This window comes from Talpa europaea, assembly GCF_964194135.1.
Source record: "Talpa europaea genome assembly, chromosome: 1".
NCBI classification, from domain to species: Eukaryota; Metazoa; Chordata; class Mammalia; order Eulipotyphla; family Talpidae; genus Talpa; species Talpa europaea.
Genome location: NC_140073.1, coordinates 120,126,501 through 120,270,679, shown reverse-complemented (window position 1 = coordinate 120,270,679; position 144,179 = coordinate 120,126,501). Strand labels below are relative to the sequence as shown.

The following is a 144,179-nucleotide window of genomic DNA, read 5'->3' as shown; positions in this document are numbered from 1 at the left end:
TTCTGAAATATTGAAATAGATTTTGGTTATCAGAAATTTTGGCCCTGTTGCTACAGGAATATGATTATTTCAAGGAACTTCTAGATGCTTTCTTGTCCTTTATTCAAGGCCTGAATTTAGAGCCCTTGAGCTATTCATTTTCTTTTCATTCACTAACAACCAACATTTTCATTATTTTGTTTATGTTCACTGAATTATTCTATGGCAGAACCTGGCTTTTTGTAGACACTTGAATATACACTTCTTAGCATGGATGGTTAGTATCTCCAATAATAGAAGCAGAGTCATTAATGCTTTTATATCTTATAAGATCAGTCCTCTCATTCTATAAATTATAGAAGCAATTCAGAGAACTCATCCTTAAGAGTCTGACCTCTGCACTAATAGAAAGGGATATATGCATTCTTATGTTCATTGCAGCATTATTTATAATAGCCAACTTATGGAAACAACCTAAGTATTCAAGGAGAGGTAAATGGATTAAGAAGATGTGGTACATACACACAGTGCAATACTATGCAACTATGAAAAAGGTGAACTCTTGCCATTTTCAACAATCTGGGTGGAACTAAACTGGATTATGCTAAGTGAAAACAATAAGTCTGAAGAAGAAAGGCAGATAGAGTGTGGTGTCAATCCTATCTTGGAGATACAGAATTGACGCAAAAGGTCAGATAAAAATACAAACCCTTTAAATTTGACTGCAAAACTGAGATTACTATAGTGGGATGGTGAGAGTGAAAAGCAAAACATGGAAAGGGCCCAATGAACTACGGTAGAAGATGATGGGGGTCTTGGTTGTAGTGTGGTATGAGAACAAATATCAGGAGAGTAATCCTATATTACTGAATCATATCATATAGTGATGTAAACCAGTGACCTCAATTAAAAAAAAAAGATCTATTCTGTATTTGTTTGGGTTTGCGCAGAAATGTGAAATTGATAGTAGGTAACTATAATTCCCCAAACCCAGGCTTCGAGGTCCACAATTCATCTTTTCCAAATAACATCAGCTGTGTGTGTTCCTTATGTCATTTTGTTAGGCTCATTGCCAGTTTTGACTCAACTTTTATGGTTAGTATCCTTTATAATAGTGAGTGGTCCCTTGTTTAAGGATACCCAGATTCATCTGACAGATATGGAACTTTGAACCTTAGGGAGATGGAATTTGGCCTGCTTTCTTGTTCACACTCATTACCAGGACCTCTTGTTTTCCTGTATAAACAGATCCATGCCTTTTCACATGCCTGCATATTAATAAAACGATGTTGTACTATGTTAAAACTTTTTTTTTTTCAAAATGTGTTTACTTTGTTGAAGTTTGTATAAACTGAGAACTTCTTGAAAGTATTTGAGAAGCAAAGATCTGTTCTAAGGTGATCTTCTCTGTCTGCTTTTATAGAGGAGTGGTTGGAAGCTTTTCCAAATTGAAATAGAACAGAGGACCTCATTACATTGAGTACAGCAGGAGTGGAAATTGGTCTTGTTTCCTTGGTTTTCATATTATTAAAACTTCTAACTACTCAACAGTTTTATATGGTAGCTTTTCTTTTTGTTGTTGTTATTAGAAACACAATATATATTTTTTATTTTTCTGTATATTTATATTCCTAAGTTTTGGTGTTTATTAGTATCCTTTCAATTTCAGAAAACATGTTGAAATCTACTTCAAGTAAAGGTAAACAGAAATCTGAGCATGGCAAATATGGGGCCCTGTTTCAGAAAGACGTCTCAAACTCGTATCAAGGAAAACTTACAGGGGCCTCCCCGGTGGCGCAGCGGTTGAGCGCTGGGTTGCGAAGCTGCCCGCGGCCTCTGCAGCGCTGGTTCGATCCCCGGCTGCTCCCCGGCCACTGGAGGAGGGTCCTGCATGGCGTGCAGGCCTTTCCTGCTGCCCACTGCTCCCCTCAGCAGTGTACTTCAGTCCTTCTGCCTGCTCTGCTCCCCGCTCTGGCTCTGGTGAATTCTCTCACCTTCCCGCGCTTCTGACTGTACCCAGTGCTTGTATAAATAAATAAATAAACAAATCTTTAAAAAAAAAAAATTAAAAAAAAAAAGAAAAACTTACAGGATCCACTAAGGGTCCTCAACTGGTTAGTTATGTATACTCATATATTTATTATATATATCATTATCTACTGATATACATAATGATACTATATATCAACTTAGTAATCTGTATATATACATATAAATATGCATGTGTGTTTGTGTATACACAGGTGAGTTGGTCATATATCTATTGTGTTCTCAAAAGCACCTGTGAACCCCCAAATAATTAAAAACACTGATTGAGAGTTTCTTGCATTAACCGAGCTTCTGTTACAACTGAAAAAAGTGAAAATTTCTGGGTATTAATTAGATGACATGAAGACTGAATTATAAATGGTTGTTGGCAATAAATTAGAGTATTGCAGAGAAGCAGCTAAATAGGGAGTCTGAAACTGATAATTACCCCAAAGGAAAGAAAGAGACCCACAGAGTTTTGCTCTAGTGTCCACTGCTCTGGAAGACAAACTAGGTTTTTCCAACTTATGTTTGAATTGATTTCTGTTTTTCTCCCTACAATGTAGATATAAGCTGAAATTTAGAGAAAATGCAAAAATGCTACTTTAGATTGAAGGGGAATTATTTGTTTATAAGCATATTGGGTAAAACTACTGAAATAAAATGCAAAAGAGTGTCACAGGAATATTTACAGGAGAGTTAGATGTTATCTGCCTAATCATTTTTATGTCAGCATGAGTGAAAGAAACATTTAAACAGATGATGGATTGACTTGAGCTTCAATTTAGCCTTTAGTTATAGTTATGGGCAAAATTCACTCTCAAGCAGTAAAGGCATAGATACAGGTCACTGAGCTGCATGATTAGATCTTGATATATAGGACAATAGGTTGCCTTTTTGAAGCTGACAATGAAAATATCATGCAATTACTGTACATTGATATCTTGATTTCTTTTAATTTCCATGAGCTAGTAAACCAGTGATAAGGAACAAATGAGGTTTTCTGTCATTTTATTATTTATATATTTTCATCCCAAATTTCAAATCATGCATGTTTTCTTTGACTAACAGAGTTTTTCCTTCCCTATATTCTTCTCAATTTTTGATTTATTAGTAGGAAACTTGAATTTCATGTTGAAATAGTTAGTATGACTACCCAAAATGTAGTTTGAACATTATTCTTATTATATTGCTTTCTTAGTCTGTATTAGGCATTTAATACTATTTGACATATCAGAATATATTAAAATGTAAAATAGCCAATAGCATAATTTTAAGACATAAACCCCCATAGGTATATATGTTCATATTTATCATTGAATTGACATTCAAGAAGATCAGTTATAATTCTCATTTGATGCACAGTGTCAAAATAAGATATAAACAAGTTCCATTATCTCAGTCCCATCTTTTCTATTCAATCCTCTATCATTACCCAAAAGCAGTGACTATTCAGAATTCTAACACCTTACTGTAGTTTACTGGATCTAGAAATTCAAGTAAATGCAATTAATACAATTATACATATGTGATCTATATCTAGATTCTTATATTCAGCAGAGTGTTTTTCAATGTATTCCTGTTGTTGCATATTCATTCATTTTTTTATATCGAAGAAACATTCCATTATATGAGTGTACCTGACATGTTTTAGCCATTTATCTATTAATAGATACATGAGTTGTTTTAAAACTCATTTCTACTGAGTTGGAGTTTACATAAATTATGAGCAGGTTTTAAGAATAAAATTTGATTTCTTTTTTTTTTTTAGTATTCCTTTGTGTATATGTATCACATTTTCTTAAACTACTCATCTGCCTTTGGGCACTCAAATTGTTTCTATAACATGATGAAGTTCTCTCTGATTATCAGCGCTTCAAACACCTACTTCTAGAGTTTTTTTTTAAATTATGTATTATGCTCATATCAATTATATATTAGTGATTTTTAATTTTAATTTTTAATTAGTGATTTTATTTTTGTTTCCAGGTATTCACTATTTTCTTACTTCTATCCTCCACGTTGCTACTGACCAGGCATATAATCCCTGTGCTCCTTACAATTTTGTTGTTATTTCTGTTTTAATTTTATTTTTATAGGAAATTGTTTTTTCCAATAACTTAAAATTTTACTTAGTCCTGTCATCTGCACCTGAGTTCAATTTTCCTATAATGGATTATTGCATAAGGGGAGAAGGCAAATAACCTCTGGGAACTTTGTGGAGCAGCTATTCTACTTAAATATGGTGCCTGTAGCTAGCTAGGCTGCCTCTGACCTTATGAACTCAATCATGTGCTGGGAACTACTAGTGCTCTCTAGTTCCATTGCCGGCTGCTGTTACCAAAATTCCTAGCCTCTGATTTGTGAGCTCTCTCTCTCTATTTTACAGTTTATTCATCATATTTTACGAAGTCTGGCACTTTTGTGTCAGTTGCTTTCTCCCCACTCTTTCTCTCTACACTCTAACCTGAAGTTCAGTTTTGCTTCTGATATTGGCTATTTCTTATTCAATGCTCTGTCTTTCCCCACTCTACCCTGTCACTCCCATTGCTACTTCCTGATGTCCAAAATTCTCTGCTGTGTGTTAGCATTTAAAATTTCCTCTTAGCATGTATTAGGTTCAAGTTTGACTACTTTTATTCTTTCTCTGTTCTTTTGTTCTGAGGCGTTTGTGTCAATGTATATGTATTGGTTGTGTTTAAGTGTGTTCTATGCAGTAAATAAAAAAAAAACCAATATTTTGAGTGGAAGATTTCAAAGCTATGTTGATATTTTGTTCATGTCAGTGACAACTTTTAATACTGTTTCTATTGCTAGGTCAAGGATTTTGGGGGCAAGTTTGAGGAGAATTATGTGAATTATCTGAAAGTTTTAATTAGGTTTATTTGCTAGGGATACTTTCTCACTCCATCTACGGAATCCTAATCCTGGGGCTGGCATGTCTGTCTGCAGATTTAGATTTTCCTTTTTTGTATATGCAGTGGGGCTTGCTCTCATAGTTTTTGAGTGTAAATTTTCTATCTAATCTGTAGTGACTTGAACCAGCTACACAGCTGCTGCTTGTTCAACCTCTCTTCTTTGTAATATTTTCAGACCATATTACTAGTTTATATAACTAGGTCTCAAAAAATGAGGAAGCAGATATTAAATGATTCCTTCTTTCTTGGCTAGAATGCAGTTTACAGCAAAAAACCTGTAAGAATGTTTCATGTCTCACTGATGGAGTGTACCCTAAAACTTACATTTCCCATAAGATTTTTTTTTATTTGGATATTTCTTTATGGTTACCCAACTTCTCTAAGACGATTCTATACTCTCTATGGAAATCATAAATGTATTTATATATCCAGTTTTGATATTTTCCACCAGTTGACTTCATAATCTGTATTTAACTGTTACATATTTATTAACTCTCTCTAATATACTTTAGAGGGGAGTGAACATGATTATCTAGCATTTTTTACCATGAATCTATTTAATCTTAATTAACTGATTATACATTTATTATGTACTATAAAAATTACTACAAAAATATTCTTGTCATTTCAGAATCATTCTTTTTGAATAAAGATCATTATAAACTAATAAGTATTCTGGATAAAATGTTGAATTAGTTAATATAATAATATAAGATGTATACAAACAAACACAACAAAAATTTAAGAAATGGTGCTTTGTTTCATATTTATTTTTTACTTCTTATAGAATTCTTGAAAGCCTAATGAATCTAATTGTTATATGATGATGGGTTTCATTTAGCAATTTTTTTCTTAAAGAAACTAAAAACACTGATAGAACAAAGATAACTGAAAAAAATTAAAAAGAATGAAAGAAAATTCACAAAGGCAGATATAATAGACAATAGAGAAACTGAATTAAGAAGGAAAAATCAAAATCAACAAGCAACTATAAACCAGAGACACACAACAGGGGGAGGAGGGAGAAGGATCACAATAAGGGGGGTGGGAATTGTATGGGGACTATAACCAAGATGAAAATGCATACATTGTGCAAAAATGATGTATAAAATATATAAAATTAAAAAAATAAAAAATAACTAAAATAAAAAAAAGAAGGAATGTCAAAAATTCACTACAACATCTATCCTGTTCTCCTTGACCACCATACAGGCAGCCCTTTTTCATTGCTTCGACTATATCATATTTTCTTGCCAGAACATCTGTGCTTATGTATTTTGAGCACTATTGTTTGCATCTAGCCCAATGGCTAGTAGATGCTTAAAAATGTTCATTGATTGTGTAATAAATAACTGAAACATAATTTACTTGATTGAAACAGAAGATGATATTATAGAGGGGAGAAAAACTTGATCTCAAGAGTAAGATAATTGAGATTATATTCTACTAACTTTGTTTCTATCCATATCATTCAAATTCTGAATTTCTATCCCTTCATCTCTAAAATAAAAGGCTTACTTGACAGCTCCTAAAATTGTGATCAAGTAGTTTTCTACTTTACATGTTTAAATCCTTTAAATATGTTTTTTTCCTTTAGAAGTGACAATAAAATGACTTAGACAAATGCCTTAAAATGTCTTCTTTACTCACAAACTTTCCTAAATATAATTCTACCTTTTTTTGTGAAATTAAGTTTTAAAGCTTCTTCAGTAGCTTTTTGGAAACATACCACTGTCTCCTAAGGATGCTAAATTTTCATCTATTGCTTGTTCAATATTGCAGTTTACCTACTTTGAGCTCCCTGCATGGCCTTCTATCCTGCCAGCCTTGCATGATATTCATATTGTTTAACCTAAGTCAGTTTTATATTCAACAGGTATGTGTCCTCTCTCTCTCTACATATATATATATTCAGGTGGGAAGAGCTTATTGAGTAGTTGGATAGGGGGACCTTAATTTCTTGCTACTGGGTGAAAGTGTGGCCTCTCTAACACTGTTTAATATTTCCTTAAATGGAAACAATAAATTTGTGTTGTTTCCCCCACCTGCACTCTCTATTAGGATAGAGACTTGAATTATTAAAGACATACTGCTAGTAATAATAGACTTTTCGTATATCTGATAGGATCCTAGTATGTAGGACAGCATTGCAAGCAGTTTTGCATTTGTTACAGCAGTAGGGACAGGAGAAGTTCCCATCAATCCCATCCTGTGCTGCTCTTAACTCATATTCAGTGTGTATCTGTGTGAGGACCTGGCGTGTACAGTCTCCTACTGACTCCATCACTACCCATAGAAAGTGGTGCAGGGCCTCCTGGTGGCGCAGGCAGTTAAGCGCTGCACAGTGAAGCTGTCCGCAGCGTCTGTTGCACCAGTTTGATCCTGGCCAGCCAGGGAGAATCCCACATGGTGAAGCAGACCTCTCCTGTCTGGCCCGCTGCTCCCCTCAGCAGTCTATTTCATCAGTCTGCCTGTTCTGTTCCCCGCTCTGTCTCTGGTGAATCCTCTCACCCTCCCGCACATATGGCCTGTACCCCGATTCCTGTATAAAAATAAAAAATTTAAAAAAAATTAAAAAAAAAGAAAGTGGTGCAGATCACATGGAAAATTTGTACTAAGACAAATGTGTGACCAAAAAGACAGTTTTTGAGCCCATTCTTTTACTTAAATAATCCTCACGTCTTTTCCTCCTGGATTAGTTATGATAATCCCCCCTGCTATGATCTCTCTTTCTCCATTTGTTTCAGTTACAGATGTAGATAGATTTGTGACTCATAACTCATTTCTTTATTTAGCTCTAAGTGGACACAAGATGCTTATGGCTTTTGAACTTTTATTGTATCTATTTTTGTTTTGTTTTAAAATAATTTTTATCATTTAGTTATGTCAAGAAGCAGAAAGAGTAATTCCCATATACATTTCTCTTCAAATGTTAAAAGGAAGTAAGTTTCATGCATCTAATATAATTTCTTTCTTATTTCCACTTTCATCATACTATATAGCCCAAATTTATACTTATTAGTGTCTCAAAATTCCCATAGGGATTTTATTTCTAATTGCTAATTTTCTAGTTAGAAACATAGACCATAGCAAATGAATGATAATATTAAACAGGATAAATGTTAAGTAGCTATTTCCATAAAATACCATTGAAATAATTTGTTAATAAGACAAAGGTGAGTTCAATACTGTCTGTGATAGCACCACTTAGACAGAGGCTTAGTGTCTTGATGGGGAGAAGCCAGAGTTGTGAAATATATAGAGTTTTCATTTCTATAGTCTGATTGGGATTGGGGAAGATCATGATCTTATAGTGAAGACCTGGTGGATACAACAAAGTGAATCTTTTGAAGTGTTTAGAAATGTCTATGAGAGAATACAGACATTTGACATCATTGATGAAAAAGTTTGATAGCCTGATATTCAATTCAGGAAATTCCTGAAATGAATAATAAAGTTATTTGTGACTTTTCTTAGACACTAATTTTCTGGAAAATGCAAAAAAAAAAAAAAAAAAAAAAAAAGGTCAACAGCCATAACTACTTATGCCATGTTCATGATGATCTTGGAAAAAGCATATTCATGTAAGTGTGTAAGCTGTGTGGGTGTACTGCAAATATGTCATATGGGGGAAATGCAGAGGGTGTGCTGCAGTTGTAAACACAGTATTCATGGAAGGACTCACTGAAAATACAAGTGAAACATGAAGGAGGAAAGTGATTGCTTTTCCATGGTGAATTATCTTCACAAAACTGTTAAGGCAATCTATTGATTGTTGTGGTGTTGTCAGATAACTATAAAGTCACACAGATGCTTCAATTCAAGCAATATAAACTCTCAATCTCTGTTATACAGTCTTCATTTTGAAACAGAAATTCAAAACCTGAAATTTTAAATGTCAGACAGTAAACAGCTGTCCATAAAATCTGATAAGTGTCTCCATTTACTCTTAGTTTGGCTATTATTTCAGCATTATGTTCCATTTTCTTTAAAAGACAAAAAAGAAAGCATTTTAATACTTTTGTGGAAAGCCCATTTCTTTTAAAGTGCAAATGAAATTGTGGTGTTTTTAAGCCCATTTCTTGCCATTCCAATTTTTCTTTTTGCCAGCAAATTTGGGAGAAGAATTTTTCCCCTCCATTCTTGGACTAGTATAGGAACATGTTTCTCTCACATAGAAATAAAATTTGTTCTTTTGAAGTAGGAAAATGCTAAATATTAACTTACTATTTTTCTACTCTATAAAAAGGAAATATGATAGACCTTCTTTAGCAACAGAAATCTTATGAATGAAAACCTGTAGAATATATTGCTTTATTTCGTTTCCCTATAGTGAAATTTCTCTTTATTTCTCAAAGCTTAGCTGCAACATAGTCCAGAAAAGTGAGCTCATTTACCCAAGGCTTCAGATTTAAACTTTTTGGTTTGAGATTAATATTGGAGGTCAAGAAAAACAACATATTTTACATTCCAGTTTGAACTAAGGACAGATAATTCATGCAAGTGAAACACACCATATAGAAATATATAAACTATTAGATTGATTTATAATGGGAAAAGTAAGGGCAATTAGGTTAGCATTGGAATAATTCTAGTCAATGTGTTCCTTATCCAAAATTACAGATGTCTACAATTACCCAATACCTATCTTAACTTTAAACAAATCTCTTGATGACTTTTGATATTTGTCTTTCTGAATATAATCATAAATATAAAATAATATAAAACTTTCAGGATATGGTTTGCACCAAAACTATTTTTGCAATGCTCCATACATCCCTGAAAACCACAAAGATTTTTTTCTTACACTATACAAAAAAGAGAGGTGCAAGACATAATTATGTTTATTCGCTATGTTATTATCAATGAGTTGCAGGGAAGAAGTATCAAGTAAGAAGAGATAGCTATCATTTCTCTAGGTTACACTTGTTTGGGTAAAACTGATATTCTTTACAATATTCACTAAACAGTTTTGGGTCCACGAAGTATATTTATATACATTACTTCAGTGAGATACACTCAAATATTAATTTTATAAAACAAGGAAAGAGAAAAATGAAAACTTCTAGGTCTGCTTAACTCTTAACAATGTGACATTGGATCTTCAGGTGTTCATCTTGTATGCTTGAATGGTGGAAGCCTATCTGTGGTATGCCACATAATAGGAAGCAATGTCATGTCAGTAAGGATAAAAAGACCTGAATTTAGTTCCCCTGTTCAAGTTTTCCTTTAAGTTAGGTGTACTACATCACCTCTATTAATACTAACTTGAGCTATATTATATAATATATATAGTTTTCAGTCAAATGTATCCTAATATGTAAAATGTTAGTTGGAAAGAAGATGTTCCATCGGACAAGCTCTAAAGTACGAAATTAGACGGATGTGAATATTCCTCCGCTAGCAAGTGGGAATTTGACAATCCTTAGGTAATAGTAGTGAAATCATCTCCTTGTTTAGGTGTATATTGAGAGGGTAGGGAAGGGAATATATTATATGCCTACAAGGTTGGCAGTCTAGAGAATTAAGTAGAAAAATATCATATAGTAGTATTGTTTTTGTTATTCTTGTTACCTTTAATATGCTCCTGAAAGAAGTAGAGACATAAGAGTATGGAAAATCATCAGCCTTGAAGGAACTTGCAAACATCATGAGAACTTCAACTTTTGCTTCAAGCTCTTTAAGTGAAAAGAGCTACTGAATGGTTTTGAAGTACAGAATGAGGTGATCTGAATAAAGTTGTGAAGGTGGAAAAGAAACAGCATAAATGTAAAGAAAGACCACTTAGCAGTCTATTAAAATAATCTAAATGGGAAATGGATGTGATACAGGATATTAACAGAGACTCTAGTAGAAGAGTTTCAGATCTATGAGTCAGTCCATACATACTAACTGTCGAGTATACCATACAGATCATATAGAGAAACGGAGTAACAGAGACCCTCCTGTACCTATCAGCAACGACCCCTTGCAATTCTCTGAAGTCCCCTACCAGCCATTTTCAGTCCACTCATTGGAACAGTGCAGGTTGAGGTTTTTCAGAAATTTTGCTTCCAGGGCAGAATACTTAAATATATTTCTCTAAAGTTTCACTCAATATGATTTCCAATTCTCCTTCCAAGCAAAAAAGGTACTTGTATCCAGTGTTGCCTCTTTTTTATGGTATTATAAATGTGGACCAAAAGAAATGACAGATACATTGTTACTGTTTGTAAATGTGTTTACTTAACCTAAATATTTTTGATGTATGTTATTAAATTGATATCCTATAAACAGCTTAAATATGTTTGTAAGGACTACATATGCTTTTGAGTCTTTTGCAAATTATTAAAGGAAACTTTGCTTTTAGCCAGACAGAACTATATATTGCTCTCACTTGAGAATTGTATCCTCAAACTTATTAAGAAGTGCATCTGAGAAGAAAAAGAGTGCTAATTATGTTTATAATGAAAAATAATAATATAGAAATAAAATGTGTTGATGTCACATTAATAAATCTTAAGAACATTAAGAAGGGCCTATGCTATGCTTATTATAGTCTTATTAATTTGCACCAACATTTTCATTTTCAGCTGTGATAATAGCGATGAATTTATTATAATGATGTAAAATTTGACAAATATAGGAAGGGAATGATATAATGTATTCCTTATATTTAAGTATTATGGATTTATATATTTTAGTGACTTGTTTTTATTAAAGTAACCTTGCAGTTTAACATTATATATGTTTCAGGCATTTGTCATTGAGAATCAATATGTGTATATACTACATTAAGTTTACCACTAGAAGTCTGAATCTGTCTTTCACTGTACCATTGTCGATTTGGTCTCAACTTACTCACCCAATTACTCCCTTTCTTCTGGTAGCCATGAATTGATCCTGTAGTCCAAAAGTTTATTTTAGTTTTATTTAGTTCATCCATTTGTTTATTTTTTCTGTATACCATATATGAGTGAAATCATGCAGTTTTTGTCATTCTACATCTGGCTTATTTCATTAAGCATAATAATTCCTTCATTAAGGATGATATCCATGTTGTATATGATAGGATATCATCTTCCTTATAGCTGATCTATTCCACTGTGTATTATGCAACATCTCTTTATCTACTTGTCAGCTGTTGGACACTCAGGCCATTTTCAGTTCTTGACTATTGTAAATAGTGCTATAACAAATCTGGAAATGCAAATCGAAACCACAATGAGATAGCACCTCACACTGGTGAGAATGGCCCATTAAAAAAATAACAACAGGGGCCTCCCTGGTGGCGCAAAGGGTTAAGATGCAACATCTGAAGCAATACACAGTCTCGCAGCACAAGTTCCATCCCTGGCTGGCCAGGGAGCTACCCACATGGCGCAGCAGACCTCTCCTGACTCACCCACTGCTTCTCTCAGCAGTGTACTTCAGTCAGTCTTCCTGTTCTGGTCCCCACTCTGTCTCTGGTGAATCCTCTCACCCCCTGCATCTCTGGCCTGTACCCCAGTTCTTGTATGCATAAAAAATCTTTGGGAAAAAAAAAAAACAACTGGCAACAACAAATGCTGGCAAGGATGTGGAGAAGAAGGACTCCTCTTATACTGCTGGTGGGAATGTAAAATGGTCCAGCCATGATAGAAAGCTGTGTGGAAGATCCTCAAAGCACTAAAATTGGATCTGTCACATGATCCAGTGATTCTACTCCTGGGAATATACCCAAAGGACACTAAAACACTAATTCTTTATTCAATATTTACCATTGATCTAAATTCTCAGAAATTAAATTTTTGAGAAGAAAGGGGAAAAATCTCGTGATCTTGGGTTAGGCAAAGATTTCTTGGCCTGGACCAAAAAAAATCATGAATCATAAAATCAATAAGATGATACTTCATAAAAATTAGATTTATGATGTTCTTCAATAGAAACAGTATGAAAATTAACCAGACAAACCATAAAATGTAAGGAAATATAGTCAAAATACATATCTGATAGAGGATCTGCACACCTATATAAAAAAAAAACCTTATAAATCATTAATGAGAACATTAAGAAAAATAAGGGACTATGTTATTGTTTTGAAAATCTCTTCATCCATTATGTGACTTTCTTATGACTTATTTACTGCCATACACCAAATTACTACTCTAAGATTTAGTGGATGAAGGCAAGAAACATTTGTTAACTCTATAGGTCAAGAATCTTGGAGGAATTAGCTAGATAATTTCTACTATGGATCCATCATAAAACTGTCATGAAAGTTTAGATGAAGGCCACAGTAGTTCTTAAGACTCAAATTCGCTTGCATGATTATTGGAAGACCACAGAAAATCTACGTGCATTCTTTTTTTTTTAATTTATTTATTTTATTTATACAAGAACTGGGGTACAGGCCAGATGCCCGGGAGGGTGAGAGGATTCATCAGAGACAGAGCGGGGAACAGAACAGGTAGACTGACGAAATACACTGCTGAGGGGAGCAATGGGCGCGACAGGAGAGGTCTGCCACACCATGTGGAATTCTTGCTGGCCAGCCGGGATCGAAACAGCGCTGCAGAGACTGCGGACAGCTTCACAGCATGGTGCTCAACTGCCTGTGCCACCAGGGGAGGCCCTCTACTTGCATTTTTAGTCACCTGGTCCTTTCTCCACAGAACTGCCTCAAGAGATCGCAGCTGAGTGTCTTAGAGAGAAACATTTTATAAACTAATCTCAGAATGACACCTGACAGTTTGTGATCATGATCAGGACACTGATCTCAATACATCCTCTGGTCTCTAATTGTTCAGACCTTTTTTACATGCAAACTACCGAAGGTCTCCAAAATTGAGTTTTGTTAGTTGTTTTTTCTGATTATTATTTAAACAAAATGCACTATGTTTAATTTATTATTTAAACAAAATGCATCTTTATGACCACTAGATCTCCACGGATAGGTTGAAAAACTATGGAAAATTATGAAAATTTCCCTAATGCAACTTCTAAATTATAATTGTGAGTTTCTAGTTAGCTGTAGGTGGAGTTACTTTTTTCACATGTGCTAGTTCTTGTTTTGTATATTCATTTACTATGGAAAAGATGACTATAATTAAAATGCTGTAACTTTGCACCATCACAGTATTGATATAGATACTAAAGGTTCTTGGTGTCTAATAATTTAAACCACTCCATCTGCAGTTCAGAGAAAACATTCTATATCAATTTTTTATCAGGGAGGGTCCAGTAAAAAAAGAGAGAGAAATATGTCATAAAGGCAGATGTTTTTATAGAACAAATACAAACAAGGATGAAAGGGATGTAAAGGGAATCCAGGGTACCAAAGTTGCACAAAGTTCCCACCATTGTTTGATCTGGAGAAAGAGAGAGAAGAGCGGGTATTACCTGTACAGTGATCTGAGCTGGTGATCACACCTCTGATCAAAGCCTGTGGTTGGTGATGCTCAGAGTGCAGGGAAAGGTGGGTGCAATATGGTGCTTTTGAAATTCTAACTACTGTTATTTATATTCATATCCCGGAGGGAGCAAAACAGGGCTTCTGGGTGTGTCAAAAGGAGCTGGATTCTGGAGGTAGGTTCAACCAAATCAGGATGCTGGAGTTCATTCTCTCTGCGAGCCTTCTAGTTTTCCATGACTCCCACTAGGAGAGATAAACTCTCAGCTGGTGGGAGAGTTAGCTAAATATAATTTTCAGATTTCCAGCTTCCTAATCACTAAGCAAAATATATAGGGATAGGTTTGAAATTAAGAGACTAAATGTAAGTTTGTGCTCCTTAAGAGAATGTAGTAATGATTTTGGATATAAAAGTTCTGTGAAGAAGGGGCGGAGCAACATGGCGGCGAGGAGACGCTGCGAGTAAGATCTCCCATTAAAAAAAGTTAATAGGGAGGAAAAGCGGCAGGTCCCAGTGAGAACTGGGACACGGAAGATAAACGGACGACGCCAGCAAACTGCCCGAAGAAGAAAGTGGCCATAAAAGAGGACCAGAAGGGAGGGAAGCGCAGAACCCTGCTCCCCTCCCCCGCCCACAGAGGCGGCACTCTCCGACAGGCAGAGAGGAGGGAAACAACAAACCAAAACGGCCAACAAGAAAAACGGACACAGCAAGTGGGACTGTGAGTGGAAAGGAACTATTTCATCCACCACACCCCGTGAACGGGAGCTGAGGCGAACCCTGTAGGATCCGCCGCGGAGGTGAGCTCCAGGCGCCATTAAAGAGAGCCCCGCCCCCCAGGAGGAGACCAGCACCAGCACACAGCCCCGGCCGCCCGGTAAGCTTGCGCGGAAAGTGGCGCGGATCCGGACCGGATCGCAGCTGCCCAGGTCCCCACGCCTGCGACCTAGGCTTGCGGGGAGACGGCGGAGGCCCTCCCTGAGTGAGCAGGAACAAGGCGCCCAGGCAGGGGAGCGGGATTGACTTCAAACTATACTACAAAGCCATAATCATCAAAACTGCATGGTATTGGAACAAGAACAGACATACAGACCAATGGAATCGAATAGAAAATCCAGAAATAAACCCACAGATTTATGGTCAACTAATCTTTGACAAAGGAGCAAAGACTATGCATTGGAGCAAAGAAAGTTTGTTCAATAAATGGTGCTGGGAAAACTGGGTCGCTACATGCAAAAGAATGAAGCTTGACCACCACCTCACACCATACACAAAAATCAACTCAAAATGGATTAAAGAACTAGACATAAGACCTGAAACCATAAAATATATAGAAGGAAATATAGGCGAAACACTACGGGATTTGCACATCAAAGACATCTTTACAGACACATCACCCAAAGCAGTGATAGTGAAGGCAAAGATAAACAGCTGGGACTATATCAAATTAAAGAGCTTTTGCACAGCAAAAGAGACAATAACAAAAACAAAGAGAAACCCCACCAACTGGGAGAACATTTTTGCACCCAACACTAATGATAAAGGACTGATCACAAAAATCTGCAAAGAGCTGATGAGACTCAACAACAACAAAGAAAATAATCCAGTCAAAAAATGGGCAGAAGAGCTTAAAAGAAACTTCTCTGAAGAGGAAATGCAAATGGCCAACAGGCATATGAAAAAATGTTCAACATCACTTGTAATCAGGGAAATGCAAGTCAAAACTACCATGAGATACCATCTTACACCAGTGAGAATGGCACATATTAAAAAAACTAGCAACAACAAATGTTGGCGAGGGTGTGGAGAAAAAGGAACTCTTCTGCACTGTTGGTGGGAGTGCAAACTGGTCCAACCACTGTGGAAAGCTGTGTGGAGATTTCTGGACCTACTAAACATAGAGCTTCCATATGACCCAGCAATTCCACTCCTAGGTATTTACCCAAAGGACACAGAAACATCAATTCCAAAGAACACCTGCATCCCTATGTTTATAGCAGCACTGTTTACAATAGCTAAGCTTTGGAAACAACCCAAATGCCCAAAAATAGATGACTGGATCAAGAAGATGTGGTACATATATACCATGGAATATTGCTCAGCATTCAAAAAAGATAAACACATGCAATTTGCTGCAACATGGATGGCGCTGGAAGGGATCATGCTCAGCGAAATAAGCCAAAAAGAAAAAGAAAAATACCGGATGGTCTCACTCATAGCAGGAATCTAGAAAACTTAAATAAGGGACCAGGAAAATGAATAACTATAAGAAAGTGAAAATCAAAATCAACAAAAAACTATGAACCAGAGACACTTTTAGGGGGGCGGGGGCGGGAGGGGAGGGATTGGTGTCAGAATGGGGGGCTGCAATTGTATGGGGAATATAACAATAAAATTTATAAAAAAAAAAAAATACTCCAAACTAACTTGCATCAAACATTTCCATAATAAAAATCCTTTCTAAGCCACCTAAATCCTTTCTGGGAAATGGAAGGTTTATAAAAACTAAATAAAAATGGTAAGCCTTGCAAAAAAAAAAAAAAAAAACAACAAAAGGTGCCATTCCCGCGCCACTGATCTGGGCTACAGCCCGCGTCCTGGAACTGAGGGCTTTGGAACTGAGACCCGGGGCACGAAATTAGGGGCGTGGGTTCCCCACCACGGTGGGGCACAAGGCAGACACAGCACCCCAAAGCCGTTGAGGTGTACCCTACCATCCCCGCTCTGCTCCCTGTCCCACGGGGTGGAAAATCAGCTCCCCAAGGGCTCTAGGAGAGATCTCTGGCACCACCTAGCGACTTGACCCCAGCACAGGCTACTGAAGCAGCTAGTGGCCAGCTGGGGAGTTAGCCCACACAGGCCCCCTTCCGAACAAGTAGTCTGAGCCCACTGGGAGAGCGAGCACCCACAGCCGGGGCAGACCAGGCGCGCAGAAGAGTGTGCCTGAGACCAGACGCGCAGGGAGTGTGTCCTACATCACCATTTTAGAACAGGGACATTTCTTCAGTAAAGACTACCTGCAGAAGGCTTCCTCAGGAGCCAGAGGTGAGCGGGGGAAGTTCGCCCACGCCAGACCCCCTCTGGCCTGCAGTCCAAGCCCAGAGGGGGAGCAGGAACCCACCGCTGGGGCAGACCAGGCGCACAGGGGAGTGTGTCCCCACATCAACAGTTTAGGACAGGGACCTTTCTCCAATAAAGACTGCTTGTAACTGACAGATGACTCCTGGAAGAACCAGAGGGGAACAGAGAAGCCCACCCAAGATGCCGGCCAGTCCCAACAACACAGTGTCCCAACGCATACGGCAAATTAGAAAACAGACAGTAGGGAGGAGAAGAACCACACGCAACCTAGCAACTCTCCAGAGAAAAAGCACACCACAAAAAGAAAGCCAGCCCCCAGATTGCAAAGACAATAACTTGGAAGAATTTCTGAGCCTTCCAGAAAGAGAATTTAAAATTGCCGTGATTAAAAAACTGACAGAAGTCATAAAGGAAAACAATGATAAGGGAAAAATAATCAACGATCAGAAGAATGCAATTGAGTCCCTAGAGAGGGAAAACAATGGTCAGAAGAAAGAAATTGAGTCCCTAAAGAGGGAAGTAAAAGAAATGCAGGAGATCAAAGAATTAATGGAAGAACTAAAGAATTCTGGGAAAAGCAATGAAAGCAGAATAGATGAAATGGAAGAACGAATAAGTAATCTTGAAGACACAGAAATAAAAAGAACCAAAACAGAAAAGGAAAGAGAAGTACGAAGGAAAAAGAACGAGGAAAGACTTCGGGAACTATCTGACTCCATGAGGAAAGGAAATATAAGAGTTATAGGAATACCAGAAGGAGAGGAGAGAGATGTAGGAACAGAGAAAATATTCAAAGAGATAATTGAAGAGAACTTCCCAAATGTGAAGAAGGAGCTGAAAATTGATATACAAGAAGCAAGAAGAACACCAAACTTCCACGACGAAAGGAAAAATACAGCAAGACACATAATAGTAAAGCTCCCAAGAATCCAGGACAAGGAAAAAATAATGAAGCTGGCAAGAGGGAAGAAACAGATAACATTCAAAGGAAAACCAATCAGGCTGACATCAGACTTCTCCGAAGAAACACTACGGGCAAGGAGAGAGTGGAGGGACATAGTCAACAGACTCCAAGAAAACAGATGCCAACCAAGAATACTCTATCCCGCAAAGCTCTCCTTCCTCTTTGAAGAAAGAATATGGACCTTCCCAGACAAACAGAAACTCCAGAATTTCATTGCAACTAAACCCCCACTCCAAAAAATACTACAAGGAGTCCTAAAGCCAGAACCTCAGAGGGACGAATAACAATGAAAGAAGGCCAAAAAAAAAAAAAAGTTATTAAAAGAATAAATAAATAAAATCAAAGGAAAGACAAACACAATGGCAAATACAGAAGTTAACATATCAATATTAACTCTAAATGTAAATGGACTAAACTCTTCAATAAAAAGACACAGAGTTGCAGCCTGCATTAAGAAACAAAACCCAACCTTTTGCTGTCTCCAGGAAACACATTTAGCTACAAAAGATAAAAATAGGCTCAAAGTTAAAGGATGGAAAACAATCCTACAAGCAAATGGACCAAAAAAGAAAGCAGGAACAGCTATACTTATATCAGATAAAACAGATTTCAAACTCAAAAAGATAAAAAGAGACCCCAATGGTCACTACATTATGATCAAGGGGACAATACTTCAAGAAGAAATAACACTCATTAACATATACTCACCAAACGAAGGAGCACCAAAATATATCAGACAACTGTTGTCCTCTCTGAAAACAGACATCAGAGAAAACACATACGTAGTGGGAGACTTCAACACACCACTATCAACAATGGATAGATCAACAAGACAAAAAATAAGTAAAGAAACCAAAGCTCTAAATAAGGACCTAGAGCAATTAGGCTTAACAGACATCTATAGAACACTAAACCCCAAAAAAACGGAGTACACATTTTTCTCAAGCGCACATGGATCATTCTCCAGGATCGATCACATACTGGGGCACAAGACAAACATCAACAGATACACCAAGATTGAAATCATATCAACCATCTTTTCTGACCATGAAGGCATCAAACTAGAAATAAACCATAAAAAGAAGGCAAGGAACTTTCCTACCTCATGGAGATTAAAAACCACACTACTGGAAGACCATTGGACTAATGAGGAGATCAAAGAAGAAATTAAAAAATTTTTTGAATTGAACGACAAGGAGGACACCAATATCCTAAATGTATGGGATGCAGCAAAAGCAGTAATAAGAGGAAAATATATAGCAATAGAAGCTCACATCAAGAAACAAGAAAGAACGCAAAGAAACAACCTAATCTCGAAGCTCAAAGATCTAGAATAAGAACAACAAAAAAACCCCAAAACCAGTAGAAGAAAAGAAATAATAAAAACCAAAGCAGAAATAAATGAAATTGAAACTAAAAAAACAATCCAAAAGATCAATGAAACCAAGAGCTGGTTCTTTGAAAAAATCAATAAAATAGACAAACCCCTAGCCAGGCTCACAAAGGAAAAAAGGGAGAAAGCACAAATAAACAGGATCATCAATGAAAGAGGAGAAATCACAACGGACACTGCAGAAATCAAAAGAATAATCAGTAACTACTATGAACAGTTATATGGAAACAAGTTTAACAATCTAGAGGAGATGGACAAATTCCTACAACTCTACAATCACCCAAAGCTAGATAAAGAAGAAATAGAACACCTAAACAGACCAATTACAATTAGCGAAATTGAAATGGTAATAAAAAACCTCCCCAAAAACAAAAGCCCAGGACCTGATGGATTTACAAATGAATTCTACCAAACATTCAGAGACGAATTAGTGCCTATCCTTCACAAACTCTTCCAAAAAATTGAGAAGGAAGGGACAATACCAAACACGTTTTATGAAGCCAACATTACACTAATACCAAAACCGAACAAGGACAACACAAAAAAGGAAAACTACAGGCCAATCTCCCTAATGAACACTGATGCAAAAATCCTCAATAAAATTTTAGCTATCAGAATCCAACAATGTATCCATAAGATAATTCACCACGACCAAGTTGGATTCATTCCAGGGGCACAAGGATGGTTTAACATCCGAAAATCAATCAACGTTATCCAACACATCAACAAAAAGAAATATAAAAACCATATGATAATATCAATAGATGCTGAGAAAGCTTTCGACAAAGTGCAACACCCATTCATGATAAAAGCCCTTGAAATTCTTGGGATACAAGGAACATACCTCAACATCATAAAGGCCATCTATGACAAGCCAACAGCCAGTATCATTCTCAATGGTGAAAAGCTGAAAGCAATTCCATTAAGATCTGGAACAAGACAAGGATGTCCACTCTCACCATTGCTTTTCAATATAATACTGGAAGTCCTAGCCAGGGCAATAAGACAAGAGAAAGACATCCAAGGAATCCAAATAGGAAAAGAAGAAGTCAAACTATCACTATTTGCAGACGATATGATATTATACATAGAGAACCCCAAAAACTCCACAGAAAAGCTAATTCAACTCATCAATCAGTTCAGTAAAGTGGCAGGATACAAAATCAACACGCAAAAGTCAGTAGCCTTCCTATACACAAACAATAAATCTGAAGAAGAAGAAATCAAAAAGACCATCCCTTTTGTTATTGAAACAAAAAAAATCAAATATTTGGGAATAAATCTAACAAAAGAGGTAAAGGACCTATACAAAGAAAACTATAAAACACTGTTAAAAGAAATAGAAGAAGACACAAAGAAATGGAGAGACATCCCCTGCTCATGGATTGGAAGAATAAACATTATTAAAATGGAATATAACAATAAAATTTATTAAAAAAAATAAAAAATAAAAGTTCTGTGAGCTCTTAAAAATGTCTTACATATTTATTTTCAGGTTGATAGTAGGAGCCTTGAAAAATGTCAGTACTAGTATAACAAAGTTCCACAGGCTGTGATCCCAACAGGCACATACTGAGAAAGAACTGGGCTGCAAGATATTTACTAGGGGTTAATATCTGTTATAGAAAGGAGGAGGAAGGATTGAGGAGAGCAGTGGGGTCTCATTCTTTAGCATCCATCAGAATCACCCAGAAACTCTGATATTCATGCCCATAATATCTGATTCAGTAGTTCTGAGATCTTTCCAAGAATTTACTTTTTAAAAAAAGATTTATTTATTTATGCATACAAGAGCTGGGGTACAAGCCAGAGGTGTGGGGGGTGAGAGGACCCACCAGAGACAGAGTGGGGAACAGAACAGGCAGGTTGACTGAATTATATTGCTGAGGGGAGCAGCAGGCGAGTCAGGAGAGGCCTGCTTCACCATGTGGGTTGCTCCCTGGCAGGGAGATTGAACTCGTGCTGCAGAGGCTTCATAGGTTGGGTCTTAATCCCTACCGCCACCAGGGAGGCTCACTAAGAATTTACTTTTTTAAAAAGATCCCTGTTAATGATAATCTGCTGGTATGGACTTTGTATAGACAAATACTCAAACTATAATGCAGGTTCAAGAACAACCTTGCAAACTGGCAGAGAGCTCTCAAGAATGTATTAAACATCAGCTGATACCCTGTTGAGTCAAAAGGGTCAGACTGCTGCATCCTCATGTCTCTCAATCACTGGATCCCAGTTGCTCTGGGAAGGTGTAGAGTTGGGTGAGGCCAGCTTTCTCCAGTGGATGCAGTTTCTGAAGTTACCAGCTGGACGTAATCTAATGACCTTCCATTTCACTGTTAGGCAATAAAACCTCCTGATGGGAAATCTGATAAGTACATCTCCATATCTACCAAAAATTTGAAGTGAAGTTTCTTCACTAAGGACTACTGTTACTATTCAAAAATATCAATTAAATTAATGTAGTTTCAAATATTCAAAATACATGTAAAATACAGAACAACAGTTCCCTACACAACCATAAAACACAATGAAAAGAAAAATATGCTAATCAAATGAGTGTGTCCTCATATTGTTATGAAATAATTGTGTAACAAATCTATAAAACAGCTATTTTATAAAAATAATTTAAGATGCAATTAAGGATGCTGGAGCTTTTCTGGAGGATGTAGATGTAAAGTCCAGGTATAATGGGTACAATTGATGCTTCAATTACATAAAATATTCACTTTCTTGGTTGCAAATACAAATTATGTTTAAACCGAGGTTGGTCTAATTATGGATTCATATCAAAACCAAAAATAAACTCACCGAGTAATTATAACATATATCAACATTAATATGAAAGTATATTTAAATACAGTGTATCTTTATGTTATCAGAAGTATGCACATATTTTAAAATATTAAAGCTTCATGTTTATACATATTAAGAGCCACAAAAATTTTTCTTTAGTCACAAGGTAACTTGTAGGAGGTTTTGATACATAAATCAACCATTTGCTACATTAAACTATCTTTTCTATTTTAAAATCTAGTCTCAACAAAATGAGTTAAAAGTTTTTTTTGCTTAATTTTCTGAATATCTTTATTGCTGAGTATACAGCTCAGGTGCTGTTATATAATGGCTATTTGTCAGGTAAACATTTTCCAGTGTGTTCAAGATTTGCAACAAAAATTCTAATGGCCAGATTAAGAGCAGATAAATCTAAAATAATTATAAAAATGACTGAAATAGGTGACATCTACTGAAACATTTTATACAGACATGCTCCATTATCCATGACAGTCACTTTGAGGACTCCTTTTTGTTTTAAATATTTTTAAGAGTTGGAGCAAATATTAATAATTATCCTGTTCTCCGTGTCTTGATTGGACCCACTAATAATCCTTGTCACTCCCAGTCTTTCTTTGATCCTGAGCGCCAGAGCAGACCTCTCAGGTTTTCTTTCTGTACCAGCTTTGTGAGACCATGGTACTTCCTTGCTGTAGTGTAAATGGTTTTCAGGCTTTTCTGCCCTCCCACCTTTAGGATTGCCCTGCCTGATGGGGCACCTGCAGTTGTTACATTGTTGTAAGCTGTGTTGTTTACCTCTGTGGGCCATGGTTCAGTATTGAGATATATTAGGCAGGAGAAGCAGAAGGAAGAGGCAAAAAAGAGGCAGGAGAGAGAAGGGGAGAAAGAACGCCAGAGAAGCCCAGAGTGAAGACTTGCCAGGAGCTTGGAGGCCTGCGGGTCTTCTGTCTTCCCAGCACCCCTGTCTGCTATGAACCTGGTTGCTGCACTACATGTAGAAGCTCAATAAAAGCCTGAGAAAGCCACCAAGGGCACCAGGACTCTCCTCTACCCAGTCTGCTGGATCATAGACATCCTGCTCTATGCCATCCTGGCACTACATTTTCCTACACATTCGGCTTTGAACCAACTATGAGCACACCACATGCTATGTATGTATGACTCTTTTACATAAACAAGACAAAGCTGGCCAGTGCATATTGGCCCTATGGTATTTCTTTTTAGCAGTGTGGGACCTACTAGCTCATCAGCACCAAATTCAATTTTTTTTATTAGGTCATTTAGAGACTGTCAGTTTGCATATTCAGCTAACCATAGATTAGATAAACCCTGCTCAATAGAAGATCCCAAGCTACAGTACTCCTTCAGAGCTGTCTGAAGGAGATAGGATTTCACCATTGGCTATCAGATTTTAGATACTGAACTATAAATCATCATATCAAACTATCAGACATCACCTACATTGGCACAGTTCTACTTGTTAGAGTCAGAATTTGATTCTTTTGAGCCATATTGATGTTTGGCCAATCAAATCAACTTGTTCCTTCTTTCCTTCAAATATAATGACAATAATATTATTTCCTTCAAAATAATAATAACTACTAATATTTTTTCAGTGTTTATTATATTGCAAGAATTTTCCTAAGCATTTATACACATTAACATAATTCTTACCATAAAAATCACTTTACTATAGGTGTATTATTCCAACTTAAAGATAAAGAAATCAAGTTACAATGTGGTTAAGTAATTTGCCCAATTATATCTTCACAGAACAAAGATTCAAAAGCAGCATACTTATCTTAGATCCTTACAAACTTGCCCTCACTGAATTTCATTTTACTGGCCCTGAATTTTTATTAAAATTATAATAAGGTCAACAACAGCCAGAAGACCCAAAACTATACCTCCACTAACCTTTGTTTTGAATGTTTTTTCCCCAAGAGAGTCCTTATTATGTCACCTCAGAAAATCAAGACATTATCGTCTTTTTTCCTTTTTATATATTTACTATAAAGCATAATATATATGAAAGATTAGTAAAGATAAAGATAGTACTCTTCTATGTCTGCCATATTACAGAAAAGAGTGAGTATAATCCTTTAAAAGTAAAACAAGTAATTGCTCAGCTCAAAATACTTCATGGTGTCCATTCTACCAGTATGGTCTTACTGTTCTTGGAACTTAGAAGGAATGCATTGAAATGTGTTGACATTCCACATTTCCTTCTATCACACTCTTTGACCTCTCCATGTGGCTTCCCCCCTCTTCTTTCAGGTCTCTGTCAGAGTTCTTCCTGAACCATCTGTACAAAACATTCTTTCCAAGACTATCACTCTCTAGCATGTTTTATATTGCTCCTGAATGCAACTGTAAAAATGTCTATTTGGTTCTTAAAACATGACTGAAAAATATCAGGTATTCATTATTTATTTCTTGTGAATAATATATTTAACAGCTAACTTTGAAGTGATATTAATATAGGTGCTTAGGGTTAAGTGCTTGAAATGAATGATACTCAATAGTGATAAGTATCCCATATTACAGAAACACCCAGCTTAAAAGTGACAGAGATAGGATTTCACAGAGATAGGATTGGCAATCGGATTTCAGAGACTGAACTATAAATCATCATACCAAACTATCAGACTATAAAAATGTCTTTTGGTTTTCAAAGTGAAATATTACTTTCTGTTCTTTGAGGTTTTGGTATTCTTTATTCTTTCAAATAAAGAGAGAAAATACAATTGACATTTATTTTTACCCTGACTGAGAGACAGATCAAAGTTTTGTTTGTTCTCAAATCATTAATCGTATCAACACCATGGAAAATGCATGTTTGTTAACGTTATTCCGAGTTGTATTTTATTTTCAGGAGGAAAATATGGTAAAGTAAAAATATATATATATATATATATATATAATTTGCCGTTAGGATCTCTTATCTCACTAATCTTTTGTCATACTTATTTTTTGTTTTGCATTGCATTCACTACTTTCTGGGGTATTCCAGACCTTGATTTTGCCTCCTCAGTGTTTTATAGTTTATTCATGCTTATTGCACTTAATTTTTTTGTGTGAATATTTTCCATACCTTACAATCCAATTTTAATTCTAATTATGTGTGATATGTTAGTGTAATTTTCAATTCCAGATATAAACCCTTGTTTCCAGAGAAAATACAAAAAGTACATATTACTTGCACTTTAGTCATAAACTGACAGTGCAATTTGGTCATCCAATTTTGCGCTCATGTTTTATATTCACTGAGGGACTGAATATACAAGTGGATGATGGCCAGACCATATATAAATGTAGAATTCTGATCTTCAACCAGCAGTAACCAGTCCAGGGAACTGAACAACTGCCTCAGTAGCTATTGAAACAAAGCAACTAGGGTGTGATCAATAGCCGACAATCCCTAAAATTTTCTGTAGATTCTAACTTAGGACAAACCAAGAAATCCAAATATGCTCCTAGAACCAATTCTGTAGGATGACCTGCTTCCATTTAGCCTACTTACACTTCTCTCCATGGCAACAGCTCCACGCAGAAGTACTTGAAATCTTTCCTTTTCTCCATATAAAGCTTTTCCCATTCATAGGCTTGTTTTTGAGTCTCTGCCAAATGCAGGGGAGGAGGACTGACTGCCCTGCTATTAAAGCTCCGCATAAGTAACCTTTGTTCATTCCCATTTGGGGAGGCTTTATTTATTTCCACAGTATCTCTGTTACTACACTTTCTATTTAAATTTATTTTAATTGCTCCTAGATTATATGTTCCTAATATTATATTAAAAAGGTAGATTTTCACTTCTTTATACATTGTGTTCATGAGCACGCAGTTTTGAGAGTTACATATGGAGGGGTTACAGTCAAGGATATTGTCCACCACCTGGGCCAGCAATGATCCTGTGACATCAGTCTTTCTAGCCTAAGTTTCTCTATTTAGTGGCTGTAGATGAGGCACTTTACAGGTGTCTCAGCTGAAATTTTCTAAGAAACACTTCTCCTCTCTGACTTGGTTGTTTTTTGCTTCTAGCATTTCCTCTACCCCCTTCTCCTGGTTATCTGAATCTATAAACAGCTCTAGGGTTTTTCCTCAGCATCCTCAGCCATGAGATGCCCTTTCTTCTGTGCTGCATATCATATAACTGACCATCTTCCAGTACCGCTCTGTGTGGAAACATGGACCATTGTCCAATCTTCACTTTTTCTCTGCCTCTTGCCTGCATTATCGCAGTGTTATAGACTAAATGGTGTTCCCCCATAGTGTGGAAGTCCCATCCCCCTGGCTCCCTCAATGTGATTTTCTTTGAAAATATGGACTTTTGAAAAATATTTGCAGTTAAATGATATCACTGAGAAGGAACCCTAAACAATTATGACAGGTGATTTAGCACAGAAACTTGTGTAGAGACTCAGGTAGAAGAGGGCTATGTATAAACCCAGGGGGGCCTCAGAAGAAACAGTCCTGCTGACAACTTGATCTCAGTCTGATTCTTTTGGCTCAACAGGGTATCATCTGACAGTTGATAGTCTCTTGAGGGCTCCCTGCCACTTCTCAGGGTTTCTCTTGAGCCTGCATTACAGTTTGAGTATTTATCCATGCAAAGTCCCTATCAGCGGATTATCATTAACAGGTATCTTTTTAAAAACATTAATTCTTGGCACGATCTCAGAACTACTGAATCAGATATTTTGGGCATGGATATCTGGGTGATTTTGATTGATGCCTAGATGGCTTAGCCTACTACACACCTAGCTTGTTCTGTATGGTGTAGCACATTGGGACTGTTGTAATAGACATAGTATAAACCAAAATGTCATTAAATAATGTATGATTGTGTCTTCTTCAGCTCCAGAATTTTTATTTTGTTTTTCTTTTTATGATATGTCTGTTGATGCTTTCATTTTGTTCATGTATTATTTTTCTTATATGAGTAGTTATTTTTGTAGTTCACTGGGCTGTTTAAATATGACTATTTTGTTTCTTTTCAGATAATTTATAGAACTCCATTTACTTAGGATAGTGTCATATTTCTGATTGTGTCTCTTAGCTTTGTAATGGTGTTTTCTTTAGAATATATTAATTAATTTCAAATAGCTATCATATATAATATGTAGCTCAATATAAATATATCTTAGGGCCTCCCCTGGTGGCTCAGTGGTTGAGCGCTGGGTTGCAAAGCTCTCTGCAGTGCCGGTTCAATCCCCGGGCCCCAGTGGGGGCCCCACATGGCTCGCTCTCCTGCCGTGCCCGCTGCTCCCCTCAGCAGTGTATTTCATCCGTCTGCCTGTTCTGTTCCCCGCTCAGGCTCTGGTGAATTCTCTCACCCTCCCATGCTTCTGACTGTACCCAGTGCTTGTATAAATAAATAATCTTTAAAAATAAATAAATAAATATATCGTAGGACATCTTTTTTTGTATGCATTTACAGAACTCTGAAATAATATCTAAATCAAAAATAACAAGAAGAGTGTCATTGCTTTATCTTTCTGAAAAATAGGTATTATTCAACCTGTTGTAATACCACAGATCATGTGGTCTGAAATACATGTAAGAAAGTAAGCATGAAAAAGACAAATTTACCCTCCACCTCCTTTATTATTACTATATACTATCATTAAGAAAATAGTTTGACCTCACTGACCATTTTATGAGGTATAGAATATCAAGAAGCAGCATTTTTAATTGACTATTAATTTACTCTAATCACTTATTGTACCATTTGGTAACTGCAGACAAAATTTCTAATTTGTCTTCATCATTGACTTTTGGAGATAGAAATATTCTATCATGTACCTGGTGAACATTTAGCAGTTCAAGAAAGCTGACAAGAATATCAGAACATTCAGAATATAGTTTCTTCACAAATAATATGTATAATAACTGGACTTTAGAAATGTCCAATAATAATGGAAATGCATTTCAGGCCATCAAAAAAACATAAAACGATATGGGATAAAATACTGATGCAAAAATTCCTTTGCTAGGGCCTCCCTGGTGGATCAAGGGGTTAAGCACCACACTATGAAGCAATCCACAGCCTCTGCAGCACAAGTTCGATCCCAGGCTGGCCAGGGAGCAAACCACATGGCGCAGCAGACCTCTCCTGACTTGCCCGCTGTTCCCCTCTGCAGTGTATTTCAGTCAGTCTTCCTGTTCTGTTCCCCACTCTCTCTGGTGGATCTTCTCACCCCCCACATCTCTGGCCTGTACCCCAGCTCTTGTATGCATAAATGAATCAATCTTTTAAAAAAAATTCCTTTGCTAATTTTCTCATTTCTCCATTTGTTCTCTATTTTAAGATTTACTTTCTTTTTATTTGGTAATATCATTAACGTATTTCCTAAATTTAGTATATTAATATGATAATGACTTTGATAGTTATTTTGTGGAATTTTTCCACTTCACAGTAAAAAGAATGACTGCAAATGATTCCAGATGTAGCATAAGGCTATTATTTACTCTTTGGAAATTAATGGTATCATATTAAGTAGGGCAATACTTTCATAGTTGTTAAATATATTAATATATGCAAAATATGAATTAAAAGGTGACATACAAATATTAAGCTGAATATTAAATTTAATATGAACATGATACTTGTCCTTATTCACTGATAAATGTAAATTCTAGATCTATACCTGGATTGATGAATAGATTATGCCTTGATCTCTGATAACTAAATATTAATGAGAGTATTATTACAGATTGGGCTTTAATACATATAGTTGTGTGATTGTATGGTAGTTATGTGGTACAATGACATTAGAACTCTAATATATATTACACATAACTTTAAAATCTTACAGATTTAGTAGTTACTAGAAAATATAATCAATTCTGAAGATACTCTGGAAAATTTTAATTTTGTTTTAGGAGTTGTTGAAACCAGGCATGGTGTATATGTAAGATGATGGATTTTCTGGGAGTTTCCTTGGAAAAGATTTTATATATTTCCACAGTCCTAGCACTTCTGGAAACATTGCAACCTCTGGAGATGCAATATAACATTTTTGCATCAATTTTAAGATTTGAGTTCATTTTTTCCTATTCATCATTAGAGAGCACTCTTTACTCTGCCTGCAATGGGATATGGAAGTTAATTGCTTTGTGGTAGTAGCAGTGGACTACATTCTGTCACTCAGCTGATATCAGTGACCTAAGTGAAATGAGATAGTTTCTTGGTAGTGAATTCAAAAGGAAAGCTCTTAAATGTCTTCCACAGTAATCTTAGTATGACCTTGTCAGTATAATATAGCTGAGATAGTGGCAACCTAATTTCTCAGTGACTGTTCCCCTTAGCCATGCCAGCTGCTAAGCTCTACGCTAGCTATTCTTTGACATTAAATAGATAGTCATTTTTGTAAAGAACTAAATTGCTTTATTTATTACTGATTTTGCTTGCCTCATTTATTGAAACACTTTGTCACAGCTGGAGAATGCAGCTGCTTTCTTTTTCCTTATATTACAATAAAAAATAAATCATAAGATAAATATATTAGAGGAAAATAGTTTATTCAGTGTTTAGAGTGAGCTGTCAGCAATTTAGAAATATATAATTTTCAGAAATGAATATATAATTTTAATCATAACATATTGATACTGATCAGTTATTCTGATTGTGCTGTAGTATTATTTTAAAACTTTTATTTTTTTGTTAAGACAAACAAAATACCCCTATCTCAAACTTTGAAAAAAATTAAGTTCTTGAATTTTGGTATCTTTTATGTAATCCTGTCCAAAGTTGATCAAATGCAAATTTATATATATGTATATGTGTGTGTGGATATATTTGTGTATGTATCTATATCTATATATAGTTACTGATACCAGAACCTGCCACATATTAGCACTGAGAAACTTGAAAACACAAAGTGCAATTGTTCCTGAATGATATGATAACCAGTTTAGAACATAAAAATAATTTTTATCTCAACCACATTTCTCAAGTCAAAAAACTAAACTCATGTTTTTTTTGTTGTTTTCTAAGGTCAGATATATTGAGATTTGATGGTTCAAGCTCAGAGGGAATTCATGTGCACAACAAGGAATGTATATAAAAACCTTTTGATCATACTTGAACTGGAATAAATGCTAGTATATAAAATATTTTAATATTCCATTTGACTAGAACCTGGTAAAAAGTTTCAAATTATCTTTACCTAATGGTTTACCAATAAACTACATAACTAAATAAGGAAAGTTAAAAACAAAACAATAATTTCCCTTTTTATCAATGACAAGTTAACTGTTCTCCTTATGCAAAAATAAAAGCAAAAGGCATACAAAAATATATGAAATAATTTGTCTTCAGACATTTGACAAAGTACAGTGTCAGTCTGTTATCTTTTGAGAAAACAAAACCAACTATAGTCCTTTGAATTCTCCCAAATATTAACTGTAAACAGATATTTTTTTTCCACTTTGGTGCAAGAACAGCTTCTGGGTGTTTTGGGAGTGGATGAGATTGTCACATTCTTACATTTTTATAAACTGTGGAACATCTACAGAAGACTCAATAGTGGAGTGACTCTTTCTGGCCTGTGAAGGAGCATTAAAACATTGTCCTAATGGGCCTCCCCAGTGGGCAGCGGTTGAGCGCTGGGCCGCAAAGCTGCCCGCCGCAGCTTCTGCAATGCCTGTTCTATTCCTGGCCCTTGGCAAGGGTCCCAGATGGCCCGCAGACCTCTCCTGCCGCCCGCTGCTCCCCTCAGCAGTGTGCTTCGGTCCTTCTGCCTGTTCAGCTCCCTGCTCTGGCTCTGGTGAATTCTCTCACCCTCCCGCACCCAGTGCTTGTATAAATAAATAAACAAATCTTAAAATAACAAAACATTGTCCTAAGATATCAGGTTGAGGATATTTGATCTGAATGGTAACTAAACATGTTGGTAACTAAACTAAATGGTAACTAAAGTAAAACTCACTCATTTTAGGAAAAAGGTGAGAAAATGGTAAATTCGACTAAAGTTAATCAACATGTTGTACAGCAGAGTAACTTATTTAGAATAAATAGTTGTAAACATGGCTTTAAGCTTTATGAACTTGGATGAAATCTGTTAACTTATTTTCATTTTCATTTTCTCATCTGTAAAATGAGATTGCTAAACAAGATTAGTAGTTGATGATAATTTAAAGGAAAAAACTATTGAACATCATCTGCATGCCTCAATAATTCTTCACAACAGGGCCGCCTCTGGTGGCGCAGCGGTTGAGAGCTGGATCGATCCCCGGCCACCGGAGGAGGGTCCCACATGGCCGCAAACCCCTCCTGCCGCCCGCTGCTCCCCTCAGCAGTGTACTTTGGTCCTTCTGCCTGCTCTGCTCCCCGCTCTGGCTCTGGTTAATTCTCTCACCCTCCCGCGCTTCTGACTGTACCTAGTGCTTGTATGAACAAATAGATACATCTTTAAAAAAATAAATAAATAAATAATTCTTCACAACATCTCGGAAATGTGAAAACAGTAGACTTTCATTATTATTTTATTGAGGTAACATTGATTTACGATATTGCTAATGTTTTTGGATGACAAAATTCATGTTTCCCTAGATGTGTATTACCACAACATTCCTATCACCAAAGTCCTTAGACCCCTCCATCACAGAATATAGAATTCCTCTACCCCTTGTTCCCAACCTGTTCTCCCTGCTGTTAATATCACTTCTGTTGACAGAATGTTTTTGTTTTGTCTGTTTATTGCTTTGTTTTTATATACAACACAAATGAGTGAAATCATCTGGTATTTGTCTTTCTCCTTCTGGCATTTTTCAGTTACCTAAAGTTCCATCCATGTTGTCACAAATGGCAAAAATCTCATCTTTTTCTAATAGTTGAATAGTATTTCATAGTGTATATACACCACATGTTCTGGATCTGTATCTAACTTTTCAATGTCTAAATCTAATCAACTTCTAAATCTAGATCTAACTTTTCTTTTTCCTGACTCAAGGCCTATTTTAGCAGAACGCTCATGTACCTTCTCAGCAATGTATTCGGTAACAAATCACTAAGGAAGTGAAAATTTTAACTTTCGTCATTTTTTGTAGTAAAATATGTAACCTCACTAGTAAAATTAATTTTAAAAGAAATATCCTATGCCACTTCTGGCATAATCAACTAATTCTGGCTAATTTTGGATGTCATATGTTCATATTCAGTATTTAGTAAACTGCTTCCCATGGGCAAAATCTGAAATGCCATTTATTTCTTAACAGACTGAAAATTAAGAAATGGTATGAAATATTTAAATCCCTGAAAAATAATCAAATAATATTTTGTGATGTGGAAACTTAAAATTCAAAATGTTATTGTTCATAAATAAATTTTCATTGAATGACAGTCATATTCAGTTGTTCATGTAATGTATGTGACTTTTTTTGTGATGAAAAGATAGAGTAATTTTGATAGTGATATGCCCTGAAAACTTGTGTTATCTAGCTTTTCAAATAAAAAGGATCTGCCAACCCTATTTTAGTACAACAGAATCAACCTAAAAATAATTTCAATACTTAATGGACTCAGATGGCATTCTTCAGGATCTGTAGTTCAAAGACTAATGTAGCCTCTAGAAATTTCCCACTATAGATGTGGATGAAATGCATCCTTTTTTTTTCAATTAAGTATTTGATATGTGAATTTTTGTGAGCCAGAATGCTTTTAAATCACATTGTTATAGATGTTTATTTTCTTATCAACTTTTGAATATCTGGATAAAATCTTTGATAGAAAATATAGTAGAATGGTCTTTTAAGTTTAAAGACAACTTAAACATAGGTAATATCAAAGATTGAGGAACAATGTTAGGATGACCTCTGTAGGATTGCTTTTAACAACACTGTCAATTAATACACAATGGTAAAATTAGTCTTTACAAAAATAGTTTTGAATTGAAAATATTTGTCATTAATTATTAACTGTAATATTTGTAAAGGTCTGTATTACCTGATTGTTTATGATCTTTGTGATCAAGTACAAGTTATGAGATTATTATCAATAGACCGATTTACTAGTTGAATGACTTCATAATCAATGGTTTCTAAAAATTCTATATAATCACATCTTTTTTCTTTGTAAATTCATGTTATAACCTCATTGAGAATTTCATTAAAGGAAATCCAATATTGTAAATAAAAAATAATAGGTGGGGCCTCCCCGGTGGCGCAGCGGTTGAGCGCTGGGTTGCGAAGCTACCCACGGCCTCTGCGGCGCCGGTTCGATCCCCGGCTGCTCCCCGGCTGCTCCCCCGCCACCAGAGGAGGGTCCCACATGGTGCGCAGACCTCTCCTGCCGCCCGCTGCTCCCTTCAGCAGTGTACTTCGGTCCTTCTGCCTGCTCTGCTCCCCGCTCTGGCTCTGGTGAATTCTCTTACCCTCCCGCGCTTCTGACTGTACCCAGTGCATGTATAAACCAAAACAAACAAACAAATAATAAATAAATAAATAAGACATGTCTCTAGAAAATTAAAAAAAAACCAAAAAACAAAACAAAACAAACAAAAAAAATAATAGGTGTTTCTGTTTAGTACAGGTTACTGTCAAGATTTTAGATATCCCATTTTCTAAAATTTGTGACTCGGCTTTCGGGTAGATAATGGTGATGTTTGCCATTCTTTGCTGCTTGGTTCCCCTTTTGAACATTTTAATCAAGATCCTTAGATTTTAGAGGTAAATAATGCTGAGGTTAGATCCATACCACACAGCCAAAAGTTTAACTGATTTTGAAAAATGTTTTAATCTATCATAATAGATAAAAGAAAATAGCTAGCTAGTTAGTTTTTCTGCTTTTTAATGTTCTTATGAATGGTCTATATTCATGTAAAATATTATGTAAATGATAACTTTAATAATCAAAGATCTGTATATTGGTGGCATTTATTTTTCATAGTAGTCAAGGTTATACATATATAATATTTCATCTACAGTAATTACTTCAAGATGATTTTGTATACATAACTAGTTCCTTTTGCTTGGGAATATTTTATTTTAAATTTATTTATTTATTTATTGTATGGGCAGGATGGCCACTGGGCAGGTTTTCTGATCCAGCAGATGAGTAAAGGAGAGTCTTGGAGCCCTCAGTGGGTTTCTCAGGCTTTTATTGAGCTGTTACATAGAGCAGCAACCAGATAAACGGCAGGCAGGGGTGCAGGGGGACCAGGAGGCCCTCAGGCCTCCAAGCCCCCTGCAAGTCTTCACTCTGGACTTCTTTCTCCCCTTCTCTCTCTAATGCCTCTCTCCTGCTTCTTCTCTTGGTGATGGACTCTCAAAACTCCTCCCATGGCCCACAGAAGTAAACAAGTCAGTTAGCAACAATGTAACAACTGCAGGTGCCCCATCAGACAGGGCAATCCTAATGGTGGGAGGGCAGAAGAGCCTGAAAACCATTTACCCTATATTTGTACAAGATCCTGGGCACAGGCCAGATGCCCTGGAGGGTGAGAGGACTCACCAGAGACAGAGCAGGGAACAGAACAGGCAGACTGACGAAATACACTGCTGAGGGGGGCAGTGGGCCAGACGGGAGAGGTCTGCTTCGCTGTGTGGGTTGCTTCCTGGCCAGCCAGGATTGAACCCAAGCTGCAGAGGCTGCAGAGAGCTTCACAGCCACAGCGCTTTGCTCAATGCCTGCGCCACCAGGGGAGGCCCTACTTGGGGATATTTTATGATTTGATGAAACTCAAGGTGGGAAAAATTGATTACTTAATATCTGGTATAAATACATGTCTTTAACAGTGGATCTATGAGGTTCATAGCTACTTCACTGAATTCAGTGTGTTTCATCTCTATTTTCTTACTAGTTTGGAAAAAATAGTGCTAAAAATTTAATAGGGAAAATACAGGTTATTTTTCGGGGGGTTCTTGAGAGCTAACTGGCATCCCATGAATACCTCTTTATTCCTTCTTATGGCACACAGTGAATACTAGCACTAAACATTTTCTCATACCCAAATGCTTACCAAAACCATTGAGCAAACCCTCCTCTTACCCAGATGAATGATATAAAAGTATAAAAGAGAAGGATCTAAAAGTATAAAAGAAAAGGGTCTCATTTATACTTTATTTCTCTTAATACTCTTAAATTTTTTGAGCAGTATTATGAAAAATATCTTAAAGGACATTGGAATGTTTTAAAAACCATTTTATTTTCTAAGGGAAGCAAGCATAGTTATCTTAGGTATAGAAGATCAAGCATAGTTATCTTAGGTATAGAAGATTCAGAGCTTATCCTGGTGAGGTGGTGAGCGAGATTTGGAAACATTGGAGTTACTTCGAGAAAACACCTTTGACAGAGCTGAAGATACCTTCACCAGCATTTTAGGTCCATGTTTGGCACCACGAGGCTTGGGAGTTTCTATGGATAAAGCAGAAAATAAATATTACTATTTATTATAAATTGTAACTGAAATACTCATATGGCAACATTAGAGTTTAGAAATTGACATTTATAAAATACTTCATGGGATTGAAAAACAATTTAAATCAGCAAAGATTCTTTTAATTTGGTGCTTCCAGTACTTCTGTGAAAGAAACAGGAAGAATACGATCTCCATTTCTGGATGCTGCATGTTGGCAAGGTCAAATAGTTGTATCTAAGATCAGATGAGTATAAAATGGCCACGCTGGGAAAGAGGTCCTGGCATTCGGACTCACAGCTCATCGTTATGCCCGCTGCACTCTGAAGCTCCCTAGTTAGGTGTGCAAAGAATGACCTTCTGTTTCTACCAGAAAACTTCAGAAAACTGATGGGTTGAACTCACAAGGGAAAGTAATTTTAAACTCTATACAGTGCGACTGTCGAGTTCTAGTACTATTTCTCATTACCTGTTTGGGGAGATATTTTAAGTTGACTATATATATATATATAATATAGCTGACTGATGTTAAGTGAGGTTTTTTTTGGTTATGTGAGGTAAGACTCTAGATAATAAAAGAGTTTTCACTCGGATTCATTTCTCTGTACCAGTTATACACATGGGCTTTTAGAAAATATATTTTAATTGAACAAAATGGTTATTTTACATGTAAATACAGAATTTTGAGGCTGAGAATTCCCTGAGGCTGAGGCTAAGGCTGAGGCATGCTTTGTGATTGATGCAATAAGGTATAAATACAAGTTGTGATTATTTGATAATATTTAAAGCTTGGAAATTTTCGTATGAAACCTTCCTCTCCACTGTCTTTTGGAAAATGCTGAGACCTGAATTGTAAAACACAGCAGCCATTCAGCTGCTAATGATGCCCACTTTTCTATGTTCATAAAACGGGGCTAGCTGGTTTATGATAAATGTTATTTCATTATCTATTACACCTCTGGTGTGAGGTTAAGGTAAGAGAATTGCATAACATGCTGGAAATTGTTACATAACAATTACAGGAATAGTGTTTGAATGCCATATTAATAATGAATTTCAATAATATTAGGAGGTACTATTTATTTTGAGAGGGTAAATGATCAAAACATTAATTCAAAATTATGTAATTGAGAATTTTATTATACTAGCTGTTAATAACATAGTATTTTGTACCTGAAACTATGTCTTTCGAGGGATACGCACCATCAACAACGTTCTTGTTTCCTTCAAAGATGGTGATAAACTGCCACGACAAAGCAAAACATTAACTTAGTCTTTTGTTGGGCTGTAGGGGTGTAATACAACTATTGTTTCATCTTTACATCAATAACAACCTGCGCCCTGCATTCTTAAAGAATTATTCTTTTTGCCAAATATCTGGGATTTACCCCTGTCATAGATATGAGCCATGGCTACAATTAAATGATGATCAAGTAGTCAAATTTAAATCACATGAAGGTGATAGCTCTGTCTCTCCCCTTCCTTCTTTGGCTAAATTGCAATGAATAATAGTTATGCATTCTTTTTCAAAAGTAGATTTAAGGGCAGAAGGAAAATGGATGTTTACTACCAAACCTCAATTTACTTAAAGGAAATTCTAGAAATTTGGGGCTCTAGACAATAAGATGGAATGGTTGTGTGGGCTAGTAGAATAGGGAATGTGTAGCAGTTACTGGCTTTACTTTGTAGGCCTTTATCCTCTCTTTCAATTACAGATGCAGCAGTTTTCCCAAAAGGTACAAAGTAGTCTGGGGCAGGTACCTGGACTTCATTGTAGGTATTTTATAATGCTAGCATTTTTTTAAAAATGTGAAAATCAATGAGGGACTAAATACATAAAAAATAAAGTGTATTATGTGTAGGTATTATGATGGGTTTTACTATAGTTCCCACAGGAGCATTTGAGGCAGTCTGTGTATGAAGATTTCAAACAGCATATCTCAGGTATAAAATGTAGCAGTCGATCTAAAGTACTGATATTCATAAATGATTATACAATAGAGTTATCTGTGGAGATTTTTTTTTTTTTAATAATATGACTCTCTAGATCCTATACCAATTGAAATCCCCGTGGCTGAGGCAGGTATTTATATTTAAAAGAGTTAGAATGCCCACCTGACTCTAATGCAGGGATGCTACCATGTCTAAGCTGAGCAGATATATCTATGTTCTGCTGAAAATATCCATCTTTACATTAGATGCTAGTATTTGATATTACTTCATGCAACCTTGTTATAATCACTAAAGTTTTTGTCTGAAAGTTTCAAAATTTTTGCAACATTGGAGTTGGCATCTCTTGTCCTTTCCTTTAACATTTACAGACACTGTCTTATTTTTTTGTATGTTGTATAATTTTGGATTATATTCTGGGCATTTCAAATAACTATGATTTTCTAAGAACTCTTAAAATCCTCATGAGAACTTTTTTTGCTTGCTTGTTTGTTTGCTTAAGTAGGTTATTAACCCACTTAGTTTCAGACCACTCATCTGTTCTGCCTTCTATGGCTGTGGTTTAAATGTATATTCAGTTTTCAATGTTTTGCTCTTTCTTTTTTTTTTTTTTTTTTTGGATGAGTACATCTATGAGACTAAAGATCTTCAAACCCTTTGTCTTTATAACTTTATGTCAGTTCCATGAATACGCAGCTTAGGAGAAACTATTCAAACAGATTTGTAGGGGATCACTTTTGAGATCCCCACCCTCTGATTTCTTGAAATGTCTCCAGCTCATGGCAGCCCCATTTTCTGGTTTTGTGGCTAAAATGTTGCACTCTAGCCTTCCATGGGTGTTGTCTCACATATCACATGCCTCCATCTATGTGCAGGTCAAAGTGACAAGGAGATCAGAGAAAAAATTAGCAGGTTTACTTTGAATATTCTTAAGATTACAGAAGGCCTTTTCTTTATTACTTTGGTCAGAGAGAAAAATTTTCTCCCAGTTTTAAGTACCTCAGTAACCAGTTTAACTGAAACTTGCCTCACTTGAGGCAAGACCACCAGAGGAGGAAAAAGAAGTAAATTGGCATTCCTTCCCCCATCACTCAGTTTCCAATCCACGTGAACAACTTCCCAATTCTGGTACGAGTGCAACAGTTTCCCTGTAGTTTAATTCTGCCCATTCCCTCTATTTAATTCCCAGATTTGAACTGCCCCGAATCTAAGCTAGGAGATAGGGGAGAAAAAAAATAACAGGAAACTCATAATGGTATTGGCTATTCGTTTAGTTTTGTTTTCTTTATCCGAACTCTTGCTTTTGTTTATTTTTCAGTGTCCTTAGTAGTTGTTACCAGTGAGATATATAGGATAAAATGTGTTTTCTCCAATTTCTTTGGGCCTGGAATGCCTACTAACTTTGGAAAAAACAGCAGAAAAGGGTAAGAACAAAGGTTAAGTAGGTCCAGATTAGTCAGGAATTTAGCTTGGTGCAAGGAATGGCAGTCATCAAGTCCTTCGACTCGTAGGTCTGTTGCTCCCTTTTTGTCATATGATTTTACTTACAATGTGTGGCGTACATGAAGTGTTAGGTTGCCAATTAGACATTAATATTCATAAATGAGGTTAAATTTGAATGGGGCACTAACTCAACTATTAAAAATTTAGCAAAAGCTGCCTTCCATATGAATTGTAATATATGGCTTTGAAAATTATTCTGATGGTGAGAAATAACTGGATAATAGATGAATTGTATGTTTATGGGGTTGGGAAGAGACACTTAAATGTGGAATTAAATTTCCACATTTGATTTAATCTAATTAATTAATTAAATTTAATTTAATTAGAAACAATGTGATAAAAACACGAAAGAGGATGTGTAGCGTCAGTACTCATTAGAAATATTGTAAGAGAATTTGGGAAGAGGAAAGTTCCTTGAGCTTATACTGGCAGTAGTTAGGACTTTTGGGAAACTGTCTTTTAAACAGTCCTGAGGAGGGCAGAAAAGTAGATGGAATCAATTCATATCCTGCAAGCCACTATCTTCCATTTTATACCCTTCCTGCCTGTAGCAAGTGCCTCCCTTGAGTCTTCCTGCCCTTGACATGTTCAATTGACTCATTCCTTCTGAGGTTTTATCCAAACACTGCAGTAAAAGAGTTAAGGGGTAGAATTTTATTTAGGTGCTGGGGTAAAGAGGAGCTTATTCTGTACACTTAAACAAGAAATGATGACTTAAGCCAAAGGAGAGAATTTTTATCGAGGGAGATTTGGGGTACTAGGGACAGGTCTCAGCCAGGGTTAGAGATCTGAATTGTGAAAAAAAAAATCCTTCCTGATGTCCCCCACAATGTAACAACAAGTCCCTGATTTGACACTGAAAACTACGCTATTCAGCTGGACTCCATATATATAGGAGTTAGTAGTTTTTTTTTTTTTTGCTTTTAAATATTTATTATTATTATTAATATTATATTTTTGCATCATTTTTAATTTTTGCACAATGTATGCATTTTCATCTTGGTTATAGTCCTCATACAATTCCTATCCCTTTTGTTTTGATCCTTCTTCCTCCTCTCCCCACCGTAGTGTGTCTCTGGTTTATAGTTGCTTGTTGATTTTGATTTTCACTTTATTATAATTAGTTTTTTTCCTGGTCCCTTACTTATGGAGGTTTTCTAAATTTTTGCTATGAGTGAGACCATCTTACCTTAAAGCTGTTTGAACTCTCTGGCTTTTGTTCCTGGGAACTTTCTGTTGGAGGAGAGAGGGAACTAGAAATTAGTTCTAAAAGCACTTTTTGAGTACATTTTAGTAGAGCTAAGCACAAAGGAAAGATAAATTCTCTGAGAAATTGTTAAAACCTATTATCATAGGTTCTGTTTCAGATATAAACTACTGTATGGTACACCGATATTTATGGTTATTTCTCAGAGATGTAAATGTAAATTCTTAATACCCACCATCTGCTTGACCAAAATAATTAATAAAATTTTGGTAATAAGCGCAAGGCAGACTAGCTGGCTCATTTTAAGACCTGAGTGATATAGTACTGGATCATTTTATATAAATAGATAAGATGACAAGGAAAAAAAAAAAAACAGTATCAGCTTTAGGTTTGACAGCTGAAAATTGCATCAAAGCAGTAAACAAAGTTTTCTTAGAATACTTTCTAATTAAAATTAAGAAAAACAGTAAGTCCAACCTTCTAATATTTTAGCACTTGCATCTGGGCTATGGTCTTCAGTCTCACTAAAACAAAAGAAAAAGTACATTTTATTTTTTGTGTATTTAATGAATGAATGTAGAAATTATTAAGGTAAAGAAAAACCTGTCAGTCATTTTTTACATAAAAATAAACCTGAAATGTTGTATCTTGAGTTTCCAAATTGAATGAAAATTATTTCTAAATTTGTTTTTTTCCACTTAAACTTTTCTCATTGAATATATATACATACTACAAAATTTACTATCTGCAAGTATACAATATTTCAGTACATTCATATCAATGTGTAATTATTACCACCATCCAGTTGCAGAAACATTTCATCTTCCTCAACTGAAACTCTGTACCCATTAAATATCAACATTCCACTTCCCTAGCTTTCCAGCCCCTGGAACCACACTATTATTCTTTTTGACTTTATAATTTGACTACCCTAGGTGTCTCATTTAATTGCAATCATGTAACATTTCTTCTCTAGTTAGTTTTCTAGAAAGTTTTCTCTAGAAAACTTCTCTAGAAAGTTTGCATTTACCATGTAATGTCTGTAGTGTTCATCCATGGTGTATCCTGAACCAGAATTTCCTTCCTTTTTAAGGCTGAATAATAGTCTGTTGAAGTATATACAACATTTTATTTATCCATCTTAGACTCTTGGATTGATTCCAGGATCTGGCTAGTGTGAATAGTGATGCTGTAAACATGAGTGTACAAGTATCTGTTCAAGTCTTTGTTTTCAATTCTTTTGTGTATATATCCATAAATGGAATTGCTAATCATATAACTGTATTTTAAGTTTCTGAGAAAATATTATATCACACTCTTTTCCACAGCAACTGAATCATTTCAAATTTCTACCACCAATGTACAAGGGTCCAATTCCTTTACATTCTTCTTTTTTTTTTTTAAGATTTATTTTATTTATTTATACAAGCACTGGGTACAGTCAGAAGCGCGGGAGGGTGAGAGAATTCACCAGAGCCAGAGCCGGGAGCAGAACAGGCAGAAGGACGGAAGTACACTGCTGAGGGGAGCAGCAGGCCAGCAGGAGAGGTCTGCGTGCCATGTGAGACCCTCGCCTGGTGGCCGGGGATCGAACCAGCACTGCAGAGGCTGCTGGCAGCTTCGCAACCCAGCGCTCAACCGCTGCGCTACCGAGGAGGCCCTCCTTTACGTTCTTAATGAAACTTGTTATTTCTGACTTTCTAAAGTGATAACTATTCTAATGGGTGTGGAATAGCTTCTCAGTTGCATTTCCTTCACATTTCCCAAATAATTAAAGCATCTTTTTAAGTGCTTATTGTCCACATGTATATCATATTTGGAGAAATATCCAAGTCCTTTGCCCAAATTTCAATCAGGTTGTTTGCTTTTCTGTTGTTGAATAATAGGTAATCTTTACATAGTCTAGATTGTAATATCTTATCATGTATATGATTTGCAAGTATTTGCTCTCATTCCATAGATTAACTTCTTGCTCTGTCCTTTGAAGCACAAATCCCTTGAAATACTATATGAATTTTAAACAGATTTTTCTATTTTTGCAAAAAATAGCAATATTTTTAAAAGGATTACATTTAACCTATAGAATACTTTGAGTAGTATTGACATCCTAACAATGTTAAGTCTTCAATGTTTTTCCATTTATGTCTTGAATTTCTTTCAAGAATGTTTTGTAGTTTTCAGAGTTCATATCTTTACCCTCCTGGTTAAGTTTATGATTAAGTGTTTTATTCTTTTTAATACTAGTACAAATAAAATTTAACTACATTTTTGGATTGTTAATTATTAATGTGGAAATGCAATAATTTTTTTGTGTGTTGTTTTTGTATCCAACAACTCTGATGATTCATTTTTTAGTACTGAAAGTTTTTTTTTTTCTTCCTTTTTTGTGTGGAATCTGTAGGGGGCCTCCAATGACTATGGAAGTAGATTGTTGGTGCTTTGTTGATGGGTGTGCTATGATTACATACATTTATAGAGGTACAAACATAGACACCTAAAATACATAATTGTAAGTCAATTTTACATCAATGGATATGATTTTTGAAAATGATAACATTGTTTTGAATGGACATTTTACTTCCTTGATTTGAATTCCTTTTTGTCTTGCCTAGTTGCTCTGGCTAGGGCTTCCAGTACTGTGTTGAATAAAAGTATGGTGTGTGGGGAACCGTGTTTTTTTCCTGATATTACAGGGAAAAACCTTCAGGCTTTCATCTGAGTACAATGTTAATTGTAGGTTTTCCATATTTCTTTTATTCTTTCAAGATAATTCCTTTATACTCCTGCTTTGTTGAGTGCAACGAAAGAGTACTGAATGTTGTCAAATGATTTTCTGAATCTATTAAGGTAAGAATATGATTTTCTCCTTCATCCTGTTAATGTGTTGCTTTACATTGATTTGTTTTCCTATGATGACATTTCCATGTAGTTTTTGATAAATACTACTTATTCATAGATTATAATAATTTTAATATACTGTCAAGTGCACTGTTGCTTTTAGTATTTTTAGTATACAGTTGCTAGTATTTTGTTGAAGACTTTTGCATCAATATTCATCAGTGATAATCAGTGTGTTTTTTTGTTTGTTTGTTTTTTGTAGCATCTTTGTCTAGCTTTTGTATCAAAGTAGTTCTGGTCTCATGAGTATTCCCTACTCCAAGTTTTTGCAAATGTTTGAGGAGGGTTAGTGTTAGTTATCTGTTAAATGTTTGCTAGAATTCACCAGTGAAATCACCTGTTCCTGAGTGTTTGTTAGGAGGTTTTTGATTACTGATTCAATCTCTTACTAGTTATAATTCTGTTCAGGTTTTCTGTGTCTTATGATTCAGTCTGATAGGTTATGTATTTCTCAGACTATTTCCATAGTCCTCTAGGTTATCCAATTAGTTGCCATATAATTGTTGATAATACTCTCTTATAACCCATTTCTTTTTAATTGGTAGCACTGTATAGATTCAGGTATACAGTTTCTCACCTCAGGAAGTGTAAAGCACATCACACTCCCCAGAAATGTCCAGTCATCCTCCATCACCGACCATTTGATCCCCTATATCTGTTCCCAAATTTCCCCTCTGGAACACACCATTCTGTTGCCAGGGTCTAAAAGTTTCTATTTTATTTGTTCATTGCTTTGTTCTTTATATTCCACAAATGAATGAACGAAATCATATGGCATTTGTCTTTTTCCTTCTGATGTATTTCACTTAGTATACTCCCTCAATGTCTAACCATGTTGTTATAAATGGCAAAATTTCATGTGGTTTATTTAGCTACTTAATTATACTATCATATACATGTTAAAATAACTTTTTTTTTTTTTATAGAGGCATGCTTTATTTATTTGTTTGCTGGTTTGTTTGTTTGTTTGTTTTTACATGCACTGGGTACAGTCAGAAGCGCGGGAGGGTGAGAGAATTCACCAGAGCCAGAGCGGGGAGCAGAGCAGGCAGAAGGTCCGAAGTACACTGCTGAGGGGAGCAGCGGGCGGCAGGAGAGGTCTGCACGCCATGTGGGACCCTCCTCTGGTGGCCGGGGAGCAGCCGGGGATCGAACCGGCGCCGCAGAGGCCGCGCGCAGTTTCGCAACCCAGCGCTCAACCGCTGCGCCACCGGGGAGGCCCTAAAATAACTTTTAAGCAGGGTTACAGATAGGTCAGAAATAGTGTGTGTCAAAAAGAAACAATCTCATCATGATGCCTAGAAAAAAAATGTAATCAGATAGAATTTTCTCCTATATTCATTGCCTCTCCCATAATAGGAAATGCTGTTTCCAGGTTCTGAATACCCTTATAAACTTAAGAACAATTTGACAAGTTCTAGTTATTCTAGATATATTTGTTAATTACATTTTAAGTATACAATGCCATTTGTTCCTCTCTCCTCTATAAATGCCACAAAATGCAGACTTTGCTGCTACAGTAGACTTGTAAACTTGGATTATCTTCTCCTTATGCAAATGCTGCCTGTCCTTACAGTCTCACATAAAACTCCATACTTTTTAGAATTCATCGTTGAATGTTCCAGTTTACACTGCCCCCTCTCTTTGGATTGATTTTATAAGCAGTTATGCAGGCTGAAACATTTAACCACTTAAAAGAGTTAATAAGGAACTCTTTGGGTTGATAGCACAGGTACTATTTTGACCCAATGTCTATCTTCCAGATTACAAGAAAAATAATAAATACATTAGCAAATTCTTAACCTAAGACACTGCTGTTATAGATATAGGTTATAGATATAGATATAGATATAGGTTATAGTTATAGATATAGTTATAGTTATAGATATAGTTATAGTTATAGATATAGATTATAGATAGTAGTAAACTGGAAATGGGGAATCAGGTGCAAAGGGGAAAATTTGTGTAGTATCCAGAATGGAGAGATTTGAGGAAGAATAGGAAGTGAGAGAAGGTCTAGAACTGAATACGTTCCCAATCATAGTTTTACCAGGAACCCTATTCTTCCTATAAACTTTGCTGTCATCTCAGATTATATTCTATGTTGTTTTAATTTCATGTACCCGGAAGATGAAATCAGATCTTCTTGGTTGTATGATGATGAACTCATAATTCTGTGTATGAGGTAATGTGTTGGTTCAGCAATATTCTTTTCTTCTTTCTGGAAAAATGCAAATCAGGTATCACATAAAGCTGAATTTGATATGTACTTTCTCACCTTATCAGCATGTTCTGTACCCTACACTATAGTAAGAAAAAAAATTTTTTTTTTAAAGATTTATTTATTCAAGCACTGGGTACAGTCAGAAGTGCAGGAGGGTGAGAGAATTCACCAGAGCCAGAGCAGGGAACAGAACAGCCAGACTGACAAAATACACTGCTGAGGGGAGCAGAGGGTGGCAGGAGAGGTCTGTCGCACCATGTGGGACCCTTGCCAGTGGCTGGGGATCGAACCGGCACTGCAGAGGCTGCGGGCAACTTCGCTCAACCACTGCGCCACCAGGGGAGGCCCAATAAGAAAAAGCTTTAAGAAAAAGGATGAATGAGCCCAATAATTCAAATTAAAATCTTTTTCCAATATAATTTTTTGGAAGTGACTTAATGAAGATGATCTATATTATAATATTGGAGTTTGAAAAGATTTTAAAGAGAAAATGAGTACAATGTTTGAAGTATTGGTTTTCCATTTGCATTTAACAAATATTTTGAATCACGTTTTGCTGAGTTCAAAAAGAACAGAACTACAATGCTAGCTAACTCTGAAGTTTTCCACGTCAATTATCTTAGTCAGATGCTCTGATCTGTTTGCTCAGAAATTATGTGTGATTTCTTGACCATACCTTTTATGAAAATAACTTTATTGTATTCTGTTAGAATCTTGAGAAATAACTTTTCTATAAAGCCAGTGCTTTCTCTATGAGGCTCAAGAAAACTATTCTGTAGATTTCATCTTGTCATCACACTTAGCTCTCTAACAAAGAGATCATTTGTTGAGATGACTTACTGGTTGGGCTTTTGAACTGAACAAAGTTGCATTTCTTTTTCTTCACAGCTTTTGGGCTAACCCGGGAGTCATACACTTTCCAAAAACATGTTTTGAAACAGATTTTTTGACAGGATCAGCCAAAAGTGTCTGTGAAAGACAGTCCACCATTTAAAGATAAGAGTTGTACCTTATGATGATAGTGTGGTATGGTATAATCTCAAGGGTGATTTTTAAAATGTTGTCACTAACTTGTTTATAGGACAAGTTGGTTAAGTGACTTAATAGTTGGTTATGTAATTTCCCCAAAAGTCACATAGCAATTAAATGAGAATCAGGACTATCTGAATCAACTGTAGATCACCTGAGTTCGTTTGTATCTTTCTGTATTTCTACTTCATTCCACATTCTGGTGCTATCTTATTTGAAAAAGACTTTTCTACACAAAATATCCTATTGGTATTTACCAGCCAAAACACAAATTACTAATAGACTTAGGAGGTTTCTCTTGAACTAGAATTACTAATAGACTTAGGAGGAGACTGAAACTGTATTATAGTATTCTTTTCTAACTCATTAATGTTCATCCTTGGACAGAATTTCAGAGCATCTCTACACTTTCCATAGATATCAGTCACTAACAGCCATGTTTTTCACTGACCTTTTGCTGTGACTTTTTCTCCCTAGGTGAATCTGTTTCAGTGAAGGTTGTTGAGCATCTGGTCATGGGAAGCTTAGCAGCAGCTCTTTTAATTTGTCTCTCCTTAAGTTCTAGTGTATGACTTGAGGTTGCTTCGATACTTTCAATATGTGCACTGGATGTTGGTTGACAACATTTGCTTAGTGACAAAATTTTTCTCAGGTTGCTCGCGCATATTATTGGCTTGGGAGAAGCAACTTTGCTTCCTACTGGGCTTGTAGTCTCTTTCATTTGAGATTCGGGTTTTTCCAATTCTTCTTTTGTAATCTCTCTTAAAATAACTTCTTCTTCATCAATTTCCTCTATTCTTTTATTTTCTATGTCTTGTTCAATATCATGAGCTACTAGTCGAATAATCAGCTCTTCTTTGTTGCGAACATCTTTTAAAAGTTCTACTCTGGTAATATCAGGCTTTCTTACATTTTGAAATGAATTTCTGCAAGCAGCCTGGAATTTAATGTACAATGAATATTAAAAACAAATAACTACATTTTCTTATCCCTACTATTTCAGTATGATTTCCAGTTTGACCTTAAATATTGTCTTCAAATGCTAATTACTTTGTTAGCAATATTTTAAAAAGGAAAAACAAAGACTATAAGAAATATATAATAGGATATCTATAAGAAATATGTAAGAAATATGTATTTGCCACTGCCTATTTCCATTTAGAGTACATATTAATCTATCATAATTAATCCAAGGTGTAAAGGGAGGTCTAACATGTTTCTTTTCCTTCTTTTTTTCACTTTAACCATATTTTGCTGCATCATAACATTTTGATTTTTTATTTACCTTAAAAGGTTGTACTGGTAGATTGCTAATCTATTTTTGTGAACTCCTAGATAGATCATCATTGAGAAACTTAAATATAGATAAAAAGCAGAGCATTGCCTGATCATAAATTTTAAAAAATGATGAGTACCTAAAATTGAAGGTCTTTGGATCTTTAAACCTATCCTTCCGTTCCAGATACTTAGAACATATTTTCCATGGGAAACTTCAAAACATGTATATTCCATTTTCTTTCTCCTCCCTACTAAATTCTCACTTTCCATTTTCAGTGTGTAAAGACAGCTATAATTAAATAGTAGAATTTTCCTATTTCTGTATCCATTGAGTTACCACACAACCTCAAAATTGATATGAGTTAATCATAGACCTCAATATCCCTTTCTAACATTCTAAATCAATCTTTCAAATAATGGTACCATAAACAATGTCTTCTGTAGAAAGAAAATATACGAGGGCCCCCCCAGTGGCACAACAGTTGAGCGCTGGTTTGCGAAGCAGCCTGCAGCCTCTGCAGCATGACTCGATCCCTGGCTGCTCCCCGGCCACCTGAGGAGGGTCCCACATGGTGCACAGACCTCTCCTGCCGCCTGCTGCTCCCCTCAGCAGTGTACTTTGGTCCTTCTGCCTGCTCTGCTCCCTGCTCTGGCTCTGGTGAATTCTCTCACCCTCCCGCGCTTCTGACTGTACCCAGTGCTTGTATAAATAAACAAACAAACAAACAAACAAATAAATAAATAAATCCTTAATAAATAAATAAATAAAAGAAAATATACGAACAGCTCCCTTAAGAAATTAAACATAATAAATTTTGGTTTTCTATGCTAATAGAGGAAATTTAGAAATTCCAGAATCTTCCTATGTGGCTTTACAATTTGTTAATATATATAATTTAATATGTACATGCCTAATGGGCTGGGAAAACAAAACAACAAATAAAGCCCTGAGGTGGAGACAACAATTTTCTAAGTTTTCTCATCTAATCTGTGATTCTGTCTCTTCTCTGTTCCTATACAATAAATAGATAACATTGGTATCCATTTTGGTACAAATATGTCTTATAAAAGTTCTCTATATTTTTCTTCCTTATTTGATTTTAGTTTTTAGGGTGGCTTTTCTTTAACAGGATTGAGGTAATTAAAAACAAAACTATTTATTTATGCATACAATAGCTAGGGTGTAGGCCAGAGGTGTGGAGAAGTGAGAGGATTCATTAGAGACCGAGTAGGGAGCAGAACAGGCAAATCTGAAATACACTGCTGAGGGGAACAGTGGGTGAGACAGGAGAGGTTTGCTGCGCTATGTGAATTACTCCCTGGCTGGGGATTGAACTCATGCTGCAGTGGCTGCCGATAGCTTCATAGTGCTGAGACTTAACCCCTTTTGCCACCAGGGAGGCCCTAATTGCTTTGGTTTACATGTTCTCTTCCAGCTTTCTGTGGGCTATTAATAACCTAAGAGAGCTGGCAACTAAGAGTAATCCTTATGATAGATATTTCCACAGATAATTAAAAATTTATTTTGAGTATTCTATCTTTTCAAACATGTTTTACTTCCAAGGAAAAATTTGCAAGTGAATGAAGACCAAGTTACACACTAATGCAATTATAAGAGCTCTTGTATATAGAGGGCATTTTGGAGCTGGAGAGGACCATCATCTGATTCAGAAGATTTAGAAGGAGGTTAAATTATTGTCTCATCCCATGATAATCTCAGCAATTGGGCATGAACATAAGGCAATAATTAATGTATTTACCAGTCCTCAATCATAGTTCAGTGGAGAAAACTCTCTTTAAGTTTATGCTCCAAGTAGAATGATTCCATTAAACTTTGTTCATGGGCCAGGCCAAAGATTATATCCCAAAGCACACTCAGTCCTCTTATGAATGAACACAATCAGTACAAAGAGCATTGATAAAAGCCAAAATGTGTGGAGCAAACTGTATTGGTCTGAAAACTCCTTTTCCCTCATGGAAAAGTTTCCTTGTAGCAATATATCATTCAATACATTTGGAGCCCAAGTATAGAGCTTCAGGGCAAATGTAGATCTATGAAAATAAAAGATGGGTTTATAAAAATGGTAGCATTAGGATAGCTGGGTCTAGAACAAGGATAGAAGAGGAAGGAAACTGGGTACTTCTTTTAGAAAATGAGTAAGGGGCCTCCCCAGTGGCACAGCAGATTGAGCACCGTGCAGTGAAGCTGTGTGTAGCCTCTGAAGCGCGAGTGCCCAGCTGGCCCGGGAGAAACCCACACGGTGCAGCAGACTTCTCCTGCCTGGCATGCTGCTCCCCTCAGCAGTGTCTTTGGTCCATCTGCCTGTTCTGCTCTCCACTCTGTCTCTGGTGAATTCTCTCACCCTCCCGTGCCTCTGACTGTACCCCAGTTCCTGTATAAATAAATCAATCTTTAAAAAAAAAAAGAAATTGAGTAAGGCTAAAATAATTAAACTGAAATAATAAACAAATATAATCTAAGAGTTTGCAGTCTAGAGTTTGTTGAGAAATGTTGCTAAAAGAAAACAAGAATGTTACCACTGTACTCTCCTAAAACTGACAGTCTGTTAATTGGCCCTTTTAAAATCCTTTACATATTCAATAGCATAAGAACTAAAGGAGTTATGAGGTTTTGTTTCTTTTAAATCTTCAAATAAAGATTGTAATTTTAATCTGATTTTTCTCTTAAGGTTATATCCATATAGTCTCGTTATTGAAAATATAATGCCAGCTTAAACTGACATTAGGAAAGCTTGCCTAAAGTCTTAAGAGTGAACAAAATAGATATGGCAAGTTCTAGTCAATCATCTGACTGTATAGATGAACTGGGGTAACCAATTCATGGATTGAGCTAGGTAGTAACATCAAAAAATGTTTTTCTATATATCTATTACAGGGAAGGAATCACTCTTTTTCTTTTTTGGGTATTGTCTATTCACTTACCTCGAAGGGTTTTACATCCAGTCGTCCCAACTTATTCAGTGATATGCGTCTCTCTCTCTGCATTTTGTTTATATTAGATAGGCCTGGTGAGAAGTAATGTTCCCCACTTATTGATGCTTTTCTCAGTTCTGCTATGCTGTGTCCAGTATTTCTTAAACACTCCATCTTAAGATTCTCAAGAGGTTTAGTTTTTATAGAAATTACTGCTAAGTGTTCTGAGATAATGTCTGGGTCTATTTTGATTGGTTTTTGCCCAACATGTGGAACTATTTTTATTGGAAGTTTTTCTTCCATTAAAGTTTTATTCGACATGTTCTCTGATTCAGGAGACATTTTATCAGCATGCTCTTCTGCCTTCTGAACAATTCTATTAATGTTTAGATCACTAAAAAGATCAACATTTGAATTCACTCTCTCTACTGGAATATTAGTAACTTCATTAAGAATTAAACTAGCTACTTTTTGGGGGAAGACTTTGTTTGAATCTTTTATATCATAATAAAGTTCTTCCTGGGTTCCAGATTGTTGCAATATGGTACTATAAATAGAATCAATGACCTGAGAAACCATTTCTATACTTTCTGGTTGTAAAAGGTGTTCTTCAGAGTCAGCAGCAAAAAGATTAATATTACTTTTGGATATTTCAGCTGTCACAGATTTTGTCAGTTGTGAAGCAATCCTGTTTAATTCAGGCTTTGATAAGGGTTTTTCATCTTTGCTTGAGGCACTTGGCAACTTCACTATTTTAGCCAAAAATAAGGCTAATGCTTCTTCTAAAAAAGTGGCATCTAACATAGAACCTTTTATGGATGAAGATTTACCCTGGGAGTGAAATTCATCAAGTATTTTGATCACTTTTTTCATAACTTTGACAGTTTCTAGAACTAATTCTGAACTTGGTACTTCTTCCTCTACTTGAGGTTGAAATTCAGAATTTGAAATTTCCTTCACCATTAAAAAACCTATTATATCAGAGAGGACATTACTCTTGCCCATTAAATCTTTAAGTACAGAAGTTTGTGAGCCAGAGTGCTTTAAAATATTGGTATACACAGAATTAACAACCTTTTCAATAGTTGCATTGTCAGCTGAATGTATAGTAGGCAATTCCTTGGCTGATGGTACAAGTTTAATCTTACTTTTAGAGATAAAGTCTTGTATTGAATTTAATATTTTTGAGGTTATGTTTTGCATTTCAGTTTCTAGAAAGTCAGTTCTTTCCTTCTCTACATTTGGAAATATAGATAAGAGCTTTGATAAAAATTTTACAGCAATTTCTTCTACTATGTTATAAGCCAGTGTGTGAGCATGAGATGGTTGAACCTGGGGAGCATCAGCACTTTGGACAACATCGTTAAGAATATTTTCAACAACACTGTCAATTTCCGCACACTGATTTGGAGTTAGCTCTCCAGAAAAATAATTCTGCAGTTGATTTCCAGCCACTTCTCGTAAAACTAAGTCAACTATGGCTTCTGAAAGGATTCTGCATCCACTGGATACACAGTCTTTTATGATCTCTTGTGACCCAAACTGTGATAAGAGATTCTCATAAATAGAATAAACCACTAGTTGAATAATTTCATCATCATTGGGATGTAAGGATTCCACATACTGTATTATCATATCTTCATCTTTGGAGATCTCAGTTTTAATTATACTGATTAATTTCATTTGAAGAAAATCCAGTTCTGTGAACAAGTTGCCCAGAGATATTTCTACTTCAGTGTTGGACTCGGTTGAGAAAATTTTAGATAAAAGAGCAGAAATTACATTCTCTAAAAACTCATGAGTCAGCATGATGGTATATGGCGATGATGTTTGACATTCTTTGCTGGCTGTTTGAGCCACCTTTTGGACTTTTTTAACAATGTCTTTAGATTCCAAAGGCAAACATGCTGAAGCTGGAACTTCATCACAAACTATCAGATTAAGCTGATGTTGAAAAATTTCAGTTATCACTGAACTAGTTAGTTGTCTTGCTAATTTGTCTCCATTACTGTGTATATTCTTACAAATGGAATCTTGAGATCTGTGTTTTTTCAAAATATTGCACACAGAGGCATGAACAACTTTGTTTACCATTGCTTTATTGATCAGTGGTACTTTATCTAGGAAAGGTATTTTATTTGAAGAGGGTTTTTCAGGCATTTTAATCATAATTGGCATTTTATCCACAGTTTTTTTCTTTATGCTGGAAGATGCATCATCTATAGTTGATTCTTTATGCTTTGCACTTTCGTTAGGGATTGGTGACACTTTACCTACAGGTGGAGAAAACGGATTTTCCCTTTCTGGCCTAAATACCTTAATTTGAGCATTGGAAAGCTCTTTCAACAGTGAATTAGTAAGTTTCATAGCTGTGTTATAGAGCTGAGCTTGATTTTCCTCACTATTTGCATCTTGATATCTATCACATGTTGGTGTTTTTGGTGAGGAGGAAAAGATCAATTTATTAACCAGTTCAGTGATGACATCTTCTAAAAAATTAGCAGGAAAAATCCCAGGCTTATTTTTTTGTGGGTACTGAGAACCTTCTGGTTTAGTTGGTTCATTTTTAATCTTTTTGACATTCATTTGCTTTTTCTCCACATCCTGTTTTTTATCACCTTGCTCCAACCTCTGTCCTTTTTTCTCATTCTCTTTGTCAGGGAGGCTTATTGAAGGGAATAAATCCTTTGTTGAAACAGACTGGGCAAAGTCCTCGTCAACCTCTTGAATTACATGCCATGCTGTATCACTTGAGGAATTATATTTGAGGTTTGAGTAATCTGAATCTTGAGAAGAGTATAGATTGAAGACATTGCCATAAATATTTCCAGTGACAATTTGCACAGCCTCATAATCTGTGTTTTGTTCCTCATTTTTATCTAATTGAGTCTGAGAGTCTTTCTCTTTGTTTCTCATTTGGGTGATTGTTTCCCAAGTTTTCTCTGTCATAGTCCCTATATTACTCATATTAGATATCAAAGAGAACTTGTCATTTTTTAATGAAATTGTTCTTTTCTTGTCAATCTTCTTTTCATTGAGTATTTCAGAATCTGGTTCAAGCACTTTTTTCTTATAATCTGAATCATCAGTAGCTTCCAGAAATTGTGCATGTGCCACATTACCTGGCTTCTCTTCATCTGTTGAAGTTGATATACTTGTCTTCTTAATTTTACTTTTTTCAAGTGTTCCTGTCAAATTTGACTCCTGAATATCTTTACTTTTCACAGTAGTAGTTGGAGAAGTAACTTTTGATATATTCTCATATCTTTTATTTGAAATTTCTACTTTATCATTCTTTTTCTTTTTATTTGCCGTATCTACAGGTGACCTTGCTAACAAATTAATCATGTTGTTTTTTGTAATACTAGCTACAGTAGTACCCGTCGGACCTTGGATGGCACCTTTTTTCATTGATATCTTTTCAGTTTCGAAACTGTACTTTTTACTCATCGGACATCCCTCTATTTCCAAAGTGTCCAACACTTTTTTCTGGGCTGAGGTTGGAGAAGTTTGTTCAAATGATTGTTCTGGTAAAATAAGTTGGCTCCCCTTTAAACATTTGTTAATCTGGGTAGAAATTTTCTGTGGAATGTCTTGAACCCTTTGGGTGATTTTATCTGCATTTAGAAAAGAAAAGAAAGTGGAAGACCAGTCTCCTGAAAAAAGTGTTTGAATCTTAAAAGCAGAGATGGCTTTCTGGGCTAAAGTGGAAATCATTTCTATAAAAACGTTATTTTTTTCATCTGCCTGAATATCATTGGATCCATACTTTACTATAAACTGATCATATACAAAATTGGATATCTTATCAATTGTCTCTTTATCAATTGGTGGAAATGAAAATATCTCTTCGGCATTTGGTAGGACCTTAATTTCACTTTTCCTAAATTCTCTTATCAGAGAGTTTGCAAACTTTATAGCCAAGCCCACAATGTCTGGCTCTGGCATTTCTTTTTCCTCAGTCTCTTTAGTAATACTTGGAAGAGGATAAAATTTATGAACGAGGTCAACAATTACATCTTCCAAAAATGTAGCTGAATATAGAGAAGGCTGTCTTTTTTCCTTATCAGTATTAGTAAGAGCAGAGATGTGGCTAGAATCGGGTAAGTTTCTTGAAGATGATTCTTCATCATGTAAAAATGGCCTCAGATGGTGATCCATGATTCCTTTAATAATGAAACCAGCTATTTTACTGAGGAACGAGCCTCCCTTTTTGTCTGCATCTTTCTGTACTTCAGCTTGAAACTCAGATTTTTTCAAAATATTATTACATATAGAATCAATCAAATTCTCAATTGCTTCTAATTGTGTACTTTCTGCATTCTGCTCTGCTGTAGCAAGACGGATCTCATGTTCAGAAATTTCTTCGATAATTTCATCAGTCAATTTTGAAGCTGCATCCACAAACTCATCATCTGAAACCTCTTCCTCGTTTAGTTTATTTTCAGTGTTGGTTGAAGGAAAGATATGCATTAGCAGTTTGTAAATCATAGCTTCTAAAAGACAGCGAGGCAATACAGTAATACAGGGAGGCAAGGCAGGTCTATCATTCATGACAACATTGAGCACATTTCTGATGATATTATCAGCTTGAGGCAAAGAATAGGAAGAAGAAGATGCTAATCCCCCTGAAACTAATGACTGCACCTGATAATCATAAATTTCTTCCAATATCAAATGATATATTTTCCTTCCAAAACAAGCAGCATCACATTGTATATCCCTGTATACTTGAGTCAGAACTTTATATTCATCTAATATTTTATCATAAATTATGTTGACTGTTTTTTGAACCATTTCTTTATATGTTTCTGAAAAACACATTTTTTCATCAAAGTTATCTGCAACTAAAATCTCTGATGTGGTAAACTCCAGAACAATTGATTTTACTAATGTTGTAACAATGTCAACAATTTTGATGTTTTCTGTTTCTGGGTCTTCAGCAGCCAAACTGTTAAGGGAGAACGAATAAAGGAGTTTACATAAAAGCTCAGAAATTACTTCTTCCAAAAAGGGGGCCGAGTTCACAATTAAAGACAATTCTTCTTGTTTAGGATCTATTGCTTTCTGTTTATAAGTTTCATCAATTGCAGGTGGAGAGAGTTTTTTATCTCCTGATAAAAATGACTGAAGATGATGGTTAAAGATCTCTTTTATTATAAAACTTGCTAATTTTGAAACAGGTATGTTACTTATACCTTTTTTATCCTTTGCATGAAACTGATATAAATTTGAATATGAAAGATCAGCATAAATGGAATCAACCATAGACTGGATCTCTTTTTCTGAAATCATACCTTGTTTTTCATTTCCGTGTTTAGTAATACATATTGCATGCTTTGAAATTATTGACATGATTTCATTTATCAGTTTTATGACTGCATTACTTAACTCTGATTGAGAAGATTCTAAGTTTTCTTCATTGGATGTCAGTGAACTCATTTGGGATATAAGCTGGGTGACAATTTTTTCCAAATCAGTATGTGATAACATAGTAGTATATATTGTTGAAGCCTGTCTTCGGAATCTTGATTTTGCAATGTCACATTGAACTCTCTTTATCAATACATTAGTATTGAGTTTGCAATGTGGTATAAAAGGAAGCTTTTCTGTAAGATTTGAATGAATTTGGAAATCAAAAGTTTCAGCCAGGATGATTTTAGTTATCCTTGCAGCTAATGCCTTAGTGTCATCTAGAAAATATTTATCAGGCATTATTTCCATTTCATATTCTTGTAAAACTTTGCTGTATACCATGTCAATAGTGTTTTTGACTACATCTCTCTCCACTGGAGGCAAACACAACTGCTCCTCAGCATTTTCAAGAATCTTAACTTGGGATTTTGAAAATTCCTCTGCTATCAAATGTATGAGTTTTTCAGCTTTATCAAATAGTTCATCTTCTGCATATATTACTGATTTTGTTTGTACAATGCCTATCATCCTGTGGAATATTTTACCTAAAACCCCAGCGACCACATTTTCTAAAAAAGTTGAGGAGTAAACACTGGCATAAAACCATTGCCCTCCCTCATTGTCAAGATTTGTGGATGATGATGATGATGACTTTCCATCCACAAATGGTTGAAGATGTTGTTTACTGATATATTTAATGATAAAGCCTGCTATTCTGTCAATAAATGTATCACTATTGCTTGTGATGTTTTGCTCAACTGATTCTGAATATTCAGAGTCTTGTGAAATATTTTCGAATACTGAGTCAACAAGATGCTGAACCTCATCTTCTGAATATGTAGACTTAGTTTCTTCATCATTTGAAAATCGAATTTCATGTTGGGAAATTTTCATCCTAATATCACTGATTAGTTTTGAAGCAACTTCATTGAAATTTTCTCTTGATCTCTCTTTCAGTGTTTCTCTGTTTGGAACACTACCAGTTGTAGATGGAAAGATTTTAGATAATAGTATTCTGACCATGTCTTCTAAAAATGTGTATGGCAGCAATGTATTATATGGAGATAAACTCTGACCAGGCTTGGTAGATTTACTGATATTACTTAGGATATCCTGAACAATATTCTCAGCTCTTGGCATGGAGCAGGAAGAAGTTGGCAAATCCCCAGATAACAGTGGGTGAAGAAGATAATCTGAAATAGCTGCTGTAACTAACTTGGTAATTTTTTCCACAAAAATATCGGTGTCTTTTGTATCTTTATCATCATCAGGATCTAGTCCATGCTGTTTCAAAACATTTCTGTACACTGTGGTAACAAGGTGATCCACAGTATCTGAATCGGCAAAAGGGGACAACTGTTGTGTGCTGCCATTTGGAATGTTAATTTCAGCTCTTTCAAAATGGCTGTTTATTGAGTTTACTATTTTTTGGGTCATGTTTTCCATTTCAATTTCGGTGTTGTGCTTTGGACTGAAAACCTTTGATAGAAGTCTGGCAACAATTTCCCTTACAAATGTATCAGAGTAAATGCCTGAGGGTGATTGTTTCTGGGGTCTGTGAGATTCAATGACTTCACCGAGAATTTGTTTAACCATAGTTGATACTGAATCCAGTGGAGTTTTTGGACGAGATAAGCTTCCTCCAAACAAAAATGGCTGGAGGTGATTTTCAACAATCTCCTGAATAATAAGACTGGCTATTCTGTCAACCATGACTGGGCTTTGGCTGACTATACTTTTCTGTATGGAAACAATAGAGTCTGACATCAGCACAAGATTACTATAAACAGAATCCACCATCTTTTGGAGGTTTTCACCTATATAGAGATATTGATTATCATACATAGTGAGCCAAATGTTATGTTTTGAAATAGCTGCTATAACCTTATCTACTATACAAGTGGGCTTTTCATTAGTATCTGAACTCATGACATACTGTTTTCCCAAAGAGGGAGTCTTGCTGGGTGGAGGAATGAGTTGAGATAAAAGCCTTCTGATGGTATCTTCTAAAAAGGAGTGTGATAACATGGTACAATAGCCTGTTGAAGACCTGGCTTTGGAAGTAAATTCTCTCAGGTTATTTTGAAGTTTCTTCAATATAACTTCAGCATTGAGGGGGTAATATGAGCTAGGTATGAGCTTTTCTCTGAAGCAGGCTGGGAGCTGGTAATCTAAAGTCTCTAACAATAAGCCATTAGTTATTTGCTTTACTATTGAATTACTGTCATGTGCCAGAATTTTACCATAGGTCACTTTCATTTTATATTGTTGTAAAACATCACAGTAAATGGAATTAACAATCCTACTAACAGTTTCTTTATGGATTGGCGGGAAACACAGTTTTTCTTCAACATTCCTTAAAACACTGACTTGTGAATTATTAAATTCATCCACTACATTGTTGATTAATATTATGTTCATCTCGTTGAGCTGGGTCTCAGTAATGCTTTCATGTTGACTCCACAGGGAAGTAGAAAGATTAAGAAACAGTTCTGAAATTATTTCCTCTAAAAACATGGCTGAATAAACACGTGTATTCTTGTAATCTGGATAGAGCTTATCATTGATTTGTAATGTATCCATATTTTTTGCTTCTGGCCTTTTCAAAGGTGACAAATAAGGGGAATTCACTGAATACTTTTTGCCAAATGGTGCTTGTATTTTGGAACGAACCACACTGGGACTATTTAAGGATCCTGTCAAAGCATAACTGTTATCACTTATGAATCCTAAAGAGCTTTTACTTTGTACTGTTAGCTCTGGTCTTTTTGCTTTTATGGAGCTAGATTGTCTTTTTCTTGTCCTATATTTAAGATGCTTGCTTGTAAAAGGTGGACTTTGGGGAAATTGTATACTATGAGATAGTTTGTCCATCAGTGATTTAACCAAGCTGTGAGAAATAACAGTAAGCATAGAGTCTGATGACAATAAATCTTTATCCATATCTGCCAGATTTTCCAAGAGATCTGACATATAATTTCCTTGAAATTGTTCACAATCCATAGCTCCATTAAAATAATCAAATTCTTCATCTTCTAAACTTTTTAGAAGTTGACATTCTTCTGCTGATGTTTCATCAAAGAAAGAGTCATTATCAAGAAAGACATTGTTCGTGCATTTTTCCAAAAGAGTTCTAATGAGTTTCTCACATATGACATTGAGAAGAAAAATAGACTTTGGGGTGAGTCCTAGGTTATTTTCAAGACTGCTACTATTTTGTTGATCATCTGAGGATAAGAAAAAAGTTCTTGCCCTCTTATCAGAATCCATAGACTCACCTTGGTATTCATCTGGTAAAAATAAGTCTAAAACGATACTAAATACTTTATTGACTACTTCTTTGGATTCAGGAGTTTTTAGGCTGTCAACCAAACTGTCTAACTTAACTGCCAGATAATTTAATTTGTTTTTTTGAATGAGATGATCAGTTCGGTGTATAGATGATTCCTTATTTTTGGAGTCTGTCTGTCTTCCCGTGGTATTTGTTTTGTTGCAAATGGGAATGCTATGGGTTTTAAGCAAGGAAAAAGACTTCTTTATTCCATTACTTTCAAGGTGATGATTTAACCCTATTTCTTTGGATAATACATGAATCACTCCTATTAAGAGATCCTGAAAGAGATCATCAAAGTCAGAAACAGCTATTCCTGTGCAGTAAATGTACTTTGTTTTTAAAGAAAATGTTTTCTGTGCAATCTCAGCCTCTATAATGTTGCTATTAAAGAGGATCTCAGTAATTATTTCAGAAATACTTAAAGCAATTTCTCCTATCGAAATTGACCTGCTTTTGAACATTTGTGAATCAATTGAAATACTCTGGTTAAATGATGTATCTTGGCTTTTCCAGGGTTTCTCATTTTCTCTGCCATCTTCAGTACTATCAGAAATGCTTGAAATTAAATGATAAATGACAGACTCAGTGAGATATTCACAAAATTGATAAAGTGAAGAATTATTATATATGCTTCTAAAAGGCTGCTTTGATTCATATATTTTTCTTGACAATGTAGAAACAATAGATATCTTTTCCTCACTGGAAACTTAAAAAAGGAAACACAATTTTTAGTATTACTTAAGGGAAATATGACAACTTAAATATATTGCTAATTAGTTACATATGAATTTTTACTTTGGGACACTTAGAAAATGAAAACCCTAGTCAAGAAGGAATTGGGCTTTTTCTCACATTTATTTCCTACCTTGTAGAATCATTATTTTAGCCAGAAAGTTGAGAAAATTATCCTGAGTAATTCAAATCTCTAACCAAGTGCTAATATCTGTATTGATCATATGGTTACTGGTTCTAAGAAGCTACAGGATTCCATTTTTTCTTTTATTCAACAGAGTACTTATTCTAAGTCACATAATTGTGTAGGAAAAACACCTTCTTGGAGTGGCAGCCAGAACAACATACACAATTTTCTCTGAATTACCTTAGAACTTAGTCATGTGGTATACCTCAGCATGTGAAATCAGGTAAGATTGTGGTGATGGGAAGTTTTAAACTAAGCTTTGACTTCTAGACAGAAGGGGGCCATGTTGAGCCGAAGGGAGTGAGGAAAGGATATTCCAAGTGGAAGAAGAAGAGGGAATGAAATCACTGGAGGGCACTGGATGTATCTGAGAATAGAGAATAGGTTTGGCAGAAAGAACCAACAAATACCAATGGGATGGAATCATATCAGCTTTTTTTTCGTGCTTTGTTATTCTTTATTATCTAAGTGCACTGAAGACATGTTTAGGGAAATTCCATTTATGAATTTGTAATTGCATACACACAGCATTCCACCTTGAAGTATGATTTAAGTATGGGAAATGACCATCTTGTACAGGTGGATAGGACTGGTAGTATGTGTTCTCCTATTTGAATGATGGGCAAGTGATGTATCTGTACTAGTAATATAGCAAATAATTTTTGGTAACTGGTATTATTAATCCATTTCAAGCCTATTATAATATTATTAGATTAAGAAATTGCCCATAATCAATGGCTTTTGATAAAAATGATTATTATATAAGGTTCAACATAATCAGCACAAAATAATTCTTAGAAAGGGAGTTCAAATAACTTTGTGAAGATACAGTATTATAACTAAATGTAATTTAAGGATACTGAAAGACAAACTATGATTAATAATTGCAAAGTCTACAGCTATTCCCCTTGAAAAGAATCACTAAACTTCAATTAATTAACTGTACATTTAGTATGATTATAAAGAAACCATGTGTAAGTATTATAAAAACTCTTTGTAATTCATATCTCAAGCATAATCAAAATCTCCTGTTTTATAGTAGTCCCACTTTCTCTTAACTGTAGATATGGGAAACTGAGCAATAGATCCTTTTAGATTCAAAACTTGTAAAGGTTTAACTTTTTCTACATAAATAAATAAATATATGCCCCAATCTCAAGACCACTTTCAGAAAAATGGTACATACAGCTTCTTGGACAGGATATTTTATAAACATATCTGACTTTTTTCTAAATTATGTCAACTTTTAAGTAGTTGTCTTTTGCTTACCTGTAGTTTTGAAGTTCTTGAAAAATGTGATCACAGATGTGGTGACATGTCTTGCTACCAAATGAATTTCATTTGGACCAAGTTCATAATCAGCAAAAGCAATCAGTTCAGCTTTCTTCAGAGCCTTTATTGTTGGGCATGTCTTATTTTTCCATTTTTGCAATAGGGAAAAATACTCTCCACTGGCTTCTTTGCTTTCTCCTTCAGGTAAACAGGTGATTCGCTTATCCCATATTCTAAGCAAACTTTTCTCCTCATTCTTTTGTTCTTCAGTTATGTCAGAAAAAGTGTTTTGCTTTGATATGAAAAATGGTTTTATTGTCTCCATACTATCATTAATGAATGGTTGACTTGGGAAGCCATAGCTTGACAGTACGGTGTTGACAATATTTTCTGCAGCTAAACATATTTTGAGTGGAGAAACAGTTGTCTGAATTTGGTTTGGCTCACGAACTGGTTTTGAGGTCTGATAATGGAACACTCTTGGATTTTCACCTTTTCCCATTTCTATGAATGACATGACTTCTTTTAATGTTGCTTCTGTGGATTCATTTGCTTTCTTGAACAGTTTTTGTAAGACACTGCCTTCTGGTAGGGAGCTTTCTCTCATGGTTTGACCAAAATGGTCAAAATTAGATTGCCTTGGGCTGTAATCTTGAATTTTGTTTCTAGAGCTAGATGGCATATTTTCTAAATCAGACATTTCCATTGGTTGTGAGTTTTTAATTGTGTCTTTTACAGAGGCTCTGTCATATGTCTGTAAATTTGATGAAGCTCTATACTGTTTTTTCATATCTTCCTCTGAATAAAACACCAAACCAGGTGCATTGATTAGTGTAGGATTATTCCCATAAGAAACTTCCTTTACCCTTGCTGTTGGCATTTCCATATTAGTTGCTAATTCAACATGATTAACAATGTAGGAATTTTCTCTTCCTTGGAACACATTTTCCTTTGGAAGGTTTTTGATCAAAGATTCATGGAAATGGGTACACTCATACATCAGTGTGCCAATGATCTCACTTGCTGCAATGTTTTCTTTCAATATGCTAATTGAAGGTGGCGCCTCTTGGCTTATTTCTTGGTTTAATTTATTCTTAATTATACCAAGCATGTCATTGATGATATTAACAGCATATGTAAATAATTCTGAGTGAAATGAATGAACTTGTAGAAGGGTGTTCTGTATGCTTTCTTTGGAAATAGTACTTGACTTGGATTCATCATAACACTTTTTCAGTGGCTGTACTTTTGGCAACATCTTTTTGCTTAACAGTCTCTGTTGGACAGGAAAAAGGTTTTCTATAGGCATTTTCACTATTTCAGAAAACTCATATTTAGAGATATGTTTAAATTGCAAGTCTACAAATGACTCTAACATGTTTATAACCCTTTCTACAATCTCTCGAACAATTCGATTGCTAGAGCCAAAAGCAATTGGGTCTTCTGTCTTTGTGTTATAGATTTGTACACTGGTGAGGACATCCTTAGTTGGAACAACATATTTACTTTTAGTGATGCTGTGTTCATTCCTTCTTGGCAGAGTTTCTTTACTATCAGGAGTGGGCATCTGGGACAAAAAGCACAATTGTAAGTTTTCCAATAGCATTTCAACAATTTCCTTTCCAAATATATTAATTTGTGTTTTGATATCGTCAGCCCTAGTTGAAGCTCCTTTAAAACGATTATGGAATCTGCCTTCACAATCTTCAAGAGGTGGCAAATTTAAAAGTGAAAGTGAATATTCTAATTCTTGTGCTTTTATTGAAATTTCAGTCAAAATGGTTTCAGCTATCATCAGAAGTTTGCATTTTTCATTTTCCATGTCATTTGATTCTGCTTGCCATTTGTCAAATGTTTTTCTAAATAGACCTTCTTTAGGGAAAATCTGTTCTAACTGTGAAGAAACATTTTCCAGGTAAAAACCTGCTTGTGGTTTGGCAAGAGACTCAGAACTAATATTACCCTGTGAAAGCTTCAGATCATCCAGATGTGAGAAAGCCAACGTGCAGTTTTTTGTAGCGTGTAATCCTTGCAAAATTGTATTTACTATTTTATTTGCTGCCATGATTTGATCACATGGTAAAGCTTGAGCTTTTACCATTGTTCTACTCTGTGTCACCTTTTCAAGTTCCATTACAGTTGTTTCCAAGATATTACTTATTACATTCTTGGCATACATTTTTAGTTCTGAAGTGGGCAGTTTTGTTCCCAATAAGTTTTTGGTATCATCTTTTGATAGGATGTGTGGCAGCCTAATGGAAGTCTTGGACCAGTTATCGCATGAAGGCATCTCTCCAAGACTTAACTTGGTCTTGCTTTTGGCCTTAACACCACTAGACCCTAGGTGTGCTCTTGTTTTAAATTTTGGCAAATGAGTAACTTTGGTTCTTGATTTTAAACTTGATTTAAAACCTGACTTAGGGCTGCCCTTAGGGCTTCCTTTAGAACTGTGTGACACCTCCTCAGAACAACCTTTGGGGGGCAAGCCCTCTTCCAGATGAAGTGAGGCAAAATTTGTGATCTTATTGAGAACCATTTGGACTAAATCCTTCCCCACCTGTAATGGTGAATGTTGTGAAAAAGTGTTTTCCAGTAGAGAAACAGATTGACGACCTGAATAAGGAGAAACCTGTGGTATCAGGGATCTAGTGGGATTAATCCCTTTTCCTGCTTGTTTCATTTCTCTGATGTATGATGATTTCTTGGGTAAGTTATCATTGTTGTCAGATGCTTCTTCTTCTCCACTTTTATATATTGATCTCACAACTATAGAGTACATTTTCCCCAAAACACTTTCAACTATGTCATTTGCTACACTGTTAATACGTGACTGGAAGATGTTTTTTTGTGTTACGTGTAATGTTTTCATTTTGGAATTAGGTGTAAAGTGGGAGATTTCATTAAATGGAGAAATATTGCCTGTGGTTTCCATAATTTTTTGATATACTTTATTTAAAACTTCTTCCACAACACTGAGAAATGCATTTTTTTCTTTTTGTTTTGATTCTCTAGTTCTCATAAATATTTTTTCCAAAACAATTCTCTGGCTTTCTTTTTCTAACATTTGGTTGTGTTCCAATGGGTGCTTTGAAAACAGAGGTAGGTCAGTGTTTTCTTCTCGTTCATTTTGTTCCAGCAGTGTTTCATTTGATATACTTAATTGTGAAAATAAGTTAGAATTATCTTTTGAGTAAAAAGTAGTCTCCTTTGCAGTTCTTTTATCATATAAAATCTTTAAGATACTGTTGACAGTTTCACTCACAGTGATATTTTCTTGGAATGCAGTGTTTTTTGGGTATGTATGTCTCTTTTGGATTTCTAGGTCTAAGTCATTTTTAATAAGTTTCAAAATGGCACATGCAATGATGTCAGCATATTCCTTAAGACTAGCTTTTGATAAATGAATTGTTGATCCAAGTTTTTCTCTGTAACTAGAAAAAGAGAGCTCTTGGTTGTAAATAGTTTCAGTTGATATTTTAAGAATATTTACATTTGATTCTACTTGACTTGACTCATGACTGATTCTGTTATCTTGTTTACTATTTTCCAGTTCTGAGCTAACAAGTGGCTCTTCTTTAGATAGGAAAGCAAGATTAATTAAGGAATCTATTCTTTCTGTGGCAAAAGATTCTAACCGATCAAAAATCGTCTTGGTAATAAAATTAGCATTTTCTTCATATGGGTCAGCAACAGATTTCTTGATGTTTTTTTCCTCTACTACACTTATCTTGTCATCTGCATAAACTGGTTTTAGATTTCTTGAAGATGGAAAATACTCTATTTTTCTCTCACTTCTTGACCCCACAGGAGGAGATTGTTGACACTCTGCTTTTGGAAACATATCACAAAAGGTCAGGGATAATCTTGCAGAAGGAGGATCCTTTGCATTTATACCAAGCATGACAGCACAACTGAGGTTATGAAGAACAATATCAACTATATCGTTGGATATCAAAATGACATCAGATTTAGGAACAGGATGTTTTGGATTAACTTTATCTGTACCCTCAATGAACATTTTAGAATTTGCTCTGGGATATTTACCAGCTATGCTCCATGTTAGAGTGGGTGTGGCAAATGAGAGATTATTCTGATACAATGTTTTTTCATAAATATCACATAATATACTTTCGATGGTATCTTGTATTTGAATTTGAAGTATTTTTCGATATTCAGTCTTGTTGAACAGCGTTTCAATAATATCTTCTTGGTGACTGCAATCAGTCTCCTTGTCAGGATTGTTTACGTCACATTTACCTTTAGATGATACAATATTTAACATGGTGTTAACAACATGACTTGCAATACTTTCAGAAACCACAGTGTTATGAGTTGAGAAAGGACTTTCTCTTTCGGTATCTAACTCATGTTTGATTCCTTGTAAAATTTTTCTAGCCACTTCTGTTGCATATGTGTTTAATTTATTCAAAGAGAGTTGAGACAGTGAGTTGATCTTTTCTGATTTGATATGATTTGCTGGGCAAAAGGAAAATGGACCATCCGAATAAGAATGTTTGACTGATAATGCTTCACTTAGTGCACTCTTATCTGATTGAACAGGTAAAGGTAATGGAATTGTAAAGTTGATTTGGGGACAAAACAGAGAATTTACTTTGGAAGTAGCAAACGTTTCTAAATTTGTTAATACTGCCTGTACAATATCTTTAACTACATTTACTTTGGCCTGTTCATTAATGTTAAATCTTGATTGTAAAGTATATGGATTCTTGTCTAGCACGGAAATGGAGGACTCACTCCCACCAATGTGTTCATGAAAAGAAACATTTGTTGAAAAGGTGATGGTTTTATATCTATTTTCATTTGCATTTCTGTCTGTGACGGCAGCTGAATAAAGTTTATGAAATACAGTTTTAACAACATCATCCACCACTATTGTTACATCTGATTCAGACACTAACGGAGCCATTCTTTTATCTATAAATTGCTCAGAAGATTGAGTGATTGGTTCATTGACATTGTGAGGAATGCCACTTAGATGAGAGAGAGAAAGCACATTTAACTGATTGACCAAAGCATTTTGAAAAATTTCATTCAAAATATTTCTAATAATGGGAATGATTGGAGATTTCTGTGGTTCTTTGAGTTTCACTTCAATTCTATTTAAGGTTCTTTCTAGAACCCATGTTTTAAAACCATATTTAAGAGAATCTGATTTAGTTTCTTCCCTTAGTGGTATTTTCTTTCCCATTAATTCTTTTTCTGTATGTGTATCATCCTCCTGAAATGAATCTGATTCAGCTCCACCAGGAAGATGATTTCCATAGGTTGGTCTATAATGATAAGTTTCAGTTCCTCTCTCTTCAGATTCAGTTTCATTAAACATATCTGCAGATACTGCATCTAATATTAAATTTACTATATTGTTAAGCATTTGTTTCTCAGATGGTAGGGATTTTGCATCTGTCCTCAAATCTAACAAGTTGGTATTTAATTCTGCCTGAATAGCTTTCAAAATAGCACTTGATATTTTCTTTGCATGCACATATAAAGTAGACTGAAATAGTTTTTCTTCATGTGTGTCTATGAAAACATTGATACTTTCACATTCCATCTTACTGCTTTTTTTATTCCCATTAATAGAACCCAGAGTTTCTAAATTTCCATGGGCAAAGCCTTCCAGTTTAGCAAAAACCACATTAAGAATATCTGAAGCCACAGCTTTAAGTTTCTTTGAATGCCTTTCTTTCATGTCCCCTGTTTTGGAAGACACAGGAACAGTAGTCTCTGCCTTGCTTTTAGTCTCCTCTTTATCGCCCTCTGGAATCATCCTGGAAACTATGCTGGAAATCATGTCCACACATTTGGTTATTCCCTCAATAATTGAAGCAAATGATAGATTGTCAATATCTGGAGATTCTGTGGAATCTTTAGATCCAGAATCTGCAAAACTGGTATCCATGTCAATATTACACAGTCTTGTAAGGATATATTCCAAAATTGCTTTGGAAATGAGCTGAATATTAGACTGCAAGTCATAAGATGTTGGCTGTTTCTCTTTCATCCTGTCTCTGGTCAGCTTACTACAAGATGGTTGAGAGTGAGGATGGGCTCCTATGAGCTTCCATAACATTTCAAGTAGTACTTCCCCAATATTATCTAACACCTTCAACCTGGCATTCTCTTTCCAGTCTTTTCCATTAGAGATACTATGGAGAGCACAAGGAGTAGCCAAATATTTGTAAAATGATTTTTTATCCTGCCTACTTGGCAAAATGTTTTGTTTATCAAAAATGTCAGATTTATATGAAGTTGCAGGCTTTGACACATCTGAAGGGAGTGAAATATTACTTTGATCTGAGTGTCTGCTTGATAACATCTCACAAATACAAGTTAGTAATGGGGATGCCATAATGTCATCATCAAAGTTTGAGAGATGAGATTCTAATTCATTGTCAGCAAAAAATCCTTTATTTCTAAGGCATTTGGTATGGTCTCTCTCCTTAGGTCTTACATTTTTCTTATTAAGTTCCAGTTCATTCTGGATAGCATGCAAAACAATATTTACCACTTTAGTTGTATAAGTACTAAGTTGAGATTGGAATGAAGATTGCTGTGCAGGTGAAGATTTGAGGCACATTTGCAATTTGGGACAGATGAATGATTTCAGCCTTTCAAAAACTGTATTAATGATCTTATTATTAATGTTATCTACAGGTTCAGTTTCACTTTCTTCAAGTTTTGATAGGGTAGTCTTTGAAGAATCTGAATTGAGTGAAGTTAAATATTTCATTTTCCTTTCACTCTCAAACCATATTTTTAATGGCTTTTTATTTGGGGCTTCTTTCACCATGTGGGCAGTTTCAGAACTATCTCGAGAACTTTGATGAACTGATGATGAAATGCAACTTTTGGTGGTATTGGGAAAGCAGCTTGATGCCTTATGAAGTATATTTAACACAGCTTCTGTTATGTCTTGAGCCATTGCACTGACTTCTGACACAGAGAACATCTGGTCTGTCCATTCTTGATGTGAGAGACCTAGAGGTTTTTCTGAAATAAAAACAGAAGCTGCTTTGCTAGGTTTACTGTCCGTGGAACTGGGAGGAACAGAAGATATATTCTTGAGCAATTCTGAGAAAATACTTTTAACTATGTTTTCTGAGGCCTTTTGTATTTGATGCTTTTCTTCTTGGCTGAAAATCAAAATATTATTATTCAAACAGGATCTTTCCTTCAAAATTGATTTATTATTTAAAGATGGTAGCTCAGTCTTTAATCCTGCATCAAGAAATGCAGCTTTGCTTCTTGGAGAAGCAAGTTTTGCAGGTAGTTTGGTATTTCTTTGATATTCAAAACAAGTGTCTCCTTTTGTAAGCCAAGGCTCAGGAATCTGTTGTGATTTTGCTTTTTCATCATTGAAAGATGAATCAAGCACGTTTTTTACAATTCTGTCTATTTCTTCATTATCATCTTCAGAATAAAGGACCATGCCAGGAACATTAACAGGAGAAAACGGTCTTCCAGACATTGGACGATTCGATAACCTAGTACCAGTGAGTCTGTACTTCTCATCAGGTTCAGAAAGATTTCTCAGTCTAGAGTGTTTACATTTTTGAGCATCTGCCTTTACTGGCTTTTTATGGAGCTGGGTGAAGAGATCATTCAGAAATTGAAGGAGTATCACTGTTTCTTCAGAAGCAATAAGTTTCTCATTATTAAGTTCAGTTTGTACATACCCTAGTATTGTATTGACTGCTTCCTCTATATAGCCAACCAAAGAGGACTGGGAAAAAATACTTGATATTAATTTTTTAATTTTCTCTTTAACAATTAAATTATCTGCATCAGGTGTAGGGCTACATTTCTCTCTGTCAGTTCTTTTAAAGGGCACACATGTTGGGTCTGCCATATGTTTCTGATAGGAAAGTTTGGTTGCATCGTCAAGATGAGGAATTTTATTTTGCTTAGAAGATGTAAGAGTCATCAGCTTTTCTAAAATGGCATGCACCATATCCTCTGCAATATCACACATGGGTTCCAAAGTAGAAGGCACTGAAGCTTTCAAAGGTTTTCCATTTGATGAAGTAAGATTTTCTTCACTGGGTGTTAAACTTGATTTAATGTTGACTGACAAATCTTCTTGGGAATACATCTCAACACATTTTTTCTCAACTGCAGACTGTAGTTTTTCAAGCATATTATCCACGATCTCTGAAGCTACTGATGCTATATCAACATCGGAGAGGACATCTTTTTCAGGCTCACCTGGGTCAACAAAAACTTCAGCAGTTACAGAAGAAAGAGAGGGAATAGCCTGTGTTAAATCAGACATTATTTCTTGAAAGATGCTTTCTAAAATCAATTCAGTTTCTCCTTTTAAGTGACACCTAAAGTTAACAAAAACATTGTTTAAATTTTTCACTTCATTCACGGCTTTTGCTTTTTGATCAGAAAGCAGTGAACTCTCTAAGTTATCTGTTTCAGTGGCTGCATCCTTACACTTTTTGGTGGCTGTTTCAAATGCTGTTAAAAGGTGACTATCGGATTTACTACTTCTTAGCCCAGGGCATACATATGTCATGCTGGTTTTATTATATTTGAGTTCAGATGTTATAGATTGTCCTTTCAAGTGATACGTTTTTCCAACAACTGTTCTTTCCACATGGGCAGAAGGTGGTTTTAAAGGTGTGGTTGGTTGTCTTACTGATATGTCAACTGCAAATGAACAGGGCTCTCCCTGAAAGGCTTTAGTTGTTGCTGATGTGTAGCTTCTATATGTAAATTCTTCACTGCATGTGCTACAGAAACTCGAACTATCTGAAGAGAGGATAGAGTCCTCAGACACAGGGTATATATTGTTTCTCAATCTTTGTTCATACTTTGTGATGGCTGGGTATAATATGCTAGTCACTGTAGCCACAACCCAGGTCATTATATTATGAATTATACTATTCAGTTCTTCAGAAGTTACCTGAAAGAGAGGTAAACAAGAATGAAAAGAAAATCAGGTAGCAACTCTTACTCTGTTTTGGAATAGAGGGTGGTATAGAACTTTTTATAGGAAGCTCTTCTTAGCTGAATACCATCATGGTTATAAAGAGAACTATAAAGAATCTATTTAGAATTTCAGATTAATTTCAAGTTGGTTTATTCTGTTCTACAGTAAAGTACTTTTTATTTTATTCATAAATTTTCTTTTGATTCACATTCCCTCAGAGGTTTTTTTTTTAACATTTAAACTTTTATTGCTGGGAAAATTGACTATTTAGTAAAAAGTAAATCAACAAATTAGCTTAGATAGAATATAAGGGACATTTCATCCAGTGCCCCTTATATTCAATCTAAACTAATTTATTTTTTCTTACTGCATCTTTTCTCAGCCTTCCTATGTAAGACAGTTTGCAATGATACTCTGTTGCATGCAAAGCCATTAAAAATCTTTAAAGCTTAACTTATTTTTTTGTGTTTCTATCAAATAATTAACAATGAGCTGTTGTATTTTCCATATATACAGATCACAGACTCATTCTTCTATCAGGGAATAGGGAAAACAGATGGCTTACTGCCTAGCTAGACAAAATGATTCTCATATATCTGAAGATGTGTCAGCATATACCTATGACTCATGTACAGTGTTGTAAGACAATGGTGCCTCAATAAAAAATGATGCCACCCCTCCCCACCAAAAAAAAAAAAAGAAAAGAAAAGAAAAGAAAAAGAAAAGAAAAGAAGGACTAAGCTAGAACTGGGACCCAGAGAGTCAGGAAAATTCCACATTGTGAACTAAAAATAAAATCCAGAGACCAGATTTAAAAGACCATATCCTTGGTCATAGATTGAACTAGACCAGGAATAGAAAAAAGGCAGCTGTAGAAATCTATATACCTCTACTTACTTATTGAAAATATATTTTTGGCTTGCAAAAAATCTCCTTGCCCATAAGAACTTAGTAGTCTGTTCTAAAATTATCCGTACTACTAAGTCAAAAACACAAGTAACTAGCAGCAAAGTCTCTAAGACTTGTACTAAGTACCAGGCTAGAAACACTAGGATTCCTAAAATTGTGCTTTCACACCCGAAATATTGCTTTAGTTAGCATTGAATTATTCACATTTCAGGTAAATATTCAAAGGAAAGTTATCACCTATGCAGCACAGTTTCTCTAGACACATTTGAAAATGTTTGGGGGCACTTCAGGAAAGTCATTTTTTTATCAGCTTAGTCTAATCCCCAAATCTCCCAGTATTTTTTTCAATTATTGTAAAGACAATGGCTAGTAACTTGAAAAATGCATTTTTTTTAATAGAGGCATGTTTTATTTATTTATTTAATTTTATTTTTTTAACATAATAAATTTTATTTTTATATTCCCCCATACAATTGCAACCCCCCCATTCTGACCATAATCCCTCCCCTCCCGCCACCCACCCCCAAAAAAGTGTCTCTGGTTCACAGTTTTTTGTTGATTTTGATTTTCACTTTCTTATAGTTATTCATTTTCCTGGTCCCTTATTTAAGTTTTCTAGATTCCTGCTATGAATGAGACTATCCGGTATTTTTCTTTTTCTTTTTGGTTTATTTCGCTGAGCATGATCCCTTCCAGCTCCATCCATGCTGCTGCAAATTACATGTGTTTATCTTTTTTGAATGCTGAGTAATATTCCATGGTATATATGGACCACATCTTCTTGATCCAGTCATCTATTTTTGGGCATTTGGGTTGTTTCCAAAGCCTAGCTATTGTAAATAGTGCTGCTATAAACATAGGGGTGCAGGTATTCTTTGGAATTGATGTTTCTGAGTCCTTTGGGTAAATACCTAGGAGTGGAATTGCTGGATCATATGGAAGCTCTATGTTTAGTAGGTCCAGAAATCTCCACACAGCTTTCCATAGTAGTTGGACCAGTTTGCACTCCCACCAACAGTGTAGAAGAGTTCCTTTTTCTCCACACCCTCGCCAACATTAGTTGTTGCTAGTTTTTTTAATATGTGCCATTCTCACTGGTGTAAGATGGTATCTCATGGTAGTTTTGATTTGCATTTCCCTGATTACAAGTGATGTTGAACATTTTTTCATATGTCTGTTGGCCATTTGTATTTCCTCTTCAGAGAAGTTTCTTTTTAGCTCTTCTGCTCATTTTTTGACTGGATTATTTTCTTTGTTGTTGCTGAGTCTCATCAGCTCTTTGCAGATTTTTGTGATCAGTCCTTTATCATTAGTGTTGGGTGCAAAAATGTTCTCCCAGTTGGTGGGGTTTCTCTTTGTTTTGCTTATTGTCTCTTTTGCTGTGCAGAAGCTCTTTAATTTGATGTAGTCCCAGCTGTTTATCTTTGCCTTCACTATCACTGCTTTGGGTGATGTGTCTGTAAAGATGTCTTTGATGTGCAAATCACGTAGTGTTTCGCCTATATTTCCTTCTATGTATTTTATGGTTTCAGATCTTATGTCTAGTTCTTTCCTCCATTTTGAGTTGATTTTTGTGTATGGTGTGAGGTAGTGGTCAAGCTTCATTCTTTTGCATGTAGCGACCCAGTTTTCCCAGCACCATTTATTAAACAAACTTTCTTTGCTCCAATGCATAGTCTTTGCTCCTTTGTCAAAGATTAGTTGACCATAAATCTGTGGGTTTATTTCTGGATTTTCTATTCGATTCCATTGTTCTGTATGTCTGTTCTTGTTCCAATACCATGCAGTTTTGATGATTATGGCTTTGTAGTATAGTTTGAAGTCTGGGAGTGTGATGCCTACATTTCCTTCTTTTTTTTTCAGGAGAGCTTTGGCTATTGGGGTTTTTTTGTGATTCCATATGAATTTCATCAATAATTGTTCTATTTCTTTGAAGAATGACATTGAAATTTTAATTGGAATAGCATTGAATCTGTAGATTGCTTTTGGTAGGATGGCCATTTTAATAATGTTTATTCTTCCAATCCATGAGCAGGGGATGTCTTTCCATTTCTTTGTGTCTTCTTCTATTTCTTTTAACAGTGTTTTATAGTTTTCTTTGTATAGGTCTTTTACCTCTTTTGTTAGATTTATTCCCAAATATTTGATTTTTTTGTTTCGATAATAAAAGGGATGGTTTTTTTGATTTCTTCTTCTTCAGATTTATTGTTTGTGTATAGGAAGGCTAGTGACTTTTGCGTGTTGATTTTGTATCCTGCCACTTTACTGAATTGATTGATGAGTTGAATTAGTTTTTCTGTGGAGTTTTTGGGGTTCTCTGTGTATATTATCATGTCATCTGCAAATAGTGATAATTTGACTTCTTCTTTTCCTATTTGGATTCCTTGTATGTCTTTCTCTTGTCTTATTGCTCTGGCTAGGACTTCCAGTATTATATTGAAAAGCAGTGGTGAGAGTGGACATCCTTGTCTTGTTCCAGATCTTAATGGAATTGCTTTCAGCTTTTCACCATTGAGAATGATACTGGCTGTTGGCTTGTCATAGATGGCCTTTATGATGTTGAGGTATGTTCCTTGTATCCCAAGAATTTCAAGGGCTTTTATCATGAATGGGTGTTGCACTTTGTTGAAAGCTTTCTCAGCATCTATTGATATTATCATATGATTTTTATAATTCTTTTTGTTGATGTGTTGGATAACTTTGATTGATTTTCGGATGTTAATCCATCCTTGTGTCCCTGGAATGAATCCTACTTGGTTGTGGTGAATTATCTTATGGATACATTGTTGGATTCTGATAGCTAAAATTTTATTGAGGGTTTTTGCATCAGTGTTCATTAGGGAGATTGGCCTGTAGTTTTCCTTTTTTGTGTTGTCCTTGTTCGGTTTTGGTATTAGTGTAATGCTGGCTTCATAGAATGTGTTTGGTATTGTCCCTTCCTTCTCAACTTTTTGGAAGAGTTTGTGAAGAATAGGCACTAATTCGTCTCTGAATGTTTGGTAGAATTCATTTGTAAATCCATCAGGTCCTGGGCTTTTGTTTTTGGGGAGGTTTTTGATTACCATTTCAATTTTGCTGCTCGTAATTGGTCTGTTTAGGTATTCTATTTCTTCTTTATCTAGCTTTGGGTGATTGCAGAGTTGTAGGAATTTGTCCATCTCCTCTAGATTGTTGAACTTGTTTCCATATAACTGTTCATAGTAGTTACTGATTATTCTTTTGATTTCTGCTGTGTCCGTTGTGATTTCTCCTCTTTCATTGATGATCCTGTTTATTTGTGCTTTCTCCCTTTTTTCCCTTGTGAGCCTGGCTAGGGGTTTGTCTATTTTATTGATTTTTTTCAAAGTATCAGCTCTTGGTTTCATTGATCTTTTGGATTGTTTTTTTAGTTTCAATTTCATTTATTTCTGCTTTGGTTTTTATTATTTCTTTTCTTCTACTGGTTTTGGGATTTTTTTGTTGTTCTTTTTCTAGATATTTGAGCTTCGAGATTAGGTTGTATCTTTGAGTTCTTTCTTGTTTTTGATGTGAGCTTCTATTGCTATATATTTTCCTCTTATTACTGCTTTTGCTGCATCCCATACATTTAGGATATTGGTGTCCTCCTTGTCATTCAATTCAAAGAATTTTTTAATTTCTTCTTTGATCTCCTCGTTAGTCCAGTGGTCTTCCAGTAGTGTGGTTTTTAATCTCCATGAGGTAGGATAGTTCCTTGCCTTCTTTTTATGGTTTATTTCTAGTTTGATGCCTTCATGGTCAGAAAAGATGGTTGGTATGATTTCAATCTTGGTGTATCTGTTGATGTTTGCCTTGTGCCCCAGTATGTGATCGATCCTGGAGAATGATCCGTGTGCGCTTGAGAAAAATGTGTACTCAGTTTTTTTTGGGTTTAGTGTTCTATAGATGTCTGTTAAGCACAAATGATCTAGGTCCTTATTTAGAGCTTTAGTTTCTTTACTTATTTTTTGTCTTGTTGATCTATCCATTGTTGATAGCAGTGTGTTGAAGTCTCCCACTAAGAATGTGTTTTCTCTGATGTCTGTTTTTAGAGAGGACAACAGTTGTCTGATATATTTTGGTGCTCCTTCGTTTGGTGAATATATGTTAATGAGTGTTATTTCTTCTTGAAGTATTGTCCCCTTGATCATAATGTAGTGACCATTGGGGTCTTTTTATTTTTTTGAGTTTGAAGTCTGTTTTATCTGATATAAGTACAGCTGTTCCTGCTTTCTTTTTTGGTCCATTTGCTTGTAGGATTGTTTTCCATCCTTTAGCTTTGAGCCTATTTTTATCTTTTGTAGCTAAATGTGTTTCCTGGAGACAGCAAAAGGTTGGGTTTTGTTTCTTAATCCAGGCTGTAACTCTGTGTCTTTTTATTGAAGAGTTTAATCCATTTACATTTAGAGTTAATATTAATGTTAGCATCTGTATTTGCCATTGTGTTTGTCTTTCCTTTGATTTTATTTATTTATTCTTTTAATAACTTTTTTTTTGCCTTCTTTCGTTGTTATTCGCCCCTCTGTGGTTCTGGCTTTAGGATTCCTTGTAGTATTATTTGGAGTGGGGGTTTAGTCGTAATGAAATTCCAGAGTTTCTGTTTGTCTGGGAAGGTCCTTATTCTTTTTCATAGAGGAAGGAAAGCTTTGCGGGATAGAGTATTGTTGGTTGGCATCTGTTTTCTTGGAGTCTGTTGACTATGTCCCTCCACTCTCTCCTTGCCCGTAGTGTTTCTTCGGAGAAGTCCGATGTCAGCCTGATTGGTTTTCCTTTGAATGTTATCTGTTTCTTCCCTCTTGTCAGCTTCATTATTTTTTCCTTGTCCTGGATTCTTGGGAGCTTTACTATTATGTGTCTTGCTGTATTTTTCCTTTCGTCGTGGAAGTTTAGTGTTCTTCTTGCTTCTTGTATATCAATTTTCAGCTCCTTCTTCGCATTTGGGAAGTTCTCTTCAATTATCTCCTGGAATATTTTCTCTGTTCCTACATCTCTCTCCTCTCCTTCTGGTATTCCAATAACTCTTATATTTCCTTTCCTCATGGAGTCAGATAGTTCCCGAAGTCTTTCTTCGTTCTTTTTCCTTCGTACTTCTCTTTCCTTTTCTGTTTTGGTTTTTTTTATTTCTGTGTCTTCAAGAGTACTTATTCGTTCTTCCATTTCATCTATTCTGCTTTCATTGCTTTTCCCAGAATTCTTTAGTTCCTCCATTAATTCTTTGATCTCCTGCGTTTCTTTTACTTCCCTCTTTAGGGACTCAATTTCATTCTTCTGACCATTGTTTTCCCTCTTTAGGGACTCAATTTCCTTCTTCTGATCATTGTTTTCCTTTATGATTTCTGTCATTTTTTTAATCATGGCAATTTTAAATTCTCTTTCTGGAAGGCTCAGAAGTTCTTCCAAGTTACTCTCGTTGCAATCTGGGGGGTGGTTTTCTTTTTGTGGTGTGCTTCTTTCCTGAGGAGTTGTTAGGTTGTGTGTGGTTCTTCTACTCCCTACTGTCTGTTTTCTAATTTGTCGTATGCATTGGTACACTGTGTTGCTCGGACTGGCCGGCATCTTGGGTGAACTTCTCCACTCCCCTCTGGCTCCTCCAGGAGCCATCTCTGGCTTCTGAGGGAGCATTCTGCTGGTTTCCGGCGGTCTTTACTGAAGAAATGTCCCTGTTCTAAAATGGCGAAGCAGGATGCAGTCCCTGCACATCCGGTCTCAGGCACACTCTTCTGCGTGCCCGGTCTGCCCCGGACGTGGGTGCCTGCTCCCTCTGTGGGCTCAGACTGCTGGTCGGAAGGGGCCTGGCGTGGTCTAACTTCCCAGCTGGCCACTGGGTCCTCCGGAAGCCTTCTGCTCTTTTCAAGAAGTCTTTTCTTAAGAAATTTCCCTCTTCTATGGGGAGTTAGTGACTTTTTTTTTCTGGTCGCTAAGTGGCGCCAGAGATCTCTCCTATTGTCCTTGGGGGGCTGTTTTTTGACCCCCTCCCCCCCGTGGCACAGGGATCAGAGCGGGAATGGTAGGGTAAACCTCAATGGCTTTGGGGTGCTGTGTCTGCCTTGTGCCCCACCGTCGTGGAGAACCCACGGCCCGAATTTCGTGCCCCGGGTCTCAGTTCCAAAGCCCTCAGGTCCAGGACATGGGCTGTAGCTCAGTTCAGTGGCGCGGGAATGGCGCCTTTTGCACCCGCTCCCGTGCCTGGGCGCCTGGTTCTTGCTTACTCAGTGAGGGACTTTCACCTCAGTGAGGGCCTCCACGCGTCTCCCCGCAAGCCTAGGTCGCAGGCGCGGGGACCTGGGCAGCAGCGATCCCGATCCGCATTTGCTTTTCAAGCACACCAAGCCCACCGGTTTTCTGCGCAACCTTACTGGTCGGCCTGGGGCTGTGTGCAGGTCTCCTCCGGTGGTCTTTGTTGTTCTCTAATGGTGCCCAGAGCCGTTAGCTCACCGCAGCGGCGAATCTTGCAGGGTTCTCCACAGCTCCCGTTCATGGGGTGTGGTGGCTGAAATGGTTCCTTTCCACTCACAGTCCCGCTTGATGTGTAGTTTGTTCTTGTTGGTTGTTTTAGTTTATTTTTTAACTCCTCTCTGCTGGTTGGAGAGTGCCAACTTTGTGGGTGGGGGAGGGTAGCAGGGTTCTGCGCTTTCCTCCCTTCTAGTCCTCTTTTATGGCAACTTTCTTCTTCGGGTAGTTTGCTGGAGTCACCCGTTTATCTTCCGTGTCCCAGTTCTCACTGGGACCTGCCGCTTTTCCTCCCTAATAACTTTTTTTAATGGGAGATCTTACTCGCAGAGTCTCCTCGCCGCCATGTTGCTCCGCCTTCTCCTGTTTATTTTGTTTATACATGCACTGGGTACAGTCAGAAGTGTGGGAGGGTGAGAGAATTCTCCAGAGCCAGAGAGAGGAGCAGAGCAGGCAGAAGGACTGAAGTACACTGCTGAGGGGAGCAGCAGGTGGCAGGAGAGGTCTGCGCGCCATGTGGGACCCTCCTCTGTTGGCCGGGGAGCAGCCAGGGATCAAACCGGTGCTGCAGAGGCTGCAGGCAGCTTCGCAACCCAGCGCTCAACCGCTGAGCCACCAGGGAGGCCCGAAAAACGCATTTTGGATGACAACATATGTTGTGTAGTACTTGTCTAATCACATCCTAAATCAAACATTTTGAGAATAAAATCTAAATTTTAACAGAGTAATTGTTCTAAACCACTCAATACATATAAACTAATATATTTAATACTGATTATTTTTCTTATTGCTAGAGATAATAGCAGTAAGTGTGAAAGTTTCCAACAGTGACACTTGAAAACTATACTTAAATTTTTGTAAGTCCTATAATATAACCTACTTCTGGCAAACATAACCTACTTTTCATTATAATATTGAAATGAGAATTATTTCCTTGAATCAAACTTTTCTATTTGCTAAAAACTTTAAACCATTATAAAACAAGATAATTAACTAAAAGTAAACTTTAAGAAGACAAAGAGAAAAACTGACTAATATCATATCAATAGGTGATTATTTATTATTTAATTCACAGGTTTTTTTCTGTTATGACACATTAGAAAATACCATTGTAAAATATGTTATTTTATCAATGAATTTTATAATACATACTTTTTCCTGCAAGTGTCTTTGGGGGAGCTTCTGTTGTCTATAAAGTTAAGAAAGGTTGGCTATTTAGTTATTATTTATGGTAAAGAATTTATGTAAACCATCTAAAACTTTTAATCAATGAATCAGTTTCTTCTCTATATATTAGTGTTTTCCTTCAGAAATTCAACAGGAAGAAAAACCTTTATTTTTGTTTATCCCTTCCTCTGCACCTCCTTTCCTTTGACACTGGCTTCTGTATTCAGGAATATGATTATTTGTATTATAGAATTATAGTCAAATTGTAGAATTATAGCTTCTGCATAAAAGTTATATCTATTGGAAAATTCAACTTCTTAATCCACCTTTTTTATTTTATATATATTTTACATCATTCTTTTTGTACAATGTTTGCTTTCTCCTTTCAGATGTAGTCCCTGTAAAATTCCCACCACCAGTTCACCATGCACCATCACCATTGTCTCTTGTGCTCTTTCCTCCCCTGTCCATTCAAAAGTAATTTTGAAGGAGAGGTAAGGAAGTCCCAGGTCATGCAGGGAGTCAGTAATCTTAGCTGAGCTAAGCTAAATTTAGTTGAAAGAGTAACCAAACAATTTGCTATGAAAGATTCAAGTAATTCTGTAGTTTTATAATTTGGGGTGAGGGGGGAATAAAGAGGCATAAATCTGTGACAGTGCTATGTGGTCTATGAGTCTTCAGTAAATCAGAAAACTGATACCTGCCAGTCCTAAAGTCAAGATCCTTCTTCCAATGAAACTTGATTTGAATATGTTAATGCCACATTAAACTCAGTTTTATCCAACTATTTTATGCAATAATTTTCCTAGGAATTGGGTTTCTTTTTTAAAAGTCTACAAACCTTAATTTGCAACTATGTATTTTTCAGAAGGTGATAAGATGGGTCCAAAATTAGAACTTTTCTTCTTTCTCTCAAGTTAAGAAGAGAATACATAAATACCAATAGAGTAGGTGCCCACCAAGATTTGAGGAATGAAAAGCCTTCAAGCTGTCAAAATTTCTTCTCCAAAGACCTGAAATTTCTGTAATTAGGTGTTTTTATTTTGGATTTCATTGTAGATATCCTTCAGAAGGGGAATAACTGATTAAGTCATTAATACAGTAAATTGTCATCCTTAGGAAGCCAATAATCTTAAAAGGTCTGAGGAGTAGGTAATGTTTCAAACGGGAAAAAAAAGGTAAAAAAGCAAAGAGGCAAATTCAAATCGTGGAAAACTACCTGAAGAGGAGAGGTCATATAGGACATACTTGAAACTGGCATAAACTCTCTAAATTCAAAGCAAGTATAAAACCCAGTGGGAATAAAGAAATGGAAGTAGAAGAGGAAGAAAACGATTTACTTTGTCTACATTACAGTTCAATCTTAACACTAAGAAGTTTGCAAAAGGCCAAATTTTCATTAATGCAAGCAGAACTGCAAGATGAAGAGAATTTCATGTAATAATGTGCTTGAAATAACATGAATGCAGTTGCTAAAATATTAATTTATAATTACATATTAATTTTCTTAGCTACTTACGCATTCGAGAAAGCACAAGTAGGGAAAATATCCTGGGCTGTAGTATGAGCCTGAGATTCTGTATCAGAGGAAGAAAATTATAATTAGTTTGTTCTTCCTGAACAACTTGTAAAACTATCAGCCATATCTTACAGTAGATGTTCTCTGCTGTCTCTCCACAATGAGGTCCAAAATCTTTAGCAAGACCTAAAATGTAATATACCACCTGTTGTTCTTATCTTGCTCTCTCAGTGTCTTGGACTAATCTTCCATATGTATTCTATGGTCCAGAGACACAAAATAATTTATGATTTCCCTAAATATATCATGTTTTCCATGCCCATGTGCCCTTGATTTTACTATTTCCTTTGTCTGGAGTAACCTGTCCTCTCTCTGTTCTCATTTTTTAGGTCTCATTCACTTTGTATTAACTCCTCTAGAAAGCCTTCCTTAAAACTTGTCTAAATAAATAAATACTCATCTTCAGTTCTCCTAAAACATACCGTGTTTCTCTGTAAACTCATTATTTTTTTTTTAAGTTTTTTTTTTTTTCTTTTATAGAGGCATGTTTTATTTATTTACTTGTTGTTCGTTTTTCGTTTATACATGCACTGGGTACAGTCAGAAGTGCGGGAGGGTGAGAGAATTCACCAGAGCCAGAGCGGGGAGCAGAGCAGGCAGAAGGACCGAAGTACACTGCTGAGGGGAGCAGCGGGCGGCAGGAGAGGTCTGCGCGCCATGCGGGACCCTCCTCCGGTGGCCGGGGAGCAGCCGGGGATCGAACCGGCGCTGCAGAGGCTGCGGGCAGCTTCACAACCCAGCACTCAACCACTGCGCCACCGGGGAGGCCCTCTGTAAACTCATTATTATATATCATAATTAAATATATACTCTTCTGTTACACTGTGATATAAATTAACTACTATATCCTTAATACTTCATAAAGAGTAAATATTTGTTGAATATATCATTATTATATTTCCTCTACTTACTGATTTGTTATTAATCTCTTCCTAATCAAATATCTTCTAACTTGCTTTGCATGTAATCTAGCAAGATTTCATCACTAGGTTTTAGTATATACTCTAGATACAAATATATTTATGACGATATACCAGAATGGTATATATCAATTATGAAAATATACAAGTGAATAAATCTATTGGAGAAAAAAGAATAACTTGGTTAAAGAAAGTAATGTTAATAATAAAGTCAGTTTAAAGTCAAGTTTAAATGTTAAGTTTTGTTTCTCCCTATAAACCAAAAGGTACCAATAATGTGTATTAAGTCTTATTTATACAAAATATTTATAAACATGGTAGAAAATGGTAACTTAGAAAAAGAATTAAGCATAAAACCAGCCAGGGAAATAGAATGGTTAACATTCAATGTTCAATGTTAACATTCAATGTAACAGACTATTTCACTTTAAAAGTATTGATTTTCACAAAATTAAACTAGAAAAATCCTTCATATACTTAATGTCTCAAGCATGGCCCCTAGGTACATGAAGGCACTGGTTAATCCATCCTCCCTACCAATGTCTACTTTCTGCATTGCATTTATCATATTAAGTTGTGATTACCAACGTGATTATCTCTTCACTCCCCTACAACAGCCCTGGATAAGAACCATGTGTTTTTTAATTTAATATTTAGCACCATACCTGGCATGAAGCAGGACCATAATAAATATTAGTGAAAGAATGGATGGATTGCATGATTTACTCAATAGCTGTTACTGATGCTTACTTGTTTCACCGGTGTAGCTTGATTTCTTATTTGGCTTTTCATTCCAGTCGCCATTTCTCTCCTACATAATTTAAGCAACAACAACAAAGACGATTTTTTCCCAAGATTTTAATGTCAACTTTTATTTATATATTTGAAAATACAGAAATAGAAGATTTTGAAAATTCTCTTAAATGTCAATTTTTTATGAAATGCACCCATTCTACAGTGTTTATATTACATGTATTATTTATAAAATTCAAAAGGTGATAGTTATATAAAAGGAGGTCCATAAGACCATCTAAATATTTGGTGTTTTGCAGAGTTTTGTGGGACTCAGCATATGGTTAAACTCACATCCAAAATTTGTTATAGTAAAAGGATATACTATAGGATAAGTAATAAGAAGAGATACACACTGACTCTGGGAAAAATCCATGCACAAAATCCTATGCCTCCCCTTCCTATAAAAGGGCACACTGGAGGATATTCTTTTCTCTGGCATTAAAAAAAAAAAAATGCAGTACCCTATGTACAATGTTTCTCCCTAGAAAAGTCCATTAAATACTCAACCCTCAAGGATTTTACTGATGGCTGGTCATGAAAATATCCTTTGCTTTAGTGCATACCAAAACTCCAATCTCCTCAAAGGAAATTAGATGTTCAGCAAAAAATTACATTGTTTGCAGAGTCTAGCCATACTGGAAGACACACCCTGAATCTTTGCTGGTGACTTTTCAACATTACTGGTAAAAAGGGCATGAGGAAAGATTGGTTGTCTATCTCTGAACAATCCATCGGTATTAGTCAAAGTAAAGTGAATTTGATTCTTCCGCTGAAGGTTGAGGTACACTGGGAAAAACTATGTTATAGTCTATGTTTAAGAAGACTATTCATACCTAGGGCTATGACTCTATTGAAATATGATCAATTTTAGAGAATAAAACTATTCTGTATGATCACTTCATAAGTGAAATTGTTTCATGCCAATGATGGTCATAAGATTGTACCTCATTTATTCCACTTGCAAAAAGAATGGGGCAAAGCAAATAAATGGGACAAAAGAAATATCATATACCTCATGTTTTGGAGGCTCCAAATAAGATTGTGAAGGTTTGTTAAACTTTCTTGTGGCTGAAATATGAGCTGACATAGCAAAATTTTGTGCTGAGACTTCTGTAATGCCTATAGAAATAAGAAATACCATTAAATAAAAGATACTATTGCTGGAACAATGGTGATTGTTAATGCATAGAATTAATCTATTATTCTTCCTGTTGAACTGCCACAATCACTGATTTACAGCAATCCGTAATTTATTTAAGGTATTATATCCAAGAAAATAAGATCTTTTATTGATGTTCACTATCTACAAATTTCCAGTGGCTCACCATTGCTTTATAAAACAACTCTTAAAGCCTTAATCTGTGATCTGATCTTAATTTATGTAATATTATGCCTGCTTAATCCCTGTGACTAAACAGAACCCAATGCCAGAATTCACTATTTGCATTTCATTTACTATTCAGTGTAGGGCTTCCCCGGTGGCACTGTGGGTTAAGCGCAGTGCTGTGAAGCTGTCCACAGCCTCTGCAGTGTGGGTTCGATTCCCTGCCAGCCAGGGTGATACCCACACAGCATGGCAGACCTCTCCTGCCTTTCCTGTCTCGCCTGCTACTCCTCTCAGCAGTGTTTTTTGGTCCTTCTGCTTGTTTCGCTTCCCGCTTTGTCTCTAGTGAATTCTCTCACTCTCCCGTGCCTCTGGCCCATACCCCAATGCTTGTATAAATAAACAAATCTTTAAAAAAAAAAAAATAGTGGAATACTACTCACAACTTAAATAAAGGAATAGCCAAAATTGTGTTTTAGGACAATTGCTATTAGGTGTGGTGTTAGGTATGAAGGATTAAGAGGAGTAAGAAGAGAGCCTCCCCTGGTGGCGCAGCAGTTGAGCACTGGGCTGCGAAGCTGCCCGCAGCCTCTGCAGCACCGGTTCGATCACGGGCCACTGGTGAGGATCAAAGAAGCAGTTCAGACAAAAAGAAGCAATTTGTGGGAGGTAAAATATAAGAAAGAGGAAGAAGTCAAAGATAACTCAGGTCTTATGCTTCAGTAAAAAAAGGAAAACCAGGATGATGATGAATTTGATTTTGTATTGAATTTGAAGTGGTCTCCATTTTCTGGCAATTTTCTGTGTATGTATGTAAGATATGCATAAGAATATTTTTAGCAATTTACAGCAGTCTATCAAGGTACAGAAAAACTTAACTATTGTATATTCCACTCAGAGAGGAGGTAGAAGAAAAGAAATATTTTGTGGGGAAGGATTACAGTGAATAGGGAAAACTTCCTGGTGACATAGAGTTTTCTGACATAGAGTCATTCTGTCCTGTCCTGAATGACCGTGTGTCAGGAACTTACTCTACCTTTCATTTACAAACAGGCATAGCAGGGACAGTAACTGTCCCAAACTTTGCATTTCAAAAGCCGTACTCATTAATCAATCATTCAAATAAATGGGCTAAGCATAACATCAATATTCATAAACAATTTTACAATATCCTTTATTTTTGAATTAAGTAAAACAAACAACTTGAAAAACTATGCTGAAACCATAATTATATAATTAAAAATGACAGTTATGAACATTTTTCCTTTTCTTACCTTTATCATCACTATCTTTTTTAGTATTCATTCCATCTCTCTTTTTCACACATTAAAGAAAAAAAATTCATTAGTAACTACACTTCTAAAGTATATTTTCAATCAACCAAATTAATAGTTTTCCACCCTTTATCAAGTTTACTTGAAAATTGTCTTAAGCACCAAACATATTTTCAACTTTCTAGGATACTTTAACAGCTTTTTAATTTTTTAATTTTAACTAGTTCAAAAATGAGTTTAATATGTAGCAATGTACAAACTTGTTCATTTTCCAGTAGTCCATATTTTGTTTAATGGCATCGTAATTTATTTAATATTGGTTCTAAAAAGTTTAGAGTCGTTTAATTTGTTTCAGGGCAATATATTTCCAACCCTTTCCATTTTATATTAACAGTCTTCTCTGTTGGTCTTCCCCAATAGACAAAGAATCCTCAAGAAGAGCAACCATGTCTTATTCATATTTGTAATTGATGTAACCCAGTTTTCTTATTTTCCTTGTCTCCTGGATAACTACAGGGCTTGACTAACAGTAAATATCAATAAATATTTGCTATTATTATGTTTACAATTGTTAAATGTGTTTGGCTTAGAGTCTGCTAAATTGCCTAATAAGTATAGGACAAAGGTAACTCAACATTTTCAGATAAAGGGGTCAGCTCTCATGAGACCTCCTAATATCCTTAACCAATTAGTATCATGCTAGTGAAGGAACTTGTTCTTAGAAGTGAAAGTTAACTAGATACATTAAGAAACACCATACAAAAGTTTGAGATATAATTTTATACCTTTTGCTCAGTATCATTATCTTGTACATTTGAGTGGCAAGCAACTGAATTTGTGTTCGCAATATTCTTTAAATTACTTCGAGAATGATGAATACCACTGACTGTAGATCCTAAAAGACAAACACCATGTTTTTAAAAACAACTTAGAAATATAACTGGAATACAACAAACTGTATTTTTTTAAAATTGGGTGTTTTTATAAATTTTTAAATGTCTCAATTATGAAACCATCACTGATGTTGAAAAATCATTTCCAAAACCCCTGAAAGTTTTCAAACCTTCTTGCTTTTGTAAACCATTTACCTCTCTACGTCCATCCATTGACAACAGTGCTCTGTATCTCTCACACAGTTTACTGTGAATTTTCTACATTTGTACATGGATAAAATAATATTGTATGTATTATTTGGCTTGGCTTATTTCACTCAATATTACATTGTTGTATATTTTAATACTTTGTTCATTTTTATTTTTGAGAAATATTCATTCTATGGATGTTACTTATTTTAATGCAGTCACCTATTACTTGGATTGTGTCCAGTGTGAGCCTCTTACAAATGAAACTTTATTAGCTTTCACACACAAGTCTTTGTGGAGACATAATTTTTCATTTCTATTGGGCAAATTTATTGATAATTATCTAACAGTGGAATGACTAGGTTGTATGGAATATATATGTTTAACTTTGAAGAAACTGTTGTCCAAAGCAGTTCTATTTTTTCACACACAACTCAGCAATATGTCAGAGTTTGATTCTTTTACCTTCTTGTTAACACTAAGCAAAGACAAGAAACTAAATAATGAAGATCAAACTGAAAATCAAAGAAATAGAAAAACAAGAAATAAAATGAAGAGCTGACTCATTGGGTTCAATAAAAGTGATAAGCTAGATTGATTAAATAGATGACACCAATTTCCAACATCAGGAAAATTTAAAATATTAGCACCACAGGGTCTACAGATAACACTAATAATAATAATAGACATTATGAAAAAAATACATGACAGTAAACTTATAAACCAGTGTCAGATTTCTTAAAAAAACAAACTATAAATAACATATTTATGAATAGATATTAAGAATTTCATTAATTATTAAATAATTTGAATATATAGTTTGATACTGAAACAAGATAATAAACAGTTCATAGGGAATTCAAGGCTGTGAACACTACTTGGAGAGTCGCTGGCTACAAAACTTAGGGCAAACTGCACATAAGAATGTAAAGGTTGTGTGTCTGTGTGACAGTACAGGATACATACTCAGGGTTCGATGATAAAAGAGAAATTAGTTTGATTATGGTGAACGAGAAAGAGTTACTTCTAATAATACATACTGTCTTGTGATGTCACCACTGAACATTTTTAAATTCACAAAACATAGAATGGATTACAGTTGACACAGATTGGGGAGTAGATATAAAGACCACTCTCCCCCATCCAATGTATGATCAATATGGTTTTGGAATTCATCTTTTAATGGGATGTGCCTCCCACTATGCTTAGTTACATTTACAGATCTGGTCTCTGCACAATTGCCAAGAAAGACTGGTAGCCTGTGAGACTGAAAACGGTATTTTCTACTTACCATCCTTACCTCCAATACCACTGAGATTTTTTGATACCGGTAAGACTAGTTCAGACTGCATTAAACACTAGAGTTAATGAGAAAACTGCTTTAAAAATTGAGAATCTAGTTTTATTGTCTACATGGAGTAGATACAGGATAGTGTCATCATAATTTTGTGAGTTTTAGTAACTCTTTGGTGTGTTATGAAAAACTCTTTGGACTTTAAAAATGGGACCCATGAAACATAATGAAATTAACTCCATTTCAGAGGTCCTGAGAGTGGTGGATTCTCAGTTAAGACAACCATATTTCTCCCCAGGTTTCTGAGTCTTGAGACTACTCACACCACAGTCAAGGAGAAGTTTTTGGACATTTTTGATGTTTTAAGGCTAAAGAGATCTAACTTTTATATTTTAATTTTTCACCTGGAAATTTAAAAGTGAGAAGAGATGCATATTGTTAATTTTTAATGGTCTTATACTTCTGGTCATGTTATTATATGAAGGAATTTTATGTGGGTATTTGGATTCCTTGCCTAATCCAGTGAACTCTAATAGACAATATGCAATGACATAGTATTAGATAAATAAAAGGATATTTTGATAGGCTTCATGATGGCATTGGAGTTAATGTGCTTAATTTATGGTGCATTTCAGAGTTTTCTAAAATCATTGTAAGCATTAAAAATTAGCTTGCAATTTGTTAGGTTTCATATACTGTTCCTTTAACATCAGTATACCTTTTGTTTAACTTTTTTCTAAAATGATGCATAACATTAAGTCCAAAATACTTATTAACTAGAGATCAAGTTCTGAAAGAAAGGCTCACTCATTATTGGATAGCATCATTCTAAATCAGTCATTTGACAATAGAGAACAGAAGATTTATCAGCATTTAACCAAACTCAATATTTTCCCAATTAACTGTTTAGTAATTCTTATCAAAATATTTAATTACCATATGTTTCTTTATTTGCTTTGTGTTCATCAGCAGGATAAAGTACCTTTGCATCATCATATATCTTCTTTTTCTTCTTTGGATAAGCTTAAAAAATGTAATAAAACATTTATGTTTAATAACAATGATGCCAAAATTACCAAAGATAGAATATATTTTCAATTTTCAAGAGGAAGTAAGCCATGAGGTAATTTATGTATGGGATTGTGAGGAGGTACAGGAGAAAATGGAGAGCTATCGAATGGGAGGGACTACAATCACTCTAGAAATGGTCTCCCTCCAAGTTAAAAGATAGATGCTAGGAGAGATAGGATATCCTTCAGGCACATATTTAGTATATGGATATATTTAGTATAAATATGTATAGATACACACACATGTGCTTTTTTTTTTTTTTTATAGAGGCATGGTTTTTTATTTATTTATTTATTTATTTGTTTGTTTTTTTGTTTATACATGCACTGGGTACAGTCAGAAGCGCGGGAGGGTGAGAAAACTCACCAGAGCCAGAGCGGGGAGCAGAGCAGGCAGAAGGACCGAAGTACACTGCTGAGGGGAGCAGCGGGCGGCAGGAGAGGCCTGCGCGCCATGTGGGACCCTCCTCCGGTGGCGGGGGAGCAGCCGGGAATCGAACCGGAGCCGCAGAGGCTGCGGGCAGCCTCGCAACCCAGCGCTCAACCGCTGCGCCACCGGGGAGGCCCCACATGTGCTTTTGATAGTGTATCCGTTCATATTTATTATAGATAATATATGTGCATGCAAATTATATATAAATATATATAATTCTATAGCTATGACTATGTGTTATATCTATTATAGCACTTGGTATGTATATATACTACATGTAATATATACCAACACATGTGTATATACACACTAAAATATACCATTAGTATTTTGGAATGATTTATATATTTTAAAATGTATTGCACACACACACACACAGCCCCCCCAAACATTCGATGGTCTATGAAACACAAATGTGAAAGTTACAATGTTACTGATCATTAAAACAGTGGAAAGTATATAATAAATTAGAATAATACAAAGTATTATAGGGAATGGAAAGACAGGGATCTTCAATTATGGTTTTTAAAAAAGATTATGGAATTTCATTTATGAAACTCTAAAAACTGTAGGATTTGGATAGATGTAAACAGTGAGAGCATCGTTTCAAACTGAGAAAGTTGGAATAAATAGAGAGAGGCACAGGATTAGGAAAGGTAATTAGTGTTTTAGGAATCATTAGTTGTCTCATTTGACTGGATAATGAAATAAATTGAGTGCTTACTATGGGTAAGAACTTTTGTTCTCTGTAGGAATTATTTAGAAGCATTAATTTTGTTTTCAGATCATGAAACTCTCACTGAAATAGGTTAAATAATTTGACCAAGCTATTTACCATGGAACGGTAAAAGTTTGGCTCCAGAGTCTCTATGTCACCCTTAGATAATAGCTGCTTTCTTCATGGAGGTAATGTGAAATAAAGTCAAAGGTTAGGTTAGATGTGGTGAATAGCTACCTAAGAAGTCTGAGCTTCATTTAGGAGGCAATGAGTACCATTAAGTCTTGGACCAGGAGAAGAAATCATGATAATAGGTATTTTAGTGTAACTAGCTACCACTATATAAAATGGTTTTGAGGTTGGTAAAAATAAAGATACAATGAATTTTAGTTATTAATGTATTGAAGTGGCATGAGGAGGGACTCACCTACAAATGGGATTGATAGGAATCCTAGGATAATAAATGTATAAAGAATGACCATATTCCTTACTGATACTATATAGTCATAGATAATTGAAACAAGTCTACAATTTTGTATTCTTGCCATAAAATTTTAATTAATATCATTATTTAATTTAATTTAATGTAATAAATACCACTATACATTTATAATGTAATAAAGGGAAACTGGTAGAGACTGGCATAGCAACGTCATGACTTAATGTTCCTCCTTTCTGCATTTCCTTATTTTTTTCTTCCATCCTTCCTTTTCTACCTTTAACCTTGTTCTTCCATTTGTGTTATTCTCCTGGTACTATCCTTTCTGTGTGGCAGCAAAGCAGAACACCAGATTGGTATGTTATAATAATAATCTTACAAACAAAATATTTTTTAAGTTTTGGTAGCAGAAAATACATTTTAAGTAGAGGAAGTGTGTTAGTCTGAAGTTTAGGTAAAATTGTCTACTAAATCACTTGATAAATTTATTTTGGTTGTTTTAAATTTTACATGTATGTCTACTTTTCAACTTGAACTGAAACAGTGAAATTCTAAGAACTGTGCCTGGTACAAAAGCAGGTGGGAAGTATAAGCAGAGTTCCACACAGGGATTTTTAAAAATACATAGAAAAGCACTTTTTACACAGCTACATGATCTTTTAAATGTTCTCACATCCAAGATATGTACCATCTTGTCCTCTGTGATCAAATGTAGTTTTTTCTGTGTCTTCTCTTTTATAGCCATTTCCTTGCATTTTTTGTAAATGATAAGCCATTTTTTTCTCTAGAAGAGCTTGTTTCTAAAAAAGAAAATATACTGGTTAACAGCAATTTGTTGTTTAGAAATATAAAACAAATATTAAAATGTGACTGAACATATGAAATGAATAGTTATTCCTCCCTTATGACTTATGAGTACAAATTTGAGAGGATGGTAAGTGGTAAATTATATCTGTGGGCAAGCATGAAGAATTGATTTAACACTTAGCTGCAATTTATCTCATTTCACACCTTTGGGGAATTTGTCCAATTTTACGTCAGTTAGGGTCTCTTAATCTGCAGCTCTTCTGCTTGGTTTAGGTGATTTAGAAAATAGCCATCTTCAACTAGAGAATTCCTAACTGACTTTACCAAAAGTCATTCAGACTTACCATAAGTAATGCAGCATAATACATGAAATGTGGCTTCCTTTTGTTAATCTCCAGGCTAATCCTGACCCTGAATATAACAAGAGGAAGGTAACATAACAGAAAGAACCTAAGAGCTTTCACTAAAGTTTCCAACAGGAGAATTGATCAATATATGAGTTTGACAAAACTACCAAAAATGCGAAAAAAAAAAAAAAAGGTCATCTTAAAGGATTAGGGGAAAAAATGTAACTGCATCCCATGGTTAGGAAGCACAGAAGAGACATGGAAGATATAAAAAGAACCAAGATCAATTTTTTTAACATTAAAGTAGGCACTGCAGAAGAAAAGACTAATTAATATCTATTAAGGAACAGTGTTTCTGCAAGAGTATCAGTGAGATGTCAGACAATATAAAGCATCTTAATAGGTGTTCAGAGAGACAGGAGGGGACCAAAAAATATTTGATATTAATGTTCACTATCACTGCTTCTTTTCTACATTATAGATGTGGAATGCAATGTGATACAATGCAATCAATATAAGTATATAATACTATATATAGTATACATATTACGGTATATACTATAATTCCACAGATGTGTAATACTATCCAGCTATAAAAAACATGAAATCTTCCACTTACTACAAATGGATGCAAATGGATGGACCTAGAAGGAATTATGCTTAGTCAAAAAAGGTAGACAGAAAAATAGTATTATGTCACTACTATGTGGTATACCAAATATAAAAATAAATGAACTAAATAAAACAAAATCAAACTATTGGACCATAAAATGAATTAGGTTACCAGAGTGGAAGGGGGCAATAGTATGGTGAAGGTTAAATATGGACTTTAAGAAGTGGTCCTAAATTGTAGTTTATGCACATGCTGATCCCTACTGATGAATACTTGAAATTTAATGTTATAATGCAGTGTTGCTTTAAAAAAGAATAGATTACCATAGATATTTAATTTTCAATAATAAAAATTACAATATAGCTATATATATTGATATAACCAAATTATGTAAATCTTACACTTACATCTAGGTTTGTCAACTATAACCTACCTAGAGTCATTATTTAGAATATTAGAAAACTTTTACTGTCAAGGCATTGTCAATTTTATTAAATAAAATAGAATCTCAAAGTAGTCTGTGAGGTCTAATAGCATGGTTTTTATTTATTTACTGTGATACATATTTACAAAATATTATGGGTATGTATATATGTATGAACCTGGAAGGAATAGGGAAGTGAGGGATTTACAAGTACTATCTCTTCTTTATACTGATTTATACTCTAAATCAGAAAATATTATATACTTAAAATTAAAAAGTTACTTTAAAAGTTAACTGGTTGAGGGCCTCCCCTAGTGGCGCAGCGGTTGAGCGCTGTTGAGCGCTGGGTTGCGAGGCTGCCCGCAGCCTCTGCAGCACAGGTTTGTTCCCCAGCCACCAGCGAGGGTCCCACAAAAAAAAAAAAAAAAAGTTAACTGGTTGAAAAGAGTACAGAAGAGAATGGGCAGGGGAAGGAAATTGTGGAGGAGTGTGGTAGAGAATGTGTGGGTACTGAGAGGTGGGAAAACTGTGGTGACCACACTTGAGGGAAGAAAGCCTATATTTTGAAAAAATAAACAAGGATTTAAAAAAGTGAGATCTACAGCAAAGCCTCCTCTTTGTAAAGTTTAGTCTTAGAAAAAAACAAATTTGTATCTGGAAAAAAAAAAATAACTGGTGGGAGAAAAGTGAGAACGTGTTTGTAGAAATTCTGATTATAAGAAAAACTTAATATGTAATTTTTCACTATAAATGCTACAAATATAGTTTAATGTGTGAGATAAAGTCAAAGTATTTATATCAACTAATAGGACAGCATTATATTACACTCAGAATCTCGTATCGTTAATATATAGCATTTTTTCATAACTTTTAGTTTTGTATAATGTATGTCATATAGGGTAACTGGCCAATCATTATCTCACAAAAAGCCTAATCTTTCAAAAACCAAAATGATTAAATGTTCCTCCAATAGCTCAAGTTAGAGGTCACCCTACCTTCCTGTCACTCTCTTCTCTGTTTCTACGCCGCTGTTCCTCTATCCTAGCTTCTCTTTTAACATCTTCTCCAATCCTTGTCAGAAGTAACAATTCTTTCGTCTTCCATTCCTGGAAAGCATGAGGTTCATTTGTTCAATACATGTTCACAATAAAAATCTGCATTTTGTACACCGTTAAATCAGAACAATTCAAGGACCTAGCAGAAATTAGGTCAAGCATAATGAATGTCATGCATTGGCTTTAGAATGGGCTTTCTAATAAAGCCTATGAACAAAAGCATGGTTACTTTTCACTAAAGCTAAATTAAAGAATGTTTGCCTCTCCACAGTAAGAGCTAGAGCGGAGTTAAATAGTGTTTGGTAACTTTCACGATCATATATTTCAGAGCAGATATTGGCTTATCTATACAGTTTGTGGTATCATTGTGACTTCAGCCTTAAGATTTATGTAACAACTTGTCTATTATATCTGTGAAGAAAGATTAATATGGGTAAAGATCTGAAATGACTCAGGATATATGACAGATAAACTTATTTACAAATGAAACAACTGTACACAATTTTTCTCTCAACGTTTCTCTCTTTAATTTAAATTTTATTTTTATATTCCCCATACAATTACAACCCCCTTATTTTGACCCCAATCCCTCCTTTCCCCGCCTCCCACCCCCCATAGAGTGTCTCTGGTTCATAGTTGTTTGTTGATTTTGATATTTTCTTTCTTATAGTTATTCTTTTTCCTGGTCCCTTATTTAAGTTTTCTAGATTCCTGCTATGAGTGAAACCATCCGGTATTTTTCTTTTTCTTTCTGGCTTGTTTTGCCGAGCATGATCCCTTCCAGCTCCATCCATGTTGCTTCAAATTGCATGTGTTTATCTTGTTTGAATGCTGAGTAATATTCCATGGTGTATATGTACCATATCTTCTTGATCCAGTCATCTATTTTTGGGCATTTGGGTTGTTTCCAAAGCTTAGCTATTGTAAATAGTGCTGCTATAAACATAGGGGTGCAGGTGCTCTTTGGAATTGATGTTTCTGTGTCCTTTGGGTAAATACCTAGGAGTGGAATTGCTGGATCATATGGAAGCTCTATGTTTAGTAGGTCCAGAAATCTCCACACAGCTCTCCAGTTTGTATTGCCACCAGTTTGCACTGCCACCAACAGCCCCCCGACTGGGAGAACATTTTTGCACACAACACTAATGATAAAGGACTAATCACAAAAATCTGCAAAGAGCTGATGAGACTCAACAAAAACAAAGAAAATAATCCAGTCAAAAAATGGGCAGAAGAGCTAAAAAGAAACTTCTCTGAAGAGGAAATACAAATGGCCAACAGGCATATGAAAAAATGTTCAACATCACTTGTAATCAGGGAAATGCAAATCAAAACTCAATGAGATACCATCTTACACCAGTGAGAATGGCACATATTAAAAAAACTAACAACAACAAATGTTGGCGAGGTTGTGGAGAAAAAGGAACTCTCTCTCAATGTTTTTAATTATTTATCTCTCACCTCTTCCATTTTTCTACGAAGACTAAGTTTTCTTCTTGCCTGTTCCCGCTGATATCTTTCTTCTCTCTCCATCTGGAGTAGGCGCTGCTCTTCTGCAGTGCGCTCAAGGTGTTCTAATTCCTTACTTATCATATTCAAATACCTAAGTAAAAGTGCAAATATAAGTACAAGTGAGTTGGGTGTGTCTCTTATGATGGCATTCATAATGCTTGGATATTCCTAATCTACTTCATTACTTGTTTTTTTATTTCTTGAATGAAAGAATTTTACAGTTTATCTATTGGTTCTGTTCAAGGGCCATTAAGTCAAACTGACCCACTGACCATACTTTACTTGTTATACTTTCTACTATATAAGTATCTGTTATTATGACCAAGACAATTGAAAAATGTGGAACACTAACTCGGTAGGTTTGGGAGTATGAATTTGCAAAAGAATGTGCAAAATTTTCAGCTGAAAAGTCAAGTATGGAATAAGCAGATTTGAGTTCATAAGAAAAAGTGGTATACCGGGTCCCTTATAATTTACAAGTACTTGAACAAGTCTACCATTTAGAATCTGGATATCTTTGTGTCAGTATATAGTCTTGAACTATCATGGAATGAGAATGGAATTCAAAAACCCAGTAATGCAACCCAATTGGTCATGTTAAAGAATGAAGGAAAAAAACTATGATATCCCTTAACTTCCTAAGAAATACATTTGACTACAGAATGGTCAATTGTGATTTTTCAGTAGATTCTATCTAAAGAGTTTACAGAGCTTTTTAGAGACAATACATGCTTATATTGACAATGAATTGTAATATGAAACTTCTTTTTTTTTAACTTTGCACTAACTTCTTGAAAATTAATGCTGTCTGCTCTTTTTTTTTTTTTTTGTAAGATTTTATTTTATTTATTTATACAAGCACTGGGTACAGTCAGAAGTGCGGGAGGGTGAGAGACTTCACCAGAGCCAGAGCAGGGAAAAGAACAGACAGACTGACAAAGAAGTACACTGCTGAGGGGAGCAGAGGGCGGCAGGAGAGGTCTGCACGTCATGTGGGACCCTCACCCTATGGCCGGGGATCAAACTGGCGCTGCAGAGGCTGCAGGCAGCTTCACATCCCAGCGCTCAACCACTGCGCCACCAGGGGAGGCCCAATGTTGTCTGCTCTTAAAGTAGAATCATAAAAAGCTATTAATAGATGCAAGCGCTAAAGATACTTTCCCTTCATCTCCTATTATACAAAATATTTTGGATCTGTTTTGTTCCTTCAATTAGTTTGGATTAGCTCCTGGACTCCCAGGACAATATCTTCTCCAGGGGGAATTTCCTCTAGTTCCCAATTCCCATATTAATTGCTCTCCCTACCTTTTTATATTGAGGGCAATACAATAGTGGAATTAAACTGTGCCTACCTTAAACTCTTTCTCATAATTTTCCAAGTTATTTGGATCCACAATATATACATAAAAATGCATTAACTTCAATCTTACCTGTGTCTTATTAATTGTTCCTGGTCCTTAATGGGTTGGGTGCCCTCCTGTAACAACCAATTTTGGAATCTTGTAATATCAGAATGTCCGGGAAATTGATTATTTTCCTGTAGTTTATTTACTTGTTTTGAAAGCATTTTCTATTTAAAAAAAAAAGTGAGATTATCATTTATGTGTGTAAGTCTTCACTTAACATCATTGATATTTTCTTAGAAACTGTGAGCTTAAGTCAAGTGAGAGATAATGAGAGCAGGTCATCAAATAATGCTTAGTTCCCACTGTTTGTCAGGATTGTTTTTTTCTCATCAACTTTATAACACAATGATGTTGAAAAAACAATGTTTTTTGAAGATCAGCTCTGTGTGTGTGTGTGTGTGTATATATATATATATATATATATGTATGAAAATAAGTTTGTTTTTTTTTTACATTTCTGAAAAATAGTTTTCCCTTTGGCATGCCCTTTTATACTTAATAAAATTTTTGTATTTGTAAATAAATAATTGCTTAATTGCATTTAAATATATTTGGAATCCATTACAGACATAGACAACTGAACCAATAATAAAAGGTAAGTATTTTATTTCATCTTTCTACTCATTCTGAATAAATTAAATGAAAATATGAAAGAAGTTAACAAAACACTCTAGGCACAGAAAGGGAAATGGAGAAATATAGAACTCTTAACTCTTAACTTTAAAACATAAATTTGTAAAAGCACATATACACATATCTTATTTTCATTCAACACATTTGACCCTAAAATATGAATCACTCACATATAAATGCACACACATGTACTTACAATACACATATATTCACACAAAATTTGAGTCAAAAATTGAGAGGTGATCACTATCTATACCCACATTCTCTACATCAGGTCATTCTACTTCACCTTTAAGAACATTGTTTTTTATTGGAGGAATACAGCTGGATACATGTGGGTACAGAAACACACTATATATGTTCTTTGTGTCACCTGTAGAATATTGTAATTATTCATATTATTCTCCCTTTACTCATGTTGTCTTGGGTTTTAGTTTAAGAATCTTACTGCAACAATAGACTCTTGCTATTGAAGGGACAAATTGTGTGTAGCAATTTAATTACTAATTTTCTGCAGCAATCACTGACCTGTAATTAGGTCACCTGGTCCCTTTTTCCTTTCTTGTCCCATAGCAATCTCAAAATATTGCCTATTCCTGTTTTCTTGGCCCATATAGCAACCGAAAATACTGTTAACTCATGCTCTAAATTTTCACTTGGGAAATCATTTAATTAATTTGTCAAAATTAAATGTAAAAAATATTACATTACTTTGCATACAAATAAACTTTTCTCCCAAACCCTTTATAAAGAAATCAAATTTAAGTATTTAACTTACTTGTTCTCTTATATAGTTTCTTTCAAAGTCTAATTTTAAACTGGTAAGATATTGCCTGTACTTATTCAATTCCCTCAAGGTACATACAATCTAAAAAACAAAACAAACAAAGCAACAATAACTACAAAGATACATAAATGCAAATATTTGAAATTCATAGCAATTACTTTGCAAACAGTAACGTAGTGGCACACAATTTGATAGTATTTTGGTATCAAGAGTAATAAATTGCTAATGATTTTGTAAGTACTGTATCTCTGCAATGTTAATCAACGGGAAAGTTTATCCAAATAACATCACTTTATTGATATGATTTGTGGGCATGATAATGAATTTAGTACATATAATTGGACATATTAAAAATACCAATTTAATAATAATGTTCAACCCTAATAAGAATGCAGTCTCTCAGGATTCTATTTTACTCAGTTTCTGTCTTGTTTCAAGTTTTCAAAACTGTATTGGACATAATCCTTGACAAGCATATAGTATAATTAGTACAGTTAGTAAATTATCTTTATGGCCTCAAATTATTTAGTAAATATTTTGATTTTACAAATAAAAATGGTGAAGGAAGAAAAATAGCTTCATTTACAAAACAACTACTGCCTGATTTCCTTTCTTCTAAATACTGAGTCAGTATAGAATTTCCCATTAAGTATCACTTATAACAAGTTAAAGGTGATACATGCCCCCAGTGATGTATAGGCACAGGTTTCTATCAAGTCTTAGAGATTTTCAATGATTAAAAAGAAATCTTCAACCCACTTTATTATTGCTGGTGATGTAGCCACCTTTCTTTAATTTCCTCAGGATATCTTTACGTTTATAATATGATCTTAAATGTGGATCATGAAGACTTTTATACTGGTTCTCCAAAAGTCGACAATAAGGATCAGTCAGGTTAAAATCATAAGAAGGTCGAAAAAGCTGCAAACACATTAAAACATGTTTAAAATTATTAAAAAGGTAAAATTAGTGAATTTGTTTTAAATGTCACCTATTGAAATGACTAGAATGTTCATTGAAAATTAGGCATCCAAAAATAATTCAAGAAAGAACAAAAAGCAACAGTAAGATCTGGATAGCATAATGTTGCTTATTTATCTTACCTCTTTTCTGTATTGACCTGAATTATTCTAAAAAGCCATACTCTCTCAATTAAATTCCTCCCCCTATTTTCATCAGTCTGTCCTGCACCAGAGAAAAGGGGGACAGGAAAAAGAAGGGAATAGGATTAAATTTGGTTTCGTGTATAAAGCTAATGCTAAGATTCTCCCTTTTCCTCTCCCACTTTCAGGTCAATACCCCATTCAAAGGATAAAGTGACAATATTAACTATGATTAAATCTTGATAATTTGAAAATTAGAGGAAAATAAAAACTCTTTCAATTAGATTCATAGAAACAACCTTAACCAAAAAATAGAAGTAAAGCTCAGATGTTTAAAAATGACGAATTAAGGAGTTATTGTATCTGGGAAACTTACCTAAGTTAACCAACAACATCAGCTTTGCAGTTAGAAAACAATAAAGCCCATATATAAACTTTAAGTCATGGAAGAATCAATTGTAAAGGTTATTGACAGGAACTAAGGCTTTTCCATATGAATAAAGACTAAACACAATCTTATGCAGTATTAATTAACATATAAAAGGAATAAGATATCACCTAATAGTCATAGGATTTTGGGCCTGTGTGGCTTCTTAGTCAATTTTTCAATAACAGGATGGTGATAAGGGATTATGAGAAAACCTCTGAAAGATTGTAAGTAGGTATAGAAATTGTCCTCATGTCACCTTTGCATTTATTTTAAATTTTTGCTTTAAGTTCTCCTGGTCAGAACAAAAGAAGTTTAATCTACATGTCAAAGTAGGAATTGATAATTGGACTAGATGAGAGTTGTGATAAACTAAGAGCACCTACCCTGTTTTCAGGTATCTTAATCTGTTATAGGACAGGGAGAGGGGAAGCCCAAGCCCCGCAAACCTGCCTATTCTAAATGGGTTCTGCCATCCGCCGCATCAACACAAAACATATGACACTTTAATGGGAAGGAACTTTAATAAAAACTAGGAAACAATACAGGTAAGGCAAAGAGTCTAGTTTCTAAATGAAGCACCCAAAGTTACCCATCGCCTCGTGGGTAAAAGTCCATCCATATGGGATTGGCCCAGAACAAGGCCCCAAAGCCTGCCACAAGTCTAAAGCATCTTCCAGTGGGGACCCACAGAAAAGGGTCACAAACAACTGGACAAGCCAGGAAGGAAAAGAGCAAAATCAACATCAAGATAAAAGCTGCCATGGTCACCTCCCCACAGGTCTCACCTACATCTGTGTCACCCAGTCTACGACCAAAAGACAAGTGCAGTTTCTTCATATGTCTCTAGGCTCCCTGCGCCTCCTCCAGGTCTCCTGGCTCCATCCTGCATCCTTCCTCAGTCTCTTCTGCAGCTTTTCCTCTTCCTGCTCAGCTCCACCCTCTCTTGGGTGGGGCAGGGAACCTCCCCTTTTCCCGGGGACCACCCTGTTACAATCCCCCCTTTTAATTTTTATTCCACCATATCTATGGTGGCACAGATTTTATGGTGCAATCTTAGGAGACAGTCTTTTTTCAGGGTTATAATGTGTGTAAGAGAAGCAACAATTAGTCAGCAGCATTGTCCATGAATGTCCAGTATGAGTTTCATTACTTAAAAATAGTCCATTATCCAAGCCAAAAGAAAAAATTTGGAGCATTGGCTAAAACAAGATAGTAAATATATCAAAATCACAGGGAAAAAATGTTAAAATGGTTCAACTTATGCAAAAATGAATTCTCTCAACCTTGATCCCAAACTTTAACAGCATAGCAAAAGTTTGCAAACTAAATCTACTTTTCAACCATTTTTCCTATTTTTGCATAAAATCACAGGGCAGAAATAACTAACAGCAATTTTTAGCTGGCTTTGTTGAAATACTCCACACAGGATCAGAGCGAACCGGTGGCATCCAGTCGATGTATGCTTCAGGTATAAAGTTGGTCTCATCAGACTCCACCTGGGCTTTCCTCTTCTCGAGGGTACCAGGGCATTTTCGTTGGCCGGGGTTGTCCAGTCCTGCCAATGGAGGCAAGCTTCCTCACCTTCTTTGGAGGTCTCTGGAACCCTACAAACAAGGCAAACAGGTTCTCCTCTTCTTGGTTCAGCTCTTTTTTCAACTTTTTGGAAGAACTCCACACAAAGCCACACAATCAAACTCACGTCCAATTTTTTTGTTAAAATAGACCAAATCCCTATGGAACTTATGCAAAAACAGACTCTAAGATAAGTAGCAAAAATTACTACCACTATTTGTATGCTGTGTTGGTATCAAGGGGAGAGAAAATGTGACAAGTTAGCTTTGCTGGGAAAAAAATTGCAACCTTTCTGCTGATCCTGGTTACTCAAAACAAAACAAAACAAAACAAAAACTTCGTGGATTCAGGACAGAATGCATAAAAAAAAAATTTCCAGTATTATGTCAAAGAAACCTTAGTAAATGTCAGGTGTATTTCCAGGTCTATTCAGTCCTTTGTAGGAAAGTTTTTTACTCTCAACAGTTCCATCAATAGGAATCTGTTGAGACCTTTTCTCCCTATATTTCCGGAAACAATTTCTGTAGGTGTGAAACAATTGAATTATACAATATTACAAGGTGACAAGCACCATTGACAATTTACATACATACCAGATACTGAGAGGTTTTTTTTTCATACACATTTTAGAAAACTGTTAACATTTTGTACATACCAGAGTTTACCATTTTCCCAAGTGACAATGCTTCCCTTCCAGTTTTACTTCATTAAGTAAAAGCCAAATAGAACAAATTCATCTAATGCCTTCCCAGGAGGAAAGGGAGAAACTTTGTGGAGTGTCTCAGGAGCTCTACTGAGGTTCCACAAAATTTCCTTGCATCAGTCAAATGACAGGCTACCAAATTTGTACTTGAATTTAGATTTCTGGGAAGCTTTGCCATAAATATCAGAAAATTAACAGAAACAACAATATTCAATCTCTATGAAGGCACCGGCTTAGTTCAGTAACACAATGTTGACAATCAAACCATAACTTTTTGTTTTTCTCATAACTGGAGACTTTTTTTTTTCCAACGTCTATGGGCACCATGTATACCAGTCAATCACTGGAGGCCAAGACGGTTAGACACAAGGACATACAGACATACAACATATAGACAAAGACAGTTTTTTTTAGTTATGCCACATAGAATATGTTATGTAACTGCAGTTTTACTCCATAGGTTCAGAAAAAAAAGTCAAAGTCCAAAAAAAAATGTGGAGTGTTGCTGGCAGAAAAATTTCCAGTTGTCATCCTACAAACCTAAGACTTTGGAAATAGGAAGGAAAAGTTTTATTAATCACAAGAGTTACATGACCTTGTTTATCACCTTAGGGTTTTCAGTGTTGAAGACTTTTTATTAGAAGTCAATCCTGGGGTATTTTGTACAGCAACTGAAAGAATAAAAGTTAACTTTTAAGCAAAAGGAGTCATTTGTTGTTAGCCACCAAGCAGGCAGTCCTTGGGTTTCCTGGAATAGAACCTGAAAAAGCAAAATCAAAATATCAGTAATTAACTTTCAATTAAAAGGAGTCATCTCCTTACTTCTGTTAGCCACTCTGGGACAGAAGCTGAAAGAGCAGATTAAACATCTAAGCACAGATTACACCTCCCCCACACTAGGGAGGGACAACAACAACACAGGTATGAAAACCTGGTACAGTTACATGATGCACCCTAAAGAGTGCTTTCCATAACAGACCTTCCTCAGTAGGAAGCAGAAACTTAGAATCTTGTCTTACACCAGCAATTGAACAAATCCAGTATTCAAAATGGCAAACATGCCCAAAACAAATTGTGTAGACAAAATTCACAGTAGCAAATCCTTTCAGACTCAGACAAAATCTTGTTAATTTTTCTGATCCAGACTTTGCAAAAATTCAAGTTATCTCCAAGAATCCATCAAGGCTACCAGCAATTACCAGTTACTGCTTAAGGCTACTCTTTTTCCTTAACACCCAGGCATATATTTGCTAATTTAAACACCACTGCTCCACAATTGGCTTGCAAAATCCATCAGGCAGAGAGCAGGAAGTAGCCAAAGACAAAGCAACATACCAGTGAAGAACCATTATTGCCTTTAGAAATGCTAATGAGACAGCTGAGATTACAAAAAGAAAGAAAAAAAAAAGTTCCAAAGTCCTAGCAACAAGAACCTCTGAATTTTACAAAAGCACACCAAGTGTCCTCAGACGCCATCTTTGATCTGGCCACATGGTCCAATGTACTGCCTAATCTTTTGAGTAAAACTGGCACAGAACAATTTCCACAAATTAAAATCTCTTAGCAAGTCACTACAAACAAATTACACACAAACACACAGAATTTTCACAAAGCCCAAGCCAGTTTTTCAACAGCAAATCGACATATGAAACAAACACACTGGAGAAACCAAAAATCACATTTGCGCTTATGGTAGCCAGTGCCATAGGGAGGCCCAATTTCCCCATGGGGCTGACTAACCACGGATGGCTCTGTCCTAAATCACGTTGGACGCCAAATCTGTTATAGGACAGGGAGAGGGGAAGCCCAAGCCCCGCAAACCTGCCTATTCTAAATGGGTTCTGCCATCCGCCGCATCAACACAAAACATATGACACTTTAATGGGAAGGAACTTTAATAAAAAACTAGGAAACAATACAGGTAAGGCAAAGAGTCTAGTTTCTAAATGAAGCACCCAAAGTTACCCATCGCCTCGTGGGTAAAAGTCCATCCAGGGCCTCCCCGGTGGCGCAGCGGTTGAGCGCTGGGTTGCGAAGCTGCCCGCGGCCTCTGCGGCGCCGGTTCGATCCCCGGCTGCTCCCCAGCCACCACAGGAGGGTCCCACATGGCGCGCAGACCTCTCCTGCCGCCCGCTGCTCCCCTCAGCAGTGTACTTCGGTCCTTCTGCCTGCTCTGCTCCCCGCTCTGGCTCTGGTGAATTCTCTCGCCCTCCCGCGCTTCTGACTGTACCCAGTGCATGTATAAACAAAACAAACAAACAAATAAATATATAAATTAAAAAAAAAAAAAGCATGCCTCTATTAAAAAAAAAAAATAAATAAATAAATTGTGATTTACCATTGAAAAAAAAAAAAAATAAAAAATAAAAGTCCATCCATATGGGATTGGCCCAGAACAAGGCCCCAAAGCCTGCCACAAGTCTAAAGCATCTTCCAGTGGGGACCCACAGAAAAGGGTCACAAACAACCGGACAAGCCAGGAAGGAAAAGAGCAAAATCAACATCAAGATAAAAGCTGCCATGGTCACCTCCCCACAGGTCTCACCTACATCTGTGTCACCCAGTCTACGACCAAAAGACAAGTGCAGTTTCTTCATATGTCTCTAGGCTCCCTGCGCCTCCTCCAGGTCTCCTGGCTCCATCCTGCATCCTTCCTCAGTCTCTTCTGCAGCTTCTCCTCTTCCTGCTCAGCTCCACCCTCTCTTGGGTGGGGCAGGGAACCTCCCCTTTTCCCCAGGACCACCCTGTTACAATTCGATTTATAAGACCTAACACACTGTGTACCAATCCATACCAGTCTGCAGGTACCAATTTGTGACCTCTTTGTTCAGTGTGGCTATAGTCATCTCAGTCAGATTACAAACACCAATAAGTCTAGCTGGATCAGGCCCTAAAAAGTATCTCCTCAAGGTCAGTGGGCAGATGCTTCATATGTGGGAGGCAAAAGGACACATAGGTGGAACCTGATAGGATGCTAGATTTCCTTTCCCATTTAAAAACATCCTTGGTAAATTTCCAACCTTTTGCTTAATACTAGACTTTAATCCCTTCTGAGGAGCCTAAAATATAAAGTAGAATTCTCTAATTATCAATGATTCCCTGAGAAGGCATAAAAAGGAATCCTACAGGGCAATGTCTTAAATCAGGTGATACCAGCTGATATGGAAAAGCCTCAGTTTCTGATATGGAAAAGCCTCAGTTCCTACTTTGTGACAAAACCCACAAATATTAAATGAGGAAAGCAATCATTGAGTCAAAGAGTGGCTTATGATGTTGACATTTAGCCATCAACTTCTTTTAAATATTGACTTTTAGCTGTGATATGTATTTCTTGAGACCAAACTTGGGCAACTGACCTATAAACAAAGAACACCTTTTAAACAAATTCATTCATTCGAGTCAGAGTAACCCTTCTGTCATCAAAAATATATGATTTCACTTAAAAAAAAAAACTAATATAAAGTATTACTTCATCAAGGGGTTGTATTTAAAGAAAAAGAAAGATCTCATAAAATCAATCTTCAAATAAATCATGCAGGCTAATTAAAATTAAATGAAGACAGTTTGAGAGTAATGAAGAGTAGAAAAAATATTTTTTAAAAAAGTAGTTGAGGGGCTCCCTGGTGGCACAAGGGGTTAAGCACCGCACTATGAAGCAATCCGCAGCCTCTGCAGCACGAGTTCGATCCCCAGCCAGCCAGGGAGAAACCCACATGGCGAGTCAGACCTCTCCTGTCTCGCTCCCTGCTCCCCTCAGCAGTATATTTGAGTCTGCCTGTTCTGTTCCCTGCTCTGTCGCTGATGGATTCTCTCACCCCCCGCATCTCTGGCCTGTGCCCCAGCTCTTGTATGCATAAATAAGTAAATCTTTAAAAAAAAAAAGTAGTTGAAAGCACCAAATCTTAGTCACTAGAACAGTGTACTATGGTGGAGGATTATGGGTGTTTTGATGGTGGGTGTGGTGTGGTAGCATACATTTGAAGAGGTGTGAACCTGTAACTTTAAAACATACACAATGCTGCAAACCAAGGTTACTTCAATAAAAAAATGTAATTAAAAATACATATTGACTAAAGAAGGTAGTTGACAAATGAAGTAATTTTTTTTAATTTATTATTTTTTTATTATTTATTTTTTAATTTTTTTTTTATTTTTTATAGAGGCATGTTTTATTTATTTATGTGCTTGTTTGTTTGTTTTTGTTTATACATGCACTGGGTACAGTCAGAAGCACGGGAGGGTGAGAGAATTCACCAGAGCCAGAGCGGGGAGCAGAGCAGGCAGAAGGACCGAAGTACACTGCTGAGGGGAGCAGCAGGTGGCAGGAGAGGTCTGCGCGCCATGTGGGACCCTCCTCTGGTGGCCGGGGAGCAGCCAGGGATGGAACCGGCGCTGCAGAGGCCTCGGGCAGCTTTGCAACCCAGCGCTCAACCGCTGTGCCACTGGGGAGGCCCCTGAAGTAATGTTTTATAGAGATAAAAATATGGGTAAGTGTACATCTGAAGAGGAGTGATAAAGTAATGAAGTAGGTTTCAGCACATTTTAGGAAAGCTTGTTTGTGTGGCTATAACTCAATCATACTGTGTGAAGTTGGTATATTATTAGTTAACTCGCTTTATTCTAGTAGAACAGATACATTTTTTAAGCAGTAAATTAAATTTTTTTTTCAGAAAGAAAATTTAAGAAAACATGTTTATTAATGTAAAATACCAAGGGAACCTACTTCTGATGACATCACAGACAGCAGAAGGGAAAATGGGTCACTTAGAATTCTTTGCTGTAGATTTTTTTTTGCTAATTGATCAAAGTAAACTTGAAAAGAACCAAACTAAACCTTCATCAATGTTACAGAGTCACAGTCTGGGAAAGTTTTAGGTTGGGATAACACTGAGAACAAAAAATTTTCATGAAAGGGATTGAAGGAAGTACACACTATAACCCAGTATGATTTAAATTATTAATTACAATTTAAAATTGTAATGTTGAGTAAAATACAAGCCAAGGGAAATGCAAATTCTAAGTCAATATAAGCTAATTGGGGACTGCGATAATTCAGAAAGAATCTTGAAAAATGGCTCATTTTTAGATTGGGAAGAAGAGGCTTAAATGGTGTGCCTTTTTGACTGGCAAGGTGAACAAAGACATACAAATATTAACAAGACATGTGGGAATAGTTATAAAAGACCCCAAATGGAAAAAACTAAGACTCTAAGTTGGAAAAATGACTGAGTAGAAAAGTTGAAACAAATCATGGCATCTCCTAGGTAAGGGAAAACCTTCTTCCAAAAAAGGGAGATTAAAGTCCAAAACATATTTACATATTATAACTCCATTTTTTTCTTACTTTGTAAAATAGAATTTGACTCAAAAAAAAAAAAATCAGAGAAGTATTCTGTAGTGAGAGTTCTGTTCAAGTTGATATTGGTTAAATCATAACATACAGGCCAGCATAGTTAACCTTCCACCTTTCAATCAAACATGTATCTTAAGTAAATAAAATCTCACTAAATTGGTATATATGAAGTGTTACTATAAAGAAAGGTGAATATACTTCCATAAATTATAAATGAAGACAGATCTAATAATCTAAACTTTCTACTATGGTTCGATCCAAACCATACTAGATGGAGTTGTTGGTATACATCCTAAACAGTACCTTGGGTTAGATGTATACTTGATTATCTTACTCTGTGAATGTAATGAAAATTCCCTTTGTGGGAATTTGGAAACACATGATATAGCCCCTGAAATTAACACCAAACAGTAAAGGGCAAAGATAACCACCATAAAACAAAAATTACTTTACCTTTTCACTTAAATTTGTAGTGTAATATAGAGTATGGCTTCCTGGGATCACAGGCAGCTTCTTCCCAAGAGGAAGATCCAGCAGTTGAGCTGCTCCAACTCCTGGAAAGTGGGTTTTTTGTGCACCCTGTCAGATACAATTGGAGAATTGTGTCTTTATTTTGCACTATTATTCTTTAGTTTAGGCCAATCTACTCCTTTTAAGTAATGGAACCTAAGACTCATACAATCAGTCTAAGAGGTCTGCGCTGCTGGACAGCCCTGAAGATCGCCCGTTTCCCTGTTCACCATTTCTACAACCACGCCATAGCCACACTTGCAGCTTGTGAGCCCCAGCCACCACCCCTGGTTGCGCCGCCCCAGGAGCCAAAAACTGGACGGTTACTAGCTCGTGACCGCATCTGTGGTTCTCCCTGCCCCCCAAACCCAGCCCAGTGGGCCTACAGCTGGCAGAAGACAAACAGGCAAGTGTTGCTACCACTCACATCTCCGCACTGCTGGTTATCCGTGGCTATGCTAGTAGTGGCTGTCTTGGAGGCTGCAACATTAGCAGCCTTGGAGCAGGCGCTGAGGTACAGCTCCATGGCGGTCCGGGTCTCGGCCTACTGCGCCCGCCACTCCAGCTTCCCTCGCACACCTTCCCGGTGGTCCCTCCGTCCTGACCGGATCGGGAATGGCCAGTACACCTTCCTGAGGTCCCACTCTCTCGGCATTCCAGGCTCCGAATGCGGGGCCCCCGGAAGGGCTATACTGGCTGTACTGGCTATACTGGCTTTCTGAGTGCCTCAGAATTGGGGAAATCAGTCCTAAGGGCCTGGCTTAAGGGGAACACAGTTGAATTACTTTTCTCTCTCAAATCAATTTCCTCAGATAAACCAAAACAGAACGTGTAGAGCTTTGCTGATGTGTAGCTGGCTTATTTCTCATGGCCTCCAAAGAGCTGTGGTTCCGGGAAAGGATTTGGGTGGTGAAGATTCATGTTGATTGAATCTCGGGCCAGAGAGCTGACCTTCTACCTGTCATCCTCACAGATACTGCGAACACAACCCATAGTTAGACTCCTGCCACCTCTTCTCACTGCAGGTTCTACATGACTACATTGGCTTCCTTATGGACACATTGTATGGCTCACTCTTCCTCCAGTCTCCTGTGTTTCTTTCCTGTACTCTTTATATCTCTTCTACTCCCTCTTCTCTGCCTTCCTTACTTTCTCCTATGTCTTTCTTCTCCTGCCAACCATCCTGCCAAAATTTACAAAGTACCTGATCCCTTTACACCAAATTGTAACCTGGTCACTGGGGATGTGACAGTGCCATTTTATAAAAAATAAATTATCCAGGATATGTATGTATGTGTGTATATATTACCATGTATGTGTGTATATATTACCACCGCCTTCAAGAAGCTAACTAGACTCTTTGAGGGCAGAAACTGTATCTGATTTGTTAGGAATTGGGATTAAGTCTCCTTCTTTTGTCCACTGTTCTCTGTTATTTTGGGACCATTTAATAATTTATTGAGAATTTACTGACTCCAGATACTGTGCTGTACACTCACCACATTTAGTTTTTATAACAGCTTTCTCAGTAATTCTATTTTTTTCTTTTCAAATGATTAAGGAAGCATGATAGTCATTACACAGTGACCCCAGAGGCAGTTTCTTAATCAATATATTCTATGCTTAAATTTACTCTTTCTGTTTTCATGCCACTCATATGCTTAGAGTTCTAAAATTTAAAATCTAATGTTATGATATAGTTCACTGACAACTCTGCCCATGGATGTCTCAAAATCATGTCAAATTCAATGAGATTCAAATATCAACACACACAGCTCCCCTTTACCAAAACAAAGGATTTATTTTTCTTCCTGTGTTTCCCATCTCAATGATAATTACCAGTATCTAGTCAAGAGGGAAACTGAGAAATATCCCTAGGTACTTCCCTTTCCTTTATCCTCACCTTCAGTTTATCTATTAGTCCTGCTGATTATCCATCATTTCTTTTTTAACGGTGTTATTGCCAACAACCTTATATCTCATTGCCACCATATATCCCAGAAACCCATCTTTTATCAAATTAATCTTTGATATAATTTATCTTCCCTTCATTAAACTTCCAGTTGACCTCAGCAAGACTTAACACAAATCACATAACAGCCTAAGTGATTTAGCCCCTGTATTAGTTTCCCATTGCTGCTGTAACAAATTATCATAAACTTATGGCTTAAAACAACATGAAGTTTTTAATATACAATTATTAAGGTCAGCAGTCTGAATCTCATTAAGCAAAATCAATGTTGGCAAGAATATATTCTTCTGGAGACTATAGGATAGTCTATGTCCTTGTTCTTTGACTTCTAAAGTTCACCTTTTCTCCCACTTCAAATCCGGCTTGTAACATTAAAATATTCTAATTCAGACTCTTGCTTCCTCTTCTACAATTATAAATCTTTTGACTACACTGGGCCTATGTAGATTATCCAGGATACTTTTTAAGTTTAAATCAGCTGTTTAGCAATCTTAATTCCATAAGGAATCCATAAGTAAAAGTTGAGGGATTGGACGTTCTGGTTATTATATATTTATTTCTCATTTTAATTACCAGGATACATTGCCCCACAATTCCAATCACTGTTATACATTTGATGTATTTGGTGAAAAAGTTGGAAAAGTGGTTGGGAAATATCCAGCAAAGGAATATTTTTGCTCCTTCAATCAAGTGACTGTCATTTGTTTTTAAAATACCATTCTTAGTCAACAGCTTGATTGAGCCTTACAAAAGCTTTGAACATGGTTAAGCTGTGCGCAGATTCCTGAAGCACTAATGTTTGTTGTTTTAAGCCAATATTACAATGTGTTACATAACAATAGATAACTAAAACTTACTATGTCCCCTTCATTGTAGTAGGCAGCTAGCAAGGTTTATATCATTAAATCCTCTCATTAACATTGTGAAAATATTATTAAAATCACTATTTTACAAAGGGGGCATTTGGGCTTGGAGAAATGAATTGGGTTGTCATCATAAAGATTTGAAATTGAATTTTAAGGGATCATTTTTAATCAGCAAACATATATCCTTTTTCATTGTCATTTTATAAATAAAATTATTTCTTGTATCTTAAATCTTGAAAAATGAATTCTTGTGTTGGACTCCTCTAGTATGAAATTTGGGGAACTAATAGAAACCTTAAGAAGGCAACCACACAGGGATAATTTTACCATCTATACTGTGTGCCACATGACCCTGACAGACCCTGAAAGAGGCATGAGGGACAGGCAGGTTTTAAAAGGATGGCTATACTGGCTTTCTATGCTTGGTTCTATATCAGCTGTAAAAAAATAGAATCTCTAAGATTTTTCGATATTTCAGTAATTCTTTATGCTTTCATGCATCTATTTATCAATCCATTTCTATTTACATCAATTTTAGCAATTGTACTTAATTCATAAATTTTAAATTTACTGTATTAATGTTGTCGTTTTGTAGTAAAATCTCTGCCTGTTCCAGGCAATGAAAGAAAGCAAGTGACTTGAACTACTCCCTTTATATCGTACTAACTATAAAACTACTGGTACAACCACAGCAAATTACTAGCAGTAGTCTTTTTCTATGAAACACTTATAATAAGGTCCTTATCTGAATTACTTATAAACAAGTTGGAATATATGAATTTATGGATAATGGCTGGTTAGACTGTAATATATGTAACACTCAATATAAAATAAAAATATTTTATAAACTGACCCTTCTGTAAGTAAGGTAATTACATACCTCATATAAATCTCCTCTGTTAACTTAGGTCAGAGTGTATCTGATGTGGTATGATAAGAGATGGCAATTGTATTAGAGACCCTGGACCTTTCTTTTAACTGTGCTTCCTGATAACATATATTTTTAAAATTATTAGTAAAATTTGGTATTGAGTCCAATGAGTCTAAATTATTTATCTGGCACATTATGTAATGTTATATTCCAAGATGCATTACTTTCTTTCTTTTTTTTTTTTTCATTTTAAAAGAACAGATTTATTAGGAAAAGGAGAAAGAAAAATAGAGGCATCGGCATAATCACAGATAGGCAGGAGGGCTGCCTAAACGTGTTGCTTTCTATCATAGCCCTTCTCAGATTTTATCCTTCTATTAATTAATCATTTGGTATCTGCAAAGAAGGCAGATTTTTATATGGGTAAAGTAATAACGTGTTGATAAAAATCAAAATGACAGAAAAGTAAAAAAAAAAAAAAAGTTAACCTTATTCCCAGGTTCTGAGATTCACAAACCAGAAGGAAAATATAGCCTACCATTATACACATGTAAACATAGCTTATGAATTATTTACTTTTCAGAGTTCCACATGTTCCATTTTTCATCAAGCAATATATCCTGATGATCATTGTGTATGAGCATACTAGGGTTTAATTTAGTTATCAAGTATGTGCATATAATATTTAATACTTAACATAGTATTTAACTAGTCTTTTATTTATGACTTTTTGGATTTTTTTTGTACAAAAATTCTCACAATAATCCTTTAATATAGATTACTGCCTTAATGAGTATGTTGATTTCAGTTTTTTTTTTTAATAGGTGCCATCATGTTTCCATGAGTGCTATTACACTGTTTTGTCTTCCCAGAGATAGAAATTTGATAAGGTACGTGCCTGATTTAAGTGTCTTCTTCTTACTCTGGGTAGAAATTTCTCATAGATTGTAGTTTCCAATAATGGCTAAAACTAGCTTTTTGTTTCAAATTTGCTTGCTTTCTTCAGAGACAATTGAGATTCTTCTAGTTTTTATTCTCTGTATTTTTGATGTGTTTTGCTGTTTTTTGCTGACTTTTTTTAAGATACTGGATAATTTTGTTATTCTAAAAATCATATAAGTTTAGGGAGTGAGTAAAAGGGAAACTGGCTTAGTTGTATATTATGGACTAACTTGCAAAATATTATAATTTTTGTTTCCTTTTAAAAATCAAAGCAAATTTAGTAATCATAATAAACATGATGGTTGTGTGTGTGTGTGTGTGTGTGTGTGTATGACCTAAAATATGACACAAATTTAACACAAAATAACCTAGAACTTGTCAGGTTGTATAAACAAGTGTTAATACAATAGATCTGAGACTTCTATCTTTTAGAAAAGCCTGCTTGCAAATTTCTCTCTTAGGTGGCATCTGGGAACTTTGTAATTGAACTATTTACAAACTGATAACAATATTTCATTGTGCCTACACTGTTTGTCAAAACAGGTGGTTTATGATAAACACATGCATTCTCTCTGGGAGTTTGGAATTGTGTGACTGACTGGTGTCCACTGAAAATTTGTATGTTGAAGTCATATTCCCCAGTACCTTAAAATGTGATCTTATTAAATAGGGTCACAAGGGGGTGTCCTAATCTGATATGACTGGTTTCCTAATGAGAAAGGAGATTGGAACAGACAGGCACAGTGGGAAAACCATGTGAAGACAGAGATGGTGGGCATCTGCAAGCCAAGAAAAGAAGCTCAAAAATAAATCAACCCTGTCAATGACTTGATCCTGGATTTTTTACCTATAGAATTGAGAACATAAATTTGAGAACATAAATTTCTTGTTTAAGCCACCAGATGTATAAAAAAGAACAGAAAGAAGTATCTGTCAAACTTAGCAAAAGTATGTTATGCAAATTTCTTTTATTTATGGAAGCATGATTTACCTGTTTTCTTATGTAAATATGTAAGATAGATAATAGGTGCAATATGAGTTTAAGGAAGAAAAATTTCAAAATGGTGCAAGAAAGTGGGTTACGAGTTTTTACATTTCAGTAAAAGATTCTAAAGAGTGAAAACATCAAAAAATAGAAAATGTTTTTGGACAGTATTTAAATGAACACTGTACAAGTAATAATTCAGAAAATCAATAAAACAACATAATCTTCTGAAAAGGACTAGTTAGATTAGTGGGAGATTGAAGGTTGTAATTAGTTTTCTCTCAATTTTCCATAAAATCATATAGCTTAAGAGAAAATATTGCTTTATTCTGTCTAGACATGTAACTTTTGATCTAGTCTCTTCTTTAAACTCAAACCAACATTAGGTTAAGATTTTTTTTAATAAACACATTTGTTTCAATGAGTGCAGTTACCATAGACATGTGGTGGTTGTTTTCATAGTTTCTCTAAAGAATAGACATTTATTTAAGTGGAGTCCTCTAACTGTGATTATATAATTTCTTTACCTTTTTATCCTTCTAATACTGAATTAAGAGAAACTTGTGTTGTGTTAACATGGAATAATTGTCACCTTTTCATGTAGTTGGTGTTATAACGATTCTAATATGAGTGTTCAGAAAAAAATCCTGTTAATATTACTATATCCTTATCATCTTCAGGAAGAAGCTTATCAGTTATTAAGCTTTTATTGTTGGTTTCATTTATTTTTTCATCTAATTAGTGAATGGTCTGAGGAAAGTTTAATCTTTAGTATGATTTTGGAAATAATGAAGGTGGGAATATAAAAACCTTAGAAGACATTCTATAGACAAAAATATCACTCAATTCTTCTCACCCTTGTTTGAGGCTTTTCTGTCTGAGTTATTCCTTGTCTGATAGCAGAAGTTTTTTTCTCTCCTGCAAAATTGGTGTTTGCATATATCTGTCTTATCATCGCCACTCTATTTAAATCCTGATCACTTAGCTTTAGATATATATTCCACAAATAGCAAATAGTTAGGTTTTATTTTGTGGAACAATTTGAAATCTTCTTTTAGGAACTGACTGGATTAACTCATCTTCACTTATTAACAGAAATTTGTTCTACTCGATTAATTATTTTATGCTACATTTACTAGGATTCTTTAGATGATTTTTTCTTTCTCATGATTAACCTTATTAAACATCTTAACTGTTTTATAAATATTGTTTCTAAATTTTGGTATCTTTACATAAAATGTAATAATGATATTCAATCACTGACTCACAAAGATGAGATATTGTAGACACAAAAAATAAAATGCTTTCTTTAAATGAAAGAAAAAAAAGAAAATGCAGAGAAAATTTGTCATTTAAGGATTAAATATTTCACGTGTTCACATTTACAAAGATGCTTTATTCCAAATATTATCTGATTAGTCTCTGATGGCTCTAAATATTGGAAAAACATCTTTTAGATTTGTTCTAATTTTATATTTATTGTGTTTTCCTTTGGGCAACCTTGGTAATCACTGGAATCATTATTTCAGTAGTTAACTTCATTATATAAGAACAATTATGTCTTGATAAACAACCCCTACAATGGAAGATTTTAGTATCTTGGATTATAGTTACTAAACTCATTTTCCCACATTTTTTTCTTTCTTCCTTTCTTTTTATTTAGCAGCAGGAAGAAAAAAAGTGATTGATGTGCCTAAATTAGTTTTTAATGTTAAGATGTTTGTGTCATGATTTATCAAAAGTGTGCAATTTGAAAATTTTCTTTAAGCATAATTCAGTCTCACATTATTTTGTTATATGTATTTGCTTTGCTACAAAAGATATAGACTTTTGTCTATAATATTTTTGTCTGGTGATTATTTTATAATTATTTATAGTGATATAATTATTTTTATGTTTTTTCTAAATTTTTAATATTAAATAATATAAATTAAATGTGAAGTTAAATATGCTTTTTTACATCTATTTTGTTATGTGAAAGTAGATTATTAGTGATCTGCTTTTGAATTAAACATGTAGAAGAAATTTAGTGTCAAAAAGCTGCCAAAATTTTGTTTATTACTCTACCATAGTGATGTTACCATAAGTAGAATTATTTTCTTTTTATTTCTTTCTCCTTTCCTCTCTTCTCCCTCTTGCATTTATTCTCTTTCCTTGTTTCTTCTTTTCATTGTTTCATTGTTGTTAAATATCTGGATAGTAATTTGTGGTTTGTAAACTTATTTTTAAAATATGCTTCCTAAAAAGATATTTTTTATTATGCAATTAGACAAAAATGAATGCAAGAAGTGTTGCATTTTTGCAAAACTAAGTACATCTTAGATTTTACTACACCATTGTCAACTATTTGTAAACTTCCAATGTAAGTCATTGAGCTAATAATAATAAATTGTCACTGGTATTGTTAACATTTCAACTGCATTATACTAAGTGCTTTAAAAGGGCTAGCTAATTAACAGAACAGTTAACCTGCAATCCATTTGCTAGTGCTCCTGGGGTAAAAAAATGAAGGGCACTTTATAAATTCTTGTGAAAATTATTCTAGGGCCTCTCTGGTGGTAGAGGGGTTAAAGTCTCAGTGCTATCAATCTATTGCCAGCCATTGCAGCCTGAGTTCAATCCTGGGCCAGGGAGCTAACCCACATGGGGCAGCAGACCTCTCCTGTCTCACCCACTGCTCCCCTCAGCAGTGTCTTTCAGACAGTCTGCCTGTTCTGTTCCCCACTCTGTCTCTGGTGAATCCTCTCATCCCCCGCACCTCTGAACTACACCCCAATTCTTGTGTGCATAAATAAGTAAAAATAAATATTTTTCCTAAATATTTTTTTAATTAATTTATTTATTTATACAAGTACTGGGTACAGTCAGAAGTGCAGGAGGGTGAGAGAATTCACCAGAGCCAGAGCAGGGAACAGAATAGGCAGACTGACGAAATACACTGCTGAGGGGAGCAGCAGGCGCAACGGGAGAGGTCTGCGGGCCAGGTGGGACCCTCGCCAGTGCCCGGGGATTGAACCAGCGCTGCAGAGGCTGTGGGCAGCTTCGCAGCCCAGCGCTCAACTGCTGTGCCATCTGGGGAGGCCTGTCCTAAATAATTTTTTTAAAAATATATGGATTTGTGCCATGGCTTCTTGGATGTAACTTTCTGGATATAAAATGGAAACTTTCATACCTAAATAAAAACAACAGCAACAACACTGTTTTGAATGGGTATGTGCAGTCCTATGTTTATGCCATCATTATTTACACTGGCCAAGTTATGGAAATAGCATAACTGTCCAAAAATAAATGAGTGTATCAGCAAGATGTGATATATACTTAATGGAATACTAGTCACATGTAAATAAGATAAATTCTTGCAATTTGCTACAACATATTTGGGACTGTAGGGGACTATGCTAATAAACAAAATAATTCTGAAGGAGAAAGAAAAATACAGGGTGGTTTCATTTATATGTGGAATATAGAGAAACAAAGGTCAGATAATGCCAAACCAATAACAAACCCTAGAATTCTTACTGCAGAATTGAAGTTACTGGAGGAGGGAGAGGAATAGGGAGGGCAAAGTGGGGAGAGAGCAAGACGCATTATGGTAAATACTATGTCCTGGTGGTGGGTGTGATTTGGTAACAGTCCCTGAAGGGGGAGATCCTATGCCTCTAAATCACAAACAACATCATAAACCAATGTTACCGCAATGAAAAAGAATTTCTGTTTTATTGGCAGGTAATCATAAATAAGAATATTTTTTGACCTTTGCTAATTGACATTGTTACAACTTTTGTTAATTCTAGAACTGGAAACTCTTTATATCTATAGCTATTATGCTTCCTAAAATATATTTCAACATGAGAATTATTGAAAGTGATCATTTCTCTAATATAATGTGCAAGAATTAAAAGAAAATATTACTTTAGCAAATAACTCTATTTTGGATACTATCTAGCGAAGGTTGCAATGACTTTCAGATTGACAGGGGAGGATGAATCCTTTATGTAGGAATTTGTTGCATTGGTAAAGTGCATCCTTTATTAAAATCTAAAGTTAGCATATAGAATATAGGCAATGTTCTTTCTTTGGTGGCATTCATACATTGGACTTAATATTGTTACATCTTTTCATACTATTTAAATAATCTGTGACTGTTCTTCGAATTAAAAAAAAGATCCCTGAAGGTAGAAATATAATTGTAAAACTTCAATGTGTGAAATATCAGAGTGGCTTCTTAGTCAGCAATACTGAGCCACTGAAGTTTTCGAGGAGTCTGGTTTAGTAAAGGGAATTAAAGCTTACACAAAAGCAGGAAGAGTTAGTGTGTACATCTAGAAACTGCAATTAGGTAATAAATTAAACAATAACCCTTCAGCCTAAAGCACTGGAGCAGGAGGAAAGTTGGTATTGAAAGGGAAGTCCAGTAATACAATGTGTCTAGTCAAAATGTGCACTGAAAAAGGAGCTCAGGGAGAGTTTTGCAAAGCTTGCAGTTGTCCCCAAAATCACTGTTTAGGCTCCATGACTGATCTTTGAAAATGACTTTTGCTTTACATCTGCCTTCCATCTATTACACAAATTAATTCGTAAATTATAACCTGGAACCAAAAGGGGAGATTCTAGAAATAGTAATTCTTAGCCTTAGCAATATTTACGGTACCGACAAATCCTCAAGTGATAATCTGGCACAGGTATTTCTTTATATTTGATAAATAAGTATTTTATCTTCTTATTTCTAGACTATGGTATGCTGTATGTAATTATAAGATGAAATATAAGAAGTCAAACAATAAGTGATTAGAGCTTTAATATGACACTTTGTTAGTAGTTATTTTCATCTTTTCTTCCTGGATTTGTATCTTGAGTATAAAAAGTCAGTCTAAGTAACCATCTCTTTTTGGATATGAATATGCTAATTGTAACAGTATGAGACATAAAATTTAAAAATATTTTCTTAGTTAAATGTTGTACATTTCACATTTTTGATACTTGTTTTCAAAAGCATTTAGCAGCTTCTTTAACTTATTAAAATAAACAGATTTCTGCTAGCTTAGTACTGTCACTCTTTTTTGAGTCACAAATTGCAATGAAGATGACCAAATTGTGCATGAGTTGGAACTTGATTTCTTATTGTTCATTTAATCTTTTCTTTGGAAGTATGCTCTACATCTAGTAAAATGCACAGATATTTTTAAACCTTTATCTTTGTAAGTTTTGCAAAATGAACCTACCTGTTAACTTGACCTAGATCAAGATCTAGAATGTTATCAGCACACTGAAATTCTCTCTATCAGTGATGTCTCCAGATGAAATATAATCACATCTATCACTATAGATGAAATTTGAATATTTTGCATATTACTTCAGTGGGATATGACCATACTAGTGTTTGTGTTTGGTTTGTTCTATTCAACATATGGCTGTGAGATCCATCCTTGTTGTTGCATATAGGAATTGTTTATTGGGTGATATTTTGCTATGTGAAAATAGCAAACTATTCTTGCCCATTCATTTATTGATTAGCATTTGGGTTCTTTCCAATTTGTAGATATAGCAAATATTGATGTTATAGAAATTCTTGTACATGCTCTTTTATGCAGATATAGATGTACTTCTAGAGTGGAACAGAGAAGTGATAGTAACTACTGCAAAATCTTCTAAAGTAGGTTTCTAATTTTTATTCCTATTACTCCCACTAGTAAAACAGAAAAACTCTAGTTTTCTCTGAACTTGCCAACAAATGATACAATCAGTTGTTATCATCATCATTATTGTTTTTTACTTTAGCCATCCGAAAGACATACAGTGGAATCTAATTTTCATTTCTCTAAAACTAATGATCTGTGCATTTTTATACACTATTGATCATTTGTATATCCTTTTGTGTAGTTTTCAGGTTTTTCTTTTTTCATTTTTATTATGGTGTCTAACTTTTATTACTTATTTGTAGCAATTCCATATATAACTAGGAGCATACTTCACTACTTTATTGCAAATATCTTCTGTCACTTTGATCTGATTATCATTCTCTTATGTTGTCTTTTGATGAACAGAATATATTAATTTTTTACTTCCAATTTATCAATGTTTCCTTTTAACTTTTTGGTTCTTATCTTCGTATTAAGAAATTGTTATCGGGGTAGCAGGGAGAATGGGAAGTAAAAGGATAGAGCTTAGACTTTTGACAAGTAAGATGCTGGATCTTTGATAAATAGACACTTGGTGGGGAGGGGTATCTGTGGAGAAGTCACCAGCTTGCCACATGTGGCTTCAGTTTTGACCTTGGTCTCAGCTCAGGGGACTGTAATTGCAATAGGACAGATGGCACCTGGTCACGTACCAACCTGTAAATACTCTTTCTCTCCCTGTGTAAATAAATCCTTTTATTGTTGCACCATACAGTGTCTCTGCTTTTGGGTTGTATCCTCCAGTGCTGATGAGGACCCACCACTGTGTTAACCCTATAACCCCCATTTGCCCAAAACTGTTTTGCTACATTTATAAAATAATAAATTTAACACTAATCCAAAGATCCCATTCAAATTTCTCAGCTGTCCAACTATATTCATTATGGCAGAATAAACAAACAAACTGATAAATTCTAGTTGAGGCCCCAGTTCAATTTGTTAAAGAATTCGGTTCTTCTCAGCTAAATGGGTAGTGAGCAGGTTTGAAGATGGTGACCACCAGGTTCCGTGTTGCACATGTGAAACTCCAGAACCCATGGAAACTGCCTCTGCCCACTGAGCATCTATGGGCCAGATTCAGGTCTACCTGCCTCATGGGGGGAACTCCACTTAGAGAAGGACATGGTCATGAACAGGGAGGCTGATGTGCTATACCACTGAGCACAGACTGAAGCCATACCTCGGCTTCAATGTAGTCCAAGATAACCTGTCAGACAACTGGATAAAACTGCCTTTTAGACTTCACCTATGTGGTGGAATCCAGGTAGAGAAGAGCCGAGCAAGACTGATGCTTCAGGTGTGCCATCAGCATGAGAGGAAGCACACAGCATCAGAAGGTAATGATGAAAAGAGGAGGAAGACAAAGATTTTGAGGAGAGGAAGACTCAACAGGAACTGGTTATGATGCAATACTATGATGGCATCAACTGAGTATGAATGTCATGACTTGATGAAGAACCGATGGCTGGAGTTTAGTCAGAGAAAGGCCAGGTGGAGTTGTGTGTCCTTCTGTGGCTTCTGTGGGTGTGGCTTCTGATTGCTTCCCTGCTGGAAGAGTAAGCCCAGTGAGGCCCATCTTCACCTTCAAAGGTCAGATCACATGGGCGAGAGCTTTACCTTGGACTAACTAATACCCTCCTATGCCAGGGCACCTGCTGATCAGTGATTGTAGGAAGAGCCTCTACCTTCAGACATCTGCAGATGGCAACTCTTGCACATAGACTAGCAGCCATTCACAGACTGCATATGCACTATGAAGGACCTGCAGTGGTCCACAGCTAAAGATACAGTATGTGCCTCCTGCTTAGCGGACACCTCCATTTGCATCTGGGACATCTGAGCAGCACCCAGAAAGGCCCTCATTCTCATAAGTACCCCTCCCCACTATGGAAACATTGATGCCATCAGCTGGAGTCATTGGGTACCCTTCCTGCTCAGTGGTGGGCATGGTGGGACTCTGAAGATCTGGGACCTGAATCTATTCAAGTCTTTCTCCCCAGTGACCACCTTCAACCTGCACATGGCCCCCATGATCTCTGTAGAATGGCATCAGCAAGACAGTGGTGTCTTTCCTGCATTGGGTGCAGATGACCAGATCACACATTCGAACTGGTGTTGTAGTGTGACTTGCATTGGCCACATGGAGACTGGGGCTGGCAGACCTCCCCCAGCAGCTGCTGCTCATACACCAGGGTGCACTGGTACCCACAGTACTCTGGGGACTAGGTTACTACTGCTTTTTTGGGCTTTGCCATCTTGAGCACAGTTAGCATTTGCTCTGGCCTTCCAGTTAGGCACTGAAGTTGAAGTTGGTTCCCCAAGAAGGACTAAATCAGTTCTGCTCACCAACTTACTTCCCCAAGCACTTTGTTTGGTCTTTGAATTTTTTTTGACTGCTTGTTCTCTGATTTGGTTTGGTCTGGTGACCCCTTTTGCCAAAGGACATGATTTGAACCATGACTGAAACTACTGGGTTTGGTCCAGTGATAGCCTTCTACCAAAAGACATGGTTTGACCCATGATCCTATAAAATCATTGCATTCAATCACATCAGTGACCCCTTCCACCACAATGTGCCCCTCTCCAATAACTCCCACCTGTTAGAGGACTCAATTGGCCTGTTCCCCAGTAGGCTTACTTCTGTGGATATTTTGTGAGCCTTAACAGCTGGCTTGGCTCCTTGATCTTTATCAGGACCCAGTTTTGATTACTGGTTTCTCTCAGGGAACTCAAGTGCCTTCCACTATCTGTACCATAATAAACAGAGGTTTGGGTTGCTCACAACAGAATTTGGTTTAGTCATTTTTCTCCCTGCCATTCAAATTTGTTTAGGAATTTCCAACATAGACTGTATGGGGCCTCCTCCCTAAGCTGAAGGCAGGTGCTGTGTAGGGAGGAAAGTCCAGGCTATTGATATTCAACAAAGGACCAGAATAAGGTTCTCCTAGAATGGAGCAATTTCTTAGTCTTTCCTTGTCTTTTGTGTTCTTGATGTAATTTTAGGTTGAGACCTAAAATTGAGACCTAAAGTAAGGCTTTTTCCTTATTTTGTTTTTATATATTTCCTTGTGATTAGATTTCAGGTTAAGGATCTTTAACTAGATACCATAGGTGCTGCACTGATTCTCCTCAATGTGTCTTAACAGAAGATGATGAATTTGTTCCACTATTTGTTTTATTAGTTCACTGGAATAGGATGATGATTTTCTATTATAAAACCTTTGTTTTTCCTGATCTTATTAACACATGCCTTGTGGTAGATACTCTGGGGCTATTATGAGTATCTGATTTTCAATATATTTTCATCTTTGAGTGCAAATACGCATTCAGCACAGTTGCCAAAAAAAAGGACAACTATGATGTTTACCACATTTTACTATTTTTAATTTCACTATTCCTTTTTTATGTAAAAAAATTTAAGATTGTACTTCAAAAGTTATCTTATCCGTTTTTCTTTTTACATTTTAACCCTAGTTTCATTTTATTGTTGTTGTTGCTTTTGAAACATATATATTTATAAACATGTATATATAAACATGTATATACATAAACACGTTTGTATATATAAACATGTACATACACACACACACACACACACAACTGGACACTAAAACCTAAGCAGTAATTGTACTTGTTTCTTAGCAGTGAGTAGATGAACAGATCCAAGAAAATGTGCTTTTTCCTCACTGATCCTAGCATTATAGGGATGTATTCAAAATAGATTTTCAAGTTCAGTTTATTAAAATATTATAAGATTAATAGTCTTGTTAGGATGCACAAGTACTGTTGAAGTTGAAATAATATGTTAGCTTCCCATATTATAATTTGACAAATTATTTGAAGAAAAAATAGGAAATTAATACAATTCATCATTAAATAGAAAGAGGGCTGTATTAAGCTCTGTTTTTATTTTTACAAATTTAAACAAATTGGTGTTATATCCTGGTGCTTAGAAAGCAGAAGAATTAATAAGTAATATTATCTTAAAGCTACAGATATACATAATTAATAATTTTTATTTTGCTCACCTTCCATCTTATCAGTATTCTAGATAGTTCAGCTCAAGACTGCATTATGTTAGATATTGTGAGCAAGCTTATCATGCATAATTCTTTAGAAAATATATCATATTTTATGTCTAAATTATCCCAGAATGTAATATCACCATGAAACTGATTCAGAAATATCACAGAATTTTAATGACAGTTTCAATTTATCATGACATATAAAGAATAAATATTCATGGTTTTTTAAAGAATGAAATGAATTCTACTTGACAGTTTTGAAAATATGTTTAGCAAATGCATACATGAGTACATACCATATATTAATGCTTGATTCTATTGCAAAAGATACTTCAACTTTAATATAAATAATTACCAGCATAAATGTACTCATAACTATAAGTCAAAATTATACAGGAGTAAAAAAGACATATAATTAAATCCTTTAAAACATGATAAACCACGTTATTGATTGTCTGTGGTTATTTACTTGGGAAAATATTGTCATTTATGGTTAGAATATTTTTAATTTTGGGTTAAAATAATGCAGAAAGAAAAAAAATGACTGCAGTGTGTGGTATTATTTAAAGAGGAATAGATTAATGTAAGAAACTCATCTCAGAAGCTCAAAAAAGTAGAAAAGTTGAGTAGGAATTTAAACAATGTCAATGTAAAGGAGAAAATTGGATGGATTTGAATGATACAGAGGTCTAATTGATTTAATTAAATGTTGATGGTTAAAGAAAGGAAGGAGTCAAGAATAATTTACATATTTTCAGATTGTACAATTGATTAATGGGTGGAATCATGAAAGAAATAACTTAAGAGAAAGAACTCTTAGAAAAATACATGGTAGAATTAGGTTAGGGAAGGAAAATGAAAATATGTGAATGATGGTGAAATTTGACGTTTGAAAAGAAAATGTAGATCTAAATATCTGTAATTGTTCATTATAAAGTCTCAGCCAACAAGTCTATTATATTTTATATAGAATTATAATGTGTACTTTTTATCTTTTATATCCTATTTAAAATATATAAAATTTATAAAGAAAATACAAACTAATTTATCAGCAGTGAACTTTCTAGCATGCATCCTCAAATTCCGGGAAGTAGCTGGAATGAATCCTCTATCACTGGGTTCTTAGGTTGCTTCCTTATTTTTTTTAAAGGTTTATTTATTCATGCATACAAGAATTGAGACACAGGCCACATGTGCAGGAGGGTGAGAGGATTAACCAGAGACAGAGCAGGGATCAGAACAGGCAGACTGATTGAAACACACTGTTGAGGGGAGCACCAGGCAAGACAGGAGACAGGAGAGTATCTCCCCTGCTGGCTGGGACAGAACCTGTGCTGCAGAAGCTGTGGACAGCTTCACAGTGCTGCGCTCAACTGCCTTCACCACCAGGGAGGCCCTACTTCCATATTTTAACTAATGTAAATACTACTGCAGTATGCATTGTCCTGCATGTAACTCTTCAAGTTGATGATTTACTATTCAGTTAGATTCCCAGAAGTGGGATAACTAGATAAGTTGGTAGATTTATTTTTAGCTTTTTGAGGAAGGTCCATACCTGTTTCCATAATGGCTACAATAATTTACATTCCTATTAATAGTGTATAAAGCTTCCTCTTTTTCTACAATTTCAACACTTGTTAACAGTCTTTTTGATGTAAGCCATTCTTTTCACGTGAGGTGATGTCACATTATGGATTTAATTTGCATTTCCCTGGTAAGAAGTGATGATGAACATTTTTTCAGATGTCTTGGTTATTTGTTTATTCTCTCTGGAGAAGAATTTATTCTAGATCTTCTATCCAATATTTGAGGAGTTTTTGTTGTTTGAGTTAAATTGGGTGAGTTCTTTATATTAATCCCTTTTTGAATATGTGATGTGCAGCTCATTTCTCCCATGCAGTAAGTTATCTTTTTCATCTGCTGATATTTCCTCTCACTTTCACTTTTTTATTTGATGAGGTGTCAACTGTTTATTTCCCTTGCCATTGGGTTGAGTGCCTATAGATATCTGTATCATTGATGCCATGTTTTTCCCTATGTGCTTTAAGTTTTCAGGTCTTCTATCCTAGTCTTTAATCAATTTTAAACTTATTTGTTGTCTAGAGTTAGAGAATGATACAGTTTCATTCTTTTTCATGTAACTGTCCAGTTTATCCACCTCATTTTTTTAAGAGATTTTCCTTTTTCCATGTATGGTTGTGGCTCCTTTATCATAAACAACGTATGTCAATGTATGTGTGAATTTCTGTCTGGGCCATATAGTCTTCCTTTTTGGTCTCTGTGTGTTTTCTTATCCCAGTACTGTGCTGTTTCAATTGCTATTGGTTTAAAATACAGTTTAAAATTGGGTAACACAACATCTCCTTTTTTCCTCCAAGTTGCTTTAGTTATTCAGTCTCTATTTTAAGGCCAGATAAATTTTAGTATAACTTGCTCTATTTCTTTGAGAAATATCAATGACATTTTGATAGGGATTGCATTGAATTTATATATTGCTTTTGGAAGGATGGTCATTTTAAGGAAATCAATTCTGCCCACCCACAAACATGAAATTTCCTTATCTCTTTGTTTTGTTCTAATATCTTTAGCAATGTCTTAGTTTTCATTGAATGTTTCATTAACATATAGCATGCAGTTTTTAGTGTATCACTAATAAACTAAATTATTTCCTTTTAAAAAGACTTGTCCATTTTATCAGAGAACTAAGTATGTTCTATATACCCATTAATGCTCAGTGAAACATATAATGTTATAATGCAATGTTACTTTAATAAAAAATAAAAGTGAAAGTACATTTTGCAGGAAAAACATTCTTTTCTTTTGATACTGAAGAAAAACCTTGTCTAAAAGAAAACTGAAAAAGTCACAACATTGGACAAAGAAAAACCATGTAATTAATATGTTCAGTTGCACATAGTCTTTGTATTTTCAAGGGTATAACTAAATATAAAATTCCATGTCAGAATGTAAGATAAAAATACCATATGTCCAATACAGTAACCTCCTTTTGAGTTTATTTAATCTCTTTTGCTATAAAATATAAATAAAAATTCCTAAAAGATGGTATTAGCCTAAGCCAGATGAAAAGTGAGGCTAGAGAATAGACATTGTCATTTTCTAGCTCTGAAGTGTCTTGTCACAAAGCAATGCTAACATAGAGGACTTAAATTTATATAAATCTCTTAATATGTAGTTTATGTACCCTCATCATAACCCATGCCAGCTGGGAGAATAATAGGGTTATAATAGGTCCCATAAATGTTTAAATGGCATTCTCATTGTATAAAAAACTTAAAATACAAGGCTTTACCATCTAGGTCCTATACTTTATTGACTACACAATATGCTGTGGATCGCTAACATAAATTCTCCTCCAAAGAGAACCTGGTAAATCATATGTTGATGCCCATAAAAATTGTTTATTTTTATGTTTTCCCATTGTGTTTCTCATCATCATACAGAAAAGAAAAAAAATGGATACAACTTTGAAATAATTAAAATTATTAATAGGAAAATATCGGATATTATTAAGAGGATAAAATCTTCATAATAGGGCCTCCCCAGTGGCGCAGCGGTTGAGCGCTGGGTTGCGAAGCTGCCCGCAGCCTCTGCAGCGCCATTTCGATCCCCGACTGCCGTGCAAGGGTCCCACATGGCGCGCAGACCTCTCCTGCCGCCCACTGCTCCCCTCAGTAGTGTACTTCATCAGTCTGCCTGCTCTGCTCTCCCTTCTGGCTCTGGTGAATTCTCTCACCCTCCCACACTTCTGACTGTATCCAGTGCTTGTATAAATAAATAAATCTTTAAAAAAAATCTTCATAATAAAAACTATAGATGAAAATTAAAAAAAGATAGACTTATATGTACTTTTAAAAATGTATCATCAAAACAATGAAAAATAAGGATAAAAAGCAAATAAATATATGATTCAAAATAGCAAAATATATGAATTTACCCTTTTTTATAAGCTCTAATTGAAATCAGAATTGAAATGTACTAAATAAAATAAAAGAACAAATCCCTATCAAAGTAAGAAAATGCCATGACTGAAAGAGAAATATTCACACATCTCTGGAAGAGAGAGAACAAATGATTTACTGAATGAGAAATCTGATGAGGAGAATATACAACTAACTTTGCGTCAAAGAGAATACAACAGGGAATCTTAATGCAGTGATGGGCTATTGGAGAAGACATCTTAGTAGTGATTTAAAGAACTGTGTTTGAAAATGTGTATGTTCTGTGCACAAGAAGTAACTGGCTGTAGGGCTGTAGCATTTACCCTTAATCAAACCCAAGAAATAGTTTCTAAATAGCTGATCCACCAAAGGGGCAAGTGGGAACTTAAAAGAGCAGATTAATTTTAAGATAATTTTTAATACCCAAGTTACAAGGGGAAATAAACAAACAAAGGAGTTCAGTGTCACTCAGTTGAAATAAATAATAAACATGCTGAGCTCAAAGTATTGATAGCTATTCAGAGGGTCTGAAGCATCTCCCTAAGAATACACCTTAAATAGAGGTTGCCTTTCCTTAGACCCTGGCCACTTTTTAAGAGCTTAGGTTTATTCCTTTCATAATGCAAAGAAAACTGATTTGCAATCATCCACAGTTCAGTGCAGAAGAATAAAATGGCAGTATACCAATATTAATCAACATAGTCCTTAGTTTTTAAATATGAAAAACTACTCAAGATTAATAGATATTTGAAGAAAGTCAGAAGCACGAGAAAGATGAGGATATGAAAACTGAACTACAGCTTCCAAAACATATAGAGGTAGTGTAAAGAATGAAAGACTTAAAAAAAAATGTTAATTAATAGGATTAAGAGTATAGCATATCTAGCTTTTTAAGGAACTAAAAAAGAAAAGAAAAAAATGAAACCAAAAGCAACAGAAGGGCATAATCATATAAGGAATATTGTCATAAGAGAAACTGTAATATATATTATCACTTAAAATACTTTTAAACAGCTGTTGTAATTAAACAAAATGAAACATTTAGCAGAAGTTGTATGTTATTTGATTTATGAACAAAATATCAAGTATTTTGAATTCATTAAGCAATGATATTTGAGAAAACAAATAACATATTGAATGGCAACATAATGCGAGAATATTGATGATGGGAAATAGCAGGCAGAATGCTTCAGTGGAAAGAGGATTACACTAGGAATTATGAGACTCAGGTTGTAATTTCAACCCTGCTTCAAATTTATGGTATGACTTGACAAACCATTTCCTCACAGGTGATAGTTTTTCTCCTTTGTAAATTCATTTTTTTCATGTTTGTATTTCTATATTATTATCATACAATTTACAGAAATATCAATAATCCGAGATATATTTAAACACACAAATGTTGCTTATCTAGAGAGCTAAGAGAGTAAGTTTTAATTTTTCCTTCTATGAATATTTCATGCCTTTTTTGTTTTGTTTTTATTTTATCCATCTCTGCGTATTCTTCCAGTGCAGCATCTGTAGCTTACATTTTTATAGTTCATAATTCTTTCTGACTACCGTGCCATATTTACCTTGCAGTAGCCGCCAACTCTTATGCATCTGCAGCTCTCACTGGGGTAGTGGGCTGGAAAGAATAGGTGAAGTGCCTGATTGCAGCCTTGGCATATTTAGTCAAGCAAGCTTCCCTGTTTTCTTTTGTTAGCTTAACAAATCATGTAGGACAAATTAAAGCAGCAGGGCAAACATGCCTCAGCACTCCCCCAGGGTGCAGTCCCCAAACCCATGCATGGCACATGCTCCACGCTGACCCTTTGTGGTTTGTCTAATGGCTGATCATTTTACTTATCCTATATGCCAGATGTGCTCTAAACATTTATGACCAAAATTCAAATTCCCTTCAGAAAATAAACGAACTCACATACTACAAAAGAATCCAATGTTCAGTATCATTTTCTGCTTTAACACAGGGAGGATAAAAGAGTGAGTTTTCAGCCTCAAGTCATGGTTGCAACCAATTATAACTATCCTAAGTTAGAAAGTATTATTAAATTCAATAAGGCACAGAGAGTGTGTATTATTCGGTGCTTTGTGTAGAAGGTATTTAATAAATATTTATTATTAATTAATAAGCCTTCAATATATCTCAGAATTAGAATCTACTTAATCATTTTGAATTGACTTATAATTTAAGCAGTTAGTAATCATACTTCTTTCCTAGAAATGAAGTCTCTGGCTCATTAAATAAACCCTAGGAGAAAAAAAAATCCACAAAAACAATTAAATCAATTTTTTCATAGCAAAAAATTCTACCTTTGATTATGAAGTATATTTTATTCAAATATTAAATTTCTAGAACTACTATGTTTTTTAAAATGACACTGACTTGGTTTAGCTGCTTGTGCTGTTAAAATAATTAATTAAAAATTATGAGATAAAATAGTCCTTATGGGGGCCTCCCTGGTGGCGCGAGGGAGTAAGATGCAACCTATGAAGCTGTCCACAGTCATTGCAGCATGAGTTCAATCCCCCGGCCAGCCAGTGAGCAACTCACATGGCACAGCAGACCTCTCCTGACTCACCCGCTGCTCCTCTCAGCAGTGTAATTTGGTTAGTCTGCCTGTTCTGTTCCCCGCTCTGTCTCTAGTGAATCCTCTCACCCCCCACATCTCTGGCCTGTGCTCCAGCTCTTGTATACATAATTAAATAAATCTTTAAAAAAAAAAGTCTTATTGGGATAATTTCTCCACTAGGTATTTGCATTAAAATATGTAATTCTGCCTCTATTTACAAATATTCTATGTAATCTTATTTCAACATTAAATATAATATAATGGCTTAATGGTGAATCAAATGAGATAAATTCTCTTTCCTCTCAGGTCAGTTTGAGGTAACTTGTCTGAGAGTACTTGTATTTTTTTGGATCATCTCTCCAAGAAGGGCAACTTATATGCTAGTATGCTTAAGAATCAGGTGGGAGTCTTGTTAAATACAGTAGATTCCCCTAGACTCAGGTCTTTCAAGTAATCATTGAGGCTTTAAAATGTTATACTGTCAAAATGATTAATTGGATTTCTAAAAGCATTTTGATCCCCTTTCTCATCGGTGTCACATATTCATAAAAGCAAAAGACAACTTTTTCCAATTCTTGCCTCATGGACTCAAAAAGGGTAACTACATGGGTATTAAAAAGTCCTCACATCATGAAATCTTAGAGTACAGAAGGTCTTCCAAAGTCAAAGTAAAAGGAAATTTAACTGTGTAAAACTTCAATACATTTTTGGTAGCAGAATAAGTTATAAACATATTAAAAAGAAAAATATCAGAGACAATATTGGCAACTTATGGCAAAAGATTATATTGGACTGTTTATGTAAAGAATTATTTATATAATATGGATTTTAATCCTTTGCCATATTCAACTATACATAAGGTTTGATATTTTATGGAATTAAATTTTCTTTGTTTGACTTTGGAAGACTTTCTGTATCCAGGATATGTAAATATTTTTCTATCTTTTAATAAATAAGTAAATATAAATAAAATATCCACACATATCTTCTCCAGGATCTATATCTGATTCAAAACTGGAACATCTTTTTACATCTTTTTTTCTGAATTTATTCTTTTCTGGCATTTGGTTATTTCTCTTTAGTTTTATCTCAGATATATATTGAATATTTCATGCTTTATTTTACATGTCTCTGCTTTTTGGCAAAATGTGATTTGGCCCCATTACTTTATGTAACAAGTTGTTCTCCTCCTCCTCTGCCAAGTCTTCCTCCTTTTACCTTCTCCTCCCTTCCTATACTTTCTCCCCTTCCTCTTATTATTATTACAATAAAATGTAGATTTGGGTAACAGTATACTTTATTTCCTAACACAACATAGGTATTATACAAATTGTATACTCCCAAAGTTTTTAAATCTCCTTAGTTTTCACAAATATAATTTAGGCATGTATTCTTCATAGAGCTGCTTGCCACATAGAAATTTTATAGTCTACCCTTATAGTTCTCCAGTTAGTTTTCCCAAATAATTCCTGTTATACCTCCATTTTCAGTTAAAGTGATCTCTATGTAGGTCTGTATTTTGAAAATACATCACATATAACCCTTTTAAAATGTATTCATTAACACTAAATATAAAATTAAATTAAATATAAAATATGTAAAATATTTTTCAAGTAAGGGTACATCAGACCTAGATGATTCATATTGCCTATGAAATCCTACCTGATTGACATTTTCAACATCTGGTTAATTGTATGTGTCAGATATAGCTAGAATTGAACAATAAGGCTTTGTAAAAATGTTGAATGATGGTGAAACATTGGGTCAAGAGCAAGGGACGCATGAAAATAGTCTACGGATTAAGACATGCAGAGTTATTTATTGAAAATAAAGCAACCAATCCATAATTGGATCAAATCTGTAATTAGGGCTGTATGTTTATTATTGACAAGTATTGTAAATAATAGTAGAAGAAGTCATGGATGTCTAAACAGCACCTGTATTAATTCAGTCTTAATCAATATTTGAAGTTATTTCTTATAACAGTATCATTACTTTGTGTATGCACATTACTTTGTATATGACAAATAGTTATAAATAAATCCATGGTTATCAATGCAGAGTCAAAAAATGTTCCCTTGATCTCTGTTTTCATTTTTTCTTATATACTAGAAATGCAGATACCTTTGTGCCATTTTTCTGGCAGTTTGATGTTTGCTATAGAACACAATTTTTTTTTTTTTAAATTCAGGATGAATTTCCTTTTAATTCAATATTTTGTGTGGGATCACTTTTAATCTATATCCTCTCTTCTTTTTCAAATGTTCTGTGAACATACTTGAGCAAACTAAATCATGAAAAGAATTTTATAATTGTATTACATATGCTTATAATAAAATACCTTCAGGACCTCCCTGATAGTGCAAGGGGTTAAGACGCCACCTATGGGGCCTACCCGGTGGCTCAGAAGTTGAGCGCTGGGTTGCCAAGCTGCCCTCAGCCTCTGCAGCGCTAGTTCAATCCCCGGCTGCTCTCAGGCCACCGGAGGAGGGTCCTACATGGCACGCAGACCTTTCCTGCCACCCGCTGCTCCCTTCAGCAGTGTACTTCGGTCCTTTTGCCTGCTTTGCTCCCCGCTCTAGCTCTGGTGAATTCTCTCACCCCCCCCACGCTTCTGACTGTACCCAGTGCTTGTATAAATAAATAAATAAATCTTTGGGGGGAAAAAAAGCCAATTTGGCAAAACTTTAAAAAAAAATAAAAAAAAAAATAAAATGCAACCTATGAAGCTGTCCGCAGCCACTGCAGCATTAGTTTGATCCCTGGCCAGGGAGCTACCCATATGGCACAGCAGACCTCTCCTGACTCACTTGCTGCTCCCCTCAGCAGTGTATTTCCGTCGATCTGCCTGTTCTGTTCCCCACTCTGTCTCTGGTGAAGCCTCTCACTCCCCGCACCTCTGGCCTGTACCCCAGTTCTTGTGTGCATAAATAAATAAATCTTTAAAAAAAAAAAAAGAAAAAAAACCTTCAAATTCTAAATTTGACATGATACAATTGTTTGCTTATAGTCATTGTTGACAGTATTAAAAACTACCTATAAAGATTCTAAATTATGAATGTAAAGACTGGCATATTGTATACAATCTATTTGATATAAAAGAAATTATTTTTATTGAAATCTAAGGCTATCTGCTGTATTCTTTTTTTAGATTTAATCTCTCTTTTCCTATTTCAATATTTGTCTGTCTTAAAAAAGTGATGAATCACTTTAAAACATAATTTTACATATGTATGTTCTCTCACTTTTAAAGAATTTTAGTATCAATAGTTTATAATCTGTCAATTCCTGATACATGATAATATAGTCTCAAAAACATTTTAATTGACCTCATTATCTATTGACTCAGAAGAAATGAACAATTATTAAATTTCTTTGGTAAATAAAATTTATCAGTGTTCTAATATTATCCTATATTAATAGCAAAAATGAATTATTTCTGTATTTTGGTTGGTTTAAACTTTATGTCTGACTAAATGAAATGGATAAAAAAATGAATACGGAAACCTTACAGAAATAAATATATGTAGAATATTCCTGCTTAGACATAATTGCTCAATAATCAACTTGAAGTAATAGAAAAAATTACTCTTATTTTCCTGACATCATATTTTGGGATAGTCTAAAAGTATTCCAACTATATGTATTGATGTTGAGATGCATGTCGATCTAGTTCAAAATATGACTGTTTATGAAATAGTTTTTGATTCAAATTACAAAATTGTTCATCTTGTATGTAAGATAACTAGTTTGCATATATTCAGTCTATTAAAGAGTCAACCAACCAAAAAAATAGACAATATTATTCAAGATAATTTCAGACAATTCCTGAAATGGCCAACGGAGGAGCTTAAAGAATAACAAACAAGTAAGATCTTTGTTTTTTCAAAAGTGGGCCTTCATCATTCTTTGAACAGGACATTGTTTTCATAGCTGTAAACTGGACAGGTTCTGTTAACTTAATATTGATTAAATCTGTGTAAACAAACACAGAAAAGGGGTGCTTCTTTCTCACGTATATCTGTAGTGATTAGAAAAAAAACAGTCTTTGAAATAATGTTTAATGTGTTAGCTACCTAGGAACATGCTGCAAAATGTGTATCTTCATATTTTGAGCTGATTTTGTAATTTTCCGGTATTTTCACAAGATGCCTTCTATAGTTTTTATAAATTATTTATAGAATATTTTATTTAATTAATAAAATATACAATGTAGAGTGAATAAATTAAATGAAATAATTGTAAAACATATAACTCTGTACAACATACAAAAACCAGGGTTTATTTTTGTAATTTATAATATAGCTCACTTTATCTTTCCAATGCAATGAAACCATATTGATGTAAGGAATTTTTATCCTTTAGTATTTGATTACATATTTTGGGAATAAAGCACATCTGTGTGTTTGGCAATGTAGGTTATACTTTCAAAAATGAATTGGATCCCGTAGTAGAGAGGAGAAGAGTAGATGTAAAGCAATATTTCTTCATGGACATCTGTTAAACCTATGGTAATCTGATGCACTGTGAATGGTCTGAGGTTTTATTATACTTGTAAGTAGCAACAACTTGCCTTCATGGATGCTGGAAGAAAGCATGAGAGCCATGTTTAGAGATGAAGGATTTATTACTCATGGCACAGAAGGCAATACAAATTTTATGTTTGTATGACTTCACTTTAGTTCCCAATTTCCCAAGTGTAGTGGAAAGGGACACATGTAAATGCTAAATACACAGTGGGTTTGCTTTACAACTGAGTAACCCTGAGGTTAGGGATCCCAAATTCATTATAAGATCCTGCAAGCAAGCTTGCCCCACCTTTGCCCTGGAGGAAGACATTGTCTTCACTATACTAAAAAAGAGTCTATTTTTTATTCCAGTTAGAGATACTACTTCTACCTTTCAAGGGTTTATTTTATTTTTATTTATTTTTTTCTTTTGCTACAAACATTCTTGAAAAGATAGCTTACACAAAATCTGTCAGTGTTTCTGCTCAGAAGATATGCAGAAAGGCAAGTGACTCCTGGAGAAATGACTATGAGCAATGTCCCCTCTCATTTCTCTACTTTCCTGGCCTCTCGTGAGTCTTCCATTTGTTAGCCACTTTATCTACCACTGTGATTAATCTGACTGACAAGAGCTGAGACTAAATATATTTAAATCGTTTCATACAGCACATAATTGAGGCCACTATTAACCAACAGGATGAGTTAACCTACATTACTGATCTCAACTTGTCCCCCAAGAGTCCCAGTCTCTAATCACTGAACAAATCCTATAAACTATCAGTCTAACTTTGAAAGTCAGATGATGATTTCTTTAAATTTATTGTCTAGGGAGTCAAAGCTGACTTTAATAGTTTTCATGGCCAAGATGGGATTGTAACAGTGTAAATTCCCTATCCCACTCTAAGGAAGGGAGGTGCTGGGCTGGAGGGGAAGCTAAAAAAGAGACTGGGAAAAAGAGTTGGCGAAGCAGAAGTAAGAAGTGGAGAAAGATGGAGAAAGAAGACTCAGAGAGGCACATGGAGCCAAGGGACATGTGAAGTAGATAACACGTTTGCTTCTTGGCCATAGACTGGTACCAAGGATTTGGGGGACATGGAAGGAGACATTTGAAACAGACGTGGGTGAGAGACTGTGGGGATGTTGACAACATCAGCCTTTATCTTGATTTTGATTTTGCTCTTTTCCTTCCAGACTTGCCTGACCCTTTCTGCCCCTTTCCTGTGGGCAGGAAAGTAGTAAGAAAGCACCCACCAGAAGGTGCCTTAGACCCGTGGCAAGCTTTTGGGCCTCAACTTCCCTTCTTTGGGCCATCCCTGTTTGACTAGACATTTGCCCATGAGGGGATAGGTAGCTTTGGGTGCTTGATTTGGAAACTATGTTCTTTCTCTTTCTCTTCTCTGTATTGCATACTAATTATTGCACACTAGTTGTATTAAAGTTCTTTCCCATTGAAGGCCTTACATTGTAGAGCATGTTTTGTCTTTATGTGGCTGATGGCAAAAACCCATTTAGAGCATGCAGGTTTGGGGATTCTAGGGTGCCTCTCATTCAGTCCAGTAACAGTATCACTGATCACTTTATTTCAGCTAAAATCAGGGTCAAATTTTCTGTCTCCTTCCCTACTGAATGACTCCTATGGCAGGAAATACTTCCTGCAACCTGAACATTACCCCTCATTTTGGAAAAGTGTCCTCAATCATCTGAGAGCTGCATGATCTACTTGTGAATTGTTTCTGAGAATCCCTAAGGGGAAACCCCTCATGTCTTCAAAAGATAGGACAGTATATGGCTGGCTTCCATTTAAGATGTACAATTTGGTGAACACATATGTACCCATGGAAAGAAAATGGTGTTTACAATTATTGCCATTTCAATATAGCGTATATATCAAGAGTGGACCATAGTTGGGAAATGCCTCTAATGTAGTCTTGCAGCATAATGGTAAATGTTAGGGTCCCCAGTTTAAATACTTGAATATAACCCTTGTTGCCTAAGGTCAGTTAATCTAATGTGCCCTCTCTGTCCAGCTAGGTGGACTTCTCCCACACCTATGAAATAACTGAGGGTAGTTTGGATGATTTCTGGAAGTGTTTAGCCCAAAAGGAACATAAGGTGGAGATACCTTCTGAAATTTTTGATAAACCTCTTACTAAGATGAAAGAGAATGGTCTGTAATTCATGACCCAACTTATTTGGAGGGGGGTGGCAGACTCAGCAGTCAGTTACAATTATGGTGATTCCAAGTTTGGAGGTGCAGTTTGGGGAGAACACTCTCAGAGTATTTCCTTCATGAAGAGGTCTAATCATAGAACTCGAAAATATAAAAGAATCTTTTCTGTGAGGTTTGCTTTGTCTGTTTGGGGTCTTTTGTAGTTCCATAGAATGTTTGCTTTATTTCTTTGAACAGTGTCATTGAAACTTTTGATCGGGATTATACTGAGTCTATACTGCTTAGGGTAAGATAACCATTTTAACATGTTAATTCATTCAATCCATGTTAAATCCCAGCATGTTAAAAGATGATAAGTACTGCCCATTTTTTGACTGGATTATTTTCTTTGTTGTTGTTGAGTCTCATCAGCTCTTTGCAGATTTTTGTGATCAGTCCTTTATCATTAGTGTTGTATGCAAAAATGTTCTCCCAGTTGGTGGGGTTTCTCTTTGTTTTCGTTATTGTCTCTTTTGCTGTGCAGAAGCTCTTTAATTTGATGTAGTCCCAGCTGTTTATCTTTGCCTTCACTATCACTGCTTTGGGTGATGTGTCTGTAAAGATGTCTTTGATGTGCGAATCACATAGTGTTTCGCCTATATTTCCTTCTATGTATTTTATGGTTTCAGGTCTTATATCTAGTTCTTTAATCCATTTTGAGTTGATTTTTGTGTATGGTGTGAGGTAGCGGTCAAGCTTCATTCTTTGCATGTAGCGACCCAGTTTTCCCAGCACCATTTATTGAACAAACTTTCTTTGCTCCAATGCATAGTCTTTGCTCCTTTGTCAAAGATTAGTTGACCATAAATCTGTGGGTTTATTTCTGGATTTTCTATTCGACTCCATTGGTCTGTATGTCTGTTCTTGTTCCAATACCATGCAGTTTTGATGATTATGGCTTTGTAGTATAGTTTGAAGTCTGGGAGTGTGATGCCTCCATTCCCTTCTTTTTTTTTTTTTTCAGGAGAGCTTTGGCTATTCGGGGTTTTTTGTGATTCCATATGAATTTCATCAATAATTGTTCTATTTCTTTAAAGAATGACATTGAAATTTTGATTGGAATAGCATTGAATCTGTAGATTGCTTTTGGTAGGATGGCCATTTTAATAATGTTTATTCTCCCAATCCATGAGCACGGAATGTCTTTCCATTTCTTTGTGTCTTCTTCTATTTCTTTTAACAGTGTTTTATAGTTTTCTTTGTATAGGTCCTTTACCTCTTTTGTTAGATTTATTCCCAAATATTTGATTTTTTTTGTTTCGATAATAAAAGGGATTTTTTTTTTATTTCTTCTTCTTCAGATTTATTGTTTGTGTATAGGAAGGCTACTGACTTTTGCATGCTGATTTTGTATCCTGCCACATTACTGAACTGATTGATGAGTTGAATTAGTTTTTCTGTGGAGTTTTTGGGGTTCTCTATAGTTTGACTTCTTTTCTTATTTGGATTCCTTGTATGTCTTTCTCTTGTCTTATTGCTCTGGCTGGGACTTCCAGTATTATATTGAAAAGCAGTGGTGAGAGTGGACAGCCTTGTCTTGTTCCAGATCTTAATGGAATTGCTTTCAGCTTTTCACCATTGAGAATGATATTGGCTGTTGGCTTGTCATAGATGGCCTTTATGATGTTGAGGTATGTTCCTTGTATCCCAAGAATTTCAAGGGCTTTTATCATGAATGGGTGTTGCACTTTGTCGAAAGCTTTCTCAGCATCTATTGATATTATCATATGGTTTTTATAATTCTTTTTGTTGATGTGTTGGATAACGTTGATTGATTTTTGGATGTTAAACTATCCTTGTGTCCCTGGAATGAATCCTACTTGGTCGTGGTGAATTATCTTATGGATACATTGTTGGATTCTGATAGCTAAAATTTTATTGAGGATTTTTGCATCAGTGTTCATTAGGGAGATTGGCCTGTAGTTTTCCTGTTTTGTGTTGTCCTTGTTCGGTTTTGGTATTAGTGTAATGTTGGCTTCATAGAACGTGTTTGGTATTGTCCCTTTCTTCTCAAATTTTTGGAAGAGTTTGGGAAGGATAGGCACTAATTGGTCTCTGAATGTTTGGTAGAATTCATTTGTAAATCCATCATGTCCTGGGTTTTTGTTTTTGGGGAGGTTTTTGATTACCATTTCAATTTCGCTGCTTATAATTGGTCTGTTTAGGTGTTCTATTTCTTCTTTATCTAGCTTTGGGTGATTGCAGAGTTGTAGGAATTTGTCCATCTCCTCTAGATTGTTGAACTTGTTTCCATATAACTGTTCATAGTAGTTACTGATTATTCTTTTGATTTCTGCTGTGTCCGTTGTGATTTCTCCTCTTTCATTGATGATCCTGTTTATTTGTGCTTTCTCCCTTTTTTCCTTTGTGAGCCTGGCTAGGGGTTTGTCTATTTTATTGATTTTTTTGAAGAACCAGCTCTTGGTTTCATTGATCTTTTGGATTGTTTTTTTTAGTTTCAATTTCATTTATTTCTGCTTTGGTTTTTATTATTTCTTTTCTTCTACTGGTTTTGGGGTTTTTTTGTTGTTCTTTTTCTAGATCTTTGAGCTTCGAGATTACGTTGTTTCTTTGAGTTCTTTCTTGTTTCTTGATGTGAGCTTCTATTGGCAGAAGAACTAAAAAGAAACTTCTCTGAAGAGGAAATGCAAATGGCCAACAGGCATATGAAAAAATGTTCAACATCACTTGTAATCAGGGAAATGCAAATCAAAACTACCATGAGATACCATCTTACACCAGTAAGAATGGCACATATTAAAAAAAACTAGCAACAACAAATGTTGGCGAGGGTGTGGAGAAAAAGGAACTCTCCTGCACTGCTGGTGGGAGTGCAAACTGGTCCAACCACTATGGAGAGCTGTGTGGAGATTTCTGGACCTACTAAACATAGAGCTTCTATATGACCCAGCAATTCCACTCCTAGGTATTTACCCAAAGGACACAGAAACATCAATTCCAAAGAGCACCTGCACCCCTATGTTTATAGCAGCACTATTTACAATAGCTAAGCTTTGGAAACAGTCAAAATGCCCAAAAATAGATGACTGGATCAAGAAGATGTGGTACATATATACCATGGAATATTACTCAGCATTCAAAAAAGATTAACACATGCAGTTTGCAGCAACATAGATGGCGGTGAATGTATCATGCTCAGCGAAATAAGCCAGAAAGAAAAAGAAAAATACCGGATGGTCTCACTCATAGCAGGAATCTAGAAAACTTAAATAAGGGACCAGGAAAATGAATAACTATAAGAAAGTGAAAATCAAAATCAACAAAAAACTATGAACCAGAGACACTTTTGGGGGGGTTGGTGGCAGGAGGGGAGGGATTGGGGTCAGAACGAGGGGGTTGCAATTGTATGGGGAATATAAAAATAAAATTTGTTATTTAAAAAGAAAGATGATAAGTACTGTTGAAGAAAATAAACAAGAGAGTAGAGAGATTCACATGTGTATGGAGTGAGACATTGCAGAATACAACATTAAATGTGGTGGTAAGAATAGTAGTTGTGGGATATCTTTACCACAGTAGCAAGGGATATCTTTCCATTGCTTCACAGAAAACTGGAAACAGTATTAGGAGTATTGAAATCTACATTTGAAGAGGAGAGTGTAAATTAACACTGAAACTGAATTTTAAAAGAAAAAGTGGAAAAGGTTTTATATACTTATTCAGAGTCCTTCTACTTAATAAAAATTAAAATTATATGAAACATGTGGGACATTTGGTTTGTTACCCTCCCTTGTGGATCTTAAACTGGCATTCTAAGATTTGCTGTCTAATCCCCAAAGGATAAATTCTATTATATTTTTGGACAAGACAGTTAATGCAAGTGATAACAATGGGCACTGAGGAGACAAAATTTGTTGGGGATTGTGTTTTGTGTCCCCTTAAGGTACTCAAACATAATATTTAAACCTCCCATGCATAGAAAATAAAATGCATCTATTTCTTGAATCCCTTGAATTGAGCCCTTACCAATAGTCTGCAACCATTGACAATAAACACAAAGAAAGTATTTGATTGAAATAGAATACTCAGGTGATCATTTGTGTCAACAAGGGAAATTGAAGTTCTTAAAATAGACTCAGACTGCCGCAAAAACAGACTTGCAGGCAGATTAGATAAAAACTACAAGAATTTTCCAGCATGCTTACCTACACATTTATTTTAAGTTCCAAATAGTCAGACATTCCAATCCTACAGGGAATCCTTGGTAATTAGAATTTGAAGTAGCCAGGAGTTAATTAGGGATTTTAATTTTGAATGAGGAAATAACACTGCTTAAATTAACCCATGAAATTAAATATGGGACTTTCCGTTCCTAACAGGATCACATACATACAATGATTCATCCTTTTCTCAATCAACATTGGAGATTCTATCAAAGAAATGGCTATAGAGGGCACATAAAAGACTAAAGCTAATGTCAATGTTCTAAGTCTTAAATTGGTTGTGATGTATACATGGTTATTTTATTATTAATATTATTGTCATAATATGAATTGTATATATACATGTGGACATATAACACATATATTTTTTAAATAACTATGCATAATATTCTGCATAAAACAGCTATGCAGTAGTTGATTTTTAAACATGTATCCAAAGAGATGTTATATTGACTTAATCTTTGACATCTAAATTTGTATTGCCATAAACTATTTACTTCTGAACCTTTAAGACCTGTATATATGAGTACACACTATGTACTAGAGACCCTTTAAACCATGTGAGGACATATCAGTGATCAAAGCAAATAAAAATTCTTACCCTTCTGAAGCTTATAGTACAGTGAAGGCTGGGAGGATAAGAAATAATATGATAATAATCAACCCAGCATGTTAAAAGATGATAAGTACTGTTGAAGAAAATAAACAAGAGTGTAAAGAGATTCATATGTGTATGGAGTGAGACATTGCAGAATACAGCATTAAATGCGATAAGAATAGTAGTTGTGGTAAAGTGAAAGCTGTGAAACTATTTATAAAATGTAAAACCATAAAGTGAGGGTGTAAACACAGCAGTATGCCTGGTGTACTCATATAGCAGAATAGATGAAATAGATCATATGAGGTGGTGATACAGAACTGAGGAGAGGTGATCTCACATAGGACATCACAAATATTTTAACTTTTATTTAAACGAAGACTGAGTGTCATGTTTTAAAATAATTGTTAAAAGCAGAATATGCTGGAGAAAGGCATAGCACCAGAAAGATTGTTAGGATGCTATTTTTGTATCTCAAGTGAGAGTTGGTGGTGGCTAATCAATGATTATTGTGCAGATGAGAAGAGATAAAATTATGAATAAAGTTCATTTAAAGTCCGTGGATTTCCTGATTAATCTGACATTAAGTTCAAGAGAGAAATAAAATGTTACGGATGACTTCAAGGTTTCTGGACATTCATACCGAAAGATAAAAGGAATTACTAATACTAACTTTGTTTTTTTTTTTTTTTTTTTTATAAATTTTATTGTTATATTCCCCATACAATTGCAGCCCCCCATTCTGACCCCAATCCCTCCCCTCCCGCCCCCGCCCCCCTAAAAGTGTCTCTGGTTCATAGTTTTTTGTTGATTTTGATTTTCACTTTCTTATAGTTATTCATTTTCCTGGTCTCTTATTTAAGTTTTCTAGATTCCTGCTATGAGTGAGACCATCCGGTATTTTTCTTTTTCTTTTTGGCTTATTTCGCTGAGCATGATCCCTTCCAGCGCCATCCATGTTGCAGCAAATTGCATGTGTTTATCTTTTTTGAATGCTGAGTAATATTCCATGGTATATATGTACCACATCTTCTTGATCCAGTCATCTATTTTTGGGCATTTGGGTTGTTTCCAAAGCTTAGCTATTGTAAACAGTGCTGCTATAAACATAGGGGTGCAGGTGTTCTTTGGAATTGATGTTTCTGTGTCCTTTGGGTAAATACCTAGGAGTGGAATTGCTGGGTCATATGGAAGCTCTATGTTTAGTAGGTCCAGAAATCTCCACACAGCTTTCCACAGTGGTTGGACCAGTTTGCACTCCCACCAACAGTGCAGAAGAGTTCCTTTTTCTCCACACCCTCGCCAACATTTGTTGTTGCTGGTTTTTTTAATATGTGCCATTCTCACTGGTGTAAGATGGTATCTCATGGTAGTTTTGATTTGCATTTCCCTGATGACAAGTGATGTTGAACATTTTTTCATATGCCTGTTGGCCATTTGCATTTCCTCTTCAGAGAAGTTTCTTTTAAGCTCTTCTGCCCATTTTTTGACTGGATTATTTTCTTTGTTGTTGTTGAGACTCATCAGCTCTTTGCAGATTTTTGTGATCAGTCCTTTATCATTAGTGTTGGGTGCAAAAATGTTCTCCCAGTTGGTGGGGTTTCTCTTTGTTTTTGTTATTGTCTCTTTTGCTGTGCAAAAGCTCTTTAATTTGATATAGTCCCAGCTGTTTATCTTTGCCTTCACTATCACAGCTTTGGGTGATGTGTCTGTAAAGATGTCTTTGATGTGCAAATCACGTAGTGTTTCGCCTATATTTCCTTCTATATATTTTATGGTTTCAGGTCTTATGTCTAGTTCTTTAATCCATTTTGAGTTGATTTTTGTGTATGGTGTGAGGTGGTGGTCAAGCTTCATTCTTTTGCATGTAGCGACCCAGTTTTCCCAGCACCATTTATTGAACAAACTTTCTTTGCTCCAATGCATAGTCTTTGCTCCTTTGTCAAAGATTAGTTGACCATAAACCTGTGGGTTTATTTCTGGATTTTCTATTCGATTCCATTGGTCTGTATGTCTGTTCTTGTTCCAATACCATGCGGTTTTGATGATTATGGCTTTGTAGTATAGTTTGAAGTCTGGGAGTCTGATGCCTCCATTCCCTTCTTTTTTTTTTCAGGAGAGCTTTGGCTATTCGGGGTTTTTTGTGATTCCATATGAATTTCATCAATAATTGTTCTATTTCTTTGAAGAATGACATTGAAATTTTGGTTGGAATAGCATTGAATCTGTATATTGCTTTTGGAAGGATGGCCATTTTAATAATGTTTATTCTTCCAATCCATGAGCAGGGGATGTCTCTCCATTTCTTTGTGTCTTCTTCTATTTCTTTTAACAGTGTTTTATAGTTTTCTTTGTATAGGTCCTTTACCTCTTTTGTTAGATTTATTCCCAAATATTTGATTTTTTTTGTTTCAATAACAAAAGGGATGGTCTTTTTGATTTCTTCTTCTTCAGATTTATTGTTTGTGTATAGGAAGGCTACTGACTTTTGCGTGTTGATTTTGTATCCTGCCACTTTACTGAACTGATTGATGAGTTGAATTAGCTTTTCTGTGGAGTTTTTGGGGTTCTCTATGTATAATATCATATCGTCTGCAAATAGTGATAGTTTGACTTCTTCTTTTCCTATTTGGATTCCTTGGATGTCTTTCTCTTGTCTTATTGCCCTGGCTAGGACTTCCAGTATTATATTGAAAAGCAATGGTGAGAGTGGACATCCTTGTCTTGTTCCAGATCTTAATGGAATTGCTTTCAGCTTTTCACCATTGAGAATGATACTGGCTGTTGGCTTGTCATAGATGGCCTTTATGATGTTGAGGTATGTTCCTTGTATCCCAAGAATTTCAAGGGCTTTTATCATGAATGGGTGTTGCACTTTGTCGAAAGCTTTCTCAGCATCTATTGATATTATCATATGGTTTTTATATTTCTTTTTGTTGATGTGTTGGATAACGTTGATTGATTTTCGGATGTTAAACCATCCTTGTGCCCCTGGAATGAATCCAACTTGGTCGTGGTGAATTATCTTATGGATACATTGTTGGATTCTGATAGCTAAAATTTTATTGAGGATTTTTGCATCAGTGTTCATTAGGGAGATTGGCCTGTAGTTTTCCTTTTTTGTGTTGTCCTTGTTCGGTTTTGGTATTAGTGTAATGTTGGCTTCATAGAACGTGTTTGGTATTGTCCCTTCCTTCTCAATTTTTTGGAAGAGTTTGTGAAGGATAGGCACTAATTCGTCTCTGAATGTTTGGTAGAATTCATTTGTAAATCCATCAGGTCCTGGGCTTTTGTTTTTG

General features: G+C 35.4%; 1 protein-coding gene across 1 annotated transcript; it reads right to left on the bottom strand.

Moving 5' to 3' along the window:
• Nucleotides 1-35,744: 35,744 nt before the first annotated feature.
• Nucleotides 35,745-108,036, bottom strand: FSIP2 (fibrous sheath interacting protein 2; the record flags this gene model as incomplete). Its single annotated transcript, XM_084259217.1, has 17 exons — nucleotides 35,745-35,881; nucleotides 37,056-37,125; nucleotides 40,525-40,568; nucleotides 41,020-41,066; nucleotides 45,564-45,661; nucleotides 47,145-47,630; nucleotides 50,915-60,360; nucleotides 61,843-70,777; nucleotides 83,634-83,740; nucleotides 90,929-91,055; nucleotides 93,442-93,552; nucleotides 94,963-95,104; nucleotides 96,444-96,583; nucleotides 97,831-97,920; nucleotides 98,599-98,760; nucleotides 107,454-107,579; nucleotides 107,938-108,036. 17 exons carry the CDS (start codon nucleotides 108,034-108,036, stop codon nucleotides 35,745-35,747), a joined length of 20,367 nt encoding a protein of 6,788 aa, XP_084115343.1.
• Nucleotides 108,037-144,179: the final 36,143 nt, after the last annotated feature.